Source organism: Corythoichthys intestinalis, chromosome 20 (genome assembly GCF_030265065.1).
Source record: "Corythoichthys intestinalis isolate RoL2023-P3 chromosome 20, ASM3026506v1, whole genome shotgun sequence".
NCBI lineage: Eukaryota > Metazoa > Chordata > Actinopteri > Syngnathiformes > Syngnathidae > Corythoichthys > Corythoichthys intestinalis.
The window spans coordinates 24,439,987-24,580,111 of NC_080414.1; the positions used below are offsets into that span (position 1 = coordinate 24,439,987).

Below are 140,125 nucleotides of genomic sequence, written 5' to 3' on the forward strand. Positions count from 1 at the left end.
CTGCCGACGAGACATGCGTAGCAAAAATCGAAATCACGTCGGACGAGACATGCATCGTAAAGTCGAAATCACATAAGTCAGGTACCGGTACCTCCTAACCAGGGGACTACCTGTACTTTGTATCACACAACACTAAACCTTGAAAAAGAAATACGAAAAAAAATAAATTTTTCTTCTGTTCTTCTGTTGATGACATGTTCTCAACTTGCTAGACAGGGGGGCTAAGAACTCTGGTCTGAACTGGTCAAGAATCAGACAAACAGCCTGCCTAATAAACCATCTTGAAGGACAGCAAACAGGCTGGCAGAGAATCATCAAACTCGATTATCAGAATGTTACACTTGATGTCCTTTACCTCTTTCTTGCTATTTGTCTGTAGGGTTTCCTAATGAAAACAGAGGGTCTGGGAACCATTTCGCGGTTTTCTCGAAAAAGCCAGCCGACTAACACTGAAGTTGATCAATAACTCACAGAAAACCTGTGGACTCTATGGGCTTAATGGGAGGTAATGGGAGTAGAAGTAGAAAGAGCAGAGGTGTGCTTTTGCAGGCTCAGACAGTAACATTGGCGAAATTAACACCTCAGGAAGACATAAAGAGTGTGGGCAGTTTGAGGGGAGAATTGTTCAAATGAAACTAAATGGTTGATAATGTTATCTTGCAGCATCTGAAAAGGTTTTAGATTGACAGATTGTCTTTGTTCCCACTTATACTTTTTTTCTGAGGGAGAGTGACAGCACTTGGGAAGAAGACCAAGCTTTTGTCAAGCCCAATTTCCAATTTTCCTTTTGATTTCCTGGTAGACAACTATCCGGATGCTCAATCCTTACTAAATCAAATACCAACACCAAATAAAATCTAAGCTTCCTTATATAGCATCTTTCTTGTGCTGACACAGAGGTACACGTTTGAACTATAAAGTATTTTTTGTTTCAAGTCTCTGGTGGTTGGAAAACATCCCACGTTTTTTTTTCGTGCTGCAACACAGCGCTAACAGTTACAAGGCACATTAAAGCAGCCATGTCAATGAACTACCTGAAAAAAAAATGCATTTTATGCATAGCTACTACCAGAAAGGCTCAGGAGACAGAAAACCAAGCTACAATGAAAACATTACCTGTCACAACATAAATGTCTTTATAAAATGAAGCCACGAGTGCATGGGGATCATCTGCCCACAACACACCCGGAGTGCCATATATGTATGATGAAAATATGAGCACCTATGTGGTCTAGGGGAAAGCCACTGGGTATTTTTTCCTTCCATTAACTGGATGTTAGGCACTTGACACCAACAAAATGCCCCTCAGAGTGTAAGGACCCCTCAAGGAAATAGCTTCAGCCGACATTAAATCCTTTTCTCCTGCTACTCAGAAAGACTTGAAGCCTGAAGCGGGATTAAGAAAAGTCTATCAGTGCTTTTCCATCATCAGTGATAAGTAAGGTAAGAGGGTAAAAAAAAGGTGGTAAACCCAGGAAGATGAAGACAGTCTCTCACACACACACATAAAAAAGGCCTTGAAGATGTAAATGATTTGAATTGCAGTGGCAGTCAGGAATGATTGTTTCCCCGAAGGTTGTATAGCATATTTGAATTAATTCCACAAATTGACAGCAGTAAATAAGAAATTGTTAGGTGATAAAGACTTGTTAGGACTGATTGTTGAGTCATTATTGAGTCGAGTCACGGACTTGTCAAATCTTTTAATAAAATTTCCCAATTTCACGCAAATACCAGGATTGACAGTACAAATAGGCATGTGTCTACTTGTATGATAACCTTAAGCGAAAATATCACGGTTTCACGGTATTGCAATTACAGCTCTTAAATGTGATACTTCGAGATATCTGGGTTTTAAAAAACAACAATTTTTTCCATTGAACAGGATTTTTATTTTTCAAAGCATATTAGCAAATTGGAACATTGCAACAAGTAAGGTATTAAGTCAAAATACTTATATATATATATATATATATATATATATATTCTCAATTTAATATGGTATGATAACCATATGCCAAAAATATCACGGTATTGCAATTACAGCTCCAAAATATGTTACTTTGAGATATCTGGAATAAAAAAAAATAATAAATAAAAATTTAATCAAATTTTAATATTTTTAAACAATTAAAAACTTTTTTTTTAATTTTTTTTTTTTTTTCCAAAAACATATTAGCAAACTGGAACATAAGCATGATGCTAAGTTAAAATAAATTTATATAATAATATATATATATGATAAATAAAATAAAAATAAAGGCAGTCCTTGAGGTGAGCCTAAACCCACAACATTATTGCCATCAGAACAAAAATAATTAAATTATTTTTCTTAAAAAGCTTGTGCGTATGACTAGTATCATATTTACATTATACACACACTCTCTTTCTCGACACAGTTAACAAAGAGAAAAAAAAACATTTTGCCACCACTAGACACAGTAAACACACTGGAGTTAAATCTCGTAGCTGGTGGGAAATGTTCATGACAGTGTTTACTAACCTTTAATTTTGTATAAATGCGAAATCATATCGGAGGTATTGCCTCCTCGGCAACCGCCCTCAGCACACGTTTTACATGTCAGTTGGCCCTCCTCCTCTAAGCCGCAGCCATCTGTAACTTTTCTGTAGCCAAAGTATTTCCATTCCAACGATTACGTTTTCTTCGATATGGAGAATAGTTCAGGAGTTTCAACTCCTCCAGCCATCGTGTAGCACAGCTGACTCACTGACACTGAGCAACAACCGGTAGGGGAGTGTTGAGCCTTGCAGCTGCAAACGAAGGATTTCTCCCTGTATTTTTGTGACATAAACAATAGCTAATACCTTAAGGAAGGTATGATGGAAAGTTTTTGCAGTTTTGAAACCTTAACGTTTTCATACCACGATATACTTGTACCTTGAAACCAGTACTGCACGTGTCAATGTACAAATAAGGCAAGGCAAGGCAAATTTATTTATATAGCACAATTCAACACAAGGCAATTCAAAGTGCTTTACATCACTTGAAGATCATAAAAATCACATTTAAATCAATACAACGTAAAAACCAAGACAATCAAAATAGGAAATAAAATTATACATAAAAATTGCATTTAATCACAAATAGAATAAAAATAAATAAATAAAAATAAAACAAAAACTACTACTACTCATAATAATTGAAATCAGCAATAGAGATAAGCACAAGAGGAATAGAAAGCAAGTAGAATGAGTAAGTTGAGTAAATTAAGTAAATTGAGTTACGACGAGCTTGGTCATGGAACTAATTTAACTAAGATACAAATGTAGCTACAAAACCAGGTAATGACAAAGACAAACATAAATACCGAATAATCTCCCTTGTCATAGCAACAAAGAGTAAACAACACTGTCATTGGTCCAAATAAAATGCCCCTTCCTTGTGATATGTCCATAATAGGATTAGTAAATGCCTTGCTCCAATTTGAAAACTGCAAATTTCCAAATTGTTTGTTTGACTGAGCAGGTGACGCTTCAGCTTTGTGTAATATCAGGCTTGTATCCAAGGCAACTCAATTCACACCTTGTTTACATTAAAAAAAAAAATAGAAAAAGCCTCCAGGGTCTATTGCTTTAGTCGTTATTGGGAGGGCTCTTCACTCTCTTTTTAAAGACTTTTGCTGATGGAGGGCATCATGTTTGACTTGAGGCTTCTTTTTAACTCAAATTATGTGCTATTTTAGCAGCTGTGATCAGTCAAATGCATCTAATGCAAATTGTTTACGGCCACAAGAAATCTCTTCTCGTCTGTGGCTGCTTTGCTTTTGGACTCAAAGTTGGAAACAAACATTCATCGCAGCATGATGGCAAGATAGCATACTCGACCAGCAATCATGGTCTAACTCATGAAGTACATCCAATTGAGATCATTATAGTATAAAGAGCAACTAATGACTCGAAATTGAAAAATGGTTTAATAAGTCAACAGTCCACACACTCAAAACTTATCTTGAGGCCTTGTAGAAGAACACAGCGTACATACTCTCTGTACTTTTCAGCATTAATTACCAGCAAGTGACCAGCAGTGGTTTACTTTACCCATAATAAATCACCTCCGCATATTTGGAGCCCTAGCTGATCGGCTCGGAGAAGTAGTCGATGAAAAAAACTGTTTTGCCAATAGAAAAGAAAAGAATAGAGCCACGCTGAGCTGAGTATGTAGCATTCAGCAGAAATGGAGTATAAATTCAATTTGCCATTCGATTCGGTTCTCATTGTTACAGTTTCCCCTTTGCCATCACTCTTTCTGTAATGGTATTACAGAAGAAAAACAAATATGTACACTCTTTTTTATTTAAAAGCCGTGTTCACCCAGAGGAAGTCTCACAAGATTTGCTGAAGTCTCTCAAAATACTATGTTGAGGTCATTCACAAAGGCTGTCTGTGATTTTGTAACGCCAGACAGTTTTTCAGAAAATGGGTCATATTTTGTAACCAGTGCTTTTCGACTTTCCGCAGTCAAAAAGACAATCTGTGATCATTAATGTAGGAACAAAAACAAAAGAATAAACACCCAGCATAGAAACTAGGCCTGAACGATATTGGAATAAAACTATCATTGTGATTTTGGGGGGGTTTGCGATATATTACGATATTAAAACTTGAAGAATTTTCACCAGATAACATCTGAACGAAAAAAAAAAAAAAAAAATTAAATTAGCATTGCGATCTATATGGCTAAGGCTCCACACTTACTTTTTGCATTGGTTGCACCTAACTTTTTTCTTAAGGTGCACCAGCACAAAATTTTGACGCTCACGCTGCCTAGGACAGCCTCTCACTTACACAGTGAATGAGTTTGCACAGCACACTTCAGACTGGACTGCAAGTTTAACCATGATTAACACATTTGTGCCTTTGATCATAGAGCTACCGAGGCTTCTCAGGCCAGATCAAAGCTTTAAACCTGTCAATCATCGGCAACGTTAAATTATCAAACGCCAGCTGCACTGGTGACAGAGAAAAACATTTTGGTTGCACTGCCTAGCATGAGGGAAGGTGAGAGGCTGTGACGCTGTACGAGCAAGAAGCATAAAAACTTGAATATATTTTTTTTAATTAATAACCCGGTCCTTTTCACCCGATTCCGATCCTCTGAAAAATATCGCGATCGGCCTGATTTCCGAGGGGACATCCCTAAAGTACAGTGTGGCAAATAAGTATTTAGTCAACCACCAATTGTACAAGTTCTCCTACTTGAAAAGATTAGAGACGCCTGTAATTTTCAACATGGGTAAACCTCAACCATGAGGGACAGAATGTGGGAAAAAAAAAAAACAGAAAATAACGTTGTTTGATTTTTAAAGAATTTATTTCCAAATTAGAGTGGAAAATAAGTATTTGGTCACCTATAAACAAGCAAGATTTCTGGCTGTCAAAGAGGTCTAACGTCTTCTAACGAGGTCTAAAGAGGTTTAACGAGGCTCCACTCGTTACCTGTATTAATGGCTCCTGTTTTAACTCATTATCGGTATAAAAGACACCTGTTCACTACCTCAGTCAGTCACACTCCAAACTCCACTATGGCCAAGACCAAAGGGCTGGACACCAGAGACAAAATTGTAAACCTGCACCAGGCTGGGAAGACTGAATCTGCAATAAGTAAAACGCTTGGTGTAAAGAAATCAACTGTGGGAGCAATTGTTGGAAAATAGAGGACATACAAGACCACTGATAATCTCCCTCGATCTGGGGCTCCATGCAAGATCTCACCCCGTGGCGTCAAAATGATAACAAGAACGCTGAGCAAAAATCCCAGAACCACACAGGGGGACTTAGTGAATGACCTACAGATAGCTGGGACCACAGTAACAAAGGCTACTATCAGTAACACAATGCGCCGCCTGGGACTCAAATCCTGAACTGCCAGACGTCTCCCCCTGCTGAAGCCAGTACACGTCCAGGCCCGTCTGCGGTTCGCTAGAGAGCATTTGGATGATCCAGAAGTGGACTGGGAGAATGTGTTATGGTCAGATGAAACCAAAATAGAACTTTTTGGTGGAAACACAGGTTCTCATGCTTGGAGGGGAAAGAATACTGAATTGCATCCGAAGAACACCATACCCACTGTGAAGCATGGGGGTGGAAACATCATGCTTTGGGGCTGTTTTTCTGCAAAGGGACCAGGACGACTGATCTGTGTAAAGGAAAGAATGAATGGGGCCATGTATCGAGAGATTCTGAGTGAAAATCTCCTTCCAACAGCAAGGGCATTGAAGATGAGATGTGGCTGGGTCTTTCAGCATGACAATGATCCCAAACACACAGCCAGGGCAACAAAGGAGTGGCTTCGTAAGAAGCATTTCAAGGTCCTGGAGTGGCCTAGCCAGTCTCCAGATCTCAACCCCATAAAAAATCTGTGGAGGGAGTTGAAAGTCCGTGTTGCCCAACGACAGCCCCAATACATCACTGCTCTAGAGGAGATCTGCATAGAGGAATGGGCCAAAATACCAGCAACAGTGTGTGAAAAGCTTGCGAAGAGTTACAGAAAACATTTGGCCTCCGTTATTGCCAACAAAGGGTACATAACAAAGTATTGAGATGAACTTTTGGTATTGACCAAATACTTATTTTCCACCATGATTTGCAAATAAATTCTTTAAAAATCAAACAATGTGATTTTCTGGGTTTTTTTCCACATTCTGTCTCTCATGGTTGAGGTTTACCCATGTTGACAATTCCAGACCTCTCTAATATTTTCAAGTGGGAGAACTTGCACAATTAGTGGTTTACTAAATACTTATTTGCCCCACTGTATATAATGCCATTTAATACAGGCTTGCTGTATACAAACGGGCAAGGGAGTAGGTTTGGTCTCAACATTGGTAGGGACGATATAACAGCATAACTTGCATGTACACTTTTTGCTGGGGATGGGACATTAATAAGACCAAACAGATTGGGCTACATTTCTCACGAATAGGAACCTAATTGAGAGCCTATATGATCAATGCAAAATAAATCTGTATTGACTTATACCAACTTTCCTGTGTATTGGTGCAAGTGATACATCGTTCGATTCAAACTCTTTGTTTTCAAAAGCTACGAAAGAAACATTTTGAAAATTTCCAGAATAAATGCCTGGATTTTATTAGCAAATTTAAATTGCAATATTTGCACGAAACTTTAATTTTATGAACATACACAAGATATACAAATTTGTTAATAACCTATTAACTATCCAGGAATTGTCTTAGGACCACATAAACATTGTCTGTCTAAATAAAGAAATTAAATATAACTGAAAAAACCCTCTTAGTCAGGGAATAACAAAAATAAATAAAAATAGAGCCTTCCTTCAGGTAGAACACCACTGCTTTTTTCCACAAGCACAGCCAAACTCAACAAAGAATGAAAGCTCCTTTGGGCTGCTTTAAGACCACATAAATAAAATAAAAATGACATTTGGGAAGAAGGGAGTAAACCTTGTTTCTCTACATTCCTCACAGCTTAATTAATGTTAAAAGTAGAAAACACATATAGCAGGGCATTTCTTTCCAAGCAGCTTCCAACTCGAGTTTTGCAGGATAGAAAATTCACACTTTAATATTATGCTACAGTACCTCTGATGCACGTTGGATTTTCAGTAGCAAAATTTGTGGTATGTTCCCCACCTCCACTATATTAACATCTTGCAGTGGCTGCTCGTGCTTCTGGCCGAAAAAAAAAAACAAAAAGTCTAATATTCCTCCTCTTCGAAGGGAGCTTAGGAGGCATGTTGTCGACATGTTGTATAACTCATTAGCCAATCAAACGTGCGTTTAAGGCACACACAAAAAATGGACTGGCACATTCGGCAAGTCAAAAGGGGTAAATGTAAGTCTGAACATAATGAAAATAATTCACATAATAATGGTCAGTTCTTCCCTTTTAATATAGGGGAAGACAATCTAAATGACCTATACGATTGAAGTCATTATAAAATGCAAATACAGTTGCTTAAAAATTGGTGGGGACAATTTGAACATCCTAAAAAGTTGGTAGTGTTATGTCCCTACTGTCCCTATGCAAACCTACGCCCTTGCAAACGGGATCCAGGATCTGCACACTTGCTGCTTTTATGAAGTAAAACAAAAGTTTACATGTTAAAATGGGACGGCAATGTTCAAACGATATATTGCGCAGGCCTAATACAAACATTTTGAAGACCGCTTTAAATATGACATGGGACGTTAAGGACAATTGATTTCTGAATGGTGACCTAAAATAATGACATGATTAGTCAAAATCATCTACTAGTAGATCTTGAATATTCTACATTTTGCCAACCTTCTGGTAATAAATTACCATCCTCAAATCAACAACATGGGCAGGATACATTGGGACGTGATTTAGGATAAAATGTAGAGGAACCCTAATGACTAGAAACATTAGATGTCCACCCACTGCAAGGGCCTCTTCGCTGCTGCAATTAAAGCTACGCCTATTGTCTGATTAGAGGAAAAGGAAGAGACAGAATTGATCGACCCTAAGCCACCAGTCGCTGCTTCCTAAATGGCAGAAACCTAACAGAACATACTCACAGTCACGCACACACACACTTATGACCATGGAAAGCGTCCCCTTTTAAATGTAGCAAATACACACTGACCTTCGTTGGAAGTGATGTGTGGAAAATGTACAGCTAATACAGAACAGTTTGCTTTTGTATGGAGAAGATATAAGAAAAAAAAAGCGCAAGGTCGCATCAACCGTGTAATTCTATTTCGACTCCGTATGTTATAATATGCAGAATAGTTCACCTGCTTGACCAATCAGTGAGGCATATAAAGAAATCAAATAGTCAATATATGTACATTTCATTTGACATTTATATTTTTCTAGATTTGTTTTTGAGATGATCAGCTTACCTCATGCTTTTGTCATTCGACCCTTTATGACATCTCATCCATTTTGCTCAAAATATTGATGCAAATGTATTTTGAGGGGTATGAATAAGGGTTAAAGTGGATTAGGCAGCTATAAAAAGTTTAATTTTGAGGTGTTGTATAGGATATAATGTTCACATTTATCACAGTAATCAAAAACGTCTAAATGAATTCCTTTCAACACAAGATTTGATGGTGAAAACTGCTATGCGTTTAAACTATATTTACTAGGCGGATCACAACAACCTTCCCTTCATGACCTAATAGTATTTTTTCAATGCTATATCATAACAATATCAGAAATAAAACACAGAGCTATTTCACACCATTAAGTGGTTTATAGTATGTGCAATGACAAACAAAGGATGTCAAACATGATCATGGTACTGATCCACATCAGTCAGGGTTTTAGTGTGAAACACCACTATGAATGCACACAGCTTTAGAAATATGCACAAAACACATGTGTATGTTCCAGTGCTATTTAAAGAAGTCCAATTAAATCCAGTGTTCACATATTCTCTCTCACTCACTCTCTACTTTCATTAACTTGTGTTTCTATAGAATGTCAGACACAGCCCGCCCACGCCTCACACTCAGTGGCCAATTACAGTTCCTGCATAGTGCAACATCCACCTCTAGTGGCAGGATTTCAGTTTCTTGTAGCTAAATCTTACTTTAATTGGCCTGGATTTTTGCTGAAATCAAGGGTCAAACATGGTGGCATTGTGTCAAAAGGCATTCGGGCCCTAACGGCACTTACATGCTTTGGCGTTGTTTGAGTGTCAAGGAGGACGAGTAAGAAACAAACAACTTCAAGTGACTATACTGTGTGTTTATAGAATGTACTAGTACAGTCAAGCCCAGGTTATTTCTTCAATCTCTTTAATCATGTGTGCATTTAGTTTTACACAATTATGTTTTCTCTTTTTTTATTCTTAATTCAAAGTGACACATAACCTGGAAATGAAGGCTGAAATTTTGATCTCTCATATCTGTCCTTGATTATCAAATTCAAATGATGATGTAAAATAAACTACATGTAAAATACTAATTGAGGTGGATTGAAATCAAAAACGAATAATTTTACCACAACGACAAAAAAAAAAAACTGAGAAATGCATTTGGTGTTAAATCCAAATCTCAACCTGTAGGGTTTTCGACTTTAAATTTTAACAATATTAATTTAATTAAAGTGAAGTGCGCCTTTTACTGCATTCACATCCCTACCTCAAGATTACAGCTGTACAACAAAGCAAGGTTTGTTATTGCCATCTAACAGCTCAGCTTCATTTTGCACGCAGGCTTTCATGTGCATACCAAAGTATTTCATCCAAAATGAATAATTCCTTGTCATAAAAGATATCTTAAAGCGCAAAGGTAACCCTGATTGAAATGTGAGGCGTGCAAGAGAGCAATAAGCCAGCGACATGGCTCGGCAGGAAAATAATATTAATGAAAGCCTGAGAGAGCCGTGTGAGCATGAACCAGCGTCGGCCCACTCTGATTGACCCCGCTGGAAGTTGGGTGAGGACCACGAATGCATGTGATTCACAGCATCCTCAACTACAAAGGAGGGAGAGGGATGTGTTTGACGGCGCATTCAAATGAACTTGTGCTATTTCGTCACATTCACAGCAATTCTAAAACTGCGAGGTGAAGCCATTTCTGCCATAGGTTCATGTAAACCTTAATGGGTTAAACATTGAAATGGTGTTTTTTTTTTTTTTTTTTTTTTTTTTTTTAAACGAGATAGCAGTTCTTTGAAGGTGTAATATTAATAAATTACGGTATATAGTAATGGGTTAACATTTTACTGTACATTTAAAGGTACCTTGACTTAAAAGTGACAACCTACCATTTTTTTTTCAAGTTGTTTCTTTGGCGTTTGTTCACTGCACGTCATATCTTCAGCTCTATACGGTGTTTGTGTGTGTGTAGATACTCACTCTGTAAAAGTGAAAAGTTTTATCGCGAAAATTAAATTAGCAAAAATTGGTTTAAAATGTTCATTAATGAAACGATATTTGCCGTTAATAAAACGTCTCCCATGCTTTGATTTAGTTCAAGGGCATTTAATCGATTTAATATGACGTTACAGTATTTACGCATACAACACAACAATTAAAAATTCAAATGAAGCAATTAAAAAGTATAAAGCAATTGTTATGTTTTTGATGATTTGCTGAAACATTACAGACATTTAAATGAAAACCATTCATTCATTCATCTTTTGAAGCGCTTATCCTCACCAGGGTCGCGGGGGTGCTGGAGCCTGTTCCAGCTAACAACAGGCAGAAGGCAGGGTACACCCTAAAATGGTTGCCAGCCAGCCACATTAAATGAAAACCTTTTTAGGTTAAGTCTTTTTAATAAAAGGTGACAATGTTGATCTATGTTTTGCATTAACTACACTCCTACAAATATGTGACCTCACAGGCAGAGAATGTTCAATATCTGGGTAACATTGTGATTAATGAAACAACTATGGAGTTGCTATGAAAAAACTAAAAGCATGGTCACTTAAGGGTCAAGAGGCAACACAAAACTGCAATTTAACCTTGTGGTGGGTACACAAGTTCTCAGTAATAATACAGTATAACGTAAAATTGACAATGTGTGAACATTTAAGACTTTAGACATCATTACTGATCATTTCAAATGAAAAATACCAAGTATTTCTTGAATCATTATGTGCTGTACGCATGATATACAGGTAATGCCCCCCTTAAAATGTTGAAATCCAAGTTACTTTAGGATTAAACCTTATCACAGTTTGCTTTACATGCTTTTTGTTCTATTTTCCCCCATCTCACTTTTCCCTTCCTTTAATATGCACGTGGTCTTTTCACTAAAACAGGCAAATTCTTCAATGAATAACCATGCCAGAAATCTAAAATTTCATTCATTAGGCTACCTTCGTATTTTGCTGTCTTTCAATTGTGAAATTAATACTCAGTGCATGGTGAGGTGTAAATGGCATGATGTAGAGTTTGGTTTAAAGTTGTAAGTTTTTAAAGAAATAGGCAAAGGGCACAATCAGATTTTCTTTGTGTTGTTGTAAATTTGAGGGGGGATCTACTGTGCTCCTGGAGAGAATACTAAATAGATCCTCTTTGATTAGCATAAGGGGCAAGTGCTTTTGCCATTTCCTCTCATGTCCTGAAGCACTTTGGAGGATGCGCTCAGCAGTGAGTCTGTCTTTGTTGGTGTGGCAAATCATGGAATATTTGCAGCATATAAAATTGAGGTGAATGTTGCTATTGTTGCCAGTCCTTTCAAGACACTTTCAAAAGGTATTGCTGCTTGACTGTGCAGTAGTCTGGTCTAACAAGACAAAAGCCAAGTGAGTTGCATATAAATAGTGGAATGCTAGATGTATGCATGTCATGTGTGTATTAGTAATCTAATTTTATATTAGAACAATATGTCATGTATATTTAAAAAAAATACATGGGAAAAAACTATTGTGGTTTTCAACTGAAATGCACTCAGAACTACAATTTTTCTGTGCTTTCTTTCAGCTTACACTACACAATTAATGGAGTAATTATTGAGGAAAATAAAATCAACATTTTGATCACATAATATAATATTCAATACAGCATATTTGTGTTTCTGGAAGAAAAATTCCTTCCTTCACTTAAAATTCATTACACACAGTAGTTAAAGATATTTCAAATGTACCATGCCCAAAGTTAAGAAAACAGAACTGCAGTTTCAAAACTGCAGTCGAAAAAGTACAAATAATTGAGTCCTAGATGGTGTCATCACAACAAGCACCTCACCACCCACACTGAATATATCCTTGTCATGCAATTAAGCACGCATAAGACCACACATGCAAAATACTGGAGTCGTCGTACCTTACACAAAAGGCAGGGTCGGGGGTTACCTTCACCACGCACACAGTTTCTTTCTTTATCTCTCCTCCCAATCAAAGTTGTAATTAGTGCTCGTGTTTCTGGTTGAATAGAATCAATGTCTAATAGTGACGGGAATGGATGCTAACTGAATTCACTGCTCATCAGCATTTATCGCCAGATTAAAGAACAAGCATCATAATAGCAAGAATGCTGTGTTTTGGATCTTGCCATGCAGGTGATTATAATACTGTTCACTGGAACATTGAACAATATGTTTATTATTGTGATTGTTTTTTGCAGTACCCCTCAGGCCTTGTTCGAGTTTCATTTCAACGTGTTCATGGCCATTCTGATAATGTAGTTTTTGTTTTATAACTAACTTCAGTTATTTAGAGCAGTAACACAAATGGGCAGACAATATAACAATACCCAGGAGCTTGGGGGAATAAACTAATGTAGATAATGTTGGAAGCGCTGCATGTGTTGGGACTAATGCAATAATGAGATCTGGATTGTTGTCATGTATGTCAATCATAGACAGATACCATGGAGGGTGATTGGCTAAAGGGGCTCTGGTGTTTTTTCCTAGTTTAAAGTTTGACTGGTTAATCTGTATGTCGATCGAAAGAAACCCAATACAAAAAACGGATGGACACGATCAACTGACACTATCTTGGAGATCTACCATTTGCTCGCGATAGACGTATTGAGCTTGTCTGGTTTAGTGTTTGTTTCTTTAGCCTATTGTTCTACCGTATAAAGACCTCCTACCTCAATGCTTCATTGGAAAGTATCAAGTGAGATTAAGCGACTTTGTAAGTCATCAAGGCGCCGTCTTGTAATATTGATTCCTTATACCAGGTGAAATAGGATGATCACTGGAAAAGTAATTATAAAGGGCCTCAACCCTGATCCTCACATCAGTTTTTCAACCTGATCGTGAAATGACACAAGTAGGCAGATGGGGAATATCTCTCCATTTGTCTGTGGCCTACACCATAAAAGTCGTTGGTCATTGCTCCCGGTAGCACGATAAGCAGCTTATGCCAAATTGGAGAAGGACTGATTACATCCCTACGGAGATGTGTGATGAAGCTCTCTGCCGTGATTGAGATGTCTACTTCTATGTCAAAGCTATTCTCGATCACTGCCAAGAGGTGGGGCTGATGGCTTGTGGAGGGTTTTCATGTGAAAAAGCACATTTTCATTGCCTGCGTGAATGTTTTGTGTTTGCTAATCGTATTAGTGTGAAACTAATTAAAAGACGATGACATGATTTAAGCGCGGCTCTCATGACAAGAGACGAAAGTCATGTTTAATCCAAGTGGCGACGTAAATGTGATAGATTGAAAATATCCCATGATCGGTAAAATTCATAAATATGATCGTTAAAAATACAGATTAAAAACGTGTGTTAAATGTGAAAATTGGTGTCATAAAAAGCGGTTAAAAAAACAGGTTTTAAAGTGGTTAACGTTATTAAAATGATTTGAAATCATTTTAATGGAACTGATACGATTTAAGGTGTGCTCTGCTAGTTTAGCTTCAGTGAGAGAAGTGATCGGTGATCGACTAGTTGTGTCTGCTGAAACACGTAAAACGGAGAATTCGCCACTATTGCCTCATTGTCTTTTGAGCCATTAAAGTGCCTACGACAGGATTAAAAAAGTCTTAAATAGCATTATTATGTGAATTAGAATCATATTTTGAGACGATTCGACTATATGCATCAATTTGGCAAAGCGCAGATGACGAGAAATTAGGTCTTTTAATCTGCCGTTTAGCCACGCCTACCATTATAGGGCTCTAGCATCCCCAACAGGAGGATGACGTTGGCAGGGTCATGGTTTAATCTGATTTAGAATTCAGCCCATTGAGGGGGAATTATTCAGAACGAAGAAAACGCGACCTCTGTAATAAAACTTGCCATGATCCCAGTATTTGACATAATACATGTTTACTCACTTCCTCGTAATTCCAATGGTCCCACAGTTGTGGCACATTTGTTTTGACTGATCTCGGGGTGAACGGGAACTTTCTGAAACCCAAAAAGGCTCACACGCCTCTCCCTGGTGCAGCTACAAAAGCCTGCAGCCGGTTGGCTGGTGTGATGCGAAAAATAAACAAATTAATCCAAAAAAACATCTGAATCCGCAGTCCATCTGCATGCTATAAAGCAGGGGTCACCAAACCAATCCTCAAGGGCCACAGTGGGTCCTGGTTTTTGTTCCAACCAATCGAGTACCGACAGTTTAACTAATGAAGTTTCCGCTAAAACAAGCAGCGCCTGACTGCAATCAACTGATTACACTTGTAAAACACTAGATTGGTGCATAGGTGTTGTCTTATTTTGTTGGAATTAAATCCTGCGCCCACTGCGGCCCTACGTGGAATAGTTTGGAGACCACTGCTATAAAGCGATGCTGTATTGTGAGATGCTGACCCGGGTGACGTCACATTCGCATTCGTACTAGACTGGAGCAGGAAATCACTCATTTTCATAGCGCGGGATTAAAAAGTTGAATATAAAACGATCTCTTCCACACACATCCAAGCGTTCCATTTCATTCAGAGCATGAAACACCGCGTGAAATATGAAATAAACATGCTTTTGGAGTCATACGCACTTGAAATGCGAAACGTTGTGGTCTAACTGTTCATTTCATCTCCCTAATCCAGGCTGCAACATAAATACCTATCATGAAAGACAAAGCCACTTTGGCACATTGTCTATGGATGTCACACAATGGCAGAAAAGGAGTTGTCCATAGGCTGCCTTTGACTTCGATAGACGTCCAATGCATTTGATCCCTCAGAACAGTTACCCAGGTTAAAGGTCGCATGACCTCACGCAGAAATCACATTAGCAAACAGATGGAAATTAATGAATATTGATATTGATATAATTCATATTCCACAAACACAGGAATTTAACAGAATACCATGTTATGATTAGTGTTGGCATATATAAAATAACACAATAAACTCTCTCGTTAAAAGACTGTAAAATGAATGAATGAAACAAACTTGACCAAAAGTCTATTAGTCATCCTCAAACGTCCTTAATATTCTATCAACACCTTCCACTCCAGCAGGTGGAAGGTTGTATGATCTTCCTCCTCAGCAAGAAAGTAAAGACAAATTGCTTCAGGGCACTTGAAAAAAAGGCATCAATTAAACGAGAACATATTCTCTTGGCATTTATAGCCATGCATCAATACGACAGTTTACCCTCACAGCAAAATATGACCACAGGGTGTAAAGTTAAACATATCTCAGGAGATAGTAGATTGTGGTGTATGTACATGCACCAATTAATCAGGCTATTTTACACTTCTCTGTGAACTTTGGCCAATCCTTCTGCCTCCAATACGCTTGGTAGTAATGTACGGAGCCAGAACACGGCCTAGTTTTGGCACTGCAAATCCATTTTGGCATAAATAAGCCCCATGCAGATGGTACATTTCCCCAAACCAAGCTGCGTGGTGGGAAATAAACACGTTTTGATAATGTTCTCATCTTTTGCTGTTATTATTTCATTCAAAACCAATACAATGACAGTCCCTGATAAAACAATTGCACTTTGTACGAGCCTTGCTGAAGGTTATCTTCTTTAAACCAGGAGTCAAAGTAGGTGACTGCACCTGTATCAAACCTACACACAACTGAAATGACAGCAATTTCCCTCAATGCACCTCTAGCTAATAACACCACAGTCACATTAAATCGATGCAAAAGTGCAAACAACGCAGCAACCGTCAGAGGAAATGATACCTAAAGCTACGCTTCATAAAACTGGATTAAGACATAGTCTGGCCAGTGGCTTGAATGCTACTTGAAATTCCTTCTTTGGAATGGAAATGGAGAATGCAGAAGCTGCGCAAAATGCTGGAGGGTTTGGACATCTGCTGTGCGTTGTGCAGCTATGAGGTCTGCCTCTACACATGTGGGAAATCACACAAGCGCACAGTGTTTAAGGCAACAGGGAAAGGGCTGCTTCTTTTGTATGACAGTGCAAAGGATGAATTTAGTTGTGAGAGGTGAAATCCACAATTGAAATGAGAGATACCATTTTTAAATTTGTTTGTTTTTCTTATTAAATAACTACAAACCTTTAGCTTTTTGTCCTTTTTTTATTCAAATTTACAGTGCCAGTGTAGTTCCACGACTGCTGTCTAATTTGACAGTCAAATTACACACAAAATAAAGGTGAAGGAGAAAAACTAAACTGTAGACTGCTCCGAAATAATCTGTGACATAGCAGTAAAGCCACAAGGCATTGATGCTAAAAGCACGTTGATGCTCAACATATTACAGTGATTGAATAAATAACATTAAAGAAAAAAAAAAAAAAAAAATGAAAATAAAGGTAAATAGGTAGGCTTACCAGTACTGTACTGACATTTTAAGTCAGTCTGGAGAAACAGTGCAGCAGACACATGCAGAACCCAGTAAAATCAGATTCTATAATGCAATTCAACAGCCTGAAGATATGTTTCGTCTGCTGCCTTAATCACGTATTAGGTTTCTGCTTTGTCCACCTACATACTGTAAGTAACCCACAGCTGATCATCAATTCAGTATAGCCATATGTGCCCATTGGCATTTATTGATGTGATCAGTGGTGGATGAAATACTCACTTTTTATTTGTATCTAAGAAAAAAATACTCAAATAAAAATGCAAAAGTACTTGCTTTCAAATGTGCTTTCAATGATAACTTTATGTATATATACAGAGATCTGAGCCAATATTCAAATAAATATTGCTCAGTTTTTTTTAAACTGTACAGAATTGGAAAAAAACAAGCAATAAATTTGACTGCACTGTTAACAGAAGTCTAACAGGTTAAAAAAAAACTCCAAATCCCTTACAAAATGATAAATGAAAAGCTTACTGGCAGATTGCAAGCAACTATCAGGTGCATACCCCCACCTACAGTACAAGAGTGTGAAGCACCCATCTGAAGTCACGCTGCTCTAAATGTTGGTTTTTAATGGTCAATATCTTGTTCACTTGCCTAATCTTGCTTGTATTTGTGTTGCTGCCTTTAGTACTCAATTACGGTATAGTTGCACGGGGCTTACCGATTGCACCGGAGGCATGACAGCTAAACTATTAATTCACAATGACAACAAAGTATATTTGTACTCAAGTACAGATCCACAAAATATGTATTTAAGTACAATAACAAAGCACTTTTACTTTGTTACATTTCAGCACTTGCTACGATCATATTAAGGTTTCAAAGGAAAAAGGTGAAAAGTTTTTGTTAATTTCTAATTTAATTTGTGTGCACCGTAGCTCTTACAGTGTGTTTACATCAAGGATGGAATAAAAGTTGTAAACCATCAGTTTAAGAGACCATCTTTCCAATTGGGATGCTACACTAGTTAATTCTATCAGCATTTGAACTCATTGTTTATTTGTGATTTATTATTGTTATTTACGTGTTTATTTGTACTTTAATAAATAATTTAAGTGTTCCAATATATTTTTTGTGAATTGATAAGCGTCAACAAAAATTTCATTGCTAAATTTAAAAAAAAAAAAAAAATTATTTTTATTTTTTTATTATTAGATTAGTCGACTAATCGTAAAAATAGTCGGCTGACTAATTGGGAGAAAATTAGTCGTTTGGGACAGCCCTAGACTAAATATTGCCATCTAGTGTATTTGTTGAGCTTTCAGTAAATGATACTGTAGCCATGCCCCAATGCATGATGGGAAGTGGAACCATGACTGTGCGAAGTGCTACCAATTGATATATCGTCTCTGCGTTGGGAAATAAAATAAGGTGTTAAGAAAAAGATCAATTGCTACCTTGCTTCCCCACATTGCTTCCCATTATATTTCTAATCGTAAGGAAAGGGATTGTAAGGCTTTAGCCAATTACAATTAGCCTCCAGAGGCTGCCAAAATTCACTCTACTCATTTTACGCTGCCTTTTATCTCTTTATATGGGTAAAATGGCACCATTACAGATTGAGTGCGACAATGCGTGAGTGGGTCATGCAACGCATGCATTAATTGCGTTAAATACTTTAACGTGATACATTTTTATACATTATATACATTTTTATAAAAACTTATTACCGCCGTTATCGGGATAAATGTGATAACCCTACCTTAAGCCTAAACTAAAGCCTCTGGATGAATGTAATATTTTATGTCTGTAACGTTAGATACAATTAGAAAACGATCTAATTAAAAAATATATATATCTATTAAAAAAAGGCATGTCCGATATTTTTTTGCCGATTCCGATACTTTGAAAATCGGACCCGATCGATCGAGATGCCGATCGACCGGGACATCTCTAATTGCAATTTCTCTAGATACTGCACTTTGTTGTTCCACATAAAACACTTGAGGATAAAACAAAGCAGCTACGCAATGCAAAAATAACCGTGGAATCTGACGTAGAGCTTTCCTTCAGCTCAATGCACAGGCAAAATTTTTTCAGTTGAGTGCTTTGCTGTATTTGCAGCTTGGCATCACCAAACACTGTGAAAACTAAGTGGAAATTAATATATCAGTTTAAAGATCAGGATGAAATACAGTGACGTACACAGCACCCACTTAAACATCACAAAGGAAATCACCTCGTTCTGCTTTCCAAGAGAGTTTAATTAATCGAAGATTCAAGACTTCAGCTGTTTCTACGTTTTTTCTTTTTAGATTTGTTCTGTCAGGGACATTCTCTTGAGTTGCAAGACAAAATATCTACATTTTTCTAATGTTGTGTCCTGAACCTCCTCTTTCTAAAGTTTCAGAGTGAACTAGTCTCTCCTTGAAAGCCTTAGAGTGGTATTTGTTATTGTTTGCTAATAAAGCTTTGTGACAGATATAAATTGAGCGATTTACACAATGTGGAAATATTTGGCAAAAAATTCCGTATACAAAAAAACCCATCTCAACTTCCCGAGTTTGACACATTTTGAGTTACGTACTCTCTTTCATTTTATTAAGCGTACACTGTGTAGCTGTAACTTTCATTCCATAAACACAGTTTCCTTGCTTGGTTCAAGACATAAAATGTGCCTAGCAGCAACACTAAGCCTCACAAATGAGCTCATCTTATTTTGTTGTGGTCGGCACAAAAAAAGGAAGCATAAACCCAATAGACCTAGCCGCGGGCTTCCATGGCTAGGCTTCCCATAGTCTTGCAAGCAGGTTTGCTATGAAGGTGGGAAACACGACAGAAGTACATAAATGCCTGTGGAGAACGGAAATTTAATAGTCAACAACACATGCAGCGACCAAAACGGTTTCACAGTGGGCTAAAATGGTCGGACGTCTTCTTTATTCCTGGGCATGTCTTTTTTGAGACCTAGAAAGTGTCTTTTGAAGTTATGTTTGTGGCGACTGGTCTTAAGTGTACCCCTTTTCCCTTAAATTTAGGCCTGGTTCCCTTGTGACCCTGAATAATTATTAAAATCTGTATAGAGAATAACATGTTTCGATTCAATCGAACGTAGGTCAATTCAGATCATTGTAATTTGTACTTTTTTGTGTATTTTTGCCTTTTAAAAGGTCATTTACAGCCTGTTTGTGTCTTTCAATTTTCAGTTCAATTTACATGCGACTGCTTTACCTTGCATCAGTATTTTTTTTAAACAACATTACTGTCCTGCTTGCTTGTGTTGTTTTCATTATTTTTTTATTATATTTGTAGAGCCATAATGCTTGTTCGTTGCCATTAGCTAATGGTCCGTCTTAGAAATTATGTATGTGTATGTTGCAAGTCATTCTATTGTGATGGAGCACTTAGAAAACATGGTGAGCGGATTGTCAATTTAGTTTACTTTTGAATAACTACCGTCATTACAATGACAACCATGCATATTCACAGCATTAGTGTTTAATGTACCAACCCTGGTAAATATTCAACAGAAAAGTAAAATATTACAAAGTAGTTGCAGTTACTTCAGTGGAAAAATTACCTCCTGATGCTGATAAATCAGAGTTCTACATTAAAATCAACTCTACACAATAAGTATAGGGACCATTAAAAGGCCATTAGAAGCATTGTACTACAGTATAAATTATTTTGTACGTGTCCCGCGACTGCAAATCAAGACATCAATCTTAGTGAAATACTTCCCTCTTTTGTTCACCTTTGAAACTGCAGCTAAAAGGCTTGCACCGTTTTCACAATATGTTGAACTTCCACTATTTCGGTCTAAAGAATATAAGAGAATAATGTACAACAGTCCACAATACATTCTCTGATTTTCCAATGAATTCATAAGAATCAAATTCCCAATAAATTCAGAAGAATTAAATACAATCCCTTAATAAAAAAATAAAAAAATAAATAAAAAACTCCCAATTTTGTGCTAGATAGATTTCTGGATATATTTATTTTACAGTAATACAGTGTGTAAAGCAGTGGCCTCCACCCTTTTACACTATGAGAGCTACTTTAACATTAATCATGAGTACATTTATTACAGATTGCGATATTTGGAGGTAATTTCGAGGGGGAAAAAAATTATACATAAATTAAGCAGCACATCTTGTTTTAAAAAAAAAAAAAAAAAAAAAAAAAAAAACAGTCAACGACATAGTAAGCTCAAAGTCACATACTGTCTTGTTTCTTCCTATCCATGATCACCTGCAAAAATCTGATTCTTTTCACACAGCACCACAAAACTTGCAAAGAGTTGAAATGAGAAACGTGCGTTTTTCCATGCAAGAGTTCTTCAAGAGGTCCAGCGCCACCAGGCCACTTTCATGCGATCCCACACAGCATCCAAAGAGTCAAAGGCCGGGCGTACATCCAGGATGGAGAATTGATACGTGTCTTTGTCTATTTCTCCGTCATAATAGTCAATGACGTAGCGGACCTCCTTTCCGCAGCGGTCAATGATCCAGTCGTGACGGTCAAATGGGAGCTCGTACCTGCGAGAAGGAGTAAGGCATCAGCGGGATTAATGCGGCACTCAATATGCTATTTTGATGGGTTTAAGTGTCACTTCACTACCAGCCTGTAATAATGAACCCATTGTTTACATGATTATCAAAGCAGAAGAACACACAAAAAAAAAGATAGTGCTTTTTTTGTTTGATCCGAGTAAACAATGTAATTTACTATTTCTTCTTCAAAGCGCTTACCCCATCCAGTGGCGGAAGCGAGCTCTTGGTGAGTACTCTTTGGCTTTACCCCCAAACCTTTTCAAGGTTGGACCACAAGGACATTCGCTGTAGGAGGATTTTACAGTTCATTTACATGAGAATAATGCAGGAAACTAGTCTGTTATCATCTAAGGCCAAGTTCATACCGCAGGTCATAATGCTCAATTCCGATTTTTTGTCATAACCCGTTTATTGGCGTGCCCGTTCAGACTGCCTTTGTCCATTGAGCTCGTTCAAGTATCACACATGCGCACTAATTCGCTGTCCGAGACCCCTCGCATTTCTGCATACATTTAAGTATATCTTTTCATGGGACAACACCGACAAAATGACACTTTGACACAATGAAAAGTAGTCTGTGTGCATCTTATATAATAGAGTCAATTTATTTTCCCCTCAAAATAACTCAAAATATAGCCATTAATATCTAAACTCCTGGCAACAAAAGTGAGTACACCCATTAGAAACTACGTACATCCATAAATGTCCAAATTGAGTACTACTTGTCATTTTCCCTCCAAAATGTCATGTGACTCGTTACAGGAGTTTTGTCAGCATTGCTGCAGGGATTGAAGAGGTGGGGGGTCAGCCTGTGAGTGCTCAGACCATACGCCGCACTCTACATGAAATTGGTATGCATGGCTGTCACCCCAGGAGGAAGCCTCTTCTGAAGACGGTATACAAGAAAGCCCGCAAACAGTTTGCTAAAAACATGTCAACAAAACACACGGATTACTGGAACCATCTCCTATGGTCTGATGAGATGAGACGGGCGGGCTTTCTTGTGTACGGTCTTCAGAAGACGCCTCCTTCTGGGGTGACAGCCATGCACATCAATTTGATGTAGAGTGCGGCATATGGTCTGAGCACTAACAGGCTGACCCCCCACCTCTTCAATCTCTGCAGCAATGCTGACAGACCTCCTGTTACAAGTCACATGACATTTTGGAGGGAAAATGACAAGCAGTACTCAATTTGGACATTTAGGGATGTACGTCGTTTCTATGCGGTGTACTCACTTTTGTTGCCAGGAGTTTAGATATTACCGTAATTTCCCGAATATAAGGCGCATCCGTGTATAATGCGCACCCCAAATTTACTTGTAAAATTTGGGGAAAATTATTGTACCCGTTTATAACGCGCACCCTAATTTTAGCAGCAATAAATAGAAGAATACAAGAAAACAGAGCTCGTGTACAGATACAGAGATGTCATTTTACTGACTGGTGAAACACAGCACAAGCATAGCACATTGGTAGTTCAAAACATTACCGTAAACTGACAATATTTACGGTAATAATATGATTTGACAACTTCTCCAACTGACCAGAATCTAGGAGAAAACAAAACGGATGCAACTTTTCTTTTAAAGGCTGCTGTATAACTTGCTCGTTTCCTCATGATGAATAAATGTTTCTTCCATGGATTGATACGGTAAAACTACTGAACTATTGTTATTTGGGTTTGAGTTTCCCGAGGGACCGATATAGTTGACGGACACAGGAAGTGTGTGTCCTTACATTTGTTATGCTCCGAATTGTGGAGCTGCAATAAACGTCGACTCAAATGAGTTCAAGAAACTAAATTCTGTGCTTTATGAAGAGTGAAAAAAGCAGAATTTAACACAGACGAAATCATTCGCCCGATTAGTGTGAAGTATTACCGAAACAAAATGGTGACGTCACGTACCGTAATGGTCGGCAACGGGTCGCCGCATACGTTTCTTCAACACAACGTGGCCGTGTCAATGAAAAAAAATCGGTTTATATATATATATATGTAATACATACAGTGCCGTGCAAAAGTATTCGGCCCCCTTGAATCTTGCAACCTTTCGCCACATTTCAGGCTTCAAACATAAAGATATGAAATTGAATTTTTTTTGTCAAGAATCAACAACAAGTGGGACACAATCGTGAAGTGGAACAAAATTTATTGGATAATTTAAACTTTTTTAACAAATAAAAAACTGAAAAGTGGGGCGTGCAATATTATTCGGCCCCTTTACTTTCAGTGCAGCAAACTCACTCCAGAAGTTCAGTGAGGATCTCTGAATGATCCAATGTTGTCCTAAATGACCGATGATGATAAATAGAATCCACCTGTGTGTAATCAAGTCTCCGTATAAATGCACCTGCTCTGTGATAGTCTCAGGGTTCTGTTTAAAGTGCAGAGAGCATTATGAAAACCAAGGAACACACTAGGCAGGTCCGAGATACTGTTGTGGAGAAGTTTAAAGCCGGATTTGGATACAAAAAGATTTCCCAAGCTTTAAACATCTCAAGGAGCACTGCGCAAGCCATCATATTGAAATGGAAGGAGCATCAGACCACTGCAAATCTACCAAGACCCGGCCGTCCTTCCAAACTTTCTTCTCAAACAAGGAGAAAACTGATCAAAGATGCAGCCACGAGGCCCATGATCACTCTGGATGAACTGCAGAGATCTACAGCTGAGGTGGGAGAGTCTGTCCATAGGACAACAATCAGTCGTACACTGCACAAATCTGGCCTTTATGGAAGAGTGGCAAGAAGAAAGCCATTTCTCAAAGATATCCATAAAAAGTCTCGTTTAAAGTTTGCCACAAGCCACCTGGGAGACACACCAAACATGTGGAAGAAGGTGCTTTGGTCAGATGAAACCAAAATTGAACTTTTTGGCCACAATGCAAAACGATATGTTTGGCGTAAAAGCAACACAGCTCATCACCCTGAACACACCATCCCCACTGTCAAACATGGTGGTGGCAGCATCATGGTTTGGGCCTACTTTTCTTCAGCAGGGACAGGGAAGATGGTGAAAATTGACGGGAAGATGGATGCAGCCAAATGCAGGAACATTCTGGAAGAAAACCTGTTGGTATCTGCACAAGACCTGAGACTGGGACGGAGATTTATCTTCCAACAGGACAATGATCCAAAACATAAAGCCAAATCTACAATGGAATGGTTCAAAAATAAACGTATCCAGGTGTTAGAATGGCCAAGTCAAAGTCCATACCTGAATCCAATCGAGAATCTGTGGAAAGAGCTGAAGACTGCTGTTCACAAACACTCTCCATCCAACCTCACTGAGCTCGAGCTGTTTTGCAAGGAAGAATGGGCAAGAATGTCAGTCTCTCGATGTGCAAAACTGATAGAAACATACCCCAAGCGACTTGCAGCTGTAATTGGAGCAAAAGGTGGCGCTACAAAGTATTAACGCAAGGGGGCCGAATAATATTGCACGCTCCACTTTTCAGTTTTTTATTTGTTAAAAAAGTTTAAATTATCCAATAAATTTTGTTCCACTTCACGATTGTGTCCCACTTGTTGTTGATTCTTGACAAAAAATAAAAATTTTATATCTTTATGTTTGAAGCCTGAAATGTGGCGAAAGGTTGCAAGGTTCAAGGGGGCTGAATACTTTTGCAAGGCACTGTATATATTTCTGTCTCCATCCATGTACCCGTTTATAATGCGCACCATGAGTTTACAAGTTGATTTTGGGGAAAAAAAGTGCGCGTTATATTCGGGAAATTACGGTAATGGCTATATTTTGAGTTATTTTGAGGGGAAAATAAATTAACTATTATATAAGCTGCACAGACTACTTTTCATTGTGTCAAAGTGTCATTTTGTCAGTGTTGTCCCATGAAAAGATATACTTAAATTATCTGCAGAAATGCGAGCGGTGTACTCACTTTTGTAATACACTGTAACAGAAATAAATAATCCCTGTTTAGTCTTATATTCAAAGTTTATATGGATTGATAGCATGCACGCACTGTGAGCGCACGGCGCACAGACATGCGTACAGTTTGCCCCGACTCTCGGCCATGCAAGCAATCTTGAAATATTGCTCATTTGGAGCACAGAGAGAAAACCCAGCATACTCACAAGCCATTTTATTATTTGATGAATGTTGTCAAGGCCGCTCCTTCCCCAAAAGCCGTGTTCAAGGCAAGCTAGGCGCTAACGTGCACCGCTACCGTAGCGCCCTGTCTCTGTCGCTCTTTGCTGACATAATTGCTGCATGAATTCCGATTTGGGGGACTTGACAGTTCAGACTGCAGCCATTCTGGAAAAATGTGACCCAGATCGGGTTTTAACCACATACGAAAGTGACCTAAATCGGATTTGAAATGGTCCACTTTTATGCAACTTTTCTCGTTCAGACCATCAAGTTAATGCCTCACTCGAGTCGGGAAAAACACGAAAAAATCGGATTTGTGCATTAAGACCTACGGTATGAACCTAGCCTAGTGATTGGTACCTCACCCTGCATGCAGCGCCTCCCACTTCAGGATTTCTTGCCAGGCTTGTTCATTGTTCTTATTATGTATTTTGATGATGTTCCCCATGTCTTGGGCACCAAGGTCATCCTCACGCCAGCGCCACCTTAGAGTACCATGATCCATATTAGAGATAATCAGATCTCATATTGTAATAGCTTGTTATTTTCTCATCTGCCTAATTCTTTAGTGTCACAATGTGTTTTTTGTGTTTGGTTGTCAGATATGGTATCTTATGATGGTTGAGAAACACGGATGTATTTCAAACAGCATCTTGTCAAATATTTAATGAAACAACAACCCAGGTTCCATTTTCCCATTTTTCTTAAAAGCAACGGTTATGACGTATTGGAGATACATCTTCGCACACACTGACCCCTTTCTCAGCATGGCGTTCCAGAACATCTGTTCAGATGGGTAAACCCAGTGTTTTTCTGTGCCGTGACGGGGGATTGTAGATTCTTCTCTGTTGAGGGACAATTTGAAGGGCTGGTCTGGAGAAGGTGTTTGGTTGGGAGGAGGCATCTGAGGATGTTTGTCACAAAACATAATAATAGTAATAATAATCATGAAAAATAGACTTGTGTAAAAATAATTTTGTTATCTTATAACCTAGATGAGTTCAAGTTAAGAATTACTATTACATGGTTTGATAAAGGTGTAGCGTCATGTACTGTAGTGCGTTAATTGTTATGAATGTTAGGTTAAAATTAACATTTTCAGGCACTTTCAACAATTTAAAGCCTCATAAAGTATTTACTGTACCATATTTGCTGGGTCGATATCATTTCCGCCTGCTGCAGCTTTCATGGGACACGCCACAAATTCATAGGCCCTATCTTGGTGAACTGGGCCGGCTTCTGCTGTGTGCATGGGACACTCTGAAGGTGGAGATGCTGCAAGCAGACCAGAGCCTTAAAAATGGAATGACAGGAATTTAAGGATAGATCTAGAGGGTAATTCTCATGAAAGCTATGCATTACGGTAATGAAGGACATTTACCAAAGATATCTTAAAATAGCAGAATTTCATGATGACTCCGTAATTTTTCTCATCAACAGTTTGAGCTCCCTAATATTTTTTACAGTAAAATATCTCATTCATTAATGTGTAAAAATGTAATTTTACACATTATGTTAATGATCACCAACGGTGCAGAAGTAGGCTTATTTAAACGTAACTATGTACAATATCACAAAAGGCAATTTAAACATTACTATTTATAGTATCACAAAAGGCAAAACAATCTTACCTTGTAGCCATCTTTTGTCTTGCCTTCTTTGTGGTGCATTATTGGTAAGAATAACTATTTTGAAAAACACTGATTTTGATGGGACCATGTACACTTTGTAATACTAATAAAAGCTGCATGCTTGGACACCAGATTGTCCTTAAATATTTTTTTAACAAACTAAGAAACAATTGCCTCTTATAATCTGCAAAAAAATATATAGTTTAAAATAAATTTGTATATTTGTTTTAATGATATCGATTGAATACCTAGGATGCTGTATTGAGGGAAACCATGAAAGCTTTTCATAGATTCATTACAGTGATGAATTTACGACTCTAAAATCAGTTATAAAAATAAAAATAAATAAAAATAAAAAACATAGAAAATAAATAACAAACACATTGTGGACTGTGTCATGTAATTGACATAAAAATGAACTATTTCAGGTTATCATGACTATATCCCTAAAATCTTAGCTTTAGGTTAGCTTCATGAGGATCAACCTATAGCCTGTACCCACCTGCAACTGGCTGAGCTTGATGCATGGGACACTCCGATGGAGGAGACACTACTTTAAAAACAATACATAGGATAGACACACATTAAGTCATACTGAATTCCTATTTTGCATTGTATTGTGTTGTGTAAATCACCTTTAACTGGTTGATTTTCTTTGTGCATTGGACATCCTTGAGGAGGAGTGGCAAGAATTGCCTCAGCCCGAACCGTAGGAGCAGCAGGTGCTGAAGTTGAGGCTCCCATCCTCTCCAGTCTGATGTTGCAACAAAGTGAAAAGTTATTAAAAAAAAAAAAAAAAAAAGACAAATAATTCCCTGCTATATTGCAGATCTGAAACAATTGAGAATCTGTTTTCTGTATGCGATAAAAGTGGTAATAAAACAATTTTACTCAAGTACAGGAAAAAGTATTTTGTACTTTGTTACTTCCTACCACTGCGTTTGCGTCACACTGAGAAATATCACAGTAAAACAACAACAGTGTGCACCCCCTCGTCTGTATTTACATAGTATTTAACCTAATAAGACAAATACAACGTAATACCACGAAGAAATGATACCTAGACAAAATAAACCTCCATGCTAACATAAAAATAAAAACAAATATGCTGAGATTAGCCTTTTGGCAGCTACACTACTATTTGTCACCCACATATTCGCGTTTTACTTCGCATATTCTATTAATTGATTTTTATTTTATTTTTTTAATAAGCATTTCATTTAGCTGAGCCTGAGCAGGTCTGTCGTTAGTTACGGACAAGCTAGCTGCAGTGCTAAAATTAGACAGTTCCTAACTTAAAAATCCGTTTGTAAAACGAAATACTGTAAACACGGAGAAGCGAAACTATAGAAGTTACTCACACAAAAGGCGGAGGACACAACAAAAGATAAAAACAGCGACTCACTGAAGTACTTATCCACGTTCAGTTCCAATGTCAACGAGCATTACAACACACGAGTCACGACTACGAGGTTATGTGATGTGAGGATACATCCGTCACTACGTACGAGATTACGTCATTACGCAGAAATGACGTAACGAGCGCCTTCTTCCTCATGTTTTCGTGACTCTCAAACAGCGTGTAGGGACACTATCGCCACCGTTTGTTAGAAAGTAAAACTGCAATTAAAAAAATATATGCGTATTGCAACGCATTGACACGTTATTACTTTCTTTTTTTCATATATTATCGTAGCATATTCGCAGGAAGTAGCACACAAATTTTGTCAAGGGAAAGTTACTCTTGTTATCTTGTTTGTTCTTCTTCTTAGGTCACTTTGTTTGTGATAAGGACCAAGTGTGTTTAGGATGTCTGTCAGATGTGTCTATTTTTTTTCTTTTTAATTCTTCATATAAGTTGTTCCTGTGTGTACAGTAATACCTCCATGCGTCTGTAATAAAGGCCAGCAGATGGTGCTATTCTGAATGTGCATGCCTTGACAACTCTTCCCCATTGACTGTTCTTCCCTCATCAGACGACTTCATATTCATAAGCAGTGAATGAAACGTAATGTTGTTCGTGAGAAATCAAATTTGCTCATTAATATTCATGACGTTAACAATTGTGGCTAGGCGGGTCAACCTCCCGTTTGTCCCCAATAGTAAATGAATGGAAATAGTGTACGAGCAAGATGTTTACTGAGCCAATTCTGTCCGAAAATGATGTCTCTGGTGCCAAATTCACTGGTAAAGATGTGGAAGGACATAGGAATGTTCAGTTAAAGAGATCGCTTGAGTGTCAAGAGCTGAAAAAGACGGGAAAAAGAGCCGACCCGACCTAAGCTTTGCCTTAGCTTTTTTATCGACACCTTTTTTTTTTCCTCACGCCACTGACAATGACATTCTCCTGTTTCACCAATGTATTCTGTAAGCACCATACGCCCTGTTATTCTTATATATTATATCCTCTGGTTGTCTTACATCTCTGATCGTTCTTGGGGGCAAATTACATTGCTATTTGTGTGTAGCGATTGCAAATGCTACTTTGACAGCCAACGAACACTTTTAATTTTTTCATTACTAACAATCTTAATTCTATAATTTATTTACACTTCCCCCTTACTAAAGTTTTTTTTTTACAACAGAAAAAGGGAACAGTGGCAGTCAGACACCATTTTATTTTTTTTTAGGTCATTCATTGTCAAACTAAAGCAGCATGGCAAAACGCCACGCTAAAAAGTAAGTAAAAATATCAAAATGGCTTACCTCTTGGTCCTCTGAAGGACCATGGCCCCCAACAAAATGTTTACTACATATGAAATGTGAATGGCTTCACCTCGCTGGCGTTAAACTGGTCTTTTGGACATCCGCTTAAGTTGATCCATTCCTCACATTTTTGTTTTGGTTTCAGGAAAACGTATGAAGAAATAAATCCTTCATATGTCGTAAAGTCTAGAGTTGTTTCTACAAGTTCCATTGCGGCAGTGTTTGATCGGCATGTTTATATTTAAAAGATTACCGGACAAAACAAGCAGAAATATAATGGATTGTTTGTGAAGGCGTGTGTATAATGTCCTACTTCCACGTTACGATGGCGACGTCACGGTCTAAAAATAGCATTCATGCGATACGCTATTTAGTAATATCAGAATTTTCCGTATGAAAAATTGGGGGGGGGGGGGGGGGGTTGCCTGTGATGGAACACCTCAGGTTAATTAATTGTGGGGTTTTTTCCCAATCTGGAGCTTTATGTGTTGCAGTCTGTGTGGAATAATATAATGTGCACTATACTATGCTAAGTAAATTTACATTATATTCTTTAGTGGTCACCATCCCAGTTTCAGCTTAAATTATAGCGTTTGTGCTGTCAGTGAAGGTCAGTACTGTGACCACAGTTCAGCTGCAAGCCAGCACTAAACGCACTTGTCTGTCACTTCATGCTCAGTAGTATTGAGTCTCGAATGCTATGTATAAACCAGTCCATGTACCTTGCCAATACCAACACAGAGAAATTGGCAAGTTAAGGGAATACTTTTTTCCCATCTCAGAAAGAAAAGTGGTACCTAGGGCTCTATTTTCGTGATTAGCCTAAATCCAGCGTGAAGGGTGGTGTAAACCTGCATGGAGACAGACTGGACTGGGTAGAACATTTGTGGACTAGTACAACCCATAAAAGACAAAGGGTTACACTACTCAAGGTATGAACACAATAGACTTCAACCCTGGCCAATCAAAGTGGCTCCTTTTATTCCCTTTAAATGTGGCGCTGAGTCGTGCTTAGTCACGACACAACAACAAAATTTCAGGACAATTTGCTTGTTTAAAAGATAAACTACACACACACACACCAGTAATTTGTCACATACATTAAGAAAAATATAATAAATGTTTAATATCGTATTGGCCCGAATATAAGACAGTGTTTTTTTTTTGCATTGAAATAAGACTGAAAAAGAGGGGGTTGTCTTATGTTCGCGGTCTAGACATTATACCCATTCACGACGCTAGATGGCACCAGATATCATTGAAGCGATGTTCTGTCATGACAGATCTCAGCTACTCTCAAGTTTAACTAGTTTGCATTATTTTATTGCAATGTTTTTCCTTATTCAGATTTGTTTCAAGACTAATGTTACAGTTGGACTTCACTTTGATGGTTAATGCAGTTATTGCAATTTTGTTGTTTTATCACAACAGATTGGTTTATTTACATTTCAAAAAGCAGTAGCCATTCATTTACGAACGTGATTGCACTCTATTTAAATGTTCACCTATAAAGATTTGAATGAGGCAAAATTACATGCTTTTTCTCTCAAATACATATATTGTTATAATCATTTGTTTCGGATGTACTGTAATTATTTTCTGTATAAAAATTAATTTTGTGTTCAAAAAGTCCTTTTTCAAACTTGAGTCTTGAAAAACAGGGGTCGTCTTATAATCAGGGCCGTCTTATATTCGGGCCAATATGGTATCTATGTAACCGGTACACGCAGGTCCGTTGTGGAGCGTGGAAACCTCCCTGCCGATTCCTTCATGTAAGGACGCTAACGGCTGCTCGAGCGTTATTGGTGCAGTGGTTACCGTCCTTGCCTGCCGAGTGGAAGCATCGTGGCATGCGGGTTCGAGTCCCGGCCTGGTCAGATGTGGGAGCGGAACGCGGGGTGGCGCTGATACACCGGTTACATCTACAAAGGGTAGTTATCTTTATAGGGCAGCCCACAACTGCCTTGTGAAGTTCTTTATCCAAATAAGGCTCACTTCGAAACAGCGCCAAATAAATCTTGCACCATCACCAGTAAACCATAGAAATGTCATATCACTGACTGTCTGTCATTACAACATATACAGTATGAGCAAAGAAAAGCCCATGAAACAAAGCTTCACAAGATGCTTGCCCACAAGTCACACACTGCCTAGTTTAAAATATGTCTTCCAGCTGCGTTGTCCAGTATTGCAGCGCAGTATTTGGTTAAACAGAACACAGAGCAGTTAATCATGGTTTTAAAAGTCATTTGATGGATTTTTTAATAGATGATGCAGCGCTTCACATTAACTACATTTAAACCAAACTGGCATGCTACTTGCACTTCAGTTTGATAATTCTAAAGACTCATGTTACCTAAGTAGCAAACTATCAAATTCTCACTTATTGTTAACTTACACAATTGTATGGATGGCCATTCAAATAGTATGATAGTAAGCATTGAACAGCAGCAATGTATAAAATTAGATTTTTATTTTAATTTTTTTATTTTTTTATTTTTTATTTTTAACTCAAACTGATGGCAGTGTCGTGCTCTGCACATACAGTATGCATATCCAAGACAAAAAGCATGTGTTGTGAGCTAATCAATTGGAATGTTTACAGCCAAAAACTACCCTGGCCATATAAAGTTTCAGTTACAGGCTACAGTGATTGACGTTTCCGAGTAAATGTGGTTTTATGCCATTTGTGGGCACATTTGGTCCACATGTGGCCTCAAGGTATACTCCACCCATGCATTCACAGTCCCCACCAAAGTAATGCTTTTCCCCATGATTAAAAGTCCCCAAATCTACAAAGAACAGCATTTCTATCCAATACACAAGAATTTATTTTGTAAGTGCTTTTTGTTTCATGAAATTGTAATACATAATTTATCCTTATTAGTCTACTCTATTCTCTTAATATTTTAGAATTTTCTTGTCTGAGGTCTATCCAGTACATGTATAAGTGGACACTTGGTTTTTATTTTCTACTTTTTTTGTAAAATTCGGTTTACCTGTATAGTTTGTGGTCTAATTTTCGGCCAAATGTCAGCTGGAATAGGCTCTTTGACAAAGAGAAGCAATTTTGACAATGGATGGAAGAATAAATGCGTTTATTTCTGGACATTGGGCTTTTTTGTTTGGCTTGTGGTGTCCAGAAACGTCTGTCAAGTTGTCCCCCCATCAGATACAAATTTATAGAAACATTATGTCATTCGTTTGTGCACCTCCGTAGTTTAACCTGTAAGTGCAGCACATTAGTTTACAATTCGGTTTAATTGTACTAGCAGTCCAAAAGAGGTACTAGCAAGGGCGTAGGTTTGGTCTCAACATTGGTAGGGACAATATAACAGCATAACCTGCATGTACACTTTTTGCCTAGGAAGGGGCATTAATAAGACCAAACAGATTGGGTGAATTGGGGGCAGGGCTACATTTCTAACGGATATCAATAAATCAATCAATCAAATTTATTTATATAGCCCTTTACAAAAACCCGAAAGGTCCTCAAAGTGCTTTACAACAATGACAAACATGGTTCATGATAAATAAAGGGCAGGAAAGCACTGTACAATGAAAAAAAAACAAAAAAAACAACCCAACAACAACGCAACACGAACCCAATTAATTGATATGCTAAATCTGGGGTGGCCATTACGTCGATCATGATCGACCAGTCGTCGCAACGTTAGCCCACGGCACCCGAAAAAAACTTTTTTTTTTTTTTAATGTACAAAGTTAATTATGATTATATGGTATGTACAGTATGTTGTGTTGTGTGAGCAACATATGAGGTTATGCAGCAACCGTCTCACTGTAAGCAGCTTCTTACTACCGTTTTTCTGGTTCTATAGTTTCCAGCAGAGTTCACCACATTTCTCACAGTTTAATTAACGTTAACAGTGGAAAACACAAACAGTAGGACACTTCTCTCTAAGCAGCTTCCTACTGAAATTTTGCAGCTTAGCAAGTTCACACAGTTTAATGTTATGCGAACTCTGATACAGGTCGGACTTTCAGCAGCAAAATTAGTGGTGTGTTTTCCACCCTCCACAACACTGGTGTCTTTCTAAATTAGTGGCTGCTGCTGGCTGAAAAAAAATCTTCTAATATCTATCCTCTTCGAAGTGGGCGGAGGAGGCGGCATGTTGTCGTCATGTATTTCTGTCAGGGCTGTGTGAGTGTGAGCGTGCATGTGTGTGTTGGGGGTGGGTCAAGTCATCAGCCAATCAAACGTGCATTTGAGAGGGAAAAAAATGGACCGGCGCATTCAGCAAGTGAAAAAGTTGTAAATGTAAGGTAATGTAAGTAACATAATGAAAATAATTCCCTTAATAATGGTAAGGTCAATTATATCCTTACAACATATGGGAAGACAATCTAAATTATCTGCATAACTGAACTCATTATATAATGCATAAAAGGATGCTTAAAGGTTGGTGGGGGCAATTTGAGCATCCTGAAAAGTTGGTATTGTTATGTCCCTGCCATCCTTATGCAAACCTACGCCCTTGGGTACTAGTATTGGAAATGTTAAAAAATAATCCCTCTTGTACGAGAATGCTGCATTACCTAACGGGCGCACTCGCGCACAGGCCTTAAGGCACATGTGTCAAACCGATTCCAGAAAGGGCCTAGTGGGTGCAGGTTTGCTTTCCAGCCAATGAAGAGGACACCTTTTCACCAATTAGATCTTTTACATGTGTAATCAGTTAAACTTTGTCAGGTGCTGCTTGTTTCAGCAGGAAGTTCATTGGTTAAACTCTCTGCGCGTTATCGGTTGGAACAAAATCCAGCACCCACTAGGCCTTTCTGGAATCAGTTTGACACCTGTGCCTTAAGGTGTACCGTATACATGGAATAAATGTTCAAACCCCCTTCAGGATAGATGGCTTGCGTCATTTCCATTTATTCTACAATCATCGACAATGTGTGGTCACATTTGTGCCAACTCTTATTCAACCAAAACACTTGGAAATGGAGCTAACAGCCACATGCTAAAAGGAGGATTAAGTGGGAAAACAGCAAACCATATGTTCCTCTTTGTCATTCATCTTACTTGACACCCAAGCACTGACAGAGTACTCCTCTTTGGCCGTGTCTGTCTTCCCTTCGCTTCTATGCCTCAACAACAACAACCAAAAAGACATCAATGCGAGGCAGCGAAGACAATTATGCTAGTGATTGTGTGTGTGTTTAAACCATGCAGCTCCAGATGCTTGAACACTACTGTACAGCTAGCGTTAACATGACAGGTGTTTGCTTTGGTAAATGTAGGTTTTCCATTCACTGGCTTTGGCCTTCTGTCTTGAGTGTGTGAGTTTTCTTCACATTCTGACAGATGCTGAAAGGCCATTAATTGCTGCCTGTGAAACATAAACAAATAGTTGCAGCAATGTAGGAATGGGAACCCTGGGCACCGACATGTCAGATGCAGCATCTGTCATGAAAAGCTCGGGAATAAGTTCCCTTTTGCTCAAACAAGCCTTTACTAGCCACAATGAGACAAGATGCCAGTTGCAAGAATAACTAATACGTATAGGACTTTTCGATGATGAAATCACCCTGTGACAGATAACTGTCAAGGTGGTCATATTTAGTATTGTATCCACATTCAAATAGAATAGAATAGAATAACCTTTATTGTCCTTTTACAGAGTACAAGAATTATATACTGCTCAATTAATAGAGATACATACATACATACATTTAATTTGTCTCTCGGGGTCTTGTTCACGAATGAGGGACCAATGGAGCATGAGATTGGACGGAGAATCGGGACAGCAGGAGCGATATTGCAGTCGCTTTATCGCACTGTTGCAACGAAGAGGGAGCTGAGCCGAGAGGCAAAGCTCTCCATCTACCGATCGAGCGATGGATCACAACTGAAAGAACAAGATCACGGGTACAAGTGGCCGAAATGGCTTTCTTAGGTGAATAGCTGGCGTCTCACTTAGAGCCAGGTGAGAAACGCTGTTATTCGCAAGAGGCTCAGAGTCAAGTGGCTGCTACTTCACATAGAAGGGAGTCAGTTAGGGTGGTTCGGGAATCTGGAGCGGATGCCACCAGGGCGCCACCCTAGGGAGGTGTTCCTGACATGTCCAGCTGGGAGGAGACCTTGGGGCAGGCCCAGAACCAGGTGGAGGGATTATATCTCGACACTAGCTTTGGAGTGCCTCGGGATCCCCCAGTCAGAGCTAGTTAATGTGGCCTGGGAAATCAAAGTTTGGGGCTCCCTGTTGAAACTGCTGCCCCCGCGACCTGGCTTCGGATAAGTCGTTGAAGATGGATGGGTCTTAAAAACAATAAGATTCACCCTAATTGGTTGTACTTTGAAATTCAAGTACATAGCATTTCATTCTTTTGTTGTGTTTTTTTGTTCTTGTATTTGGGAATTCTCCAGGTGAGAAGGAGAATACGAGATTGGATTCAAGTCTATGGAACAGGTTGGCTAGTCATAACCATCAATGATTTCATCCTCTAGGAACTTCTGACATACTTCAACCACATGGGGTTTGGTATTGTCGTGAGTTAGGAGTGACTGCAACAAAGTATGATTGAACCGTATGTAGAGATTAAGGGGGAATAGCCCACCTGTTGGCCTAAAATTTCATTGCATGTAGTTGACTTTCCTATATAGGAATTTAAAATTAAGACTTTGCCAGTAAAATGTTGTTTATAAAAGTTGTAAAGCAATAAAACACACAACATAAATGAATGAAATGAACAAAAAACTTTTTTTTTTTTATAATGGGTCAAAATTATTTTTCGAACAGATCATGTGACTAGTACCTTAGATTGGCTATTTTGCTTTGCTTAGCCAAAACCACCAGAGGACAGAAGATGCAAAATGGAAATACTTTTTTTTTTTTTTCAAACCTAAGCTTTCAAAAGTGACAACAACTACTGAACGAGAACCAAGGATTGAAGATGTGGAACATGAAACACAGGAGAGCAACACAAAAATAACGAGCGAGTTACAGTTTGACCCACCCAGTTTGATCTCGATACTTTGTTATGTACCCTTTGTTGGCAATAACAGAGGCCAAATGTTTTCTGTTACTCTTCACAAACTTTTCACAAACTGTTGCTGGTATTTTGGCCCACTCCTCTATACAGATCTCCTCTAGAGCAGTGATGTTTTGGGGCTGTCGTTGGGCAACACGGGCTTTCAACTCCCTCCACAGATTTTCAATGGGGTTGAGATCTAAAGACTGGCTTGGCCACTCCAGGACCTTGAAATGCTTTTTACGAAGCCACTCCTTTGTTTCCCTGGCTGTGTGTTTGAGATCATTGTCATGCTGAAAGACCCAGCCACGTCTCATCTTCAATGCCCTTGCTGATGGAAGGAGATCAAAATCTCTCGATACATGGCCCCATTCATTCTTTCCTTTACACAGATCAGTTGACCTGGTCCCTTTGCAGAAAAACAGCCCCAAAGCATGATGTTTCCACCCCCATGCTTCACAGTGGGTATGGTGTTCTTCGGATGCAATTCAGTATTCTTTCTCCTCCAAACACAAGAACCTGTGTTTCTACCAAAAAATTATATTTTGGTTTCATCTGACCATAACACATTCTCCCAGTCCTCTTCTGGATCATCCAAATGCTCTCTAGCGAACCGCAGACGGGCTTGGACGTGTACTGGCCTCAGCAGGGGGACACGTCTGGCAGTGCAGGATTTGAGTCCCTGGCAGCGCATTGTGTTACTGATAGTAGCCTTTGTTACCGTGGTCCCAGCTCTCTGTAGGTCATTCACTAGGTTCCCCCGCGTGGTTCCGGGATTTTTGCTCACCGTTCTTGTTATCATTTTGATGCCACGGGGTGAGATCTTGCATGGAGCCCCAGATCAAGGGAGATTATCAGTGGTCTTGTATGTCTTCCATTTTCTAATAATTGCTCCCACAGTTGATTTCTTTACACCAAGCATTTTACTTATTGCAGATTCAGTCTTCCCAGCCTGGTGCAGGTCTACAATTTTGTCTCTGGTGTCCTTTGACAGCTCTTTGGTCTTGGCCATTGTGGAGTTTTGAGTGTGACTGACTGAGATTGTGGACAGGTGCCTTTTATACCGATAATGAGTTAAAACAGGTGCCATTAATACATGTAACGAGTGAAGCCTCGTTAGACCTCGTTAGAAGAAGTTTGACCTCTTTGACAGCCAGAAATCTTGCTTGTTTGTAGGTGACCAAATACTTATTTTTCACTCTAATTTGGAAATAAATTCTTTAAAAATCAAACAATGTGATTTTCTGGTTTTTTTTCACATTCTGTCTCTCATGGTTGAGGTTTACCCATGTTAACAATTACAGGCTTCCCTAATCTTTTCAAGTAGGAGAACTTGCACAATTGGTGGTTGACTAAATACTTATTTGCCCCACTGTATGTGTTTAACAGTGAGCCCGGGGATCTAGCAGCAGTGGTGGCTAGTTTTTAAATAATGTCTGTACAATATATCACACCTGTTATTAGATGGGGTCCTCTACTCTACTCTACTCTACTCTACTCTACTCTACTCTACTCTACTCTACTCTACATGATGCATTACATCATTCCTTTCCATTTTAAAACAAAAGATAACCATTATCAATCCTACAATGGGGATATTTGCAATTTGCTTCACAAATCAAAAAATACGTATAAGGCTTGAAAATAAAAACCCAATTAGTGGGCTCACCAGCAAGCCTGATGGAGAAACAAAACAAAACCACAGTGAATTGTTCATGTTGCCCAAGCACATCTGCCAGGACAATGAACCTTTATATTTAATCTGTGGGTCTGTTGGGGTGAAAGAGAGCGATGGTGCAACTGGCTTCGGGGTTTATATTGTACATTCAAGAGCAAACAAGAGACTCTCTCTTCAACAGGCTTTAATGTTTCCTCCCGTGATATGTTGTTTTTCCTTCTTTCGTAATTGTTACAAATATATCAGGACAGGGGTTTGAGGCATTTAACAACAGTCTGATTGCATAGATGAATCAAACCAGCACAGATTTAAAACATCTCTATGAACAACTTACCTAAACTTTTCTGGGCCTCTCACTATTCATGCTTTTTGACATGATGTAGTCTCCCCACATGGAGCCAATGTGCTCACTCTCGCTCCTGACATCCTCCTCACTTCAACCTTTGACCCAATACAAAAGGGGGTGTCTCATTGGACACAGATTTCCCTGCTGGTAAATTCTATGTGTCACAAAAAGCCCCTTGGTTCAGCCGACATGGGTATTAAGGGGGACAATGGGACGACACACTTGGAAACCCATGCCCCCCACCTGACTCTCCATGTGTAAGATTGTGTTCTATTCATTGGTCTAACATGATATTGAGATTATGTTTAATGCTTGTTTGCTCAGATTATTAAAATAAATCTTTAGTTTGTCATATAATCCTAACAGGAAGGGACTGTTGTGACTACAGAGTGTTTTATCGATTCTTTTTGGGGAGCTTACTTTTACTCTGTTCAATTGAAAATATAGTCGATATCGGGACGAATTAAACTACGCTCTATTGATGGTCTTCTTTAAAAGAGTTGATATTGATGACTACAAAACAAGTTAAATCCATTTTTTACCATTCAAAACTAACACACAGTTTATCATAACAAATACATCATTACCTCCTTGGATGCCATTGATGGCGATAGACGTCCAATCTATTTTGACTGGAAGGGAGTTAGTATGGAGGGCTATTGCCACCAATGGCGGTGCATGCCTATAGTACATTACTATATGAACTTACGGCCATAGCTTTCTGGAGGCGCAAAAATAAGAGAATGTTACGATGAATAATAATCTTTCACAAAAACTGGGATTATGTGGAAAAACTGCCTGTTTATATTTTGTGTGTGTGTCAAAATTACAATATTTTTAGTGTTATTTTGCCATGTAAACTGTACTGGAGATTTTATTTAACACCTCTGTATATAAGGGAAGTAAAAAAACTACTTTTTATTACATTAGAGATCAAATAGGTACTTAATCTATTATCAAACTGCAGAGGTGGGTTGAGTAGCCAAAAATTGTACTCAAGTAAGAGTAGCATCACTTCAAAATGATATAACTCAAGTAAAAGTAAAAGTAGTTATCCCAAAAATATACTCAAGTAATGAGTAACATTGTAAGTAACTGCTTACGATGTTCAGTTATTCTTTTTTTTTTTTTTTTAAACAGAACAGTCTGATGAGAGAGAGAGAAAAAAAACAGAACTGAAGCATCATTCGTCCAAAGAGCATGAGTGCCCTGTAGTGGAGAAAATAGTTCCTAGTTTGAATAGTTGCATACTTCCTTTATAGTTCCTATTATGAAATTAAACGATCCTATATCCGGCGTTCAGCCATTCCTTGTTACGTGACGAAACCTCTACACAATGCTCAGCGCGCTTATGCAAGCTCCCGCACACGGCGAGTACTCACTATTTGTGTTTTTATTGAGTTTTTTATTACCTTTTCATTGCCTCAAAAATACTTTTTGCATGTATTTCCCTTTCATACTTTTCGCCATAGTGGTAGTTTTAAAGCAGTGTTGATCTGTTGACCACATTAGTCATGTAGCGTATTTAAACCGTCCTTATTTGATATAACTACATTTAAGTATTTTCTCAAGGCATTTTTTTGTATGTTCTGCCTGTATGCATCTAAAAAAAACAAGCTGAAAGCGCACGGTAGTATTTTTTGTTGTCAAATTCGCCTGGTGTAGACGTTTCGCCGATGTAGGACATTTTGGCAGTAAAACGGTTTTCCGTGGTCAATCTGTGCCAAATAAAAACTAGGAGCGAAGTTAAAATCCGTGCTTTCGAGTCATGTTGAGGGCAGCGCTCTATGTCAACCAATTAATTTTTTACGGTGCTTTAAAGACGCCATGTGATTGAACAGGCCAGCGTGATCATGGAACGGCAAGCTTGAGTCTGATTGGTATAATGGAGTCATGTGATTATTGTGGCCACCTCTCATTGGTGAAACGGGTAGCGCTATGTTGGCATCTCTGGCAAAAAATAAAGTCAATATGCACAACAAAGAGGAAAAATGTAACAACTCAAGTGTAGACCAAAGTAGGGGCGTAAGAATAATGTTTCCTCTTCACAAATCTACTCAAGTAAAATTAAAAAGTATGGTTTCGTAAAACTACTCTTACAAGTACATTTTTCTCAACAAGTTAATCAAGTATATGTAACGGAGTAAATGTAATGCGTTACTACCAAGGGCGGTGGTTAGGTCTCAAAATTGGTAGGGACGATAAAACAGCATAACCTGCATGTACACTTTTTGCTCGGGGTCGGAACATTAAGAAGACATAATAGATTACTGAACTGGGGTCAGGGTTACATTTCTCGCGAATATGAACCTAATTAAATGACTTGATTACGTCAATCACGATCGACCAGTTAATCGCAATGCTAGTGTGATAACTTTTTTCTATGCACATAGTTAATTATGATTATGTTGTGTTGTGTGAGCAACATAGGAGGTTATGCTGCACCCGTCTCTCTCTAAGCAGCTTCTTGCTCACTTTTTTCTGGTTCTATAGTTTCCAGCAGAGTTCACCGCATTTCTCACAGTTTATTTAACGTTAACAGTTGAAAACACAAACAGAAAGACACTTCTCTCTAAGCAGCCTCCTACTCGAGTTTGGCAGGTTAGCAAGTTCACACAGTTTAATGTTATGCTAACTCTGATGCAGGTCGGACTTTCAGTAGCAAAATTAGTGGTGTGCTTCCCACCTCCATAACATTGGCGTCTTTTTAAAGTACTTTCAGTGGCTGCTGCTGGCCAAAAAAAAAACACTTCTAATATCCCTCGTCTTCGAAGAAGGCAGCATGTTGTAGACATTTATTTCTGTCTGGGCCATGTGAGTGTGAGCATGTGTATGTGTGTCAGGGGTGGGTCATGTCATCACTCATCAGCCAATCAAACATGTGTTTGAGGGGGAAAATGGACAGGGGCATTCAGCAAGTGAAAAGGGGTATATGTAAGTTTGAACATAATGAAAGTAATCCACTTCATAATGGTGTGGTCAATTCTTTCCTTACAACGTACAGGAAGACTATCTAAATTACCTGTATGACTCAACTCATTATATACTCTAATCCTTATAAGGTTGCTTAAAGGTTGGTTGGGACAATTTGAGCATCTTGAAAAGTTATGTCCCTACTGTCCCTATGCAAACATACGCCCTTGGTTACTACCCACCTCTGTCAAAATGAATAATTTTGTCACTACTCCATTTTTTATAATGTTTTTTTTTTTTTTAATGTTTATTTTTTTAATTTTTTTTTTCTACACTTCAAATTTACAGAGGCCAAGAGTTTTCTGAAAATTTTAACCCTGAAAATGCAAAATTATAACCAATATGTTCCCATGTAAAAAAATATTTAAATAATTGGGTGGCCCAAACTGATTCCCCCTTCTTCTGCGCATGTTCCATAAAGGGAGCGAAAGGGGGAGTGGGGGGAGAAAGGGTGACTGCGAGCGAGAGAAAGAGGTGTTCATGGACCATGTCACAGCTTCAATGTTCTCCACGTCTTCTCGTCCACGATGCACTTTAGGATTTCAATAAGATGCGTGTGTGTTTGCATATAATCGGCTTCCTTTTCGCCGCAAACTTTTACCTCCCGCCGCTCCAAGCTCAGGGTGAGTCTCGTTTAAATCTTCACTCTGTTTGTATGATGACTTCTTCTCACACGACCAAAGTCATTTGTAAAGTTATTCCCCATTCCCCGCCTATTTCCTGAAATTCCGTAGGAAAAATGCTTTGTTTACAGCTCGAGTGTGAAGTTCTTTCTCCAAAGTTATTTGTTGTGGATTTAGTGACAGCTGACATCCTGTTGGCCCATTCGGTATGTCCTCGTAACCATTTACAACTGATTTTCATCTCGTAGGTTAGGTATCGTGTCCGAATAGAATGTTTGCTTAAATAAAATCGTAAACTTGCTTCTATATAAGTTATGTGTGTTCTAAGTACTTCACCTGAGACTTGAATAACGGTACAGTTAAATCGGGTAATGCTGGTTTATGGCGCCACATAGGAAGCATTCATACACAGTACATAATAGGCATTATAATTTTAGCAGTTCTCCAAAACTGTGAAAAATATTCTATATAGCGTTTATTTAGGCATTTATCGGTGCTATCCCCTGAAAACATACAACATTGTTTGTACATTGTTTGGATTCCTACCTGCATACTGACCAGCATTAAAATACAGTCACATAGTAGCCACTATTACAGTAATTGTTGCATACCACTGTCACCTTCTGCAGTTTTTAACAGTTCGTACATAATTAGAAAGTTAAAATAAATACATTAATAAATTTACCAAAAAAAAAAAAAAAAAAAAACTTAAAGACTTAATTACTAACACATATGACACTTGGAGAAAAAAACTTGTAGTAACTATCTGTATTAAAAAAATAAAGTATTGTAGTTAAAATTAAGTACAAATGCAATGTACTGGATTAACCCCTTCAGACCTGAGCATGCTGCTGAAGGACATGACGTGTTTGCGTCTCTAAACCAATAATTACACTGAATTTAGTTGCTATTGCCACTTCTGGGAGACTATTGGATGAAACTTTACCCATCGAAATCAAATCATGAGGTTTGGCATGCCCTTTTTGCTATTTTTGGCTCTTTGAAAATGGCTCACTTAACGTAACTTCAAAAAGGATAACGTAAAGTGCTAATTTCTCATTAAAAACACATTAACATAAAAATAACAATTAATACCATGAAATATCCTCGACCAAAAAATTGCACTTTGTTCCGGTGTTTGAGTAGAGTAAAAATCAGCGCAGATTTTTTTTTTTTTTTTTTTTTTTTTTTTATTGCCCAGCAGAAAAAATACAGGTTTAAAGGGGTTAAACAAAACAAGTCTTAGACACTTCATAGTTATGTTCATATGGAATATTTCAATCAGTGCTGCAACGATGAATCGATGAACTCGAGTAAATCGATTAGAAAAAAGCTTTGAATCAAATTTTGCTGCTTCGAGTATTTGTTTCATTATAGTTCCGTTGTAATGGTTTGTTTTGAAAGTGTTTGCATTTAGTTTTATTTATTTGGGTAGATACATTGCCCTTTGAATATGACATAACTCATTTAACATGGCTGAATCCAGCTGCTCCTTGTTAAGACAAACATAAGGTGAGTTCTTGTTTGAGCTAATCCGTTTTTTTAAATACATTAATAATTTAGTTTACAGGTATATTTAGCCGTTTTTTTTTTTTTTTTTTTTTTTTTTGGGAATATGTGTTTAAACGATTTTTTAAGAGCATTGTAAAACAAAAAAGTTAGCATTTTATAGCATTTAAGCTAACAGACTTTTGCAAGGCAAGTTAGCCATTTGTACTTAGATCCTCATGTATATTTTTTATACTGTTTGAGGCTAAGCACAAGTATTTTTAATTTATCTTTAAATGAAAATGCAATCCTGCATAGTTTGAAGAAACACTCAGGAATTTTATTTTGTATTCACATTTAATGCTCTTTTAAAAGTTCCATCTTAGCAAGCCTTTGTTTTCCATCTCCTAAAATTTATTCTGCAAAGCAATACATGTTCCTAATCTGATTACTCGATTATTCGAACTAACTACTTGATAGATTAATCGACTACTATAATAATCGATAGCTGCAGCCCTGATTTAAATCAGTAATTTCATGTGTATTGCATTTTGTGAATTACTGATCTTATTTTGTTGAAGAGCGCTTTTTTAATCTTAATCATACAATCAGTGACTATTGAATGGTTGATAGACAGTAGCTGGCTGGTCCCTGGCTTTAAAAAAACGTGGAGGGAACCTTTATAACTGCTTATGTTATTCAATGCTGCATCTCTTTCGTTGCTATATCAACCCCCGCAAAAATGTGCTGTATTGTAATTTATGACGGCTGTAGGCAAATAATAAAAAAAGATTAATAGACGTTTCTTCTGTCCTTGTAAACTGTCAAGTAGGTTAATTCACAAGTACTTGCCAAGGCACACAAACACTGAGGTGTGTATTCAGGCAATGGCTTTAAATTTAATCTAATTAATTTCAATGGCTGAGTCAATGATGATCTGACATTGTTTTTTTGTTTTCTCATTTAAAACCATTTAGCTGTCGTCTTAAACACCTTTTGTGGTGCCATACTGCACGCTAGCCTTTAAAGGTCCAATCTACATTATTAGAACATGTGAGTCTTTGATGTGCAAGTCCACATGGGTTAAGGATGCGGATCGCTTTTTTTCCCCATTCACACATCTGCCCGAAACATGAAAGTAACACAGCTCTTAGATCCTCATTTGGGGTGCACATTGTCTACTATATAGTGGGGCCGAGGAATAGGCTCTAAACAGTGCAATTACCATCACCGTGAGTGAAAGTAATCAGCAAGCTTGCTTAGGGAAGTCACATATTGCCACTCTTCCTTATTTTACGTCAAAATTCCTCGCATTTTTCTCTTAAGTGAGTTTGGGGAAACTTTTTCTCCGTCATGTCTTTCATGTTGTGATTTTGTTTTGGAGGCAAGCCGTGAGAGAATGCATCTGGAACCAATTTGACTCCTCAAAGCAGAAGGGGTGGGGAAGGAGGTGGAAAAGAGGGGGAAGGCGAGTAGTGAACGGCTGCCCTTTTCTTTCCGTGTCCACTATAATCAGGAATGGGCTTCAATCCCGCAAACAAAATTATAGTTTGGAGAACATTAGATTAAATTGGCGCCCTGGAGTTTAGTTTCTTGGCCATCGTTCAGTTTAGTGATTGGTGAATTGGGTATGAAATGTTGTTTTTGCACAGTATGGTGACTAGCGGTTAGCACGTCTGCCTCACAGTCGGAAGGTTCCAATCTTGGCTTATGCCCCTCCTGTGTCGCGTTTGCATATGTGTATTTTTTTAATACTGGAGAGATTTTAAAGATAATTATTATTCTGTTTGTTTTCAAAACATTGTACTCCTCAGAGCAAAAATGTTTTTTCTCAAGGAGTATATCAATACCGGGTATATATAAGATAACTTCAAGATCAGAAGTTATAAAATAAACAAAATCCCAGACCTTTTTCTATTGTTTGGCCGCTAGTTTTGACACCAAAAATGGAAAATCTGTTCCACTAAATCATGTTTTGAAAACAAGTAAAGTTATCAAAACCACATGTATACATTCAAGTTTGCTTGGTGTCAACTGTCGTGACATCTGATATCGAGGTCGTCAGGCCCATAGAAAGAATGATTGAAGCTCCATATTGCTACTGCTTTTTATGAGTCCTGATGGTGTCCCCCGTATTTGCATTAAAGCGATATCCATTACATACATAAATCTAGAGCTATGTTGCGATGGACTTCTCAGAATCCCATCTTTAACAGACTATCTTATGTTTTTGTATTATTACATGAGATGTGATCTCAGGTGTTTGCCACATCCATACAACTCATTTGAAGTTCGACTCCCTTTGTCACATTTAGTACAGAGTAGGCATGTGTCGGTATGAGAATTTGATGGTATGATAATCTTAAGCAAAAATACCACGGTTTCACGGTATTGAAATTATAGCTCTAAAATGTGTTATTTTGAGATGTGTTTTTTTCCCCATTGAACCAGATTTAAAAAAAAAAAAAAAAAAATACAGCATATTTGCAAATTGGAACATCAACATTAACATGTCATGAACTGAAATATTTTAAATAAATTTAAAATAGAACTTCAAGACTAAACTGACAGCCACAGCTCAAGTTGCTAAAGATAATACAACACGTTTAAGTATATTTTAATATATACTATGTTGCCGGCACTACACTGACTTTAAAGCTCCATTTCAACATTTTTTGAGACTTGCTCACCTTTTCTGGGTTACTAAATCACTACTACTTTTAATATTAATTAGGTGAATATTAATTGAGAGTGACAGCAAGAGACAGCGCGTGTGTATGACTCGTATCATTCGTTACACATGATACACCCACCCACCCTCTTTCAACACAGAAAGAAATTATAGCTCTAAAATGTGTTATTTTGAGATGTATGTTATTTTTTCTTCCATTGAACAGGATTGTCTTATATTTCACAACATATTTGCAAATTAGAACACCAACATGAATAAATAAAATAAAAAATAAATGAAATATTTTAAATAAAATTAAAACAGAACTTCTAGACTAAACCGACAGCAACAGCTCAAGTTCCTAAACATACCATAATAATATATATATTTCTTTCATTAAAAAAAAAAATAAATAAATAAATAAAAAAAAAAAATATATATATATATATATATATATATATATATATACTGGTATATATATATATATAATTTTGCAAGCACTTCACTGACTTTAAAGCTCCATCGCAATATTTTTTGAGACTTGCTTATTTTCTACATATTTCTCTCTCAAGTCTAAGTTATTATGCAGGAATGTGAGTGTCTTCACCTTTTCTGGGTTACTGTTCCACTACTACTTTTAATATTAACTAGGTGAATATTAATTGAGAGTGACAGCAAGAGACATCGCGTGTGTATGACTCGTATCATTATTTACACATTATACACAACCACCCACCCTCTTTCAACACAGAAAGAAATTATAGCTCTAAAATGTGTTATTTTGAGATGTGTTATTTTTTCTTCCATTGAACAGGAGTTTCTTATATTTTCTTATGTTTACAATGTCGGAAGACTTAACAAAGCACACGATTAGAGATAAAACTAGTTAGCCATCTGGGCAAGTTAACTAGCCACGTTAATAGTCTCGATAACAAGTTTACGTTATTGTTTTACCATCGCTATACACATGAAACACGCTGGAGTGAACTCTCGTAGCTGGTGGGAAACGTTCACGACAGCGTTTACTTCCCTTAAATTTTGTGTAAAGTGAAAGTGTAAGGTCACCGAAATGTGAAATCAGGTTGTAGGTGTTGCCTGCATGTCCGCTGTCCTTCCTCCTCTAAGCTGCGTCTGTCTGTTTCTTTTTGTTAGCCCCAATACTTCCATACTAGACTAGACATTTTTGAGGGGGGGTTGAAAAAGTTCAGGTGTAGTTTCTGAGAGCGACAGCCATGTCATTGACACAAAGGACGGAGCAACAACCGGAGGGGGAGGGGTGAGAGCTGCCGCTCCAAGCCATTTGTCGCTGCATTTTTGGGACATAAAAAATAGCTAATCCAGTACTATGGTGTGACAGAAAATTTTAGCAGTTTTGAAACCGTGACGTTTTCATACCATGGTAAACCTTGAAACCGTTAACCGGCACATGCCTAGTACAGAGCTCACAGTTTAGTAAACTAACGGTGGATACAGGTTACAAAACTATGGGTACAAACTAAACAGAGGGTACAGATTAAAGCTGCAACAATTAACTCGAGGATTCGATTCGAAAAAAAAAAGCTTCAAATCAAATTTTGCTGCTTCGAGAATACATTTAATTAGAGTGATGTTGAAATGGTTTGGCTTGAAAGTGTTGCATTTAATTTTATTGATTTGAGTGGATACACTGCCTTCTAGCGGCAACAGTAAACATGCCATAACTCGTGTAATATAGTTGAATCCAGCTGCTCCCTGTTAAGACCAACATAAAAGTAGGTTTTTGTTTGAGCTAATGTGTTTGTTTATGCAGTCATTATTTAGTTTGGCAGTTTTTTTGTTGGAATATATGTTTGAACGATTTTTAGAGCATTGTAAAAAAAAAAAAAAAAAAAAAGAAAAAAAAAATTGTAATCATTTAAGCGAGTGGACTTTTGCTAGGCAAGTTAGCCAATTATTCTTTTGTAGTACTGAGGTCCTCATTTACAGTATATATTTTTTATATCGTTTGAGGCTAAGCTCAGGTATTTTAATTTATTTTTGCTCTTCTTTCTTTATTTCTGCTCATGTGAAATGAAATCGTTTGATGAAACTTTCAGGAATTTAATTTTGTATTCGCATTTTATGCTCTTTTGAAAGTGCAATATTTGCAAGCCAAAAAGAATATTATTAAAAGCATAAATACTTGTTTATTTGTTTTACGTGTCCTTAAATCTATTCTGCAACGCATTAAATGTTCATAATCCGATTATGCGATTAATCAATTATTCGAACTGATAGTATAATCAATTACCTAAATAATCGATAGCAGCAGACCGAGTACAGATTACTAAATTGTGCGTTCAATTTAGTAGTATGTGGGTACAGAGTAGCTATGAAAAGTAGAGTACTGTGCAAAAGTTTTAGGCAGGACACCTGCCTAAAACTTTTGCACAGTACTGTATTTTTTTTAATTATTAAATTTATTAGGATCACGGAAGCTTCCACTTGGGGAAAATGTATACATACAGTATATCCTGTATATACATAATATAATAAAAATATACAGTACTGTGCAAAAGTTTTAGGCTGCCTAAAACTTTTGCACAGTACTGTATATTTGTCTACTCTGGCACCTTTGTTTGGTTTTTGATGCGTATATGTTGTAGTAAAGATCTACTAGGCCATTTCGATGGATTCTGACCATAATTATGTGACTGTGGGAACAGAAGTTATAAACTTCGACTGCACCTGTTTGCTTTGGTTCCTTCTGTTGTTCTTTCTCTGTATCTATTGCAAGGGGTCTCAAACTCAGTACAACTAAGTAGTGTGCCTTGCTATGTAAGTAGCCATTTTTTTTTCCTTACGCAGTTTTGGGATCAATGTCTTTCTATTAGAATCATGTTTTAAGACGGACTGTGTTAGGCTGCAGTACTTATATTAATGTCCTTTTGTTTTTTTGATCAGAGCTCAGTATTCTTTTTATTTTAATCAATTCAGACTCAAATCAATGTTGCCGTTGAACCGTGGTAGTTACAGGGAATCCTTTGAAATTAGTGGAGTTTGCATGTTCTTCTTTCTTGTGAGTTTTCCTTTGACACCGACTCAAAGCTATTTGTAACTGAAAACAGATTTTAAAAAATGTGGGGCCTTACTTAACATGAAAGCTTTGGTTTGGCCCGTGAAAATGGAAAACCTATTTTTTATTTCAATGTTTTCTTTCAATTTAATGCTAGTTTTTGAACAAAAGTTACGCCCATCAGTGGTAAGCCTGCAAATGCATACAAGGAGTACTTTGGTCGAAACAACTAAGTTGCAACTGTTGCAGCAAACGCGCATATATTTAATAGTACTTAGATACATAATACTCAGTAATATATATACACAGTACTTTACGAGATTGTTTTAGCATACGGTAAATGTGCTCAGTGTGAAGTCTTGCTCTTTAAACTGAGATCTCTTTATTTGACAGCAAGTGATAATGTGCATCATACAGGACTAAAATATTGGTGTGTTACTTTTTTTTCTCATTTCAAGTAATTTGTAGTGGGTAAGACCATCTGAGTTTAGCTTTCATTATGTACACTCAGACAAATGGAGGAAAACAGGCAAAAAAAACCTGAAACCTTAATCTGACCATTTAAAACAGACTTGTTTGAGCTGAACTGCACATCCATTTATTAAGCAGGAACATTTTTACAATAGACTGCATTTTTATATATACTATTTAATCAAGGATGAACTGTTTCTATAATTATACGTCTGTATTTTGAGGGTCCATGAAAGATTGATTGGATGAGTAAATGAACAACCCAAATTAAAGTCAAAGTGAGCGCATGAAGACCATCCCCAAAAAGCACAGTAGTGTATGTGTTTACTCAATGTAATAAAGTTTGAAGAAACATGAACATAAGCAACAATTTAGAGGTCTTAAAATCAATGAATGCATTCAAAAGAAGGCATTGCGATGTTATTTTTCAAATCATAAGTCAAAGCAAGCCATAAAAATTGATTTCATGCACTTGTACTGCACTTGTTTTTTCTTTTCTTTTGATCAGCGTCCAATAATTATGAGAGGAGCTGTGCAGTAGTGCCAAACAGTGTAATGTTGGGCCCACTTGAAGAACACTGAGCAACATTTTGAGTGCTCCACAGCAAAATCAGCAGTGTTAGAACAACTCCCAGGGAGTTAATTGTAACCTTTTTCTGCTGCTTATATGCGACCGCAGCAGAAGGTGTCAAAATTAAGCTTTTTAGTGTTAAACAATAACTCCCCTGTGAGAGTTAAGGATACTTCTATTTCTCTGCTAAATTTAACCGTTTTGGAGAGTTAAATGAATGAAATTACTCATGGTTAGTTTTATTATTATTATTTTCAATGTCAATTCCTTCTCCAGTAAAAACAGTACAATTTGAAGTGCTGCAAAAAAAAAAGAAGCTAAGAATAGCCAAATTTATGAGACTATTAACATGAAAATTTTCTAAGTAAAGAGTCACATTTGCACACACAACCAATGCCTTGTTTCTGTGCATTATAATTCCTATAATTCCTGGTTCCTTTAAACAAAGACAAGTCATTGAGCATTCTAGTGCATACAAAAAGTCCAGTTTGATAAAATGGCCCATAGCATTTCATCCAATTGGTTCCAGCCACATTTCTGTTGATTTGCAAGTGCAGTGTTTCACGTGTTGCTGTGCGTCCTTCCAACTCAAAAACCAACCAAATAAAAAATGGCGACGACTGGAGAGCGATTGTGCTTGACGAGTGTCTCCGAAGCGGCGGAGCATCTCCTTGATTCCCGAGATATAACCAACGCTCAACGAGCTCTGAGATAATTCTATCAGTAAAGTGAGTCGACTTTATTTTTACCACTTGACCGTTTTTTTTTTTCGAAATATAACCCCAACACCCGTTTGAATCCAAATTGCCAAAGGTTCCGAACCTCACGAGTTTAAAATATGCATTCACGGAACCCTTTGGAATTAGACAATTAACAAAAAAATTCAAATTCAAAACCAATATATCTCACCTAATACCCAAGTGGATTCCCCGTCAACTTTCTCAACTCTTTAAACAGGTCAAAATTTGAGTCCACGCTGCCCATCAGTGTGTTATACTTCTTCATACTAAGTGTGAGTCAACCTTCCACTGAGCAAAACAGTTTCTCCTCCTATCAGATAGAGGACAAACAGTTGAAAGAAATGGAATAAAGCCTGTAAATTAGTAGCAAGCCAGTCAAAAACCTAATCTAACACGTCACTTTGCTTAGATTTAGTCAGCGTACGACAATAGGGCCCTGCGGGTATAATTATTAATGATATTTTAACTAAAAAATGCCATTTCTGGAGAAATTACTATGGGGCTTTGCTGTTTGAAGATACAGATCTTAGCCCCGCCAAGGTTGATTTGGGGACATTTTGGGGACACTTCCTGTTGATATCAGGTCACTTCCTGTTGATTTGGGGACATTTCGGGACATGTCCTGGTAATATAAGGTCACTTCCTGTTGATTTGGGGACATTTCGGGGACACTTCCTGTTGATATCAGGTCACTTCCTGTTGATTTCAGGACATTTCTGGAACATATCCTGGTGATATCAGGTCAATCCAATGTAAATGCCATTGGAATTGAATGGGGAAATTTGGACGTACATGGCCGTCAATGGCATCGACTTACATTTGCGTTAATGGAATCCAAGTTCATTGGCATCAATAGAATCAACATACATAGCCGTCAAAGGCATCCGTGTGCATGGGAGTCAATGCAATGTAAATGCGATTGAAATTGAATGGGAAATTTGGACGTACATGGCCGTCAATGGCATCGACTTACATAGCACTCATTGGCATCTGTGTACATGGGCGTCAATGCAAAGTAAATGCCATTAGAAATGAATTGACTGATTTTTGTCTAACTTTGGGGGACCTGCAAGTTTTTGGAAAAAACTGCATACAACTTCTGTATATATAATTATTATTAATTATGATTATAATAACAATTATATAACAGGAATAATATATGTATCTATACATATGTATATACACACAGAAGTGTGGACTTTCACTGACCCAACAGTTATTAGCTAAATTAAAGACAAACAACTGCCATTTGGAAGTAATTTCATCCTTTGCTTATTTCCTGTAATTTCTCTGTTGTCATGTTATCACATATTATCTCGGCATCATTCAGGCAGCTGTTCTCATAGAAAACATGCAATTGGGTTGTTATTGCAGACAAGTCTTTCTTTTCTATTGATCTTTAACAGCCTACATCTGGTTGGCTGTGGACTGGACTAGTTGAGGCGAGATCCAAACAGATCCACCGCAAAATAAATCTGTATTGAGGTTTTTGGTATTGAGGAGATTTTGTTCTTTATTGTATTGAATGTTTAGATGCTTTTTTTGAGTGCCAGACTGATGTCATGCTGTGGCAGGAGTGGGCAGCATTCAGAGGATGACTCTTATTCATAGTGGTGTGATATGTGGCACATCAATCTTGACACTGGATGCCTGTTGTTACAGTAAACAGGAAACTTGATTCAGTGCCCAGTAACAGCTCTCCTAAGCTTTCCTTTTCCTCTTGCATTGCTGTCAACTGTTTCCCTATTTCTGCTATACACCTCACTGTTGATATGAGCTTATGTCTGGTCGTCCGGTGGGAGAAATTATATATTCTAAAAAGGATTTCAATGCAGATGAAACTATTAAAAATTGACCAATCGGACCAATTCCCTGCACAAAATAAGCTTAGATTTTTCTTTTCTCATTCACTTCTGTTATATTCTGAGATCTAATTCAAGTTCATTTCTTATCCTTTCAAACTGTGTTCACCCGTTAATACCCGGCTTCTTATGGCCATTCATAATTAATCAATGCACAGGAAGTGACCTTGGACCCCATCCATTAAAATGCCCCCTCGTTCCCCCCGAGAGTCTGCTGCGGATCTTAGGAATGCAGGAAGCAGAATGTTAGGAGAGCTTCTCTGGTGCCTCTGTTAGTATTGAATGAAGGTGGGGAAAAAAATTACAAAAATCATTAGTTCATGGGAAAAATCAAAAACATTTTTATTGATGATCTGCACATTTTGAAGGAGATTCATGATTTTAAAATCTAAAAAGGAGTCACCTATTTGTGCGATAATGTCTCAATACCCTAATCTTACATGGAACATTTTAATCTGATTACTGGCTAGAATCGGGTTAAAAGCCCAAACCGAAGGACAACATTCCATTTGAACACTCCAATCACAATAGATTGCATCACGTGTAATCAGTTGATCAGAGATATTCAACTGAAATTATTTTAAATCAGAATGGCAAAAAAGTCTGCTAATATGATTAATATGCTTGATATTTACTAGAGCTGTCCCAAATGACTAATTTTCTCCCTTTTTTTTTTTTTTTTACAATTAGTCGACTAATCTAATATTTTTTATAATTGAGCAATTAACTCATTTGCTCCCAAAAACGTATGAATACGTTCTATTTTTAATTGTTTCAGTGTCCCAAAGACATATTTATACGTCTTTTACATGTTTTTTCACAAGAGACATCTCTAGGTTCTGATGCAACTTACAGTAGCTCCAAAGCACAATGCTGAAAATCCATTTTAAAACAACAAAACTGGCCACTGGAGGGCAATAGTGCATTTTGTAGGACCCGCAACCCAATTCAACGGAATGAACGGCCAGGCCGCATGGCCGGGGTGCCGGTGGAAGACGACCGAATGGACGACCAGGACGCCAGGCGCAGGAAGTCCGAGAAGGACTACTGGGACCATCAGTGCAGCAGACGATGCCGTTGAGTCCGTGTTGCTCGCCGAGCAGAGCCCGCTCCGCCGTGCTCGGCCACTCGCGTCCCCAGCTACCCTCCAGTGTCCCGTGACTCAGCCGGAAACGCGCACGGCCAAACCAGTTTCCCGGCAGAAACACAACATGCCCCACACAAGTTCACCAGGCGAACTCCGCCACAAGGCAGTGGTCACCACAAAAGAAAGACTCAAAAAAATCCATCTTGATGAGACAAGCGGCGATTGTTGTGTATTTGTTACACTTATAAACATTAGAATGATAGGCCGTAGTGGGTAAACACCGTGCAGCATACGTCTTTAATCTCACTGCTTTGCACTGTGCCGCACACATCAAACATAAACATTCTGTATATTCCCCGCAGACCCACACATGACATGTCAAACAAGGATGTGCTTCCCAGGGCGAACCAATTGATCGAGGATGACATAGATCATCCCATCAATATATTACAGCGATGAGGGAAATGTTCACCCCGGCTGTCGCGGCCACAATAGCGTCATCTCTCAGTTCAATAGTTTAGTAATGTGTAAATAAACTGTTACTTTGCTAACAAAAGCTCTATTTGTCTTGTTGTTTATGTTATTTTGTAGAAGAAAAACATTATTCTGATTTTTGGAATGTCACTAAAGCATAAAATAGCTGTGTTAAAGTCAAAGTTATGTTTGAAATGTATGCTTTTACAAAAAGCTCAATTTCTCAGTTTTTTCATCAGAAATTGCTCAAACTAAGCTATTTTCTAATGCTAATTTCTAAAGAATTGAAAAAGATATCAACTAACTTTTTTCCCGCTGAAAGAAGAGAGTTTAATCTTTCTTTTGGAGGGTTCCATGATTATATTGCAAAAGACCAGAATTTTCTGTGGGCCTTGCAAAATCAGTCAAAATCCAGTAAAACGGCCAGGAGCGAAGGGGGTTGCACCGGTGAAAATGGTTGGGAGTGAAGGAGTTCATTTTTGTTGACATTTTGGAACATACGTTGGAACATCTCTGTGCCGTGCACATGCCGAGTGTTCGTCATTCTCGACTTTATCCGCGTGTTTTTTTTTTAGCCCATCAATACCTGTTGACGGTATGTTGCGCCTGTCGATGCATTTACGTCATCCATGACGTCGACAACGTCAACTAGTCGGGACAGCTCTAATATTGACCCTAAAGACCCAAGTCAACTCCCTCCATGACGTACTGTAAAACCTGAATGTCATTAAACCTTCTGAAACTCAATGATAACAAAACTGAGCTCTTGGTTGTGGCTCTCAGGCCACTGCTCCGGAAGGTTTGAGATCTCCTTGACACGGCTGTTTAATCACTCAATCCTCCAAAGTGAGAAACGTCTGTGTCATCAAGGGCTCCAATCTCACCTTTCATCCCCTTATCAAATCCATCAACAAATCCGCCTTCTTCCACTCCAAAAAAATACTTCCAGATTTCTTTCCTTCTCTATTTTTTTTGCCCAGAGTCTCATCCAGGCATTTTTTACACTCCGCCTGTACTACTACAATGGATTCCTGTTGGGGCTACCAGTGAAAGCCCTGGACGGGCTTCGGAAATTTGAACTTCCCTGCTGAAACTGCTGCACCTGCTACCTGAACTCAAATAAAGCAGGAGAAGATACCTAGTTGATTATCAAAGATGAAATACTATATATTAAGGGTGTAACGGTACACATATTTGTATTGAACCGTTTCGGTACGTGGTCCTCGGTTCGGAACGGAGGCGTACCAAACGAGTTTCCCACCCACCTTACTTTTCGAGGCTGTGAGTCGATCGGTTTCTTTTTGTAGATTATATTTACTCCGTCTTCTCTACTATAATGAGGACCAACACGGTACGGCAGTATAACCCAGAAACGTCAACGGCGCGACAACGTGGCCGCCGCGAGAACGCAGTGAAACGCGGCCGTTAAAGTCAATCAGCCTATGCACACCAGTTGCAGTGCGGCCGCGTGTTAGACGCGTCCCAGAAGCAGCTCAACACGACGCACGCAAAAAAAACGGCAGAGTTTATTATTTGAAGCGAGATGCGGCCCTCCTGCGTCAATACTACTAGCTAGGATCGGGCCGGAAGTCACTCGTGTAAAAATACGGTGGATCCGGTCGATTTTCAAACTAATATGCAATCGTAACCCACTTTTTGAGTCCATCAGATCTCTTGAGTGGTAGATTGGGGCACAGTTGACTTGTCTTTTTTGATTTACTGCTATCTTCTCTGCTATAATAATAACCAACACGGCCCCGTGTTCAATAAGAAACCCTCCTACCACAACAAAACAAGTAGGAACTAATATTCACATAGGAACTATGTGTTATACAACATAAAATATACAATATAAATGAATACTACATCACATTTGTAAAATATAAACACATAATAAAATAAATAATAGCCCGTTTAAATAAAATAAATTGAAATGAGCTAAAACACCTGTAATTAAATAATAAGAATAGTACAAAGATCCTGCTCGCACAATTACATTTATTAATTTCTGTGTGGCGCTTTAACTTGAGAAAATCCACCAATAAAGCTTTTGAAAACCGTTCATAAGAAAAAAAAAATGAATAATTGAGGCATTTCATTTGTAAAATACATGTTAAATTCTTTGTCATTGGGATTGCTTTTCTCTCTAGCACAGCACTTCTTTTTTCTTCTTTCTTTCAGAAAGAAAGCTGACCAATACGCGGGGTCTGAAAGGCAAATTGTTGTTGGATTATCTTTAAATACCTGCTACATTTTTAGCAGAATTCTAACTGTGTATTGGCTAATGTTCCTTTTGTTGAAAGCACAAAGGTGTGTAATAAACAACTAGCACATTTATATTTTGCATTTTGTTTTCTTACTGTACCGAAAATGAACCGAACCGTGACCTCGAAACCGAGGTACGTACCGAACCGAGATTTTTGTGTACCGTTACCAGTGTTGTTAATCTTACTTTAAAAAAGTAATTAATTACAGTTACAAATTACTTCTCCCAAAAGGTAATTGCGTTTGTAACTCAGTTAGTTGAATGTAAAAGTAATTAGTTACTTGACAAAGTACCTGGTGATAATTTTCATGTTTTTTTCTTTCTTTAAAAAAAAAAAAAAAAAATCTGAAGTTTAAAGGGTTTTTGGGATAACAGGGGTATTGCGGATATTGCAATAACTAGATAATAATAATAATAATAACTAGATACTAACCTTTGCTATGTGTGGAAGTCATTTAATGTTGTGAATCAATCATTAGAGGTGTTAAAATTGCTCCAGTTATTGCATTAGTTCCCTTCCGTCTATTTTCGACATGCATAAGTTCTTAAACTGTTTCATCATTTAAAGATATATTAAAGTTGAGTTTTGCCGATTTAGGAACATTTTAGATAAAAAGTGACTTAGGTTCACCAGGAAGGTTCTCTACAACAGAGCCTTCATGAGAAGTTTACTGCTTTAAGATGGCAACTGTTTACTAACGCATCTAGTTCTTTATTATATATGTTGCTAAAGCTGCCGTGTCTGTCATTTGCGTCTAGTTCTGTATATATGTGATATCTACCGAAGAATCATGTGGCCGTAGTTTGTAGGCTATTGGCTACAGCCAGGTATTATTGGAGCCACCTAGCATAGTAGCATCGCGTTTGCAACGGTGTCACACTCCCTCGCCTCTTACCTGCTCTGCTCTCTCGTCTCCGTGAGTCCGTCTTTTTCCAGACTTTTTCGTGGCAATCGAACAACATTGTAACGCATAGTAACGCACGCCTTTTCCGCCTCAGTAACGGTAACGGCGTTGCCAAGATGAGAAAAGTAATAAATTAGATTACTCGCTACTGAAGAAAATAACGCCGTTATATTCTAACGCCGTTATTAACAACACTGACCGTTACACCCCTACTATATATATGATTTTTTTTTTTACAGTTAGATTTGTCCTCAATTCAACTTACTTTCGGCTGCAGTTGCTGAAAAACAAATAATGTGACTTCCATGCTGAAATTTAAACAAAGATTGAGTTGATTTACAGCAACTAAAGCTGTCTTTCCCCTGTGAGTGAAATGCCCTCTTACTGTTGTTTTAACCACCCCCAATTCAGCTCTGTTTTTCACAAACACTCACCCCTCAATATACACACGCAGATAACCCCCGGTGATTTAGTTATTTGTGTAAACCCCTACAGTTGCGCCACATGTTTCCCCTGCTGAGATTTTGAAGCTCATGCTGATATAACTCTTAATCTCTGATTAAAGTGTGATGAAGATATTAATAAAAATATATTATTTGCCAAGCTAACCCCTGTATGTCAAGATTCATGAAATGTAGACGGAATAATCTGGTTAATGAGTGTGTAATCTATTGTAGAATTGGGTTCCCAAATGAAAGTAAACCTTTGATTTACAGTAGCGAATTCCTATTAATTCCCATGGAATGTTTTTTTTTTTTTTTTTTTTTTTCAAAAAATTCTCAGAGTTTGGCAACCCTAGATGGAACACATCAATGTTACTGCTTTTAGGAAATTGTTATTTGGTTTGTGGAATGAAATGAATGGCATTACAGTGAGAGGTTTGCTACAAACACTAGCCTTCATTGCAATGACCATGAATGTCACAGTGTAACTAAAAGTGGGGTACTTGTTCTGTGTATGCTGAACCAGAATGAGGCCAATGCTCATTAGCAGTGAGCAGGAGGCCTCAAATTTTATGACTGAGTGGCCTTCATCAACCCTCTCCACTTGCCAATAATTGTCACTTGCCATTGTTGGAGCAGTTATTTACTCTCAATTGTGCCCACAAAATTGTATTTTGTTGCAAAGATAACTTCTGAAGTTTAAGTTACAGAAAGAGCAGAAGTTAAACCCCTAAAATCTGCCGAGTCACTTTAACTATAGAGTAGCATTGAGTTTTGCCTGGAAAATGAAACAAAATTTACTGGTTTTAATTCTACACTGAAAATACTTGCACAGTGGTACTTTGGCATATGATCGCATCGACATATGACGTAAAATTTGACTTGTCATTTGTGTCAACATTAGAGGAGTTCCCAAAAAAAATTGATTATTACTTGCATCGCGATTCGACACGTGACGATTCTATTACAATTCATAAAGGTTCAAAAACGATGTTTTGTCCCTCATAACTTTATGGCAGCCGCTCGTAGCAGAACAAAATTCAAGACACGTCGGCCACCGCGCCGGGCACCGTTAACAGGCGCGCGCACGTTATGATGGATGCTGCTTGTTACTGAGAGAGAGACTTACTGCTTTTTAAAAGACTGGAAAATAAATTTGTGTATGAGAGAGGCAGCACCAGAAGCGCAACCCGGTGGTCGCGCTTTTGTCCGCAAGTTATTTTTTAGAGCAAGAGAAGAATCGAGATGGTTCATTGCTCCTTGTCATTTAGATGTCTAGCAGTAGTTTTAAGGCATTTCAATTGATATATGTCCCGAGTTTGTTGCTAAGACCCATGTGCATCTAAAAGAGGTGAGTACACTTGTACTGTTTAGCCTTTATTGTTGTTGTTTTTGAGATGTTAATAGTTAGCGCCAAGCGCTAAGTTAATTAGCTAATTCGCTAACATGTATTTTTTATGCAGAACGTGTAAAACCACGATTAAGTACAGCGGTAACACTACAAACATGCGAAATAGTACAGAATTCTGTGAAAACAAAGTATATTGGTTAAAAGAAGTCTTATCTAAAGACACTTTGTTTCCAGAAAATGTGGAATTCATTCCACCTGGGTAATTTAAAACACACAGCCATGGCAACAAAGGAGTGGCTTCGTAAGAAGCATTTCAAGGTCCTGGAGTGGCCTAGCCAGTCTCCAGATCTCAACCCCATAAAAAAATCTGTGGAGGGAGTTGAAAGTCCGTGTTGCCCAACGACACCCCCAAAACATCACTGCTCTAGAGGAGATCTGCATGGAGGAACGGGCCAAAATACCAGCAACAGTGTGTGAAAAGCTTGTGAAGAGTTGCAGAAAATGTTTGGCCTCCGTTATTGCCAACAAAGGGTACATAACAAAGTACTGAGATTAACTTTTGGTATTGACCAAATACTTATTTTCCACCATGATTTGCAAATAAATTCTTTAAAAATCAAATAATCTTATTTTGTGTTTTTTTTGTCCACATTCTGTCTCTCATGGTTGAGGTTTACCCATGTTGACAATTACAGGCCTCTCTAATATTTTCAAGTGGGAGAACTTGCACAATTAGTGGTTGACTAAATACTTATTCGCCCCACTGTACCAGCTATAACTACTTGTTGTGAACAGCAAGCCGTTGATGCGGATCCAAATCACAGACCAAGAAATAGTGAATGTTTGTATTAAATAAGTACAACTAAGGGAGCACGCCAAAAAGACGCGAATATAAAAGAGTACAAAAATCTAACTACAAAGTCCAAAAGAGCATAAAAGTAAAAATGATCAAACCAGGACACGACCGTAGAAATGTCGGAAGCTCGAAGGATGATGCACACACAGCGGTAAGCAAGGCAAGTAACACGCAAACAAGCAATAGTCCGACACTCACAGACGGTGACAGGAGTCCTTAAATAATGAGCTCTCCAAATGCGCCACAGGTGTGTTGCAACGGCCCCGCCCATCCAGCTGAATCAGATGCTGGAATGAAAAAAGAACTGAGAAGGCATACATATATGACACTACTGAGCTAAAATTGACAGTTAGCTTTATTATGTTTCTATTTTACACCCTCATCACTCTACAGCGCTATGTTTTTACTGATTAAATAAAGCCTGTATGTAAGACACGTTAGCTACGCATCCACAGTTGTCAGAATTAATAGAAACCTAGCCCTCCGCAGGGCTAACGTTAGGTGAGCAAGGGACAGTAACGTTAATCTTATTTATTAGCGCTGAGAAGTCTACTGCTTTAAGATGGCGGCTGTTTACTAACGGCGCTGAGTCTTGTCATTTCAAATCTAGTTCTATATACATGTGATATATATGAGACGCATCAGACGCTACCTGCTACCACCATAGCATCATGCAGGCGTAGTTTTTAGCAATGTTGGCATAGTTTTTAGCAGCTTTCGGCTGCAGTCAGGTATCATTGCTTCTTCCTCTACGCACTTGACGTCTGCGCGCTGTCCGGCATGAAAAGTAGTCCGGGCAAAACGTGATGCTTAGAGCTGGCAAAATTTAACGATTCCTCGAGGCAATTAAAATGACTCGTATCAGTTTTTAAACTCGAGTGACTCGAGTGACTCGAGTATTCGTTAGCTCTAGCTATGTGTAATTGCTATGTTAATTTTTCCTGCAGTATTTATTAGGGATTTAGCCTAGGTTTTTGTGCATGTGGAATGAATTAATCTAATTACAATGTATTCTTACGGGAAAATCCCGCTTGACTGGCGACCATTTCGACTTACAAACCAGGTCCTTGAACAGATTAAATTCGTATATAGCGGTACCACTGCATATATAATTTGATTTTATTTTATATTTTATATACTGTATATTTTGATTATCCAGACTCGCATGCATGCAGACTCGCTGATGTCACTAGCCAAATAGTCCAGATAAGCCCAAAAAAGTCCAAATACATTTACAAAAGCACACACTTGATTTTTTCTTTTCTGATCTCATTTTGTTTGCACAATAGTCGTCTTTGTAACAGCCGCAAGCATCTTTCAAGCGACAGTACTTGAAAATGGGTACCGTTCTCTTCGTCTCTACATCACACACTGTACAGATCACATACGTTGGAAGTCTGCTGCTCCTTAAGCATCAAAGACGACTGGACCTGCTGATAGAATCCAGAAACCCCTGTGTCAAGCAGCTGAGGACACAACAACGGTTTCCCCCACTCTATACACATAAATGGAGTCACAAGTGTGCTTATCCATCCACATGGATACACTGATAAGTGGGTGGGATGGTTTCTGTCAACGTCTTGCTTGCCAAGTGCACTCATTTTCTTTTAAGTCTTTAATGCCAACCAGCATCGGTGTCTTTGAAAGAGTGGAAAACAAAAGGATTGGTAGTTTAACATAAACATGCCTTTCAAAATAAGGTATATTCAACACTTTTTACTTTAGGTTTAAAAAAAAAAGTTTTTATCATGTGTTAAAATATCTAGTTAGGTCACAGTTCCAGCTGATGAAACGGTACCGAAATATGAAGCTGCATAACCATGCAAAAGGTTGTGTTAAACCTGTTTTTGTAAATGTGAACCAGAATTAAAATCTTTGAACCAGTAGGAAAATGCATCATGGTTCGATCAGTCCATCTTGTTAGATATAATGAATGTCCTGTCATTTTTGTCTCATTTGTTAGATTAAGGATTACATGATTTGACCCCGTTCAGAAGTTGTGGTGTGGCTTAAGATGTTATTTATTTATACAAACTCCAGTTTCAAGGCAATACACTGAATGAATTTTGGTTTGTTAGGACATTTCAACTGTCAACTTGAGTAACTGCGCAGGAGTAGCTAAATGTCCTGTGTAGTCCAACATCACTACTGCGTTAAAAGTGTTTGGCCACATTGAGCAGGCGGGAGAGGTTTGTCAAGAGCAAATGGAGCCAAGACATTTACTGGAACCTTGGGCTGCGCTGTGGTTTGGACCTCATTTGCCACAAAGCACACCCATTCTTGCTTCTGTGTGTTTGTTTCTCCCATTTTGTGACTCAATAGATTCCTTTTCATCGACTGTATTGAATCTCTGTTAGTCATTATGTTCTGGAGTAGAGATTTGTAAGAAGTGTCACGAAGCCAATCCATCAAGGAAATTTGATTTTTTTTTTGTTTTTGTTTTAAACGGTAACTACATCAGAGCTTTCTGTTAGAAGTCATGAGGCAATTAATTTGGGATTTTCCATGATTCTTGGGTGGCTTTGGCCCTGCCTGCCATTGGCTTTCTTAATTTAAACATTTGAAAAGAGTATTATAACAACTTACCATGTTTGAGTATTTTCTGGGTGTCCCACAGGGGTCTGTATTAAATCCCATGCTGTTTGTAATCCATTGAAACCGCTTCATATTGCCAATTTGTAAATTAATGCTGTAGTTCATTTTTTAAAGAACTGCTATTCTTGTACTTTGACTAAAGCCCCATTGAGAAAGTTCAATCAATCAATCAATATATAGATTTTCATTTTGTTTTTCACTACGCTAATAAAGGATGAAGAGGCCGTAAACCGAGAGTCTCAACACAACTAAGCTGGAGTTATACGTAGGGTTGGGCATCGTTTGAAATTTAGCGATTCCGATTCCACGTTTCAATTCCGGTTCCGAACGATTCTCGATTCCGATTCTTTCAAGAGGCAGGGTAAAAAAAAAAAATGCATAGTTTATATTAAAGTCTTAACTTCTGAACGATTTTTTAAATTAAATGAACGTCTCACAATTTTAACTTGTATATAAATATCAGTCTTTGACCTCGAGCAATTTTTTTCCGCTCGGCAGTCAGGGCATCGAAACAAGGAATCGAAATTTAAAATTTCGAACGATTCCGGGAGCATAGGAGTGTTAGAACCGGTTCCCATCAATGCTTGATTCTCGATGCCCAACCCTAGTTATACGGTCAGTATGTTCCAATTGTAAATACTAAGTCTGCATGTACTGTATGCTTACAGATCCCTCCTGTTGCCACCATGCTGCAGAGTTCTCCCCTTGTAAAGAAGCTTGTGATCAGGTACACACACACAGACACACACACCAATCCATTCCGATAGTTGGCCAATGAATAGAAGCTTTTGAAAGGAAGGGGTAGTGTAAAGTTGTTGTTCTTTTTTTTGTATTTTTGCTCTTTGAAGTGAGTAAAAGTTCTCAGTCGCCTGCTTCAATTAGGAGCAGGTGACACAATGTCCCACTCTGAAGCCACCACTGTGGCCTCCTTAACAAAACAGGACATGATGAAATGAAAAGCAAAGAAAGCTTTTTCTTTCCCCGCATCCAGCAAACAGGCTGGGTCTAATTCATGGTTTTGAAGAGGAATCTTGCATGTTTTAGCAGGGGGGTAAATGAAGATCAAAAGGATGAACAGCGATGGTCTTTTACAAGTTCGGTCACCTCAAAACGTTCACATGAGTTTGTAGTGGTATGGAAATGTGTGTTACTATTCTGGGGTGGTGCATAGTGGCAGGCACGTATTGTAATCAACAAGTACCGTTTACATTTAATGAAAGCTCCCTTTACACACATTCAGCTATATATTTAGAATACAATCAAAGTATGAATTAATCAAGAGGGGTATTCCTGATTTAGTCACCGTTAAACCAGTACGTAATCGATTATAGAAAACAGCATAAAGGAACTATATAGGGGCTTTTATAACAGTGGTCTTTGGCTTCGTACTAAGCCAGGGGTGAACATTACGTCGACTGTGATCTACCAGTCGATCGCAAGAGTAGTGTGGGTAGATCGTGGCTTCAAAAAACTGAAAAAATTTTAAATGTACCGTAATTTTCATATAAGCCGCTAATTTTTTCTCTTCATTTTGAATCCTGTGGATTATAGTCCAGTGCGGCTTATTTGTTGATTTATTTGGGTTAACAGGTAACACTTTATTTTACAGCGGCAACACAAGACTGTCATAAGACAGTCATAATTATGACATGACACTGTCAAAGGCAATAATGAATGCTTATGGCAGATGTCATTAAGTGTCATCCGGCAAATTTTGTCACTAACTCCATTAATGTCCAGATCAGATCTTTACATCCATTCAAAAGTGAGATAATTTGCAGGATGAAACTGAATGACATCTTTCATAAAGATTCATTCATGCTCATGGCAGTGTCATGCCATAATTATGACGATTTTATGACAGTCATATGACACCGCTGTCAAATATAGTGTTACTGATTAATATCTTTTGGTGTAAATATCCTGTAATACAGTGTAGACAGCTGCGCCAGAGGTAGGTAGAGTAGCCAAAAATTTTACTCAAGTAAGAGTAACGTTACTTTAAAATAATATTACTAAAGTAAAACTTGCCATCCAAAGAATGTACTTAAGTACAAGTAAAAAGTATCCAGTGAAAAGAATACTCAAGTAATTAGTAACATTGTTACTGCTTATTTTTTTTTTTTTTTTAAACAATGTTTTTTTTTTTTCTCTCTCAGCACAAACTTTTCTATATGATCTGCTGTTATAATGATACTGTACAATAACCCATTACAAAACCACATTAAGCCAAAGAAATACGAAAAAAAATCATTGACTTCCTGCAAGAGAAAAAAAAGAGAAATGAAGCATTATTCATCCAAAGTGCCCTCTAGTGGAGAAAATAGTTCCTAGTTTGAATATTGAATACTGTAGATCTTTCACAGTTACTATTATGAAATAAAAGGATCACATCTCTGGTTTTCCGTGGTCAAATTGTGCCAAATAAAAACTGGGAGATAAATCCATGTTCCAGGTTTAAATCCATGCTTTCGAGTCATGTTGAGGGCAGCGCTCTATATTAAATACTTCATTTTTAGCGGTGCTTTAAAGACTCCATGTGATTGAACAGGCTGGTGTGATCATAGAACTGCAAGCTTGCGTCTCATTGGTGTAATGGAGTAACGTGATTATTGTTGCAACGTCTCATTGGTGAAATTAGTAGCACTACTCTTGGGAATGGCGTCGATGGTAAAAAAAAAAAAATAATAAATCTAATATGTACTATATAATAAAGAGGAAAAATGTAACGACTCTTTTGTAGCCCAAAGTAGCGGAGTAAGAGTAGCGTTTTTTTCTTCACAAACCTACTCAAGTAAAAGTAAAAAGTATGTCTTCGTAAAACTACTCTTAGAAGTACATTTTTTCAGAAAGTTACTCAAGTGAATATAACGGAGTACATGTAAAGCGTTACTACCCACCTCTAAGCTGCGCTCATAGTCCAGTGCGGCTTACCTATGAACAAATGCCGTTTTTGTGTCAAATTTGGTTGGTGGCGGCTTATGGTCAGGTGCTCCTTATAGTCCGAAAATGATTTTGTTAAATATGTAGCGTGAGCAACATATGTGGTTATGTCACCCCACCACCTGCTGTTAAGGTAGATCGCAGTAAGTTGTCCCCTTGAAAAGTTAGAGGACTGGAATAAGCTTTGGGGGGAAGGGGGGGGGGGGGGGGTCTAAATTGCTCTCAGGTCTCTGTCATTACTAGGGGTGTAACGGTACACAAAAATCTCGGTTCGGTATGTACCTCGGTTTTGAGGTCACGGTTCGGTTCATTTTCGGTACAGTAAAAAAACAAAATGCAAAATATAAATGTGCTAGTTTTTTATTACACACTTTTGTGCTTTCAACAATAGGAACATTAGCCTATACAAAGCTAGAATTCTGCTCAAAAAGTAGCGGGTATTTAAAGATAATCCAACAACAATTTGCCTTTCAGACCCCACGTATTGGTCAGCTTTCTTTCTGAAAGAAAGAAGAAAAAAGAAATCCTGTGCTAAAGAGAAAAGCAATCCCAATGACAAAGATTTTACAAATGAAGTGCCTCAATGAAACATTTTTTTTTTTATGAACGGTTTTTAAAAGCTTTATTGGTGGATTTTCTCAAGTTAAAGCACCACACAGAAATTAATAAATTTAATTGTGTAAGCAGGATGTGTGTATTATTCTTATTATTTGATTACAGGTGTTCTCGCTCATTTCAATTTATTTTATTTAAATGGGCTATTATTTATTTTATTATGTGTTTATATTTTACAAATGTGATGTAGTATTCATTTATATTGTATATTTTATGATGTATAACCTAAGTTCCTATGTGAATATTAGTTCCTACTTGTTTTGTTGTGGTAGGAGGAGGGCTTTGTATTGAACACGGGGCCGTGTTGGTTATCATTATAGCAGAGAAGACAGCTGTAAATCAACAAAGACACGTCATCTGTGCCCTGATCTACCACTCAAGAGATCTGATGGACTCAAAAAGTAGGTTACGATTGCATATTAGTTTGAAAATCGACCGGATCCACCGTATTATTACACGAGTGACTTCCGGCCCGATCCTAGCTAGTAGTATTGACGCAGGAGGGCCGCATCTCGCTTCAAATAATAAACTGCCTTACTTTGGCTTGGTGAATGGAGGTGTCGCTGCCCGTTCATTTCGCCATGATAAGGGGTTGGCCTTTGAGTCTCTCAACTCCACCGCGCTCACGCACTGTTGTCAGCTTGCTAACCTAAACAGCGCGTGTAGGCTGGGCAATACACAAGCAATGTCAATGCTATGATTGGCTGCGTAGCGGAAGTCAAACTTATCGTATCATTTCCTGGACACCTGTCACTCACCGAGTTACAACGCAATTAATACGTTTCTGTTGATTTTTTTTTTATGCGCAGCATTGAATTTCTTGTGCGCAGAGTAGGTGCCAGCAGTGCGCGATTGCGCACGCGCGCAGCTTAGAGGGAACATTGGTTATGTTACATCAGAAACTCGTTCGGTACGCGTCCGTTCCGAACCGACTACCACGTACCGAAACGGTTCAATACTGTTACATGTACCGTTACACCCTTAGTCATTACTGCTAATCACCATATCATAACTATTGTTTTTCCCTACATCTGTTGCCATAGTGCCTGTTTGAAAAATCTATTTAATAAGACACATCTGACCAGCAAAACACACATGTCATTCATATGTTCCAATACTTAAGCTCATGAGAAAATGTGGAATAACAAGTAAAAGCTGCTTTTTCCCTATTTTTCTTTTGATGTCAAAACCACATGTTTTAAGTCTCCAGCAAAAATAGATAAAAGGTTCCAATTCTTTTGGACTAATCAAAATGGCAAGGTAGTCTTTCTGGATGGTACTGGAAAGAAATGACACGTGTGCACTAACAGCTAATGAATAACCACACTGTAAATTTGATATGAGAAAAAAGATTTTTAAAGTAATGAAGCTGGAAAATAATGCTGCAAAACAGAGTGCTGTAATAAAAGCTCCGGCTCCAAATCAAGTGATTCTGAAGTAGCAGGAAACAAAATAGACGGACCCAATCATCAGTCTCAACTATTTTTGACTTGATGAAATGAAAACCTGCTGATTGCCAGCCTTTGATGGCATGTCGCATTATCGTCTCAATAATCCCCCACCCCACAACCCCAGACATGCAATGTTCACTGGGCCTAGCTTTATCCACTTTAGTGAAACAAGTCATCAATCTTGAAATGTACCTCAAAGCAGTGGGCACAAGGCTTTGAGATTTTAAAAGTTTTTTTTTAATAAGGAAGACAATGTTTTCAATAATAGAATGTCAGTTCAAAGTCCTCAATCCAACCACATTATACATTATTAGACATTTCGACTTGTAAACAAAAGCTTGCTATTATAAAGATGTCAAAATGCATCAACTGTTTTAGCTTTTGGGGTGTTTATTGTGAATACTACAAAGACAACCACTGTGTAGTAAAATGTAAGTGTTGTGACTCTAAAACATGACAGCAAAAATCATGCCCGAATGCAGAGAACAGACCTATCCCGTGCTTGTCCAACTTTTTTTCAGCAGTCGAAACACAGTGGAAGCATATCAATAACCTTTTGGGCTACAAAGTACAGTGGTACCTCACCATAAGATTGCTTCGACACACAATCTTTTCGACATCAGACATAAAATTTGATTTGGCATTTGTTTCTAAATCTGACGACATGCTTGAAATAAGACGATTTATGACACACCACAATTTCTTTGTTTTGCCGCAAGAGACGGATGCACGGGCGGATTTTCTTGGGAGAGAAATCAGCCCGGGTTCCAAGAAGGTTAGTGCAGGTGGTAAAAAAAGGAAAAAAGTGACACTTATCCTTGAAATGAAGATGGAAATGATATGATGGCTCGACAATATGGCCATAGAATGCCTACGATCTCGACGGTCCTCCTCCGACCTCCGTTCGCCAGTCTTCATAAGTTAAGGTGACAAACATGGTAACATCGCCAAAGAAATCGCCAGCTTTGTCAGGTTTGTCATTTATTTCAGAACTTGTGCAACACAACACGCCTACTGTCCGCCGCAGTTCATGCCAACAACAAAACATTAAAAGAAAAAGTAAAATCTCTACCGCACCTTTCTCACTCTGTCATGTCAGCCACGCGGTGCGTTCAGGTACAGCCCACAAAACACGTCCGCCACATTAGAACCCGATTCGTTACATTATTACAGGAATTATTATTATTATATTATTATTCCGATTTCTATTCATAATTTATTTGTTTTGCTATGCGTAATTGTCATTTGTAATACTACTAGCAGTATTCATTAAGGATTTAGTGTAGGTTTTCAAGCTGTGGAACAAATTAATGGAATTATAATGTGTTCTTATGGGAAAATCCTGCTCGACATACGACCATTTCGACTTACAAACAAGGTCCTCGAACGAATTAACTTCGTATCTAGAGCAGTGTTGTTAATAACGGCGTTAGAATATAACGGCGTTACTAACGGTGTTATTTTTTTCAGTTGTGAGCAGTGTTGTTAATTTTACTTTAAAAAAGTAATTAATTACAGTTACAAATTACTTCTCCCAAAAAGTAATTGCGTTAGTAACTCAATTACCTGAATCTAAGAGTAATTAGTTACTTGGTAAAGTAACTAGTGATAATTTTAATGTTTTGGGGTTTTTTTTCCTCAAAAAAAAAAAAAAAAAAAGGTCACACAATGTGAAGTTTAAAGGGTTTTTGGGACAATTGGCCCTAGCCCATATCTTTACCCTCCACTTAACTAGACACAAGGGTATTGCGATAACTAGATAGTAACCTTTGCTACAGTATGTGTGGAAGTCATTTAAAGTTGTGAATCAACCGTTAAAGTTGTTAAAATTGCTCCCGCTATTGCATTAGTTCCCTTCTGTCTACTTTCAACATGTGTAAGTTTTAAAACTGTTTCATCATTTAAAGATAGATTTAAGTCAAGATTTTGCCGATTTAGGACCATTTTAGATTAAAAAAAAAAAAAAAAAGTAGGTTCGCTAGGAAGGATCTCTACAACAGAGCCTTCCTGAGAGGTCTACTGCTTTAAGATCGCGGCTGTTTACTAACGCATGTAGTCCTTAAAAATATGTTGCCAATGCAGCGGTGTCTATCATTTGCATCTAGTTCTATAATATGTGATATCTACCGTATCATGTGGGCGTAGTTTGTAGGCTACAGTCAGGTATTATTGGAGCCACCTAGCATCGCGTTTTCAACGCCGTCTTCCCCACTCCTGCTCTGCTCTCTCGTCTCCGTGAGTCCGTCTCTGACTTTTTTTTATTCAACCAACTTAGTAACGCATAGTAATGCATGCCTTTCCCGCCTCAGTAACGGTAACGGTGTTGCCAAGATGAGAAAAGTAATTAATTGGATTACTCACTACTGAAAAAAATAACGCCGTTAGTAACGCCGTTATATTGTAACGCCGTTATTAACAACACTGGTTGTGAGTAATCTAATTAATTACTTTTCTCATCTTGGCAACACCGTTACTGAGGCGGGAAAGGCGTGCGTTACTATGTGGTTGAATGACGCAAGAAAAGTCTGAGAGAGACAGACTCACGGAGATGAGAGAGCAGAGTAGGAGTGGTGAGGAGGCAAGGGAGTTGTGACGCCATTGCAAACGTGATGCTAGGTGGCTCCAATAATACCGGACTGTAGCCGATAGCCTTCAAACTACACCCACATGATGCTACGGTAGATATCACATATCATAGAACTAGATGCAAATGGCAGACACGGCGGCATTCGCAACATGTATAAAGAACTAGATGCGTTAGTAAACAGCCGCCATTTTAAAGCAGTAGACCTCTCAGGAAGGCTCTGTTGTAAAGAACCTTCCTAGCGAACCTAAGTAACCGTTTATCTAAAATGCTCCTAAATCGGCAAAATCTTGACTTAAATCTATCTTTAAATGTTGAAACAGTTTTAAAACTTACACATGTCGGAAGTAGACAGAAGGAAACTAATGCAATAAAGGGAGCAAGTTCAACAACTTTAACGGTTGATTCACAACATTAAATGACTTTTACACATAGCAAAGGTTACTAACTAGTTATCGCAATATCCGCAATACCCCTGTGTCTAGTTAAGTTTAGGGTAAAGAATTGCCAATTGTCCCAAAAACCCTTTAAACTTCACATTGTGTGACCAGTTTTTTTTTTTTTTTTTTGGAGAAAAAAAACTCATGAAAATGATCACCAGTTACTTTGCCAAGTAACTAATTACTCTTACATTCAGGTAACTGAGTTACTAACGCAATTACTTTTTGGGAGAAGTAATTTGTAACTGTAATTAATTACTTTTTTAAAGTAAGATTAACAACACTGATCTAGAAATACCACTATTGTTTTTAACATTTAGGTGCGTTCAACGTCCCCTCATCAATAACAGTCTCGCAAATGGTCACTCCAAATATAATGTGGAAATACAAACGAAATTGACAGAACACAAAAATATATTGAAAATAGTGAAGATAAAGTACAGAGTGAAGAACGAGAAAACAAATGATCATCTTTTTCACTCGCACTTTACTCAAAACCTCTTATCACGTACACTCTTATGTTGTCTTCTGTTTTCCTCATGTCAAGCGACAGAACCTCCTCGACCAATGAGATAAGCAGGACTGCCGTTGTTCTGTCAGCTCATTGGTCAGAAAGCAGGAGAGGCGGAGGAATGCGTTCCCTTACAGGTTCTTGAAAACCACCATACCAACATTTGTTCACTCTACAAATAAAACACTACTTTTTCATGATAATATGGGATAAAGCGCGTCATTTCAAGCTTAATACGGGACGCCTACTTTTGTTTCTGAATACGGGATGATTCCGTTTTTCAAGGGATGGTTGAAAGCCCAAGTGACTTATAATTATCACATTTCGATCCTCATGCTTTTTGTTCTTCCTTTTTCAAATGAACCACAGGCACTATTTTCACTTAGTGTGAATTGTGTCATGTCTAAGAAGTGCTCTTCTTGGAAAAGAACTTATGCCCAGTATGATGTCAATGTGTGAAACTTGCATCACTCTTGGCAGTGCCTGCATTCTTCTAGGCAACCTTTTTGTATATGGCAAATAATAATTGAAAATACGTATGATAGTGATGAGATGTTTATTTTCAGGTCTTTGCAGCTATTAATGTAAAATTTAGAAAAAAAAATTGGTAACACTTTATAATAACTATCCGTTTCACTAGTTAATAGATCATTAGTAAACTGTTGATAAATTATTTATTGTTGATTAGTGAAGTATTTGTTAACAGTTTGTTAAGCATTTATAGGGTGTTCCAATATGGTTGACCCCATTCTAAATGCCGATGCTAGTTGATGGATCTTAATAAAATTATATACACTTTATGTTGAAGGGTCATAAGTTTTATTGGTTAAATATACAAAGAAAAGTACAAATATTTGTTGGTTCTATGGCAGATTTTCATAAATGTGCAACATTAGCGCTCCCCGCAAAATGCCTTATCAAAATGCCTTTTCTTTTGAAGTGAACGGCATTTCTTAACCTGTAAAGATAGAAATGCCAAACGTTACACACAAAAACTTGAAACGTTCCTACACAAACTGTGTTTCAGGTTAACAACACCCTGTAAATGCTTAACAAACTTAACAAATACTTCACAAATCAACAATAAATCATTTATAAACAGTTCGCTAATGATCTATTAACTAGTAAAACGGATAGTTATTATAAAGTGTTACCAAAAAATTCACTAATACACTCGTGAGGAAACGCGGCATGGAAAATGAATGAATGAAGGAATAATATATCAGAATAAATGTTCTAATACGCCTTTCAAAACGCTCAAGGATACTGTACAAGAGATATTAAAAATTAACAAACGCAAATTAAAACTAGAATAAAAGTACCTGTATTTTCCGCACTATAAGGCGCACCTAAAAGCCTTCAATTTTCTCAGAAGCCGATAGTGCTCCTTATAATCCGATAATAATAATAATCTTATATAGGATCAATATTAGGTAATCATGGTGTGGCATTCCCTTTAACTCATTTGCTCCCAAAAACGTATATATACATTCTATTTTTAATTGTTTCAGTGTCCCAAAGACGTAGTTATACGTCTTTTGCGTTTTTTTTTTCTCCCTCTGGGTTCTGATTCAACTAAGCTCCAAAGCACAAAGCTGAAAATCCATTTTAAAGCAATAAAACTGGCCACTGGAGGGCAGTAGTGCATTTGATAAGACCCGCAACCCGATTCAAAGGCAACGAATGGCCGGGCCGCACGGTCGGAGCCCCCACGGAAGGATGCCAGGTGGCGGACGACCGAGCAGAACAACCGAGAGGACGCCTGGGATGCCAGGCGTTGGACGACTGAGCAGAACGACCGGGACCACCAGTGCAGCGGAAGATGCCGTTGAGTCCGTGCTGCTCACCGAGCAGACTCCGCAGAGACGCAAAAAAATCCATCTTTATGAGACAGGCAGCGATGAGGGAAAAGTTTATCCGGCTGTCGCGGCCACAACAGTGTCATATCTCAGTTAGTTATGTGTAAATAAATTGTTCCTTTGCTATCAAAAGCTCTATTTGTCTTGTTTATGTTATTTTGTAAAAGGAAAATATTATTCAGATGTTTGAGATGTAACTAAAGCAAAAAATAGCTGTGTTAAAGTCAGAGTTATGTTTGAAATTTATGCTTTCACAAAAAGCTCAATTTCTCTGTTTTTTCATCACAAATTGGAAAATTGCTCAAACTAAGCTATTTTCTAATGCTGATTTCTAAAGAATGGAAAAAGATTTGAACTAACTTTTTTTCCTGCTGAAAGAAGAGAGTCTAATCTTTCTTTTGTTGGGTTCCATGTTTATATAGCAATAGAACAGAATTTTCTGTGGGCCTTGCAAAATCAGTCAAAATCCAGTAAAACGGCCCGGAGCGAAGGGCCTTGCTCCGGTGAAAATGGCTGGGAGTGAATGAGTTAATGCTGCTTCATCTCATGGATGCATAATGCAACCCCAATAACTACTATTACTGTGCCTTTTAATGCGGTGCGCCCGACACACACAGTTTTCAAATAGGCCATTCATTGAAGGCGCGCCTTATGTACGGATGCGCCTTATAGTGCGGGAAATACGGTAATAGAAAATTGAAAAAGATTAAACAGATGTGTTTTGAGTTGGGATTTGAAAAGTGAGAGCGTAGATACGTATGTTGCGAAGCTCAGGGCTAGGGAGTTCCACAGCTGGTGGGCAGAGTGACTAAACGCTCTGGACCCATAGGTGGTGAGACGGGCACGCGGGACAGAAAGGTGTAGGGTAGACTTAAGAATGAAGTGAACGGGGTGGTTGGGGGGGTTTGGGGTGGTAATATAGAGGAGGTTAGATATATAGGATGGGGCCAGGCCGTGGAGTGCTTTAAACGTGATGAGAAGAATTCTGTAGATAATTCTTTGTTTAATTCGGAAAAGGTGGAGTTGTCAGAGGATGGGTGTGATGTTGCGTGTGGTGGAAGTTCGAGTGGTGAGGCGTGCTGCTGAGTCTTTGAGGAGCTGCAGATTCTTGAGGGATTTATTTGGGGGACAGAGCAGTGAGTTACAATCGTCAATCCGGAAGGTGACTAGACTGCAAACAAGAGTGGTTGCGGTGTGAGACGTGAGAGAAGGAAGTATAAGTGATATTACGAAGGAGGAAGTAGGCTGATCTGGTAGTGTCATTAATATGGAAGCGGAAGGAGAGCGTACTGTCGAACATGACTTCCAGACTTTGGACAAGAGTGGAAGGAGAGATAAGTACGTTATTGATAGAAATAGAGAAGATATTGTCATTAGCTCATTTGCTCCCAAAAACGTATAAATACGTTCTATTTTTAATTGTTTCAGTATCCCATACGTATTTATACGTCTTTGGGATACTTTTTTTTTTTTTAACAAGAGACATCTCTAGGTTCTGATTCAACTTAATTCCAAAGCACAAAGCTGAAAATCCATTTTAAAGCAATAAAACTGGCCACTGGAGGGCAGTAGCGCATTTGGTAAGACGCCCAACCCGATTCAACAGAACTAGCGGAAGACGACCGAATGGACGTCCAGGATGCCAGGCGGCGGACAACCAACAGAACAACCGGGAGGATGCCTGGGATGTCAGGCGCTGGACAACCGACCAGAACGACCGGGACCACCAGTGCAGCGAACGATGCCATTGAGTCCGTGCTGGAAAGACTAAAAAAAATCCATCTTTATGAGACAGGCGACGATGAGGGAAAAGTTTACCCCGGTTGTCGCGGCCACAACAGCGTTATCTCTCAGTTAGTTATATGTAAATAAATTGTTACTTTGCTATCAAAAGCTCTATTTGTCTTGTTGTTGATGTTATTTTGTAAAAGGAAAACATTATTCAGATGTTTGGGATGTAACTAAAGCAAAAAATAGCTGTGTTAACGTCAAAGTTATGTTTGAAATGTATGCTTTTACAAAAAGCTAATTTCTCTGTTTTTTAATCAGAAATTGGAAAATTGCTTAAACTAAGCTATTTTCTAATTCTGATTTCTAAAGAATTGAAAAAGATTTGAACTAACTTTTTTTCCTGCTGAAAGAAGAGAGTCTAATCTTTCTTTTGGTGGGTTCCATGTTTATATAGCAATAGAACCGAATTTTCTGTGGGCCTTGGAAAACCAGTCAAAATCCAGTTAAACGGACGGGAGCGAAGGGAGCTGCCCGGGTGAAAATGGCTGGGAGTGAATGAGTTAATGAACATGTCGGGGGTACCAACAAGAAGAACTTCTTGTAGTTTCGTAGAAACCTAACATATTACAGATTTCTCAGCATAAATGTGATTCGTGTATGTTGTGCACTTCTATTTTCTTTTTTTCATTAATGAGAAGGAAACTGTCAAACATTTTGCTGCACCATTGTTGAAGAGCCTAGTGCCGATACATACTGCTGTCGTTTTTCATTCCAATTGCTTTAAGAGCTTAAAAGTGAAGGGATTTATCAGGACAGCATATGAAGTGGGTCCCAAGTATGCTCTTATAACAGAATAATTCTTTTTGTGTTATCAGAAATTTTAAATGTGACATAGTATCAAATCCAAGATGGCTTTTAATACAAATTTTTAGCCAGTGTCTATAAAAACTCTTTTAACTCATACTCTTTCATACAGCTTGCCACTATCAAGAGTGAGTCTCGTTTGAAGCATCTTCTACAGAGGTTGCCAAGTTACTGTCCAGAGTCTATGGTAAGTCCAATCACTACCACAAAACCAATTAGTTAGTTTTGGGATAATAGAAAAACAGTTCAATAAAATAACTAAAAAAAAAACATCAAATTTAAAAATAAATAATTTTTTTGTGTTTTTTCAATGAGTGTTGGCACAAATTTGTTTACATTTAGCATTTCTCAAGGTCATGATTGATGACGGTGACTGTATGGGTGGTGATGTAGGTCATGACTCAAGGAAAAAGAATGATTCTTAAATCTGTTTATACAAGCTCTGATGGCTCAATTCCACAACTACCTGCCTCGGCACATCAGCTGTCCTTCAATATCTTAAAGAAAGACATCAAAATGGACACTGCTAAGCACGGAATTTTGGGGCGGAGGTGTTTGTAGTTCTGTCTTCATTACTTTTTATCGAATAATTTAAATGGATTAGCAGTATAAGAGACTTCATTTCTAAATAAAAGGCCGAAATGACGCCATCAGAATAACATGTGGAAAAATGTGCGGAGCTCATCTTCCCTTTGTGGACATTCTGTTCGTCATGAGGGCAAACCAGTTCAAACTGAATCAACAAGACTCTTTAACAAAAAAATCTACACAAACAAATTATAATAGGGCCCTGAGTACATATCCTAATTCAATTTAGATTATTAAATAAGCAGTTAATTTCAAAATACTGAACTTTTGACTTGTAAGGCTTATTCACATACAGTACATATTTTTAATCATGACCTTGACTGGCTGCGGAATGTATTGATATCATTAAACAAAAAAATGACCATGTCATGCAAATTTGAATCAAGCATGACATTTGGTCAATCAAAATTATTATTTTAACAATTGAATATGCTAATAGCAATGTTATACAGTGATCCCTCGATACTTCGCGCTTCAAACTTCACGCCCTCAGTCCGTCGCGGTTTCAAAAGAAAATTAAAAAAAAAAATAGATGAGCTGTCCCAAGCCGATCACCTACCTGGACTCACTCTCCCATCTCCTTGCTCTTTGTTGCTCAGGCAGTGCTCTGCAGTTGGTTATTAAAGTTAACGATGATTGACAGACGTTTCATGTTTGATCTTGACCGCAGATGCCTGGAACCCGAAGCTTCAAAGCGCCACATGCGTCAATCATGGTTTAACTTGTTAAACAGTTGCTGTGGCAACTCATTGTGTCTAAGTGAGCAGCTTGAGCAGATTTGAGCGGACTCACTAAATGAAGCATTTAATGAAGACAAGCATTTTTATACTTTATTCTTGTTTAAAAAATAATTCGGTGGGACAGTAACATGTTTAAAACTTATAATTGTTGTATGTGAAGTGCATAAAAACCATTTATTAAAATATGTATATACATAAAAGTGAAAAAACATGTCTTATATGTACTATCTCTTTCCAGTGCTAAATCTGAATAAATCCATTGAACACACACATACACACACAAAAACAACTGCGGTTTTTCACTTATCGTGGCGGGTTCTGGTCCCCTTTAAACGCAAAAAACGAGGTATCACTGTATTGCATATTTGAAAGCACTAATCATACCCTATTTTCATTTCCTATAGAATGAGCTGTGGGTTTGTATCAACTCTACACTTCCAGGTAAGCATTGGGTACAGATTTCCTTAGACAATGTTTTCAACTTTTTGTCTTTATAGTTAAAAGATATCATGTAGTCAAAAAAATATACATACTGTACATTTGAGCAATTTTAGACTTTGCTCAATATTTATTTACATACACATTTTCCGTACTAACAGTGTTGTTTTCATCAACGATGACGCTAACAAAAATATTTTGTTGACGAACAATTTTTTTCATGATGATGACGTGACAATGACGAGCTAAAAACGTGTCCTGGGAGACTAAGACGTAACGAGACGAATGCCAGTTTACGTCTGACGAGACGAGAACGGGATGAAAATTTGCCATAGTTTCTGTCATAAGTTCACAATGTGTGACATTTTCATATCGTATGTGTAGTCAGTACATATCGTAGCAGTATTTGGCCATGTCACACATGTGACGTACTACGCGTGTTAGCATTAGCATTTAGCATCGTGAGTGTCGTCTAAAACTCTTGGAAAACTTTTTACATGTAGTTCGTGGCGTCCAAGTGAGTTTGATTCATGGAAAATAAAATACTGGTTTCCTGCTGAGTGTGTATTATCATCACAAAGATGGTGATGATGTCCTTGTAGACTATAGTTATGAGCTCGTCGATCAATGTTCATTTGAATAATTGGAAATATTTTATTTATTTATTCATGGACTAAATCTTTGGAAGATCCCAGACGAAAACATTTTGAGTAATTGCCGACTAAAACTAGACGAAGACGACTACATTTTAAAATAACTAAAATATGACTAAGACTAATAAGTATTTTCGTCCAAAAGACTAAGACTACGACGAAAATTAAAAGGGCTGCCAAAAATAACACTGCTTACTAAGCAGTATGTATGTCTCAAACTTTTATACTATGCAAGATGGTTGACCAGCCTTGAACTGTTAAATAGTAACATATTAACGCCTTTAACTGTTAAGTTCGGTAATATTTCTTCAACTGCCAAATTTTCTTTTAAGGAGTATCAAGAAAGTCGGACAGCTGGGCAGGGCTTGGTTGCTGTGAGCTGGCTATCTCATCTGAGTGCCGCAGGGAATGCAGACAGGTATGTCGGATTGTAAATAAATCATGTCCGAACTGTGTTTTCAAGATATAAATGTTATAGCGTGTTTTTGTTTTTCACTTCTGCTTCTTATCACAGGCATCATCCAAAAATGACCTAACAAAAGTATGCAAAAAAGTCACTGAGGTAAGTTGCATACATCGATACACAAAATGCATCAATGTCATGTTGCAATAAAATCTATTTTACACATTTTGTGAAATCAGACAAATTATTGATTCACACACTTGACACACATCTGAAAATTTTGCAAAAGTCAGTTAACATTCTTGCTACATCTTAAAGATTTTTCTCAAATTTAAGGTATTACCAACAGACAACCTATGTTTTTCTTGTTGCAGAATCCTCTACACAGCTGCATTACCAAAAATGAAAGTAAGTTACTAATGCAAACTGGCGAGTGTTACATTTGCTACACTACTAACTAATCACACATTTGCTTGGTATCAACTCCTAATGTCAGGTGTGGGTGTAGATTTTTTCACTTTTTAAAATTTCAAACTCAAGGCAGTTTGTCTTTGGTTTGTGTGTGGTTGTCTAGTGGGCTCCACATGCTGCAGCTATGCCGGGCGTCACACCACCTGTAGGGAGTACTGTCAAGCCATCTTCAGGACTGACTCGACTCCCACCGTGTCTCAAATCAATGCCGTCAAAGAGTACTGTCAGAGCCACAGTGCTCAACTCCTCAGTTGCGTCAGCAATTTCACCAAGTCCTACCCAATACGCAGTCCTATAGACAGTAAGTTTTCACTGTATTAAAGACTATGACAGTCTTTTTCCACCATATAACTGACTAGAATATTTTTTGCCTACTTTATATATTTTAATTGACTGTTTACTTTCCAACTAATAAAATCCTTCCCATTTAGGTCTGTACTGCTGTGACCGAGCAGAGGCTCCACACTGTCAGTCTGCTTGCCGCCGAATCCTCCGTACCTTGAGCACAGAGCATGAGATAATGGAAGGTTTGATCGAAGAGTGCGGCTCCCAGCCTCTCCCCCAAGATCCCATGTGGCAGTGCTTTCTGGGAAGTGCTCATCCCCCATCCCCAACTGAAAAAGAAGTCCCACATCCTGCCAAAATGGACTGTGCCAAACTGCACTGCTGCTCCAAGGCCAACACCTCACTCTGCAGGTACTGCCAAATGCTCAGCACATACAACAATTCATACTATATTAACATATACCGTATTTTTCGGACTATCGGTCGCAGTTTTTTTTTCATAATTTGGCTGGGGGTGCGACTTATACTCTGCAGGGACTTATGTTTGAAATTATTAACACATTATTACATCATTTTATCTTGGTGTTTTGGAGTGACACTGATGGTTTGGTATACTTGTTAGCATGTTCTTTATGCTACAGTTATCTGAATAACTCTTAATAGCTATGTTACATTAACATACCGGCCACGTTCACATTTCGTTTTTCATGCATCATGTAACATTATCATACTGTACACTTATTCAGCATGTTCTCTATTGTATTTTTATTTTAAATTGCCTTTCAAGATGACATATCTGTTCTATTTGTTGGATTTTATAAAGTAAATTTCCCCCAAAAATGTGACCTATACTCCGGTTCGACTCATATACGTGTTTTTTTCTTTCCGTTGGGCATTTTATGGCTGGTGCAACTTATACTCAGGTACGACTTATAGTCCGAAAAATACGGTACTTCATATTAATTGAATATGAATTGTAATGGAATAAAGTACAGTGGTACCTCTACTTACGAAAATAATTAGTTCTGGAAGTAGTTTCGTAACTTCAAAATTCTGTTGGTAGAGACGCGTTTTCTATATAAAAGCCCTAATCTGTTTCAAGCCCCCCCAAAACTCATAAACCTTTTGTAATGCATAAAAATGCATGAAAACATGTAACAAATACATGTTAAAATTATATGTTTGCACAATGAACATAAAATCATGAGTTGTGCATGAAGTAGAAAAAGCAAGAATCGAGTAAAGAATAAAAGTTAATACTCATGGAAAACTGTCAGAACACGAGGGGCCAATGAAGAGGACGCTGGGATACACATAAACAGTAGAAGTCCCTCTTAGCTAATTGGATGCCAGGAATGCTAGGCAGCCATAAGTGTGTTACGTTCAATAAACTCTGGGAGCTGCGAGTACCAGTCAAACTGTATAGCTCCTTTCACACACATATCCCGGTAAGTTCCCGTGTAAGGTGACGCGGGATTTACTCGCGTCATTGCTTTCACACATGGAGTGATATCCCGGGAATGACGAGGGTTGGACAGTTTCACAGACTTGTATCCTGTTGTCCATTCGGTGCTCTCTTAGCGGGGAGGGCTGCTGGCGCAATTTTATAACCCGGATATTACATAATTTTTCGTCGGCATCGGCTGTCACATTCTGTTGGTCGGATCGTGTTTTGTTACAGAGCCGGTTGTGGGAGCATTCCAGACGTTGTACCTGCAGCCAATTCAAGCTCATTAAGACTGTATTTAAGCCCAGGCGATCCAAGAGAAGGGTGCCAAGATATTAACTTGCTTGGCTCCATTTGACACCTTGTACTCTTGAATTTCGTGCATTTGCTTGTTCGTTTGCGGCCCTTGTTTTGGAATCCCCTATGTTGTGCTGGTATTTGTTTTGTTGTCTTGTCGGCTCTCTGCCTACTGCTTAGGTTAGTATTATCAATTCCTGTCGATCTCCTATCACGGACTCATTGTGTTCTTGCCCCTTTTCCGCTATCAAGTGTATTTTTCTTTGTATTTAATAAATCCTTGAACACATCACTCCATTGGTTTCTGCTTTGAGGTATAACCTTGTTTCCGCAGTTGCAGACCCTAACATCGGCAACAAAATAAACCACACATTTCCAAAGATGGACGATGGATTCTGTTCCTCAGCTCTACGATCCAGTAGCAATTTAATTTCATTATGTTTTCTGTTTTATTTAGCTATTTCCAGCTTAGTACGTTGATAATTGTGATGTTTGTTTACCGCTTTTTGTCTTACTGCGAAGAAAGAGGAAGTGATGATCGTCCCGCCGTGATATTTATGTCATCAGCCATCGTGCTGTGACCCGTGAATTTCGTTCGGCTGTTTGAAACGGAGAATGGAAGTCTAAGTGTCCGGTTAGTCTGAACAGTTTTAATGTTTCACATTTGAGTATGACATACTCCCATTGTGATCATTCAACATACCTCGTTTATTAAGACAAAGCAGCGAACAGGAAGAGGTTATAGGGAATAGAATAGGGAATAGAAGAAAAGAAACACAAACAACAACAAGAAATACAATGAACGCCTACACTAACTATGAATATGTTGGTGCTATCGTCAGGTAGATGTATTTCTGGTTGACACCATGTGGGGGGGCTGTTGACCAGGGAAAGGGGGGGGGTCTATAAAATAAGTGATTGGGAGGGGTGGAATGTACACAAATCAGCTCTGTGATCGAGAAACCAGTAATCATGGGAATCCCTTGTGAGTATATGCCCGTTGGCAACCGACCCTACGCTGCCCCATCGCCAATCCCAGCACCAAGGCCACCCACCCGAGCGCACCCAATCACATCCAGCTGTACGTAAGCCCCATCAAACATGCGACAGCCACGCAGATGAGCGGAGAGTATCGCCATCCCAGGGCCACGGTCCTCCTACCATCGCCATCCCAGGGCCACGGTCCCTATCCAGCCAGCCCTCGGGCGGGCGGGGAGGAGCCCGCACAGCCCATCCCTCCTCCCACGGCCCAGTAAAGGGGCCATCGTCACCCCCCCAAGGATCCACGGTGGTCCCCGGGGCCACCCGCGCCCCCATCACTGGCCTTCAGGGATGAGAAGAGGGGACTCACACCCAAACCCCCGCCCACTCCCACCCCCGTCCGCCAACCTGGCCCACGAGCCACAGCCGCTTTCACACACACACACACACACACACACACACTGCTAAGACGCGACTGGGTAAATGCCCTCGTCATCTCCGTGTCAGTAGACCCGGGAAATTGCTTTCACATATAAGGGCTGCCCGTTTAAATAAATCAATCAAATTTATTTCTATAGCACTTTACTACAACACGAAAGGTCCTCAAAGTGCTTAACAACAAAGACAAACATGGTTCATGATAAATAAAAGGCAGGAATGTATTATACAATGACATTAAGAAAAAAAACGAAAACAAAAACAGCGCATCGCCATAAAAGTCAAAATAGCAAAAAAAAACAATAAAACAAAATCCGAAAACATTAAAAACCCTTAAGAAATAAAACCAGGATACCCTAGTCTGGTGAAAAGGCGAGTCTTAAAAAGTGTGTCTTTAACCGAGAAATCCCGGGATTTAAACGGTGTTCAGGTGTATGTGAAAGGAGCTTATTTTTGCCTTTCATATCCGGAAATTTCTTTCGTAACAAGAGGCAATATTTTCCTGTTGAGGCGTGTCTGAACCTGAAAAATTCTGTATGTAGAGACATTTGTAATTAGAGCTACCACAGTACAAATGTGATAAGACAAATGTGCAGTATGTTATAAAAGAAAGCTAAAAAAAAAAACAAGATCCTTTTGGCCTGAAAAACAAAACAGCAGAATATGATGACGTTTAGCTTCTTACAGTGTCGTAGTAATTTAGCGTCATTTTGAAGTACAGTAGGACGCATAAATCAGACTTTTCGTGGATAAGTTGAAAGGTCAGACCAAAAAAAAAAAAAACATGTTAGTTACTACTTTATCTACTAGGACTTAGTTGGCAAGGATTTTTAATTTAGATCTCACACAGAAATTGTTGTTTTTTATGTTTTTTTTTTTACATTTAAGATGGCAAACATGGTAAACACACATAATGATAACATATAAAAAGCATAATTTGTTATATATTCGAGTTATACATGTCTACCCCAGCTATGTCCGTGTCAATACCCATCCCTAAATTGATGTACTGTATATACTCTATGAGTTTTAATTTGAAGCTATACGTCTACAGAAAGTGAAAGAACATGTCACTGTCCTTGTTTTAATTCACACCACTTTTTCCTCTGACAGGGACATGTGTCAGGAAATTAGCACAAATTGGGGAAGCCAGACATGGCAAGACTTTGATCAACTGTGTGAGTACAACCCCGTGGAGACTGAACTGAACAACTGCCTAGCTGATGTCAGAGAGCCCTGCCAGTTGGGATGCAAGGATCTCTCCTACTGCACCAACTTCAACAATAGGTCATTCTCACTGTTTTTGTACTAGACTACCCCTGGTTAAATTGAAAACTGCAGCACATTTATTTCCAATTAAAAGTTTACAATGTATGTCAGCACAAAACGTGCTGGCACGCACAGGCAGTTACTCAAGATAAACAAAGCTTGATGGAACACACCCCAAACTTCTAAATAGAAGCTACTTCTTCTTTGAAGTTCCAATTAGCTCACTCTGCTAAGACCAACAGACGCCTCCTATTATCTCTATCCACAGGCCTACAGAGCTGTTTCGCAGCTGCAACATTCAGTCAGACCAAGGAGCTATGAATGATATCAAGCTGTGGTCCAATGGAACAATTAAGATGCCTTTTATGAACATTCCTGTGCTAGACATCAGGAAGTGTCTGCCGGATATGTGGAAGGCAGTTGCATGCTCTTTGCAGATCAAACCATGTCATAGCAAGTCCAGAGGGAGCGTCATTTGCAAGTAAGTCTAACAACGTTTGGTAAGTTACATTCAATCGATCAATTCAATCACTTACTAATGTCCTATGCAAATAATTTGTTCCATCAAAATACAGAAAATTAATGAATGCAGAGTCAACCTTGACATATTGCATTTGACACATACTATACAATTGCCTAAAAATGTGCTGTTGACCACATTAAGGTAATGCATTTTGTTTGAGAAAAGGCTGATAGCAGCAGTAAAACAGATCACCATTGGCAAGTCCAGAAGTGGTTTCTAATAAATCAGTACCAACAGAGCTGTTGCAGACAATAACATCGTGCTTTCTTTTTATTGTTCTCTAATTTTGCTGTAATTACTTCATCCTGTGCCTGCTTTGTCATGATCTTGAACGTTGTTTACACTTAATCTACCCCGTAAAAAAGCATGGTACAAGAAATTGTTCCTTGTAGAGCCTGGAACTTGAAGTATCAGTGCAAAACATAGTTATATCAGTATACAGTAGGGGTGGGAACCTCAGGGTAGTTCACGATACGATGATCTTACAATATGGCAATACAATAATTATTGATACATTGGTCAGGAAATCATTCAACAATATTCTATGATACAACTAAAAGAATATAAAACAAACTATTTTCATTCTTCTGCTGTGAATTGGAATGAGTGTATCCTTAGTAGAGGTCCAATCCATTTAAACTGGAAGGGCAGCAGCGAATGAACATTCGTTCATATCCTGCCATCCCCTGGTTTGGACGTCTATGGCTGTCAATGGCAGCCAATGCCAGGCAACGAGTTCATTTTGGATGATTTCACGTCATTTCCTTTTAATTTTCTGTCATTTCCTTTTCCTTTTGGGCCATTTACTGGTCTCTTCCTGTTGATTTTGTGGCATTTACAGGTCACTTCCTGTTGACTTAGGGTTATTGAAAAAGAAGGGACTCAAGAATGTCCCCAAATAAACAGGAAATGACACCAAATTAACAGGAAGTGACCTATAAATGCCTGCAAAACACTAAATGCTTTAGTTTCAGTGCCATTGACGGCGCAAGACGTCCAAGCCATTCAAACTGAATTAGATGTCTCACGCCGTCAATGTTTGCCAGTGAGATAACGTAGACACTATTCTAATGGAAGATTTTGGTAGAAACCTGTTGGTTCTTTTTTTTGTTTGTTTTTTTAAACAGTGACACCTTTTTCAAACAATGTATCGATTCTGGGTGGGAAGCATATCAAAAACCTTTTGTGCTACAAAGTATCGTGATACAGTGGGGCAAATAAGTATTTAGTCAACCACTAATTGTGGAAGTTCTCCCACTTGAAAATATTAGAGAGTCCTGTAATTGTCAACATGGGTAAACCTCAACCATGAGAGACAGAATGTGGGGGGAAAAAAACCAGAAAATCCCCCTTTGTTGGCAATAACGGAGGCCAAACGTTTTCTGTAACTCTTCACAAGGTTTTCACACACTGTTGCTGGTATTTTGGCCCATTCCTCCATGCAGATCTCCTCTACAGCAGTGATATTTTGGGGCTGTCGTTGGGCAACACGGACTTTCAACTCCCTCCACAGATTTTCTATTGGGTTGAGATCTGGAGACTAGCTAGGTCACTCCAGGACCTTGAAATGCTCCTTACGATGCCACTCCTTTGTTGCCCTGGCTGTGTGTGTTTGGGATCATTGTCATGCTGAAAGACGCAGCCACGTCTCATCTTCAATGCCCTTGCTGATAGAAGGAGATTTTCACTCAAAATCTCTCGATACAAGGCCCCATTCATTCTTTCCTTTACACAGATCAGTCGTCCTGGTCCCTTTGCAGAAAAACAGTCCCAAAGCATGATGTTTCCACCCCCATGCTTTACAGTGTGTATGGTGCAATTCAGTATTCTTTTTCCTCCAAACACAAGAACCTGTGTTTCTACCAAAAAGTTCTATTTTGGTTTCATCTGAACATAGCACATTCTCCCAGTCCTCTTCTGGATCATCCAAATGCTCTCTAGCGAACCGCAGACGGGCCTGGACGTGTACTTTCTTCAGCAGGGGGACACGTCTGGCAGTGCAGGATTTGAGTCCCTGGCAGCGCATTATGTTACTGATAGTAGCCTTTGTTACTGCGGTCCCAGATCTCTGTAGGTCATTCACTAGATCCCATCGTGTGGTTCTGGGATTTTTGCTCACCGTTCTTGTTATCATTTTGACGCCACGGGGTGAGGAGGGAGTTGAAAGTCCATGTTGCTCAACCACAGCCCCAAAACATCACTGCTCTAGAGGAGATCTGCATGGAGGAATGGACCAAAATACCAGCAACAATGTGTAAAAAGCTTGTGAAGAGTTACAGAAAACGTTTGGACTCTGTTATTGCCAACAAAGTGTACATAACAAAGTATTGAGATGAACTTTTGGTATTGACCAAATACTTATTTTCCACCATGATTTGCAAATAAATTCTTTAAAAATCAAACAATGTGATTTTCTGTTTTTTTTCCACATTCTGTCTCTCATCGTTGAGGTTTACCCATGTTGACAATTACAGGCCTCTCTAATATTTTCAAGTGGGAGAACTTGCACAATTAGTGGTTGACTAAATACTTATTTGCCCCACTGTATATCGCCTTTTTGATATGGTGTCATATCCTTAGTATACATTAGTAGTAGTAAATGGGCTGTGACAGTGACTGTACAAGTAATCATTACTGTAAATGTATACTGTACTTGTTGAAACTATCCCCAAAATTAAATCTTACTACAGCCTTACAAGAATAGTACATTAACTTGTTTATAGAGTACTTAAATTTTGAATGTTCTAATGATTCTATTTTTTGTTGGTTTAGGTCAGATTGTTTAGAAATCCTGACCCAATGTGGGGACAGAAAACGTTTCCACGAGGGACAAACTCCTGAGGGGATATGTGAGCTGCTGTCACCCATTGATGACCCTGAACGCTGCATCCCCCTCCACAGATACCTCAGTGAGTGAAAAAGGTCACAGTACAGGGAAAACACCCTCTATGGGTCTGATCTGAAAAGCCAACAGAGAAAATGAATTCTAATGTTTACAACGACTAAACAGAAGGGCAGTTTAATGTAAATGTGTTTGCTCCATCAGCCCCTAGTTCTCTGGGAAACAGTGTTGTTGAAGAGGTCATCCATCCATGCAACCCTAACCCGTGCCCAAGCAACCACTTATGCCAGGTGAACAGAAAAGGTTGCCTTTATGACCTCAACTGTCAGCCATTCCTCTGTGTGCCAGGTAGACACACTTATATTAATAATTGGCATACTTGTCAGAACGGTGTTTTTATAAATTAGTTGTCTTTACCAGGGTGTAAACTCGGCGAGGCGTCCGATTTTTTGGTGCAGCAGGACGCTCGTTTACAGGTGCCGACTCGCACCGGTCCGGCTGGGTGCTATGAGGTCTGCACTTGTGGTCCCAGTGGACGCCTGGAGAACTGCGTGGAGATGCCTTGTGTGGATACCACTAAGTCTTGCCTTGTGGGAGGACAAAAGAGGAGTAAGTGTGACAAAGTTTGTTGTAATTACTGTACTTGTAGTTGGCATTTCTGTTCAAGGTGCTTGTCTAATGAGGGGATAATGGAAGACAATAACCCCAAAAGAGTGTTTTATATATACTGGCTAGGGACTGCTGCTGTAGGGCAAAACCAGACCTCCATGAGCAATTCGAGAGTAGACCTATTTAATTTTAGTCAAATGGGCATGGCTTGTTGGGAATTGAAAGTAGTAATGAGTGGTTTTCTATTGTTTGCCATCAAAATAGTGTTCCGTAATACTATCATGGTAAAATATATGTTTTTTTAGAGCAGCATGTCTGTGGCCATGTTGTGGTTTCTAACAAAGGTTTAACATTCTTATATTTTGTTCTTGTATGCCAGTCATTGTTTAAGTTTGATGTTTGGTTTAAAATTCCTGTCAGCCTTTTCTCATGTCACAAATCTTCTACTGTTAAATGTTGAACAAACATCTCTACGTTATAATACATGCCATTTGATCTTTATTACGCATTCGTGGTTTATCACAATCGGACAATCAATTCAAGAAAAAGAAGTCCAGTCCAATCCCAACATTTTTTTCTCTTAACAATTCTAATTCAAATAATTTTCATTGTTATTTCTATGTTTTATGGTACTATATGTGCCCATAGAATTCATAATATACTGACGGAACATGGGGCGCTGGGGCAATTAATAGGGGGCCTGCATTGTTGGCGTGGCCATGCAAGCTGACAGAGTGGAATCACAGACAAAGAGCTTTTTCCGTTGAAAATTATTGTGAATAAATGCTTAAATCCCTGAATTCTTGATAGATATGGACGTAAAACAGTCGCAATTCTTGGTAAAAAGCAAACAAAACAGTTAGCAGTTAGCATTTATTTTACGTAAATATGTCGATGTACAATGCTAGTCTGTTAGTAAATGTAGGTGGAGGCCGCCTTATATAAACAGAGCTTTTGCCAATGAAAATTCTTGGAAACGTAAACCAGTATCGATTCTTGGTTAAAAGCAAAAAAAAAAAAAAAAAAACCCTACAGTTAGCATTTATTTTACGTAAATATTGCGAATTATGATGCAAGTCAGTAAGCAAATGTAGTGGCCATCTTATGAAAAAAAAAAAAAAAGAGCTTTTCCCGTTGAAAATTCTTGTGAATAAAATAATAAATGCTTAAATCCTTGAATTCTTTATAGATATGGACGTAAAAAAGCCTCGATTCTTGGTTAAAAGCAAAAAAAAAAATGAACAGTTAGCATTTATTTTACGCAAATACGCAAAAATTGCGAACTATGACGCCACGTAGCGGCAAATTTATCCAGTGATTTTTTTCACAACGTTTCAAAATGCATGCATGGCATGAAACATATAATAATTACCTTGAATCGTTGAACAAATCAGTTCTGAGACAATCCTTCCTGTTTGTGTGCGATACAGCTTTCGTACTTTTTCAACCTAAATCCGACGTTGGATCGTTGCATGTGTTTGAGAATTCGACTTTGACCAACTGAAGCGGAGTGTAGATCGGCCCCCTACTTGAAGGCGTGGTGCAGTGTTTGTGGAATGTGTCCCGTCAATACAATTATAAAGTCTATGATATGCCATTGTGATAATATGTGCTCTTCAATTTTTCAAGTAGTCTGTGTGTGTGATTCGTTTTCTGTCTTCACCAGATCACGGGGTATCTTTCAAGGTTGACTGTGACACCTGCTTCTGCTTTGCTGGCCACCCTATCTGTTCTGACAGAGAATGTCTCACCATTGAAAGCTCAGATGAAGATCGTCTACATTTTACTGGTCTGTCTGCTTGTACAAGAGGGTGTTTAGATGTTTAATCATACAAATCGTTCTACATCTGTCATCATCCCGCTCATTGAAGTTTAAATCTGCGTTTGATTTCTCTGTTGAGTTTATTTGTTCGCCATCTGCTTTTAAGTTTACATTAGGTACTCTAATATCCACAGTCATAAACATTCAGGATGGGTTTGGTTGATGTCTAGCCAGTTGTTCTATTCAAAATACTGACTCAAGATGTATATCTGGTCTCGCGTGTTTCCCAGTTCATTGTGGACACAATTCTACTAACTATCGAGATGTTTAATAAAAACTCCAAGCTCATCAAGACCTTGTTGTAAATACAAGAAGACATTCCAAGATCAGATTTTATCGTCAAACTCATCATCTTCAACTCACATTCTTGGGTAGACAGGATCAATGTGTAATTTTTTTATCGTAATATCCATCCACACTAAAAGACAAAACAAAAATGTTCTCCTCTAGGAAAAGTATGTTAGCATTTTGTCCATCATTTTGTTGTGGTCAACTACACCCCTCAATCTGTAAATATACTTGCAACTGGGAAGACAAACCATGCCTTGACTTGAAATGATCTATTCAGACAGCTAGGAGCACATTTTGCCAAAGCATAAATTTAGAAAGCAAGTAATTTGACCAAACCCTGAACGCAGGAGCAGGACAGAGTACTTGATGATCACCTAAGCAAGTGCAGGATGAATTTGCAAACTCTACACAGGCACTCATTAATTCCCAAATTTTAATTGTAATAGCTAATCTAATAATAGCATTGACTCAATCTACAATTTCCAGTCAAGGCTAACTCATTTCTTGCCTTTCCTCAGGTCTTCCATGTAACTGTCCAGACCACTTCATCCCAGTGTGCGCTTCCAACGGCCGCACATACCCAAGTGCCTGTGTGGCTCGCTGTGTGGGTTTCAAGGACCATCAGTTTGTGTTTGGCCAGTGCCGTTTAACTAACCCCTGTGCCAGTAAACCATGCCAGAGAAACCAGAGGTCGGTACAGCTGCCGTCTATTCCGAGCTAAAAGTCCGCAACTCATGACACTGACAAATAGAGAAAACCTCAAAATTTTAGACAAACCTGTTATTTAAGACATCTATGGCTTTTTCCGCTCAATATTTTTCGGGTTTCATGTGGGCTAGGCATGCAGCATGTTTGATGCAAGTGGTCAGGCTCGGCCCTGGACACTAGGCAATATGTAGCTAGGAGCCCCCCCCCAAAAAAAAAAACAACACAAATTTAAGTATTTTATATGTTGTCAAAAATAATTTGCTATTATATTTAGAAGCAATAGCTTATCCTTATAGCACTTGTTGCATTGTGTTTATACAGTAACAAAAGTACATTCATATAATTTTCTTCAACAAATAGCCATAGAATTCTCAACACTATTTGCCTCTTGAGCTTTATGGCCACTTGATAGGGCCATAGAGCAAATGAACCATCATGAAGCTTTGAATCCCTTGGCTGCAAAGCTTCATTGCTTCAAGAAGCTTCATTTGGCCATCACTGCTCAACGGAACCTGTCACCTTCCTTGGGGGAGAGAAACAACCTCTGCTGCCCCCTGCTGTCAACACTGTTGTCGCACAACATGCCTCACATCTCCCAGCATGCATTGCAGCACTACAGATGTAGATAACATTTAAACTTCATGTTAGGGCTGTAGATATCAATTTTTTTTAGCAGTCAATTAATCAATGAAATAGTTAGTTTGAATAATGGAGTAATCGGATAAGGAACATAAAAAAATAAAAACACCTTAGCTGAGCCTCAAATGGTATAAAAAATGAATGAGGATCTGAGTACAACAAAAGGACAATTGGCTAACTTCCATAGCAAAAGTCCGCTAGCTTAAATGCTATAAAATGCTAATTTTTCTTTTTTTTCAATGCTCTTTATTTATTATGAACTATATCATTGTTGTAAAGCACTTTGTGGACCTTTCGGGTTTTTGTAAAGGGCTAGAGAAATAAATTTGATTTGATTAACAAATGGTTCAAACACATTCGCAAAAGAAAGCTAAACATACCTATAAACTAAATTACAAATGCATGAAAAACATTAGCTCAAACAAAAACTTAGCTAATGTTGGTCTTAACAGGGAGCAGCTGGATTCAGCCATGTGAAATGAGTTATGTTTTATTCACTGTTGCCACTAGAAGGCAGTGTAGCCAGCCAAATCAATAAAACTAAATGCAAACGCTTTCGAAACAAACCATTACAATGCCAATTTAATTAGACAAATACTTGAACCAGCAAAATTTAATTCTAATCTTTTTTCTAATCGAATTGATCGAATAATCGCTGCAGCACTACTTCATGTTCTATGCTATTTTTTTATTTAGTTAGTTAGTGTTCCAGTTGTTTCATTAATTGCTAATTGCTGATTTTAGTTTTGTTTTGAAACAGTGAGTTTGAATGTGTCAGGCCGAGATGACGAGGCGGGCTCAGCTGCGGACTTTCAGGCAAAAACTTTTATTGAGAAAACAGAGGTTCTTCCGCTAGCATGCGGGGATGAGGAAAAATACCAACAAAAAGCGCTCCAAACGGAGGAATGAGTCAGGACAATCTCGATCAAAAACTCAAACAAAAAGCACTCCAGAAGGAGGAAGATTACAAACATAAAACGCTCCAACTGGAGGAAAAAGCCAAGATAACTATGATCAAAAGTAAAATCTAGACAACTATGATTGCTGTGAAACCAGTGCCGACATGACTAACATGGGCAGTAAGACAATTTGGCACCAAACGGGAGATGCAGACTATTTATACACAAGGTAATGGGCAACAGGTGGAAACAATAGGTGATTAGGTGACAAGAGGAAGGGCAAGTGTACAGACGCAAGGAGGGTGAAGCCTTCAAAATAAAACAGGAAATGACGTGACACAACTCCCCCATGACGTGACAGAATGACGTTTGATCTAATCACCTGCCAATATTTTTCCTTTTTCATGAAGTGTATCTGCTTACATACTGTAAGCAACCGTATGACATTTCATCTCCTGTCTATTTTTTTTTTTTTTTAAGTCGCATAAACAGTACCTCATTGTACCCAGTGCTGTTAATAACGGCGTTAGAATATAACGGTGTTATTTTTTTCAGTAGTGAGTAATGTAATTAATTACTTTTCTCATCTTGGCAACGCCGTTACCGTTACTAAGGCAGGAAAGGCGTGCATTACTATGCGTTACTAAGTTGGTTGAATAAAAAAAAGTGAGAGAGATAGACTCCAATCACATATTATAGGACTAGATGCAAATGACAGACACGGCTGCATTGGCAATATGTTTTAAGGACTACATGTGTAAACAGCCGCCATCTTAAAGCAGTAGACCTCTCAGGAAGGCTCTGTCGTAGACAACCTTCCTATCAAACCTAAGTAACTTTATTATCTAAAATGCTCCTAAATCGGCAAAATCTTGACTTAAATCTATCTTTAAATGATGAAACAGTTTTAAAACTTACACATGTTGAAAGTAGACAGAAGGGAACTAATGCAATAATGGGAGCAATTTTAACAACTTTAACGGTTGATTCACAACAGTAAATGACTTTTACACATAGCAAACGTTACTATATAGTTATCACAATACCCCTGTGACTGGAGGGTAAAGAATTGGGCTAGGCCCAATGGTCCCAAAAACCCTTTAAACTTCACATTGTGTGACCTGTTTTTTTTTTTTTATGTTAGAAAAAAAAATGAAAATTATCACTAGTTAGTTTGCCAAGTAACTAATTACTCTTACATTCAGGTAACTGAATTACCAACGTTGTTTTGTGACGCATGCTTTTATTTTGGCGCAGGAAGCGTAGCGCAGGTAGTACTGCCGCACGTGACTAAGAGTGCACGTGCACACAAAGAAGAACGTATTTGTGCATACGAAGAGTGCATTTGCTCCCACGTAGAAGTCGTGCAGTCGAGTGAGAGAGAGAGGGGAAATATTGCAGTTTAGCCCGCTGTCTAGCTAGGACTTGAGACTATGACGTACAATGACGTATAATACATGTTTTTGGGTAGTTATTTTGAGGTTTAGGGGATATTTTGGGGTACTTAAAGGGTTAATTCCGTTGCCAGCATAGGAAAGGAAGACGTTCCTAACCCGGGGACTACCTGTATTTATTTTATCCCCAATATAAATGCTGTATGTTGTTGGATTTGTCATGCCTGAAGGGAAAATAAAGAAATAAAAGAAAAGAAAGAAAGAAAACAATTTGGCGCCCCCACCACTAGATGGCATACTAGGGAACCGTATAGCTCGCTTTATGCCCAGGGCCCTGCGAGTGTTACAATTTTCACTTTTTGTTGTGCTACTTTTAAAGTTCCATTAATAGCCACTGTAACATCAATGTTGCAATATGCGTTTCAAGCTTTAGAACAGACAGAACTATCTAGTAATAAATTTATTATTTTTTATAATTTGTAAGAAATCTTCCTTGATTGTAATGTGTTGCCAGGATTAAAATGCACCATAATTACATAAAATAAAAAAACTAACTGGAATCATAAAATTGTTGTTGTGGAGTTAAGTTGTCCACACAGCTCAAAGCTGAGGATTTTCACTTTAACCATCGATGTGGTCTGGAAAACATTCTTTATACAAACTTACACACCCTCATGCCGGTTTACCACTTTCATTCACACCCCATGATGTCTGTGATCCCCCAGAAAAAATCCCTTAAATCTTTTTTCCTGGCAAACCGATCAAAGGAATATGCATGCAGTGATGAGTGGATTTGATTGAGGAAACTCACAAATATACACAAGCACGCGCTGCTCTAAGCATTTTTTTTTTTACTTTGAGTGTAAACACTGCGCACACACAAAATAAAACGCCTCTCATTTGCTCATAAATTTGCCGCTGGTTTCTTTTGTTGTGCAGCAAGTATTCTTTGCATGTTGCCATAGGAGCTAAAATTATGCTGTATTACAAAAATGTTTTCACCGAAGAAAATGCGTACTAATACCAGCATGTGGGTTCTATATGCAGGTTTTTAGGAAACAGTAGGTTTATAAAAACATCTGATTAAAATTTATGGAATCATAAATGTAGGCGCAGTTGCCAGCTGAATTATTTGTTAAAAATTCTAGATCTTGGCATTCCTGATTTCGAATTCAACCTGTGTGTTTCTAGGTGTATCCCAAAATATCAAGTTTGCCTGAGTGACGTGTCGGACTGCTTGCAGTACGAATGCGTGGGCCGTCAGATGGCCTGCGACAAAAACAGTCTGGAGCCCGTCTGCGATACCGACGGTGTCATTCACGCTAGTCTGTGTCAGCTCCAGCAAGCAGGGAAAACTCTTGCCTATATGGGCCACTGTCAGGTGAGGAAAGAATCACAGACTTTTCTCCTTGTGCTCGTAACACTCTTTAAAATGGTTGTCTGGTGCTTCCCAAAGTCAGTTGAGATGATTATCTGCTGGGATCTAGATGTTGTCTATGAGTTGGGACTGGGCTTTTCTTCAAATTTAACTAGTATTTAACTTCAAACTGAAATTTTACTGATTACTTTGTAAAACATAATTATTATTATTATTTTTTTTTGCAATTATATGAATCATAGCAAGTCATCCAGGTCCTGCAGAAGCAAAGCACCCCCAGAGATCACATTGTCACCACCATGTTTGTCTGTTGGCATGACGTTCTTTTTATCAAATGGTGTGCTAATTTTTGACGACACATGTAAAAGACTGACAACACCGTTTTGCATTTACAGTACAGTGGTACCTCGACATACCATTTCTTCGACACACGTTCTTTTCGACATCCGATGTTAAATTTGACTCGCCATTTGTTTCTACATCGGACGGCATGATCGAAATATGACGATTTATTACACGCGTAACATTGAAATGAAGATGGAAACAAACGATAGAAAAATATGAGCGTGGTGTGCGCGTCCGTGAACTGGCTCGACCGTAGAATGTCTACAATCTCGACTTTCCTCCTCCAACCTCCATTCGCCAGTCTTTATAAGTTAAGGTGACAAAGAAATCGCCAGCTTAGTCAGGTTTTTAATCATTTATTTCAGAACTTGTGTATCACAACACGGCTACTGTCTGCCACAGTTGACGCCAACAACAAAACATTAAAAGAGAAAGTAAAATCTCTACCGCACCTTTCTCACTCTGTCATGTCAGCCACGCGGTGCGTTCAGGCACAGCACGCAAAATACGTTCGCCACATTAGATCCTGATTCGCTACATTATTACAAGAATTATTATTATATTTCCGATTTTTATTTATAATTTATTTGTTTTGCTATGTGTAATTCCCATTTGTAATAGTACGAGCATTATTAAGGATTTAGTGTAGGTTTTCGGGCTGTGGAACAAATTAATGGCATTATAATGTATTCTTATGGGAAAATCCTGCTCGACATACGACCATTTCGACTTACAAACAAAGTCCTGGAACGGATTAACTTCGTATGTAGAGGTACCACTGTACTTGGTTTGTCAATGTGAAAAATTGGGTTGGAGAAAAATAGAAAGCAGCAACGCGGCATATCCATTTAATCGCATTTACTACATATAATTCATACAACAGTTGTATAAACATGCCCTTACATGAGGATAATGCTCATTTGTGTTAGGTACTATAAGTCAGTACTAATTAAATGCCTCATTATAATTAACAATTATTATGTTTTGAAAAGCCTAAACTTTAAATACTAATTTTCCAAGCGTAATCAATTGTTAGGTCAATTGACGTAACATTACATTCTGCCTAAGTTGAGGTATCTCGTTTCAGGAATCCTGCAAGAGTCGGCAGCAAGTTTGTGGCCAAAACGGCGAGACCTATAATACGGTGTGTGAGGCCTACTCGGACCGAGTGGCTATCGACTATGAGGGACACTGTCAAGCTGTGGGAGCCACGTCAGGAACGGCAGCCGACTCCGCTTGCAGTCTTGTATCTTGTCCACAATTGTCACCTTCGGGCTGCAAGCCTGTCACACCCCCAGGTCAATCATTTTAATCTTTCACACTCAAGAGTGATTTTCTTCCAAATTAATGAAAAAACAATACATTATCATTGTTTTGGGCGCACTACAGCACAGCAGCTGGTTCTTTATGTAGGGATTTTGCAGTGATTTCGAAATAATAATGGATATCTTCATATACTTATCATTTCCCAGGGGCCTGCTGTCCAATCTGTGCCAGTATGTTGCAGGTGCTCTGGAACAAAGAACAAATGAACACTTTCTCAAAGGTTTGGATGCACCTCAATTTCACATTTTTTCATTTACTGTCTCCTTATACTTGCTGTAATCTAGCCATCTACTGATGAAATCCTACAGTCTTGCCAGCTAGAAATCTGACTATCAACTCTGAGATCTGCAGTGTATATTTTTAATATTGTCTTCACACATCCTCAAATTTTGTGGAAATGAAAATCATTTGTTTGGACCTCATTGTAGTGACTCGCGTCTTTCATATATGAAGATTTTTATATTTTGGAAGGGAGGTCGGCCTTTTTTTCACATTGAAGGCACCTTGTGCACAGCCAATAAAGAAGCACAAAGTATGGTTATGTTTTACTTCAGATGCAGCGTCTGTCATCCGTTGCTTTTTTGTGTCAAAATTCCGAATGGTTCTTTTAATGTCTCAACTGTTTATGTAAAGCACTGTCGCTAATTTGTATTTATGAGCCTCATGTGGAGATGGTGTGTTTATGTTGGATAATTAAACTATGTAAAATTGGTTCATGACTTTGAATACACTGAAAGCAGGAGTTTTGATCCACTTTCTTTAGACTGCTGCCATCTTCTGGAATCTTATTAAATCTCCTTTAGGGGGCATCTATTCGATATCTGCGTTCACAGCAGGGCTCAATCATAAAAACATAATTCTAGGTTTTTTTTGTTTTCTCACTTCAGTATGTTCAGAGTGTTGTTTGTCCTTGTTTTGACAGTTAAACAGGAACCAGCCAGTGTCTGTCCATGACGTCCTTCAAATCCTGCGACTTCACGTGTCCGTCCCGCAGTGTGATGTCTTTGGCTACCTCAGTATTGACCACGAGCTGGTGATTCTCATTGCTCCTGTGGATGAGCACCCAACTTCCCTGCAGGTAGCACACACACACTTAAACACAGCATTGGTTTAATTCGCATTTGACTTTATTGTAAGCATTAAATCATTATTCTAGCTGGCCTTTTGTCACTTTCAAGCCCAGAAGACAGGTTGTGGTGAAAAAGCCACTATAAAATAGACCAAACTACTGACAGGATGTGACTTTTCTTTTTAAGTGTTTACTTGTCCTTTTAACTCTTCCAGTTTTATCCTCTGTGTAAACCAAATGGAACATACTAGTCAGGTTCTCTTTTTTTTTTTTTTTCTCAAAACCATGCACGGAAGCATACTGTGGTCAGACTTACAGTATGTCTCATATATACTGTGTGTAAACTGTATGGAAATAGAAAGGTGCCATTGGATGGTTGTCTGAGGCAATGAAAACCTTTAGAGGTCATTTTCTCTCCCCCTTCGAATAGGCTTGTCCAGTTGGACGAAACAGTTGTGGCTTGTCAGACAGTGGACCGCTGAGGCAGGCAATCGGGCGGACAACCTTTTTACATCTTCCAAAAGCTGCAGTTTGCCTACTGTACAAAGTGACGGTGTAATAAAAAAACATTTTTAATGTGGTGACATATGACACTTTGTTGGAGGTATTTGCCAAAGCAATTTTTAATTATGCGCCTTCTTCGCGCCCAGATGAGAGTGAGCCAATTCCTTTGCAAGACCCACCAAGAAGTCCAACCGTCTCTCTTATATTAAAGATGCTAATTGCCGCTATCCAGAGTGAAACCCCCCCTTCACACCTAGGCAGCGACTCAACAGGAGTGTGTAGGGGAGTGGCCTGCTTGATTGCTTTTTTGAGTGGTCTATTGTTTGACAAAGCCCAGTAGTTAGTTTGGTATCGGGGTCATTTGACACCTTTCTGCTATTGCTTTATAGCCCAAAAAACTCGGAATTCCAGTGTTTAAAAAAAAAAATGCAGAACTTCACTTAATACTAAAATTAGTCATACTCCCTTTACACGTTTTCTGGTAACCATTTGTTAATTTTAAATTTTGCCTGTGTATTTCCAGATTGAAGCCTGCAGTAAAGAAGCTGAGAAGATAGATTCCCTCATAAACTACGCCAGTCCAACACTCGTTTCCCACGTACCCCTCTCTGCTCTTGTTGCCTCCGAGACTAAGACATCTTCCGTCAATTCATCCGGAGGAACTCTATTGCCCTTGCACCCTATCCTGTGCCTTCTACTGGGTCTGTTTATAGCTGCAGCCTCGAGCCCCCAACAGCTGTAAATACTCAGTATTCCCTCCTATTCTAATCACTTGTATAACAGTCTTGCAAAAGGAAGCCATGGCGGTGCCTCTTGACAATCATGATTGACTCACCAGCGTGTCAAACAATCAAGGTGGAAAAGCTATTACTATGAAAAGCTTTGTAAATACAGTATTATAAGTCGATGACTTCCTCACTTTATGTTCTACAATATGGTGTGCTCATGAGTACATTGTACGTGTGCATTTTTGAAGCACCTGGCTTAAAACGATCAGTGTTAAATCCCAGCAACCAAGCTCTTCTCTAAAATGTGTTTTGTCAGTATTGTTTTAGCTATTATGTTCTATTTCAGCCTTTGTGTATGTGTATGCAAGTGTGTATGGAAAAAAACTCATACTTGGTCGTTGGTGTTAAAATACATCCAGATTTTTATTGTATAGAGCCAGCTATCAATCAAAATGTGAGGTATACCTCAATTAGCATTTAAACAACAAGCCTCAACAGTGTTAGAGATGCTATTGGTGTTGTAGTAGTTCACATAGCTCACTTTCATGCAGCCGGTATGTGCAGGGTGAAGTAAAAACTTTCCTTGTGACCACGTGGTAGAAAAAAAGGATTTAATTGATATTTTGGATATCTTTAGTTTAGTGTGAACATCCTTCACACATTGCTTCCTTTTTATTACCAAAGACAATCTAAAAAAGATGTGCGGATGACAAATCACCCAATCCGTAGGAGGTTATAAAACCATATGTCGAAGGCAAAAAAGAAGGTGATGGATGATTAGTGCCTTTCAAGATTGCAAGTCAAAAGTGAGTTTATTCAGCTTGTTTGTACTTTTATACAAAACACAAAAGTGACCCTTTAGTTAGTTTTATGTGTAGTGTGGCTTTGCACATCCTTTGGATGTCTTCAGGTTCAGGTGTTTTCTTTTTTTTTTTTTTTGTCTAATGATCCGAGCCTTTGTATAAAAATCTTGGCACACCCACAATGATAATTCCAAAGAGCATATGCTTTGTATGTATACGGTATTACATATAGATTTAGGAGTATCTGAACAGGGTGATGTTGTTTTGTGCCATCTTGTTTTTAATGATTAAAAACACAAGAAAAGTTGTCTTATTACATGAGCCTGTATTACTGTTGTGATTATTATTGGGTTCCATGTGTCACCATTTGTGAATTCACCCATTCTTTAGTTTCTAATCCATCCTCTGTTATTCGTTAATATTTGTAGGCAGGCCAAAGCCTTTTGTAGTATACGTGTACTCTTTTGATGCAATCTTATTGCATCCATGTGCCAAGTAATATGTTGAAGTAGGGGGATGGGCATTAGCATGTGATGATATGTGACTTTTGTTTGGGAATATGAAGGTTTGTAAAATTAGGAAGACACCATCTTGGACTATGGTTTGTAAAATGAAAAAAAAAATCGACGCCATACAATATCATGGTTTTATTGATGTGTGCCAAATGAGGGTTAAACAGTAGGATTGTAAATGCATACTGTATGTTCTTGTGTGGAAACATTTTCAACATTCTTCATATCCAGTTTGACGTCCATGTACTAGTATGATCGTAAAATGGATATCAAGAATATTAGACAAATTCTTTCCATAAAGCCATTTGAGCATTATTTATTCAATGTATCGGATAAATGCCCAAATCACTTTATGCTCACTCTCCATCCCATTTTGTGTCAGGCCAGTAGCTCTTAAGTATTAAAAGGGATTTCACCTGTTTGTAAATTTAAAGTATAATATAGAAGCCATCTAATAACCAGACAATCAGCTTCTCACTACCTATAGTCCTTTCAGGGTGGAGAAGATTTCCACTATATGCTTTGCATATTGTCTTTTGAAGTATTACTATTGCAATATTTTTTGTTCAGAAAGTTCTCTATATTTGATAAGTATATGAAAAATGTATCACGTGTGCCATGTATTTAAAGAGTTGTTTTTGTGCATGACGACATTTGTGTTTATATCTATTTGCTTCACCTAACTGCCTGTACAGCACATAAGTCCCAGTCTTTAACAGTATTACTGTACTAGGCAGATTAGATCAGGGTACAAAGGAATATTAGGGTTACTATGGGAGGAAGAAATTAAAATTGTGATTTTTTTTTTCACATTTGAGAATAAAGTCACATTGTTTTGAGAATACAGTCAAGCTTTATTATAGAATGGGAGTCGTAAAATTATGGGCATAAAATCATTTTATAGAATGAATGTGAAAAAAAAAAAATCCCACATGAATATTACGACTGAAATCTAACTTTGAGATGGACCGTATTTATCACAAAATGATGACTTTGTGTGAATAGTTCAAGTGTCACTGTTGTGTAAAAGTTTCTATTCTCCATTACAGGAAACCTCACCTGGCTCCTACACATATTATTGTATTGTATAATGTCATTTTTGTTATTACTGAATGTTTTGTGTTTGTTCATGCCAACATGGTTAGTCTGTGCCTTGCTTTCTTTACTATATTTAAAGGTCTTTCCACATTTGCCTAAAACATCAGGACTGAAAGACTAAAAAACATTGCAATTACAGATGTGAAGATGTAAATGAATCTAATGCGGTGGAACACCACTGTTCTATCCAAAGTTAAAATAAAGATATAAAAATAATGGTCGTTCATTTACATTGTGTCTAATTTTGTATTGTTTACATGCACTTAAAATGGGCATTATGCAATGAACTAACGATATAGTTTGTGTTTTCTGTTCTAGGTGACTTTTGCAGTTTTAATCTTTGCAAGAGGACTCTGTAGGCTTCACAAATCATACTGTTCTAGTGTTTTCCATTCTTTTTGGGTCACAATATGTTGCCTTACCAAACTACTTGTTTCATGTTTACTGTCAGTGTATTTGATTCTGAAAAAGTGACAGTAAATTAAAAGAAATGCAGAACAAAGTGAACATAACGCATATTTTACAGGAAATATATAAAAACAATCAGATGACCAAATAGTGCTATTGTATTTCATTGTGTAGTCAGTTTTTTAATGGAAAGAAAATACGCCTTCATATTCTTTTATATCAAGGGCGCAGGTTTGCATGGGGACGATAGGGGCATAACACTACCAACTTTTCAGGATGCTCAGATTTTCCACACCAACTTTTAAGCAACCTTATTTGCTTTATATATTGTGTTCAGTTACAGTGCCTTGCAAAAGTTTTCGGCCCCCTTGAACCTTGCAACCTTTCGCCACATTTCAGGCTTCAAACATAAAGATATAAAATTTTAATTTTTTGTCAAGAATCAACAACAAGTGGGACACAATCGTGAAGTGGAACAAAATTTATTGGATAATTTAAACTTTTTTAACAAATAAAAAACTGAAAAGTGGGGCATGCAATATTATTCAGCCCCCTTGCGTTAATATTTTGTAGCGCCACCTTTTGCTCCAATTACAGCTGCAAGTCGCTTGGGGTATGTTTCTATCAGTTTTGCACATCGAGAAACTGACATTCTTGCCCATTCTTCCTTGCAAAACAGCTCGAGCTCAGTGAGGTTGGATGGAGAGTGTTTGTGAACAGCAGTCTTCAGCTCTTTCCACAGATTCTCGATTGGATTCAGGTCTGGACTTTGACTTGGCCATTCTAACACCTGGATACGTTTATTTTTGAACCATTCCATTGTAGATTTGGCTTTATGTTTTGGATCATTGTCCTGTTGGAAGATAAATCTCCGTCCCAGTCTCAGGTCTTGTGCAGATACCAACAGGTTTTCTTCCAGAATGTTCCTGTATTTGGCTGCATCCATCTTCCCTGTCCCTGCTGAAGAAAAGCAGGCCCAAACCATGATGCTGCCACCACCATGTTTGACAGTGGGGATGGTGTGTTCAGGGTGATGAGCTGTGTTGCTTTTACGCCAAACATATCGTTTTGCATTGTGGCCAAAAAGTTCAATTTTGGTTTCATCTGACCAGAGCACCTTCTTCCACATGTTTGGTGCGTTTCCCAGGTGGCTTGTGGCAAACTTTAAACGAGACTTTTTATGGATATCTCCTTCCATTTCAATATGATGGCTTGCACAGTGCTCCTTGAGATGTTTAAAGCTTGGGAAATCTTTTTGTATCCAAATCCGGCTTTAAACTTCTCCACAACAGTATCTCGGACCTGCCTGGTGTGTTCCTTGGTTTTCATAATGCTCTCTGCACTTTAAACAGAACCCTGAGACTATCACAGAGCAGGTGCATTTATACGGAGACTTGATTACACACAGGTGGATTCTATTTATCATCATCGGTCATTTAGGACAACATTGGATCATTCAGAGATCCTCACTGAACTTCTGGAGTGAGTTTGCTGCACTGAAAGTAAAGGGGCCGAATAATATTGCACGCCCCACTTTTCAGTTTTTTATTTGTTAAAAAAGTTTAAATTATCCAATAAATGTTATTCCACTTCACGATTGTGTCCCACTTGTTGTTGATTCTTGACAAAAAAATAAAATTTCATATCTTTATGTTTGAAGCCTGAAATGTGGCGAAAGGTTGCAAGATTCAAGGGGGCCGAATACTTTTGCAAGGCACTGTATATAGGTAATTTAGATTGTTTTCCCAAATGTTGTAAGGACAGAATTGACCCTACCATTATTAAGTGAGTTATTTTTGCCATGCTAAAATCTACTCCTTTTCATTTGCTGAATGTGCCTGTCCATTTTTTCCCCTCAAATGCACATTTAATTGGCTGATAAATACATTTTAAATAAATGCAAGTTATTTATTTTCTACATTATTTTCTTAAAAATATTCTTGTTTGCAGCCTATACGATATTTTTCATTATCATAATCAAGCTAAAAAGTCTTCATTTTTTGTTGAGTTAGCTGTGCTTTTTCAACAAAAGCAGTACAGTAGTTTTTTACCTGAAGGAAGGCTCCATTTTTTATTTATTATTATTATTTTTTTTTATACCATGACTAAGAAGCGTTTTTCGTTATATTTAATTTATTTATTTAGACAATGTTGAGTGGTCTTATGTCAGGTACGAGACAGAGGAACCAGATGTGTATCGCGAATACATAATTTTATTGATTTTGGCAGGCAAAGAAAACAATGAGGTCAAACCGTAATGGACAGTCGACATGCAGGAGTGTGCTGAGTCGCTAACGACCTGACACTGAATGTTCTTCTTCTTCAGTCATGTTTTTGTTATCAGTTGTTCTTTGTGACATGTTTGTGTTCTCAGTTGTTCTTTGTGACACATTAAGGAGCACACTGCCTTTGTGATGCATGAGTGTGATGAAATATGCTGACAATTTTTTGTTTGCATTCCTGGATAGTTTACAGATCATCAACAAGTTTGTATTTATTGTGTATGTTAATATAATTTTAGTTTTGTTCAAATTGCAATTTAATTTTAATTTTCTGATAAAATCCCGGCATTTAATGGATTCTGGAAATTTTCAAAATGTTCCTTTATTAGTTTTTGAGAACAAAGGTTTGAATCGAATGGTGCATCACCTGAATTCGTACACGGATTTATTTTGCATTGATCATTTAGCTTATCAATTTATTAGGTTCATATTCGTGAGAAATGTGCCCCTGATCTCTGTTCACCCAATCTGTTTGGTCATATTAAAGTCCCGTCCCCAGCAGAAATTGACAATTGTACATGCAGGTTATGCCGTTTTTTCATCCCTACCAATGTTAAGACCAAACCTATGCCCTTGTTTTATATATGGCGGAAAACACAGACAAGACCAAAAAAGCTGTTTCTGCTCTTGCACCCCTCTGTAAAAGAAACTGCTGTATTTTAAGCCAAAACAACTGTTGCGTTTGATAGAACAATATGCCTGTATGCTGCAATAGCAGATTCATGGCGCGTTAAGCCCCCAAACTATTTTTAATTTGTCCGTTTTACCCTGAAAACCCCCGTTTACAGATGTAGCGCAACCGCATTTGTTGTAACCCAGCCATAAAACCAAGGTAATTATTTATATTTATTATTCAAAATGTCTGTCATTTTTAGCTTGGAATCATGAATTAATGTCTTATATTTCGTTCAAAATTATTTTTTTTAAATTCACTCGTGTATTCTAAACTTTTAAACAAATTAAGTCACAATGAAAAAAATGGCGTCTGTAAAAAAGTCACGGATGTCTACCTCATAACTATCGCTTAATTGTATTTTTGTTACTTTCGCATTTTCTCCGATATGTTAGATGATAAATAATCGATGAAAAAAAAAGAACAATTGAAGAAAAAAAAAAAAAAAAAAGTTTAAAAGGGTAAATATATGAAAATGAAAATCTCGACCACTCCTTGACGTCTGCGATTTCTGAGTCGCGACACATATTAAATTCCCATGTTTCACCCATAAAATCCCCCGAAAATCCAGCTGTAGCAATTCACAGCAGTGTCTTGACACTAGGTGATACATGCTACATGGAGTTTTTGGTTCGAAACAAGGTAAGTACGCGATAATCGTTAAAGTCATGGCGCCTGTAATTCTGCTCTCGCGTGCTCTCACCTCCAGATAGGGTTTTGCTGTTTAAATTTTTTTTTTTTTTTTAATGCCCCCCTGTTCAAAAATTTTCTTCCCCCAGAAAATTGAGATTTTAAGCTTTCCATGCATATCGGACAATTTTGAAATTTGGCCAAATTGGGGGTCTGAGGCCGGAACCTCAAGTCACATGAGTGACTTGAGTGACAAGCAGTATTATGCATTTTTATATCTATTGCAAAAGTAGAACATCTTTATTTAAATATGTCAAAGATTAAATCTAAATACTATCAAATACAATATTCACTTTTTGTAATGCATTTTTAATCTTAAAAATATGTCGACAAAAACAAGTTTACTTTGCAGTATTTGCAAACAACGCTTGTTCATGCATCACTATTTGTTGGAATTTAGTGCGTCCTCCTTCGCTTTCTCCGATTGGTTAGTGAACCTGTCAATCAAACAGTTTCCATGGTTACTGCAAGCTCTCCGAGGAGAGTCGTTAGTGAACCGCTGACAAATGGAAAGCCCAACACAGACTGATAACTTTGGCACGATGAGCTGCTCCGATGCGTTTTTTCGACTAAACTTTGTTTAATTTTCATTCCTATTCATAGTTTTCACTTCAATGCAGATTTAACGTGCTTTTTGTCCGGTCCGTTGTTTATTCGGCCAGTTAAGCGTGTACAAAACGTAACTTCTTTGATAATAACGTTTTCGTTTGAACTTCGTCATGATCCCCGAATGTCCAAGTGCCGTGGAGACGGTCAGTGGGACCAAACACCAGCACATCCCGCCGGCCGAACCGAACCAGAGCTCCATCGTTGGTGGTTTGTTGACCGATATTACCACGACTATCAAGAAAGAACCTTTCACCGACCATTTCACGATTTTACCTGGCAAAGAGCTCGGGAGGTAAGACTGTCAACTGTTATCTCAGCGTAGTTGTATCAATATATATATTATAGTAATGATACTGAACGTATAGAATGAAACTTCTCAAGTGTGTGACTTTTTAACTGGTTTTGTCTTTGAAAGCATCTTCCAAATACACTGCATCTCGTCATATATGGCCTGTTAAAATCAATGGAACTTGTGTTTTTTCCCCTTTTAACCATTTAACATCCGAGCCTATTTTGTCAAAATTTGCATGCCTTTGATGCTGCCTTTATATTAAAAAAAAAAAAAAATGTTCACAGGACTCCATAACCTTTACGTCCAAACTGTTGTTTTCTTCACTGACCAATTATAATCAACACTGGACCCAAGAAGACAAAAAAATCTCCAAAATTTTTCCTCAAAATTTGTTATGTTGATGTCCTATTGACAACCAAACATGCTCGAGAAACCATTTTAAAGCTTGATAATATTTAATCAACCTGTTAGGATAAGCATTCAACAGAAAAAAAAAAAAGACGTATTACTGATACAGTAGGCGTTTGTGCTATAGGCGGAGTTTCACTTGGGGGGAACATGTTGACGACCCCGAAACGCAGTGTCAGCAATAACATTAATTTACAATAAATATTTATAATAATAAGTTGAAAATTAGCTTTTTTTGTTTTGTTTCACATCATTCTTGAGGGAAATTCTAAATCGGGCTGCTTAGGACAGCTACACTTTTCGCCAAGGTAGTCATCCATTGAATATAATAAGCCCGCCGAGTCCTGCCAATGTAGTTACCCTCGTCAAAAATTGTATCCCCCTGGTGGAGCCACTGTGTTACACTGATTTGCTTGATTTCTACAGTATGTTTTGGTGATGTAGTTATCTACGAGGTTTTAAAACATGGCCCATCCATCAAAAAAAAAAAAAAAAAAAATTCTGTAATACAACATAACATGCGTATTGAACATAAAAAAGGCAAAGTTTTACTGTTTTACTCGTAAGGTGACCTATAACTTTTATTACTGTAATTTAGGGTTCTTTTCTGGCTTCGATTAATTGTTTAAGTCGACATAACTCAGAACTAATGTGTGTGTGTGCGCGCTCCTGCAGCCAGGGCATAAAATTTTTGATTGATGGGTCTACATTGGCAAGACATCGGTGGTGGCACTGTTGTACATTTTGTATCTTTAGTGTGGCAAATTGAAACTCTGCTCACAATTTTGGCAGTGCTCTCTGGTGGTTCATGGTCCACATTTTCAATCCTTGGTTTTTGCTCAGTAGTTGTTGTCGCTTTTGAAAGCTTAGGTATGAAAAAATTGCTAATATCCATCTTGGCTCTTCGGTCCTCGGGTGGTTTTGGCTAAGCAAAGCAAATGACCGTCTAAGGTGCTAGTCACATGATCAGTGATGTGCGCCCAGTGCAGTTGAAGAAGCGATGCATACACACAGCGAGTCCATTTCTCTTATCCAATAGTTTATTTTGGCAGTCTTGTAACTTAACTGAAATGCTCTTTATTCAAATAAAAGTAACAAACCAAAAGACTCAAAAACGTATTAACAACAGAACAAACAAAATGAGTACATTCCTTTAGAGCACAATGCATGAAGCCACGGTCAAAAACTTTTTTGCCCTCCTGTGATTAGCTGTCATTTTAAGTGTACTGGGGCTGACTCCAGTTCAGTGGAAAGAAACGTTTGAAAGCCCCTAATGGCAAGGAGTAAAATTACAATAATAACACAAATCAGGAATATGGCTCATACAAATTTTGACTAATTATAAAAATATCTTTTTGTTTATTTAATTCATTTTTGTTGTTTGTTTTATTGCTTTACAACTTTTATATACAATATTTTACTGGAAAACGTTTAATTTTTAAGTCATAAATAGGAAAGTCAATTACATGCAATGACACTTTTTGGTCACCAGGGGGGTGCCTGGCCCCCCTAAAACTCCGCTTATGGTTTTTGCCTTTTACACATACTATGGTCAAACCAGGTTATATACAGTAGACCAACAGTGCAAAATAGTAGGACAATAGACTGGTACATTACAGAAAATAATGAACTTTTTATCACAATATGCTATTTTTTTTAGAAGGACCTGTATATACAAATTGAAAAGATAGTGGGTGTAAAAAAATCAAATATTACATTGAAAAAAGTATTTTCAAAAATATTGACAATAAACTAGTTCGGTTCAATATTTTCAGACATGCCACTCAGTTACCCCTTGAACAAGACACGGGCCTCGTCATACACTACGTCACACAGCCCACTCTTCCGCAGTTTGCTCGCTGCTGTCACTTCTCACTCGCCGAGCTGACTCATCCGAAGAAAACAACAAATTTGGCTCATCATCTTCCTCGAATTGATGAAATAATTCACTAGCTTGCGCTAAATTTAATTTTTGATTCATTCCGCACGTTTCAAAGTCGCTCGCTCAATCCAACCGGCAGTCGCTCGCTACATCGCCTCCCTTTCCTTAGGTGTCACTTTGTTTGGCAATTTATTAAAAATTTTCACATTACGTCAGTCCTTCGTGACCTTACAATAGCCCCTGAGATATGTAGTTTTTCGTGGTGCTTTAGGTTTCAAAAAAGGACAAGAAATTATGGAAATATGGACATAAACATATGATCCGTTTTATTGTTTATTTATGAGGGAAATAAAACTATAAAACTCGAATGACATTATCTCCCGTTTTACTTAGGCCGACCAGCCATCGGCATGGGGGTTACGTAATTATAGTGTGATGAGGCTTCAAAGATTATATGTGTAAACGTGTCACCGCCGACACGCTCTGTGTTGAAGGGTTCAATAGAACTTGTGTTTTTTCCCCTTTTATTTGCCATGTAATTTATTGGATTGAATCCGCCAGTAAGTGGTAAATGGGTTTCATTATAGGCTCAACCAGGGCTGTTACTAGGTTTTAAGGACAAGGTAGACCGCCCCCATTAAGAGATGCATGGGATTTGGGCGAACGTAGCCTAAGCACATGTAAAAGGTTTATACTGCTTGTTTGTGTATGGCGACAAATGTTTCATGACAGCTGTTCACCTCTGTGAAGTTGGCCCTTAATCAGACGAAAATTTATATAAAATATTATGTCAATCGTTTGTGCAGTATAAAGTTTCATTTGTGCTGCTATCATTTTAAAGATATTTACAATTCTTTTATAGGTCAATCTGAGGTCAACCAGCTCCACATTTTGATTAAAAATGGCTAAAAATGGTGTCAATCATATATGCTGCTATTGTTTTTGAGATATCAAGATATGCATTTCAGGTGATGACATCATGCGCTCCTCTGTTTTTTGCAAAATAGCATATACAAATGGCACCATTTCAGGTCTATGTTTGTGCTGCTATCAATTACAGATATTGAGAATAACTTCAAGTGATGACATCAGTCGCAGCTCCTCCATCGCGGCTAACGGAGTGCAACAACTGTCTTAATAACAGAGGGGTGTCCGTGTCCCAACAACTAGCGCAAACGTAGGGGGGGCTACGAGTCACGTCATCACTCGAAATTAATAACTCAGGCCCCTCGATTGACTGCAAAATGGACCCAAAGGGGTGCCATTTGTTTGTGCTACATTTGCGCTACTTGTTTGGACACCCCTCTATTATGGAGAGAGTTGATACGCTCCCGTCAGCTGCGGGAGTTGGATACGGAAAAGCTACAAGTGACGTCATCTCTCAAAATTAATATCTCAATATCTATAAAACGATAGCAGCACATTTTTTTTAACAAACACAAACAAAGCATAAACAAATCGCACCATTTTGGGTCCATTTTGGAATAAATGGGGGCTGCGTGGCGTCATCAAATTGAAATTAACATCCAACATTTCAATAACGATAGCAGCAGAAAGGAAAATTTTATACAGCACGAACGATTGACACAATTTTTAATCAAAATAGGGGGCTGGTTGACTTATAAACAATTGTTAATATCTCAAAAACAATAGCACAAACAAAACAAAAAAAATTACAGCACAAACAAACACAAACCTTGTACAAACGTATGACATAATTTTTATATAAATTTGCGTCTTATGGGAGGCCAACTTCACAGGGGGTGATTTTTTTTTTTTTACAATCGTTAAGTCGTAATCCATCTCAAAACAAAAAAATATGACAAGTAAAAAGCAAGCTTCAAATGGGAAAAGGCAAATGCTATGAGTGACTTCACCTGAACTATGTCCCGTTCTTCTTTACAGGTTACTTTTGTTAACTCATTCACTGTTATCGATTACAAGAGAATGGTTAAAAATGTTGAACAAACTTTTTTTCCCCTTTCTAGAGAACAGTCTTTTTTCTTTTGGGAGATTATGACATTTGAATAAATTAACCGATAAGCAGGAGACGATGGATAGACGTTTTGCGAATGGCTGTCAAACAATTCAGGGTGTACCCCACTTACTGCCTATAGTTAGCTGGGATAGGCAACATTACCCCCGTGCAACTCGTGAGGATAAGCGGAACAGAGGATGCATGAATGAATGTATTGAATTTCAATGGTCCCACTACAATTTAAATGACACATATCAAGATACAAATAACAGCAAATTTTGGCACTGCACATTCTGAATCTATTTATATTTTTTTTTCCAATTTCTAATTAGATTTTTTGTTTTACATGACTGCATGAGTATTCCCAACAAGTGCAACAGCTGCACAAGCACTGGAAAACACCACTCATGCCAAACCCAGATATCCCTTACTGAAAGCAACATATCATCTGATCTTTATGCATCTGCTGGCTTGTGTTCATCTTTCCCCAGCCACTTTTTTCTCCCCAAAAATCACGTACTTATCTGTTGCTATGCAATTGCTTGAGCGTCGATGTAAAAGGTTGAGTGTAGATGTAAAAGATGTGTGTTGAAGCACACTTAACCCTTGTGAGTCTCGCTGTTATTTCTAAAGCTTACTACATGTTGGCATCAGTCATCAGTTCCCCCCTGCATTTCTACCCCTGAACTACGTGCTTTGTTCAGGGACTGTTCTCAAAGCACTTCAAAATCGGGTAAATCCTGGAAATATTGATTTACTTCATTATGTTTCCATTGTTCACTCTGGGTGGTCTGTCGCCAAATGAAGAAAAAAAATTCACTTTGTCGGATTAGTTTTGTGATGCTGTCGTAAAGTAAAATGAACTCCTGTACATTGCGGTTCCTGTGTGTAATGATCATTATAATGAAGTCACAAGTCTTTTCTCGTTTTCTAAGGTATAATCACTCACAGACTGACTTAAGTCACATTGGTGGTGTGAATTGACTCTTTTGTCCATAGTGTCTGTTAACCCCGATGTAACCTCTCAGATAAGATTTGTTGGCTGAATTAAAGTTAAATCAGCCAGCAGACTCCTCCTTGAATAGCTGTATGACTGATTAAGTGCGTGTGCATGCGTGTGTGGCTTTGCATCGTATGACCTGACATTGTGACTCAGCTTAGCTACCAGATCAACATCAAAAAGGTTACACTGATCTGCAGTACCCTTACCATTCCGCATACTACAGCATTGTAGTCAAGGAGTCATCTGATACAAGTTCACATAATAATTAAGACATTCCATTGATTCAACAAATCGCAGACATTTTTTACATATTTTCAAGTAAAGACAGACGTAATGCGCAATCATTGCAAGGTTATACTACTAAATGAGCACACTTTAGTAGAACCTTGGGTTATGAACACCCTTGAGGATGGTCATTGTTGTGTATTGGTTCAATAAAGGGAACCACGGACAGACAGACTTGTAGTTCTTAAAAGACAAATGTTAGTATGAGTTATAATAATTTGATATTCAAACCCCTCCTAATATTTTCGTTTTTATAAAATTTTGAAAAATTTGTTTAACTAGTAGGTCGCCATTGTTGCAACGACGCATTGCACTTTGGGCGGTGACGTCACTGGGCAACGCTTGCAGTACTTCCACAGTGTCACTCGTTAGCTACAAAAAAATGTCGGTTCTGCCCTTCGAATTTGAACCCGAGCGGAAAAGTGATGAGCAGGACAGCACTGTCTATATATTAAAACGAGCAGCAAACGCAATTAAATGAAGGTCTCCAGCGGGATTCGAAACTGCGTTTCCCTTGCGACAGACGAGCACGTAGACCACAAACTATACTTCCACGTGACATTAGAGTCATGATTTTCCTTATAAAGCAATCACAACCCACATGCGTTGTCCATCTGTGCAGTAAAACCTGAAAGAGAAACGTAACTGAAAAGTACGGCTGGCTTGACCACAGGATTAGAAAACGCATCTCACTTCTGACAGCAAGCAGACAACAATAACATAGGGATTGCGTCAAATGGTTTATTGAACACATAAAAAAAAACACACGTGATCGCTAAAATGGAGACACAAAAAGGGTCCCTTGACAGTAGGTCAGGATCAATAAAAATAAAAATTCCACCATGAGAGGTAGACAAACGATAAAAACAAGGCAATAATGCTACTTGCAACATAGGGATATACAAACTCTCAAATGGTAGCAAGTCAGTATCTTGGCAAGCCGCCTAGGATCAGTTTAAAGACACTGCTGATGAGCTGGAATTGGGTACAGGTACAACGTTGGGAACTCATTCCACATTTCTGTAACAAAACACTCTGACAGCAGCAAAATGTGACAAAATCATACCAGTCGTCATACTAACTTCACTTGCTAGCTATCACAGCCATTCTCCCAGTCCAGCCCAACTGCATCATCACCCCCAGCGTGCATTGCGCACGTTAAACATGGCGCCCTCCGTTGGTCAAAACATGTACTAAATATTAGATTTTTAAATCAATGGCAATAACATATCTTTCTAATAACATTTTTTTAGTAAAAGATAGCAATTGTTGCTTATTAGAGCCTAGACGTCTAAGTCCGAGGTTCCCTTTTAAGGAAACTCAGTTATAGTATGCGTTAATTCTTGTACAATTTTCTATGAAAAATACCGTTTCTAAAATTATGTCTGTTTTTGTACGTTATGCATGTCTTGCCAGTATTTTTTAGTTTCATGAATAGAATGTAATCTTGTACTGTTCTCTTAGACTTTTAGCGACAGATCAGTCACAAAAACCGTGGTTCCAACATACATCATGCATACTTGCACCTTCTTTTGATAGGAAATTAATCTACATCGTTAGCTCAATAGATTTATTTCCTTAATTTTTGAATGTTTTTAGAACACTGCATTGCTATTTTGTATTAATTTTGTGACAGTAAAAAGTGATTTGCTCAATTATCTTATGTTAAAGAATAGAATCCATCTCCCGTTATAGAAACCTTATTTGGATTGTTTTGCAAGAACATTTGATTCTCAGTGTTGTGTGTTTGCATGCAAAGTTTCATCAGAAATTGATTTACATAAGGCTCATTTAAAACTGTCCCGATGAAACAATTTTCATTGCGTCGCAGCCATTTAATGAAGACGATAATGACTTTTCCCGTATTCCCCCCTCCCGAGTGCTTCCACCAGTACAACTTACTAGTGATACCAGCATCCCAAAAGCCTTTCGTATACCCTCACCAGATGGCTACCGCGCTGGGATGAGGATGTAGTTTAAGATAATACTCTCAATATGCCCCTGCAGCGGAGTCCCAGATGGCCTTTGGCCAAGCTCATTTCGTCGAGCCTGCAAATGTGAAGCTACAATGGAATTCCATATGGCTAAGACACAAAGCTTTTTCCTGGGTGAGACAGCGTGACAGGAGGGCCACGCTCGTATTAGCTCATGTGGTAGTAGACTAAGCTTTTAGAGTGATTGCAATTGCAGTCCTACACCTTGCCTGAAGAAAACTTACAAATCAGCAGTATGGGTTATGATTTTAAAGAGCGCTTTTCTAAAATGCTCTACATGATTCCTAATTTAGGCACTTTTAGTAGTGCAGCACGAAACTTTCTTCTGACACATTAAACCAGGGTTATGATGCACATGGTAAAGTATAACCGAGTGCACTTTTGCCCTCAGGCAAACACGTCAAAGTTGTGGTGTGTCCCTCTTTATAGTCATCTACAGCAACCCATTTGATCAGCTTAACTTTTGCACACATGCACACAAAAGCAATCGTTTTCAGGGTGTAGTCTGTTAGCCGGGCTGCCGGCTTTAGAAATGTGCTGACATGGCTTCAGAACGGGCTGTGGTCATGCAGTATGGTTTCTAAAGAGCAGCCCCGGTCTCCCAAACCACTCAGCAGCGTGTATCTGCCGTTTCCAGTTGCCACACATAAAACTTTACCCTGCCAGCTGTCACTGGAGTGGGAAAAGTTGGCAAAAGTCTATTTTCATTGCACATATGTCAAAGATAAGTAGTGATAAGGACATCGATTGGATGTACATTTGCATGCCGTTATGGTTGAGAGTTTATCCTTGTTGGAGTTTTTAAAATCATCAATGAAACTATTGTAACTAGCAAGCAGCAGTTTTGAAACCACACAAAATTACCCAAACTAAAGTCAATAAGAGGAACGAAAATCCAATTACCAAAAGGGGGAAAAAAATACAAATAAATAAGATAAATAAACTTGGTACCAAACATCACCAAGCCTGAAGGCTTAGTTGCATGTGATAGTCATTGCACATATGTCAAAGATAAGTAGTGATAAGGACATCGATTGGATGTACATTTGCATGCCGTTTTGGTTGAGAGTTTATCCTTGTTGGAGTTTTTAAAATCATCAATGAAACTATTGTAACTAGCAAGCAGCAGTTTTGAAACCACACAGAATTACCCAAACTAAAGTCAATAAGAGGAACTAAAATTCAATTACCAAAAGGGGGAAAAAATACAAATAAATAAGATAAATAAACTTGGTGCCAAACATCACCAAGCCTGAAGGCTTAGTTGCATGTGATAGTCATGAGGCTGATGGAGGCAGTAGCTACAAAACAAACCAACATTTATAGATACTTTTGATAAAAATAATGCAACTCAAGACAAAATACTGCAGTGTTTTAGAGGTTTGCTCTGTGTTACTTAATGCAGATACAGGAGTTATGATCAGTGGCATTCCTAGCCTACATGGTGCCCTGGGCGACAAGACACTTTGGTGCCCCCCCCCCGACTCCACAACAACGGTTGACCCACAAAATACAGTGCATGAAGTATAGTTAGCACAACCCAACAACCAAAACACAGCATTTGTTCCGAATGTTACATTTATTAATGCTATTAGACCAGTTCAAAGTGCACAATAATAAATATGTGCAGACCGCTTAATGTTTTACCTTATTAAACATTATTTTACCTATAAACCAACTATAGTAAACATTTGCACGCCATCTCCCTTCAAAACACTACATTCACTGCTCATATGAATTATTTTGAAATGAGGCTAATGGTCGAATCAGATTTAAAAAAAAAAAAAAAAAACAAGCTAACAACTACGAAATTACGACTGAACAATGAAAAAAAAAAGACAAAAAAACATTTAACACAACTATTTCTCTCCACCAAGCTTTGAGAGGAATGTTCACGATCTATGTGCTGCACCTTTAATTCACTTTACAAGGCATACTCACATCATTGAAGGAGCGGATGCATTAACCGGGAAACACAAAACTGGAAATAAAAGCACAAGCAGTTTCCAAAATAAAAGCAAATTAAACATCTAAACTTTTACACAACTTGAAGAATTCTTAACAGAAAGAACATATACAGTATATATTTTAAAATGCGCTGAATCGATTCGGCTTGTTGCCCGCATCGAATCGAATCGTCCATGCCCCGCATCGGGATGCATCGCCGCATCGATTATTGTTGACACCACTAGTGCTGACTAACTGCGGTCTGCAGGGGGAGTCAGTGCAACGCTAGTGGCAGCAATTATAGCAGATAATCACTCACGTGCATGCACCCCTAACAATTTGCCGCCCCGATCAACGGCCGAACCCGACCGTGCCAATAATCCGCCATCAGTTGTGATATCGGATGTTAAAATTTCTTACTGTATTTACTAGAGGTGTGCAAAATTTCCGATTCTTAGATTATTCGCGATTCGGCCGTGGAAGATTCGAGAACGATTCACAAACATCCAAATTCCGATTATTGAAATATGCCAAGTAAAGCGGAAGTACAACACACTCAGCGCGCCGCGCGGTCAATGAGCAACAGAGCGAGAGTAGCTAAACATCATGCTTCTCATTACCCGGCCCCTCGGGTAATGCCAATGCTCAACTCACGGCTCTAGCTCAACTCATGCCACGAGATAAAAAAACACAACAACATACCTGAAGCTGCTACAAAAGTACGTCATCCACATAATGTTACGGTAGATATCATTTATATTAGACTAGATGCACTGCGGTAGCGGTAGCGTTTGCAGCACATCTACAAAAAGCTAGATGCAACCGTAGTAAACGGCCGCCATCTTAAAGCAGTACACTTCTCTGCAAGGCTGTTGTAGCGAACCTTCCAAGCAAACCTAATTAACTTTTTATCTAAAATACTCCTAAATCGGTAAAATATTGACTTGAATCTATCTTTAAAATAGTTTTAAAACTTTCACATGTCGAAAGTTGACAAAGGGAAATTATGGATTAACGGGAGCAATTTTAACAACTTTAACGGTTGATTCACAACATTAAATTAATTGAATGTAGTTTAAAGCTGCTGATACAGAATGGGGACTGGAGTTTTTTATTTACTGTTATTTTTGTATATTTGTTTACTGCTATATGTTAACTTGATACTGAAATAGTAGTTTGGTTTAGCCTGAGAGTATTTTTGAACAATTTTGGAACAAATGTACAAAATATTTAAAAAACAAAAACAAAAGGGGGGGTGCATCAATAATCGTTTTAGAATCGAATCGGACCATCTGAATCGTAATCGTAATCGAATCGTTAGGTGCCCAAAGATTCCCAGCTCTAGTATTTACATGAGTCTTTCTTTTCTCTTCAGGGGCAAATTTGCTGTGGTCCGAAAGTGCGTGAAGAAATGCACAGGTCAAGAATACGCCGCTAAGTTCATGAGAAAGAGACGAAAAGGTCGCGACTGTCGTATGGAGATCATCCACGAGATTGCGGTGCTTGAGCTAGCAACAGACAGTCAACGGGTCGTCAGTCTACACCAGGTCTATGAAATGGCTTCAGAGATGGTGCTGGTCCTTGAGTTGTAAGTATCCATTTCTCTCAGAAGTTTTCATGTTTTCACTAAGAAACAATCAATACAAATCATAATACAGTACACATTTATTTTCAGCGCTTTAGCTCAAGTTTTGTCTTCTTACCTTATTTTTACGACGATAAGTCGCAGTCTTTTTCATAGTTTGGCCAGACTTATAATAATGTGTTCATAATTTCACAATATCATTGCACATGTTGTTTATGCTACAGTTATCTGAATAACTCTTAATAGCTATGTTACGTTAACGTACCGGCCACGTTCTCAGTTCATTGTTTAGCGCGTCATATAACGTTAGCATACCGTACACTTACTCATCCTTTCCATTTTATCCATACGCCTGGCAAACCTCCTGCTGCATTTTATTCCACATTGTCGTGGACTGCAAGGTGGCTGATGTCTAGAAACTCGCTCGCTTTCTACTTCAACTACACCCGGCAACAAGGCTGAGTGTTCTTCAAAATACCATCAGGGCCACCCTAATAATGTTAGAAATTGGAAAAAAAAAAATCTGGCGGCACACTTGACAATCTCTCACGGCACAATCTCTGCCGCAGCACACCGGTTGAAAAAACACACTGCTCTAAACAATATTAACTAGGCCAGATTTGAAATGGTCCAGCTATTGGTCATTATTTCAACAATGTGCCTGGCCGGCATCCAGCCACCAACACACACACATACACAGCATCTGCATCTTGCCGATTATAGTAGATGCACCAGTTGTCAATGATCTCATCCCACCGGGCATGTCAAGGCCATGCTTGACCTGGTTCCCATGTGTCAGTTCATGGTCAATGGCGAAGAAAATCTGTCTCAATTTTTTTGTCTCTCTCCCTCTCTTTCTCTTGTCATTTCAATTTTGTCTCGTAGCATTGTGTCAATTGCCAACACATACACACATGGAGGTCGAACGCCGTTCAAAACATTCAGGGCAACTACTAAATTAGATGGTATTGACCTCCAATGGATCTGTTTTTTATGACCTCCGCATATGCATGTCACCACTTCACAGACATGTTATTCATGCCAGTGTCGCCCTAAAAGCTATGGAATCGACTATTTACGATGCAGGATCCATTGAGTATATAATTTCCATTCGGATTTTCTTTTGTATTCACACTTTTTTCACCTTTTAGCCTTAATGTTTTTCCTAATACTATCACTCATCTAATCCAGTCACAATCCAGTTTATTTAGCCTCCTTTTGAACTTTGAATGCAAATGTTACCCTGTGATCTGTGCGCGATAGTGACCTCAGTTTGAAAGCCTCCAACACCATTCACCCCACAGAAATGACCTCCCAGCCCCTTTCCCATTTTATTTTCTGCCCACCCCTCATGTTTTCTTATCTAGGGGAAGTAGAGCAGAATGTGTTCTTTGTTAGGAGCATACAGAATGCATGCTACAGACTAATACCCATAACCTTTATTTGCAGAACAATTGAAGGATATTTTGAGCACAAGAGTAAATAGTGATGATGGATGATCAAAGAGGGGCGTCAATCAGATTTTTTTTTAAAATCAGGAAAACAGGAGGACAAAGATGCAATTCTTTAAAGAGTTAAATAAAAGAATTAAAATTAAGTATAGAACAGTTTTTCCAATGAGTAAAGTTACATTGGCACGGCACAGTCATAGGAAATCACTGAGTCAAACCAAAGGGAGACTGACTGGCATTTAAAATGATTGAAATTGAGATCCATATTGGCTGTATTCCAGATCTCATTATAACTGTTGAGCCAAACAAGTGCACGTGAAAAGCAAAAGCATGGCCTCTCGCCCAGAGACAGAGAGATCACGTGAGGAGAAAAAAATAGGGCTGACAGTTCAGATCAACTTGTCAATATAGAGTTTTCCACTGACTGAACTATATTTTAACATTTGAATTGTTATGTTATATTTGATATGTGCATATTTTGGGTTTCAATCATCATTTAAATCCTTTTAAAACTACCATTTGAACAGGTGTCATATAATCCAAGCCAATAGTGAACCTCTTCATTGGATTTAAAAAAAAAAAAAAAAAAAGTTTTTATCAGGGGTGAAAGTGGATAGAATTTCTTGCTGGAACTCCATGACATAAAAGATCCCTTCGGAGCCAAAATCATTTTTAATGTTTTGTTTTCGGGGGGGGGGGGTGTCAAACCTCCTAAAAATACAGATATGCAAGGAAACCGCTTTTGGCACAACAGGTTTTACACATGCATTAGGCTACGGCATTACACTTTATCAAGGCATACTTGAAAAACAAATTTTCGTTCAAAGTTGCAGTTTTTCAATGATGTGCAAAATAACAGTTAACATAAACACCGTACACTAACCCCAACCTCCATCTCCTTATTTTTATTTTCCATCGTTTCCTCACATCTAAATGCAAACCCCAAACTTTAACTAAAAAATATAGGATGTACAGTACCGTATCTTTCGGACTATAAGTCACACCTGAGTATGTCGCATTTTAGGGAGAAATTGACTTCATAAAATCCAACACATAGAACAGATATGTCATCTTGAAAGGCAATTTAAAATAAAAATACAATAAAGAACAACATGCTGAATAAGTGTACAGTATGATAATGCTACATGATGCATGAACAACGAAATGCGAACGTGGCTGGTATGTTAATGTAACATAGCTATTAAGAGTTATTCAGATAACTATGGCATAAAGAACATGCTAACAAGTTTACCAAACCATCAGTGTCACTCCAAAACACCAAAATAGCATGTGAAATGATATAATAATTAGGGCTGTCAAAATTATCGCATTAACGGGCGGTAATTAATTTTTTTAATTAATCACGTTAAAATATTTGACGCAATTAACGCACATGCCCCGCTCAAATAGATTAAGTGTCATGTCCACTTGTTGCTTGTGTTTTTTGGTGTTTTGTCGCCCTCTGCTGGCCCTTGAGTGCGACTGATTTTATGGGTTTCAGCACCATGAAAGTTGTGTAATTATTGACATCAACAATGGCGAGCTACTAGTTTATTTTTTGATTGAAAATTTTACAAATGTTATTAAAACGAAACCATTAAGAGGGGTTTTAATATAACATTTCTAATAAACTAATAAATGTTAGTACAAGTTATAACTTGTACTAACATTTATTTATTAAGAACTACAAGTCTTTCTATCCATGGATTGCTTTAACAGAATGTTAATGTTAATGCCATCTTGTTGACTTATTGTTATAATAAACAAATACAGTACTTATGTACAGTATGTTGAATGTATAGATCCGTCTTGTGTCTTATCGTTCCATTTCAACAATAATTTACAGAAAAATATCACGTATTTTATAGATGGTTTGAATTGCGATTAATTACGATTCATTTTTAAGCTGTGATTAACTCGATTAAAAATTTTAATCGTTTGACAGACCTAATAATTCATTTCATTCATTTTCATTTCATTCGTTTATTTCAGGCCATTATTCCTTGTCAAGACAACAAATATATACAGCTCATATAATCAAATAACAAAAAAGAGCAGCAAAGCTAAGTAACATTGCAACATCAACTACATGCCTGGAAAGGAGTGGGAAGAAGAAAATTTATTTAATCCCAACCCTATTCTTATCTAATTAAGAACAAATAATAATAAAATAAAAATAAAATAATGTGTTAATAATTTCACACATAAGTCACTCCAGGGTATAAGTCGCACCCCCAGCCAAACTATGAAAAATACTGCGACTTATAGTCCAAAAATTACAGTACATTCAAATTGAAGATAATGTAAACATTGAGTTATTTCAGAAAAAGTAACATACTGTACATTTACAAAAATAAGTGCAAATTACTTACATTATGCACAGTGAAATGGAATATATTTTAAAGATTACTCAAACATTGACATTTTTATATTATAAGTAAATAAATAAGTAGCCTAATACAGGTAAATGAACAAAAAAATAAGTCCAAAGTGCATATTGCCAAATGTGTCGCATTAGAGACAAGCGTTTCTTGACCTTATTTCAGTAAAAATGTAGTTTAAAACCTTATTGTGTTCAATCTCACTTTAGTAATATTTGTTTTACCACAAAAACCACATGTAATGCTTAATGTATCATTTATGTTACAAATTAGAGAACATATACAAAAGATTAAAAAATAAAATAAAAAAATAAAGCTTTCAAATTAAAAAAAAAAAAAAAAAAATCTGAATTTTCTGTTTATTATTTCTAGGGTCAGTCATTATAACATTGAAGATGTTCTGTACCTCAAGAACTGATTTTCCTTTTCCATTTGAAGAACAATTTTCCATTTCACTGCTCTTTTTTAATCGCATGAATTCAACAAGCTTGTTTTTTTTGTTGTCCCAGAAACAAGTGCATTTGAACCAATCAAAGTCAACTATCTATGCTGATAAAATGTCAGTATGTCTGGCAATTAAACAGACAACTGGAGTCCAGGCAGAGTGGTTTGTGCGCCACTTTGACCCCTGATTTTTAGCTCCAGTTTTGTAAAACTCTTTTTGCCTATCAATTCATTGTATAGTATTACACTTATAATTTCACTAATGTGTTATATATATGGAATAAATACAAAAGGGGCACTCAGCTGAAACCTCAGGGCTTGGAAAGTGAACGGCACTGTATCAGCGATGATGTCATATTTGGTGTATTTGGGCAAATGAGGGTCTTTGTCTCTTGCTTTGTTGGTAAAGACCACTTCCATTTGTAAACAAGCATGGACATGAATACAGTACATGATGAGTGCAGGATGTGGGGCACTCAGAGGCCTTCCCATGATCTCACTCGTGTCTTTATTGCATTTATGATGATTATGTAGGTCAGATAGTGTATTTCCCCGCTGAACTAAACGGGTAGCTGATCAAAGTTGAATTTATCAGTTCCCACTGCTTGGTAATGACACCACATTCATTAATCAAATTAGCAACTCTCCAATCAAACTTTGTGTGCCTGCGTGTGTGTGTATGAACGTGACCTCGCGTTGCGCTTCAAAGCCAAAAGCATCAGGAGCAACACACGGGCAAGTGGGCCAGTCAGCTTTTTGTTGCTTTTGTTACCATAGCGTAGCTTCTAACTCACGGGGACCTCCATTGTTTATTCAAAGTATAACCATTTCAATTGAGTAATTCATAGTTCAGCATTTTGCCGCTGTTGAGGACGCCAGCATGCAGCACGTTTTGAGTATTCGGTGCTTTGATTATGCTCGATTGGAAAATTTCCTTCCAGTTGAGGAATTAATGAGGTCTGCGTCCTATTTAAAAGTGTGGCAGGGAGGTGCCATAATTGATGAGGGGAGTCCCACACTGCAGGGTTGTTCTACTCATTCCTGTGTGGGTTTTCTTTGGCTGTCACCCACTTTTCAAAAAGATGCGTGTTAGGTTAATTGAGGACTCTAAAATTGCATTTAGGTGTGAATGTCAGTCACAAGAAAAATGTGATTGCAAGCCAAAGAGAAAAACGACTGGTGATAAATGTTTGGGTCAGAAGCAGTTTTTGCTCTGACCTTGACGAAATCTAAACATACTCAGTGAGCCGTCTTCCTCACACCTTCACATTCCTCTGAGATAAAGCCTATTTGAACAGCACCCACAGGGAGATTCTTTGCCTATTCCTGTCAAATCTGTCCCCATTTTCTTCTAGTTTTTCTCCATTTTTGATGATCACAAAGTGAACGAATATGCGGAAACTTATGTGATTTTGTGCATCTGGTGTATCGTATTTACAATTTTTAAGGCATATCATGTGGTGAGAAGGTTCATAATGGCTTAGCTATATTTGGCAGTGCTCTACCTGGGAGTGGGAAGATTGTGATGGAAAATCATACCCCCTCCTTCCTGACTAGGATATTTGACAGCCTTTACTCTAACTCAGACATTTTGCCCCCCGTCGCCATTTTTTTTTTTTTTTAATTCTATATCAGTTGAGTGATGACCAGGCGGGTCACTAGACCTAATACAGCACTGGGGCACTGGCGAACGAGTAATTTTTTTTTAGCACTTATCACAAAAAGTCAGAGGAAATAACACTTTAAATTATATATAATCAAACCAAAATACATGTTTCTGTACAAGTGATATTTTTTTAGCCGTCAGTATTCAAAAGCAAAATTTGAACAACCCTTGTTGATAGTCAATTCACCTCTGCTCATGCTCATCAACTTCCATCTCTCCTTCACCTCTTCCTGCTGCTCTACTTTGTCTGGACAGAATATGGGATATAACACTTAACTGTTAAGCAATTACGGTAATCTGTTTCTCAACTGGTAGGTTGTGACCTGAAAGACATTTATGTTGCCTAGGTGGGTTACCTATCTTACCTCGCCCTTTCCTCCTTAATGCGAGCAAATAACTTTCTTTATCCATTTGCAAGAGTAATGCTGTTTGAGTCAATTAAAAATAATATATCTTGTTACAGATTAGAGCTACTGCAGTAACAAATAAAATGTTTGTAAAACAGCTGGAAATTATGTCAAGCACACATACAAAATTGGTAGAGGTTATATCCCAAAGAATTCATACAGATTGATTCTATTTGTTTTGGTCATATAAACAAATAGAAATAAATAGCATCAGTATTGATAAAGTTCAAATACCATATATCATATTAACACACTGTTAGACAAAGCTCTTGAGTGAGAGCATCTCACTCAAATCGCGTTTGTCATTTTATACATAGCCAGTTAGCTAAAAGACAGTAGCTAATCTGCGACCACAGTAGTTTACTGCAGTTTCCTCTTTAAGTATCAGGTATCAGGTTAAGTTGAGCCATTTAGATTCACAATTCATGGGAATAGGCGACCAAACAAACAACACTGAGGTAAAAAAAAAAAAAGAACAATGATGGGCAGTTTATCTGGCATTAACTTGTAAAGCAGGTGGGAAGATGTAATTTGCACCATCGACTGTATGATTGGCACACGTACCATAATATTGATGCCGCTTTCACGTATTGTTGGAGTAATTGGAAAAAAATGATTCTCTATTACAGGGTGTCTATGAAAAGCGCCAAACTTGCAATCGTTGGAGCATTACGTAAAATACACTTCTCTACTTCTTAGCGACCATGTTTTTATCCCACAACACATCAGAAGGATTTTCCAACTTGGGAACTCGGATTTCCTAACACACATGAACACAGCATATCTCCCAAAGGTGCTATGCGGAACTCATATGCCTATCACAGCCAAAGTTATGTCCATAAATTACCATATTAAGGAGCCATGTGCAGATTGTGTATATGGAGTAAATATAGTAATGACCATATTAAAGAGACGCATTCTTTAGATTATGCTATGTAGTCTTAAAACTCCAAAGTTTTTTTTTTTTTTTTTTGTCTTTTCTGGTGAAATTTATATTGGGGCACATGCCCCAGTGAAATATCTTGCCACACTGATGGTGATAACCTATTTCCCCCCTTCAAAATGGGTAACTCTTGAGTATTTGTTTCCTCTTGCTTACATGACTTAAAGATGCGAACCGAAATGTGAAAGTTTCTAAGGTGAAAGTTTATTCATGAACCACTTTGAAAATATGTAACAAAATAAATACACACAAAGGCCGTTGTGTCACATTATGACACAGTGCAAGGAGTGTCTGGGTTCAGTGTGCATGTAATCTACATTCATCCATGTATGTTTCTCCAACCAGTGCTGCTGGAGGAGAGATCTTCAACCAGTGTGTGTCCGATCAGGAGGACGAGGCTTTCAGCGAGATTGATGTCAAGAGGCTCATGAGACAGATCCTGCAAGGAGTCTCTTTCCTACATCAGAGAAGTGTTGTCCATCTTGACCTAAAGGTCCGTGAATTGTAATACTGAATACCATTCTGAAATAGACCAACTGAAATAGACCAACAATAATTTACAATAATGGCTGTAATATTTCTATTTGGGATATCCCCAGCCTCAAAATATCCTCTTGACCAGTACTTCTCCTCTGGGTGACATCAAGATTGTGGACTTTGGTCTGTCTCGCATCGTCAGCAACCACCAGGAGCTCAGAGAGATTATGGGAACTCCCGAGTATGTTGGTGAGTGGCTGTTCTTTCTGAGATTAAATATTATTTGAAGGTTAATGCTAAACTATTTTATTCATTTTACAGCTCCAGAGATTCTAAATTACGAGCCTATAAGCACAGCAACGGATATGTGGTAAGTGCAATCCATCATTTAAAATTAATGCACTTAAACAATGGTACACAATAGTCAGAAACAAGGGAGTAGGTTTGCAAATGGACGGTAGGGAAATAACACTACCAGCTATTCAGTAGAGGTGTGCATCGGCACTGCCCTCACGATTCGATTCGATTACGATTCGGAGGGCCACGATTCGATTCGATTCAATTCGATTCAGAGGGCCACGATTCGATTCGGTTCGATTCGGCCATGCATCACGATGCATTAAAGCCTGGGATGCATTAAAATGCTAAACCAAAGCATATTTTTCGTGAATCATGAGGCAACACAAGCGGTCAGACATTAAACAACTTTTTATAGGCTCTTGTGTCATTCCTGGTTGTAGTCAAATGAAAATAGTAATATATATATAAAAAAATAAAAACATCACAGCATTTAATTAGTGCTTTGAATGAGACCAGGGCTTTCTTTTTTTTTTTTTTACACACACCGCATAAGTTTGGTCAAGTTTCCCACCAACCTCATAGAAGCCAAAATGTCTCCATATGCCTGCTTTCAATGTCTTTGGTGCGTCAAAAATCTTTCGCACTCCCTCGTTTTCCGCTTCAGCCATTGTTGGTACGTCTTATCTCTCTGCTTTCTCGATTGGCACTGCGCAATTGCGCATGTCTGTGACGTTACTCCCGTGAGGAAGCAAATTTGGGTTGCTCGTCCCCCCTGCATTTCTTGTACAATAGCTCCCTCTACAGGTAAACATGAGAATAATAATACAAATGGGGAAACCAAATCCATTGCATCACTGGAAGATTTTTGAACGGACTTATATATTTTAATATGTGCTGAATCGATTCGGCTTGTTGCCCGCATCGAATCGCATCGTCCATGGCCCGCATCGAGATGCATCGCCGAATCGATTATTGTCGACACCAGTACTATTTCAGGATGCTCAAATTGTCCCCAACAACTTTTCAGCAACCTTTTTTGCATTATATAATGATTTCAGTTATATACGTAATTTAGATTGTCTTCCCAAATGTTGTAAAGAAGGAATAGACGCTACCAATATTACCGTATTGGCCCGAATATAAGACAGTGTTTTTTGCATTGAAATAAGACCGAAAAAGTCGGGGTCGTCTTATAGTCGCAGTCCAGACGTTATACCCAGTCACGACGCTAGATGATGCCAGATATTATTGAAGCGATGTTCTGTCATGACAGATCTCAGCTACTCTCAAGTTTAACCAGTTTGCATTATTTTATTGCAATCTTTTTCCTTATTCAGATTCGTTTCAAGACTACAGTTACAGTTAGACTTCACTTTGATGGTTAATGCAGTTATTGCAATTTTGTTGTTTTATCACAATAGATTGGTTCATTTACTTTTCAAAAACCAGAAGCCATTCATTTACGAATGTGATTGCAGTTTAGTTTAAATTTTAAAATGTTCAGATATTAAGATTTGAATGAGGCAAAATAACATGCTTTTTCTCTCATATATATTGTTATAATCATTTGTTTCGGATGTACTGTAATTATTTTCTGTATAAAAATTTGGTGTTCAAAAAGTCTTTTTTTCAAACTTGAGTCTTGAAAAAGAGGGGGTCGTCTTATAATCAGGGCCGTCTTATATTCGGGCCAATACGGTGATTTTCATTATGTTCAGACTGACATTTATCCCTTTTACATGCCAAATGTGCCGGTCCATTTTCTCCCCCTTTAATGCACGTTTGATTGGCTGAGGACTTGTCCACTATGAGAGAGATAATCTAAAAAAAAAAAATCCAAAAATCACAATACATGCTTTTTTAACATTTTTGTGATATAGCTGCATATCAGTACTTGAACCTACTATGACCATTTGGATGATGCACAGGAGTCATGGGAGCAAGTTTTGAGATCAGATTAGAATTTAAATTCTATTTCTTCTATTTCTTCTCTTTCTTCTCTATCTCTTTCTTCTATTTCTATTCTACTTCTATTTGAATTAAAATTTCAGACCCCTTCATGATTTCTTAGTAGGAGAACTTGCAAAATAGCAGGGTGGTCAAATACTTATTTTCTTCACTGTATCGTCCCTTCCAATGTTGAGACCAAACCTATGCCCTTGGTCAGAAATACACCGACAAATTATTAAAGTACACACGGTAAAACGGACATGAAAATTACCTTTAAAATGCCACATGATGGCGCCAAAGCAGTTCTTTTACATTACACAGTGCCCAAGTCTGAGCTTTAAAAAACTACCGGTAATAGGTGAAAAACGTTTGAAAGAAGCCTATTGATAGAAAAAATAAATAAATAACTGAAGACAGAAGATGACAATCTTTTGGATTGTTTCTCATTAGCTTCATGTTCAAATGCACCTAATTAAATGTACAGTTTTCATTTCTCTCCTGCACTAAAATGCCCTCTGTTTTTCTTGTCATGTTCACAGGAGCGTTGGTGTTTTGACCTATGTGATGCTGACAGGACTCTCTCCCTTCCTGGGCAAAGACAAGCAGGAAACCTTCCTCAACATCTCCCAGATGAACATCAGTTACGACGAGGAGGAGCTGCAAGACTTGGACCAGGCCGTGTCCTTCATCAAGAGTCTTCTTTGTAAACAGCCACAGTCAGTTCAAACCATTTTTTTCTCCACTTATGCATTTCTACAATATTTAGACAATTTTCAGTAATGGGTAATGTAATTTCTTGCTTTGCCAAGGTAAAAAATCAGACTACAGCTACTTTAGTGGTCGAGCTTTCCACCAGATCAGGCTATTACTGGTAATCACCACCTGGCTGTAGTAGTGAGCTACATTATTGCATGATTAATAATCATGCAGTACATGCCACAAAATTTACAGTATAGTGGACAGACACAACAAAGCAAATTTATTTAATTATTGAAGTAAAATTTTAATCTCACTCTTTAATAATTAAGTTACTAGAAAAGTAACGTGATTACATATGTAAATGACTTGTTCAAATGGTTATAAAAGACATTTTAAAAAATGCTCAAACAGCTTTTATACACATCTATTTTTAGGTTTCGAGCCACAGCCGAGCAATGTCTCCAACACCCGTGGCTTCAACCCGAAGAACCTCAGGAAACTGCAACATGCAATAAACCTCTCCCGCTGGAAGTCCTCGATACAACTAGCACAAACGGCGTCTCTACTAGTTGCCCGGAAAGCCCTACTTTGACTACTCCTAGTCCAAACACGGTTGAGGAGGAAGATGAAGGTCCAGTGACTGAGGACCTCATCGTCGTGGCCGCGTACACCCTGGGCCAGTGCCGACAGTCATCGGCTACAGAGAAGGAAGCCCTGGTCACCGACAAGAAGGCCAACTCTAAGCGCTTCAAGTTTGAGGAGCCGTTTAGTGTCCTCCAGGAGGTCCCTGGAGAGTTCATTTACTGAAACTTCCATTTTAAAATTAGCTCTCAAAAAAGGTGATCGAGCCAGGAAAATGTGGCTAAATTGAATTGACAATGATTATATGTCAACCGCTTTTCACATTTTGTAGCACGGTCTACATCTCTCTGTTGTAATTCATGTTTCTTATATATGTGTACATTCATATCCATAACGTTTCACACAGAAAAACAGAATTGTATTGAATATTTAAATTCATTTTTGAAGTGGCCGCTCTACAATGTATCTGCATGCCTGATCCTATTCAACCCTAACACACCCGTAGATTACCTTTAATCCCTCAACTAGCTCTTGAAGTGATAATCCGCAATTATACACACACTTGTAATATTAAACTGTGACTGAATCCAGATGTACACAGTCTGGACACAATTTATGGTAACCACTTAAACCAGTTTTTTGTAACATTTTCTGTAATAAGAACGTGTCATAATAGGTACCTGAACTATATCAGATTTAGATTTTGCAATTTTTTCCTAATTGAAAAGAAGAAATTAAGTATTTTGGGCATTGTGGCCAAACAGTTTCATCAAATGCATTTTGTCTTTGTAAATGTTGTTATTGTGAATGATTGTTGTTAACATGTGACATTTAAAACTAAAGCAAAATACACAATGGGAAATTTAAATAATAAGGGATTAACGTCTTCATTTTCGTACATAATAAATTCATGGATTTTGTAAGTGGGCAAAGGAAGTTGGCAGCACCCTCTATTGTTCAAACAAGATAATTACCTACAGTTATGAAAAAAATATACTTTTTTTTTTTTTTTTTTTTTTTTCAATTTAAATGATAAATCAATACGAATGTATTTCTAAAAATGTGGTCCTACGCCTTGATGGGCTGGCTCATGAATGTATAAAATGAACAATGCCACGAGTTAATGAAATAGAAATATAAGCTAAATGTTTTTGTTCCATCTCATTTAGGGATAAAATGCCTCTGAAATGAGCACTTGTGTAAATACACTGTACAGTTCACATCTGATATGCTTTTACACTAAAACGGAGGGAAAGAAAAAACTTTTGTTTTGGATTTTATTCTTTGAAGCAGCTCTACCTAACTCAGCACTCACACTCAAGGCACATTGTGAACTTGTTTTTGGTGCCACGATTGAAGAAAGCAATTTAGGGCTTGTGTATATATCATTTACCTCATGACAAGTTCATATTTGTACACGATCTTTGTTTAAGAGTACAGTCCTATCCATTATACATTCAATTGTAGAATACAAGCTCCAAGGGATGTTGCTTCTATTTGAGCAACCAAAATGCATATTTGTTCAAATTTTTCATGTTGACAAGCATTCGGGACTTTCCGTTTGTGGGAAGTACACTCCTGATACATTTGTATATGAATGTCATGTACTGCAAATAAAAATTGTAAATGTGTTGGGTGTTTAATTTGTAATTAATCGGAATATTCCAATTGAAATATTGTGGGGGGGTTTAGGCTGTATGTGGTAATAGTTTCTGTTGTCGTGGTTGGCTTATAATAGAAGTTGGAGAGGAAAAGTCCACTGTAGGGCAACATAAAAAGTTTTGGTTATATACATAATCAACACTTATAGGAATAGCATTTTAAAAAATACAATATGTAGCATCAGTGATCAAAATGAAGGGTTTTAGGCCAAAGAATTGGAGGGTGTTGAGAACAATTGCCGCCAATGAGTGGCAGCTAAGCTGACTAGACAATATCCTTTATAGATCGCTAGAGTTGAAACGTTGGGGCTACATAAATTTGACTAAAGAATAAATCAGCCTTATGGCCCAATAAATTAATAACAGTATATTTACAAACACATTAACAGAGAAAAGACATGCTATCTAGTGTCAAAGTGAGTTGAGGAAATTTGCTACTTATATAGACATAGACACTGATTAGCCAGCCCTCAGGTGTTCAGCTCCAACACAGGTGGAACTCATTCTCTAAACAAGCCACACCACCTGCAATGGTTTTCATTTTTTTTAATCCAACAAAAATGTTACTTACCAACTGAACTTCCATTTGACATAGGAAAAAGACATGAATTTATGTTACAAAACTACAAATGATATACACAACATCTAAAAAGTAATATTTATTATCTCAACAACTACAACAAGTATTTGATACACTGCCAATATTGCTGGCTTTCCCACTTGCAAGCCATGTAGAGGTCTGTAATTTGTATCATAAGTTCTCTTCAACTGTGAGGGACGGAATCTAATACAAAAATCCAGAAAATCACATTGTATAATTTTTAAATAATAAATTTGTATTTAACTGCATGAAATAAGTATTTGATACATTACCAACTAGTAAATATTTTGGCTCTCAGTTCTTTTTTAAGAACCCCTCTTGTTCTCCACTCATTACCGGAAGTAACTGCACCTGTTTGAACTTGTTACCTGTATAAAAAGACACCTATTCACATTCTCAAACAAACTCCAACCTCTCCACAATGGCCAAGACCAAAGAGCTGTGTAAGGACATCAGGGATAAAATAATAGACCTGCACAAGGCTTGGATGGGCTACAGGAAAATAAGCAAGCAGCTAGGTGAGAAGGTAACAACTGTTGGAGCTATTATTAGAAAATGGAAGAAGTTTGAGTTGACGGTCAATCTGCCTCTTTCTGGGCTCCATGCAAGATCTCACCTCGTGGGGCATCACCGATCATGAGGAAGGTGAGGGATCAGCCCAGAACTACACGGCAGGACCTGGTCAATGACCTGAAGAGAGCTGGAACCACAGTCTTGAAGAAAACCATCGGAAACACATTACGCCGTCATGGATTAAAATCCTACAGCGCACGCAAGGTCCCGCTTCAGAAGCCGGTGCATGTCCAGACACGTCTGAAGTTTGCCACTGACCATCTGGATGATCCAGAGGAGCAATGAGAGAAGGTCATGTGGTCGGATGAGACCAAAATTGAACTTTTTGGTCTAAACTCGGCTCGTCGTGTTTGGAGGAAAAAGAAGGATGAGTACAACCCCAAGAACACCATCCCAACCGTGAAACATGGAGGAGGAAACATCATTTTTTGGGGCTGCTTCTCTGCCAAGGGTACAGGACGACTGCACCGTATTGAGGGGAGGATGGATGGGGCAATGTATCGCCAGATCTTGGCTGACAACCTCCTTCCTTCAGTGAGAGCCCTGAAGATGGGTCGTGGCTGGGTCTTTCAGCATGACAAAAGCACACAGCCAAGGCAACTAAAGAATGGCTCCGTAAGAAGCATCTTAAGGTCCTGGAGTGGTCTAGCCAGTCACCAGATCTGAACCTGATAGAAAATCTATGGAGGGAGCTGAAAGTCAGTGTTGCCCGGCAGCAGCCCCAAAACCTGAAGGCTCTGGAGAAGATCTGCATGGAGGAGTGGGCAAAAATCCCTGCTGCAGTGTGTGCAAACCTTGTCAAGGACTACAGGAAACATTTGGTATCTGTAATAGCAAAGAAAGGTTTCTGTACCAAATATTAAGTTCGATTTTTGTGATGTATCAAATGCTTATTTCATGCAATTAAATGCAAATTTATTATTTAAAAATCATACAACGTGATTTTCTGTTTTTTTGTATTAGATTCCGTCCCTCACAATTGAAGAGAACTTATAATACAAATTACAGACCTCTACATGCTTTGCAAGTGGGAAAACCAGCAAAATCGGCAGTGTATCAAATACTTTTTCTCCCCACTGTATACCTTGTGCTACCCAACCATTATTTCTCCCTACATTTCATATCCGAATTTTCTGGTTTAAGTCTACCTGAGCGACCTGTAGTTACAGAAAGCCGATAAATCACTGCGGAAATAAGAAAGGGTAAGGTTTACAGGTGACGGTATCCAAGCATTCATAAGAATTCTGAAAGCGCGAAAGGAAGTTTTCAGCACCCTCTATTGTCCAAACTAGATTTATCTATATGCCGTTAGTTTTTTTTGGTTTTTTTTCTATTTAAATCAGTGGTCCTCAAACTATGGCCGGGCCCGCCTCCACATTTGGTCCGGCCCCCCTGAACAATACCAGAGAGCATTTTGATTTTTTCTTTTTTTTTTTTTTTTCTTTTTTTCCAATAGTGTTATTTGTTTCCTGGCTTTTTTCTGTGAAGAACCCAGAAAGGGTTATTTGGTTATTATCTATTTAATTAATAGTGTTATTATATTATATTATATTATATTATATTATATTATTTACTTTTGTTCCGTGAAGAATCCAGAAAGGGTTATTTGATTGTGGCTTTCTGAAAAACAATACATTTTTACATTTAGGCACTCCTGCAATCGTCACACTTTTTCTGTTACAAACTGGCCCCCTCATCAGAGAAGGGAAAAGTTATGTGGCCCTCACAGGAAAAAGTTTTGGGACCCCTGATGTAAATGATCCATCATATGAATTTATTGTCCTGTGTTGTGAAAAGCTGATGAATCAATACAAAAAACAAAGTTTGGGGGTCGTATAAAACAAAACAAAAAAATCACAGCTAGCGGCTAGAGACCTAATGATACATCGATTTGGATCAGTACATCAGTCGGTCAAGCAACGATTAAATCGATCGAAAGGCAAAACAATTAATACATTTATCTTTTTGATATGCTATTTCATCAAAAAGAATGGTTTTCATTAGAGTTGTTCCGACTCCCGAGTAGTCAACGTCATCAATGTCATTGATTACGTTAATGCATCGACTATAGCAATACATATCATTGAATTTCGATGACGTAAATACATCGAAACTTCCAGACAATCGATTGTAATCGTACATAAATGAAATGGTGGAGACTCGGGGAGTAGCGCGTCACAACGATGCTGCCAAAAAGCGGACAAGAAAGTCCAAAATATGAACATATTTCAAAGAAAAAAACGAGTTGGTCGCCTGTAGTCTTTGTAAAGCCGAGTTGGTCCCAGCAGCACATGAGCAATGAATGCACACCTAAAGCATCATCACCCAGGTTTGCAGCTCGAATGTGAAAGGAGCAAAAAGCTAACTAATGACACGGTTATACAGAAGTTGCGTTACGTATTAATGTACATCAAGTTTCATTTCTCGAAGCAACGGGTTGCAGTCAACGTTACACAACGTTGTGTTTCAGCTTTGTGCATTATGTAGCTAACATTAACGGCGCTGTTTCTCTCCAGTCAAATTGTGTTAGGACTTGTGCGTAAAATGCTAGTCTCTCTGCTTTATGTACGAATAAACAGTAACACATGACATCTATATATCGACTTAATGCTGCTGGTGTTAATGTCTTCAGCATTTGACCTCACTGGAATTTGTGTTTGTTCAAAAGCTATTGATTTTTAAGTTATTTATAATGCAGAGACAGAGAAATACGTCAATCATGTTCCCACATCAAGACATTCTAATAAAATTCCAATAAAATATATTTGTTTGTGGTCCTAACGTGGCAAAATGCGGAAAAAGTTCAGAGGGTATGAATACTTTTGCAAATCACTGTAGGTATATTCTTGAGTTTTACTCTCAGTACCTATGTAGTATAACCGCTTATTAAGAGTGTGAAGATGTCAGAATAAATGTGCTAGTTTACCACATAAAGAGGGTTCAGACTAAAATAGAACATTAAGATGACATAGTGTTTTTTGCATGACACATGCAATTAGCATTTAGACAATAAATGTTATCCTTGCAACTAAAATCAGAGCCCTGACTAAAATGGCCCAGTATGGAATCATCATTTTCTGTGTGTTCACTGTTGAGCAGAAGATAAATTTTTTAACATTTCTTTATAGGCCAGTCTTATTTTTCATTCTTGATGTCACCATCTGCCATTCCCATGCAAAATTCAAAACAGCATGGAAAAAGAACTCCCGCTGTGCTGGGATCTGAATGTTCTCATTCAGTGTCATAAAAAATATGTACATTATGCAATGATAATATAGTCGAGCAGAGTTTACACAATTATGTTATGATTTTTGTTAAATAAATAGTGGATGGCCACATTTTCCAAATAAGGGACTTGGATCACTTTTTTTCCAGACTGAATATGAGTTCACATTTGTACAGTTGCTTTATCTTTTTTTTTTTTTTTTTTTTTTTTTTTTTTAAATCTAAATTGCTGTATTTTACTAGAATAAAATAATATTTGTGTTGTTTGTTTTTGTTGTAATCATAGGCAGAGTTTGAGTTTTTTGGAAGAGGGTGCAAAACACGTTGATGACCCAGAAACGCAGTGTCATCAATAAAAGTGAAATTCAATAAAATTTCCAACCCATACTTCACAGTGGGGATAGTGTTCTTGGGATTGTACTCATCCTTCTTTTTCCTCCACACATTACGAGTAACGTTTGCGCCAAAAAGTTCTACTTTGGTCTCATCTGACCACATGACTTTCTCCCATGACCCCTCTGCATCATTCAGATAGTCCCTGGCAAACTTCGGACGGGCCTTCACATTTACAGGCTTCAACAGGGGAACCTTCTGAGCAATGCATGATTTTAAACCATTGCACCATAGTGTTCCTACTGACAGTAGCCTTTTAAACTGTGCAGCAAGCTCTCGTCAGGTCATTGACCAGCTCCTGCCTTGTAGTTCTAGGCTGAGCCCTCACATTTCTTATCATGAGTGATGCCCCATAAGGAGAGATTTTACATGGAGCCCCAGTCCGAGGTAGATTATCAGTCACGTATAACCTTTTCCATTTTCTAACAATTGCTGAAACTGTTGATTTATTCTCACCAAGCTGCTTTACGGTTGTAATGTCAAATCAATGATCATACAGTGGTGTTAAAAAGTATCTGAACCTTTTGGAATTCCTCACATTTCTGCATAAAATCACCATCAAATGTGATCTGATCTTTGTAAAAATCACACAGATGAACAAACAGTGTCTGCTTTAACTAAAACCACCCATACATTTACAGGTTTTAATTTTTCATAAGGACGGTATGCAAACAATGACAGAAGGGGGGGAAAAAAGTGAACCATCACATTTAATATTTTGTGCCCCCCCCCCATCTCCGCCTACGATTGTAATGTTAAATCAATGGTCATACAGTGGTATGAAAAAGTATCCGAAACTTTTGGAATTTCTCCCATTTCTGCATAAAATCACCATCAAATGTGATTTAAAGTTTGTCAAAATCACACAGATGAAAAAACAGTGTCTGCTGTAATTAAAACCACCCAAACATTTATAGGTTTTCAAATTTTCATGAGGATAGTATGGTAAATGGTGTTACACTTATATAGCGCTTTTCCACCTTTCAAGGCGCTCAAAACGCTTTACACTATCTCGCCATCTACCTACTGGTGACGCAGCACGTGGGGTTCAGTTTCTTGCTCAAGGACACTTAGACGAGTTCATCAGGGCGGAGAATTGAACCCACAACCTCTGGGTTGGGGGGACAACTACTCTACCACAGAGCCACGCCACCCCACGATAGCATGCAAACAATGTCAGAGGGGGGAAAAATAAGTAAGTGAACAATCAAATTTAATATTTTGTGCCCCCCCCCGACGCTTCCTGTAGCTGCAGATCAGTCTGGCTCACCGATCCTGACTAATCTTGTCCCATTCCACTCTACAAAACTGCTGTAGTTCAGTTAGATTCCTGGGATGTCTGGCATGAATCGCTGTCTTTAGGTAATGCCACAGCTAGCCTACTATCCTCATTAAAATATGAAAACCTATAAATGTTTGGGTTGTTTTAGTTGACGCAAACACTGTTTTTATATCGGTGTGATTTTGACAAAGATCAGATCACATTTGATGGAGATTTTATGCAATAATGTCAGAAATTCTAAAAGGTTCAGATACTTTTTCATACCACTGTAATTCATCAATATTTTAATAATAAGAACTCAAATTTTGGGTGACCAGATTCCACCGCACAGTGAGACAAAGATGACATCTGTGTGAGACAATACAAGACAAAAGAAAATTGTTATTCCTAAATTTGTACCTTAATGGAGTTTAAATTTGATGAAAAATAAATGGTCAGGTTATGTTTTTTTAAGCTTCAATTCCGCGCAGTTTTTACCTTCAGCTTGTCGCATATAACCAGTGGTGGACTTGGCAATTTTGGGGCCTAAGGCAAACATATCCAGGGGCCCTCTACATGGGTCAGGGGTTAAAAAGGTGAGAAAGGTGTGGAGGAAATATGTTGTGGTACACTAGGGTTGTCCTAAACGACAAATTTTCTCCTGATTAGTTAGCCAACTAGTTTTACGATTAATCGACTAATCTAATAATTTTCTTTTTTTTTTTTTTAATATTAATTTACACTTATTCATTCACAAAACTATTTTGGAACACTTAAATTATTTATTAAAGTACAAATAATCATGTAAATAAAAATAATTAATCACAAATAAACAATGAGGTTAAATGCTGATAGCATTTACTAGTGCAAAAGAATGGAAAGTAAACAGATTCAAAACACTGACTTTGCCTTTCCATCATTATTCAAAACAATTCTTCTTCAAAAAAAAAAATCTAGCAATATCATTATAGTATACTGCTGTATATAGTAGTAGTAGTATAATAATTATAATAATTATTCATTGCCTTTCATATTTGTCATGAAGAGTGTCATTTGAAAGCTATTCTTAGCGTAGAATCTGTATTATGTAGTATTTACTCAACATATTATAATAATAATTCTGAAGTATGTGGGATTAACTCCAGAAATCATTATTTATATGACGAACATGACGTGCTTTTGCTGTTAACCAGCTGTTGAGGGTTATTGTATGACTGATTGGAACTATACTACATTGTTTTGCCACAGGGTGTGCTGTCGTGTATTTTATGTTCGGTGTGAAGAAGAAGAAGAAAGTTAAAAGCGGCATTAGAGGCCTGTTCTCAACTTCTCCCTCACTGCAATTTGGCACTTTTAAAAATTCTTTTTTTTTAATTAAATCGTTTTCTAATTGTATTTAATGTTACAGACACAATGTGTTACACTCTTCCAGAGTCTTTATTTTAAGTTTAAGGTAGGGTTATCAGATTTATCGCGTTAACGGCGAGAATGAATATTTTTTACATTTATCACGTTACAATATTTAACGCAATTAACGCATGCGCTGCTCGACCCACTCACGCATTGTTGCATTCAATCTATAATGGCGGTGTTTTACCCAGACAGTATATAGAGCCAAAAGGCAGTGTAAAATGAGTAGAGTGGATTTTGGCAGCCTTTGGAGCCTTTTTTTTAAATGGCTAAAGCCTTGCAATCCCTCTCCCAACAATTAGAATAATCGTGGGAAGCAATGTAGGGAAGAAAGGTAATAGTTGATCTTTTTCTTAACACTCCCTATGTTATTCCTCAACGCAGAGAAGATATATCAATTGGTACCACGACGCACAGTCATGGTTGCACTTCCCATCATGCATTTGGGCAGAAGTTAAATGGCTACAGTATCATATACTGAAAGCTCAACAAACACACTAGATGGCAATATTTAGTCACAATATACATAGTCACATTTATCCTTTAAGAATTACTGTCATTGTTTGCATACGATCCTCATGAAAATATGAAAACCTAAAAAGGTTTGGGTGGTTTTAGTTAGAGATGTCCCGATCATCGATCGGGTCCGATCATGTCCGATCACGTCATTTTCAAAGTAACGGAATCGGCAAAAAAATATCGGCCATGCCTTTTTTAAATACATATATATTTTTTAATTAAATCGTTTCTAATTGTATTTAACGTTACAGACATAATATGTTACACTCATCCAGAGTCTTTAGTTTAGGTTAAGGTAGGGTTATCAAATTTATCCCGATAACGGCGGTGATTAATTTTTTTTTAAATGTATCACGTTAAAATATTTAACGCAATTAATGCATGCACTGCACGACCCACTCACGCATTGTCGCGCTCAATCTGTAATGGCACCGTTTTACCTATACCCATATAGAAAGATAAAAGGCAGCGTTAAATGAGTAAAGCGAATGTATGCAGCCTTTTTTAATTGACTAAAGCCTTAATAAATGCCTCTCCCTACGATTAGAAATATTATGGGAAGCAATGTGGAGAAGCAAGGTAGCAATTGATCTTTTTCTTAACACCCTATGTTATTTCCCAACGCAGAGAAGATATATCAATTGGTAGCACTACGCACAGTCATGGTTCCACTTCCCATTATGCATTTGGCCATGGCTTTACTGAAAGCTCAACAAATACACTAGATGGCAATATTTAGTCACAATATACAAAGTCACAAGTCTTTCTATCCTTGGATCCCTCTCATAGAAAGAATGTTAATAATGTAAATGCCATCTTGAGGATTTATTGTCATAATAATCAAATGCAGTACTTATGTACTGTACGATGAATGTATATATTCGTCTGAGTTTTATTCATTTTTTTCTTAATGCATTGCCAAAATGTATATGATCGGGAAAAATTATCGGGAATGATTGGAATTGAATTGGGACCAAAAAAAAAAAAAAAGCAATCGGATCGGGAAATATCGGGATCGGCAGATACTCAAACTAAAACGATCGGGATCGAATCGGGAGCAAAAAAACATGATCGGAACAACCCTACTCCGGTGGCC

The 140,125-nt window shown here is 38.1% G+C and overlaps 3 protein-coding genes across 9 annotated transcripts; 2 read left to right on the forward strand and 1 right to left on the reverse strand.

Moving 5' to 3' along the window:
- Nucleotides 1-21,288: 21,288 nt before the first annotated feature.
- Nucleotides 21,289-28,955, reverse strand: LOC130908636 (holocytochrome c-type synthase). 6 transcript variants are annotated; one of them, XM_057824285.1, is made up of 8 exons: nt 28,825-28,955; nt 28,055-28,173; nt 27,922-27,969; nt 26,933-27,063; nt 26,544-26,692; nt 26,154-26,273; nt 21,874-21,960; nt 21,289-21,660 (listed from the first exon to the last, which is right to left on the reverse strand). In XM_057824285.1, exons 2-8 carry the CDS (start codon nt 28,161-28,163, stop codon nt 21,462-21,464), a joined length of 843 nt encoding a protein of 280 aa, XP_057680268.1. In that variant the 5' UTR covers nt 28,164-28,173; nt 28,825-28,955; the 3' UTR covers nt 21,289-21,461. The 6 variants fall into 6 exon arrangements, with proteins under 6 accessions (XP_057680268.1, XP_057680265.1, XP_057680267.1 ...); XM_057824282.1 differs by having other exon boundaries at nt 26,933-27,081; XM_057824284.1 differs by having other exon boundaries at nt 27,922-27,972.
- Nucleotides 28,956-42,557: 13,602 nt separating this feature from the next.
- Nucleotides 42,558-102,266, forward strand: reck (reversion-inducing-cysteine-rich protein with kazal motifs). Of its 2 annotated transcripts, XM_057824412.1 has the most exons (21): nt 42,558-42,738; nt 64,221-64,279; nt 76,663-76,737; nt 78,283-78,319; nt 79,302-79,387; nt 79,484-79,531; nt 79,747-79,780; nt 79,947-80,144; nt 80,275-80,539; nt 84,405-84,578; nt 84,829-85,041; nt 87,856-87,992; nt 88,130-88,273; nt 88,346-88,534; nt 90,201-90,323; nt 91,166-91,337; nt 95,479-95,668; nt 97,098-97,308; nt 97,483-97,556; nt 98,259-98,414; nt 99,433-102,266. In XM_057824412.1, exons 1-21 carry the CDS (start codon nt 42,666-42,668, stop codon nt 99,649-99,651), a joined length of 2,877 nt encoding a protein of 958 aa, XP_057680395.1. In that variant the 5' UTR covers nt 42,558-42,665; the 3' UTR covers nt 99,652-102,266. The 2 variants fall into 2 exon arrangements, with proteins under 2 accessions (XP_057680395.1, XP_057680396.1); XM_057824413.1 differs by lacking the exons at nt 42,558-42,738; nt 64,221-64,279 and adding an exon at nt 66,772-67,511.
- Nucleotides 102,267-105,811: 3,545 nt separating this feature from the next.
- stk17a (serine/threonine kinase 17a) lies at nt 105,812-130,423 on the forward strand. Its single transcript, XM_057824790.1, has 7 exons — nt 105,812-107,004; nt 117,877-118,089; nt 125,724-125,871; nt 125,978-126,104; nt 126,177-126,225; nt 128,645-128,821; nt 129,239-130,423. Exons 1-7 carry the CDS (start codon nt 106,823-106,825, stop codon nt 129,609-129,611), a joined length of 1,269 nt encoding a protein of 422 aa, XP_057680773.1. The 5' UTR covers nt 105,812-106,822; the 3' UTR covers nt 129,612-130,423.
- The last annotated feature ends 9,702 nt before the right edge of the window (nt 130,424-140,125 follow it).

Bases quoted from the DNA above. Each gene is read 5' to 3' on its own strand.
- LOC130908636 (XM_057824280.1), bottom strand. From the start codon at position 28,163: ATGGGAGCCTCAACTTCAGCACCTGCTGCTCCTACGGTTCGGGCTGAG. The intron at 27,973-28,054 runs GTGATTTACACA...TTGTTTTTAAAG, and splicing joins AGAAAATCAACCAGTTAAAG to TAGTGTCTCCTCCATCGGAG. The intron at 21,661-21,873 runs GTAAGCGCTTTG...TCCTTCTCGCAG, and splicing joins CGCTTCCGCCACTGGATGGG to GTACGAGCTCCCATTTGACC.
- reck (XM_057824412.1), top strand. From the start codon at position 42,666: ATGCGTGTGTGTTTGCATATAATCGGCTTCCTTTTCGCCGCAAACTTT. The intron at 80,540-84,404 runs GTACTGCCAAAT...TTCCTCTGACAG, and splicing joins GCCAACACCTCACTCTGCAG to GGACATGTGTCAGGAAATTA. The intron at 91,338-95,478 runs GTCGGTACAGCT...GTGTGTTTCTAG, and splicing joins CCATGCCAGAGAAACCAGAG to GTGTATCCCAAAATATCAAG.
- stk17a (XM_057824790.1), top strand. From the start codon at position 106,823: ATGATCCCCGAATGTCCAAGTGCCGTGGAGACGGTCAGTGGGACCAAA. The intron at 118,090-125,723 runs GTAAGTATCCAT...TTCTCCAACCAG, and splicing joins ATGGTGCTGGTCCTTGAGTT to TGCTGCTGGAGGAGAGATCT. The intron at 126,105-126,176 runs GTGAGTGGCTGT...TTCATTTTACAG, and splicing joins GGGAACTCCCGAGTATGTTG to CTCCAGAGATTCTAAATTAC.